The sequence below is a fragment of the Lygodium microphyllum genome, chromosome 25 (genome assembly GCF_053477565.2).
Source record: "Lygodium microphyllum isolate KBCC chromosome 25, Lygodium_microphyllum_v1.1.10, whole genome shotgun sequence".
Taxonomy (NCBI): domain Eukaryota; kingdom Viridiplantae; phylum Streptophyta; class Polypodiopsida; order Schizaeales; family Lygodiaceae; genus Lygodium; species Lygodium microphyllum.
Window position 1 is genome coordinate 72,895,534 of NC_141159.1, and position 144,179 is coordinate 73,039,712.

Sequence of the window (144,179 nt, forward strand, 5' to 3'; positions counted from 1 at the left end):
AAGCTTTGAAACCTTTTAGACTTAGCAAAGCATCGTTGTAAAAGAAAACCATTGAGATCAAGTATTACACATAATTGTGTTGCATTTCTTATCAAGGACACATCAATCACATCATCGTGCTCTACTGTTGTTGAATCTATTAGATATCCAACCATAGACGGGGTGTGCAATATATTGTTGGCTCTCTTATCCTAAGGTGCATGCATAGACATACACTAGTGATGTAGTAAAAGAGGCTATAAGGGATAAGAGATTTGACCATGTGGACAAATCTAACCAAAACTAACATGACAAGATCATTACACAATACATATAAGAGTTTAATTGAAATAAGATCTAAAATAGACTTAAGTAAATTTTGCATAGCTAGCTCAAACTTTTCATTATGATAAGTATTCTTACACACTAGATTACAATTAAATCATTATCCTTACAAAGGATGATAAATTTTAATGAGCTCTTTAATACTATTTTAGCAAAAGATTTACTTAAATAGATTTTTTAAACCAAACATGCTTGGTACCTTTTGTAAAAATTTAAAAAACTAAAGACATAGTTTCTTTAAGTAATATCACCAAAGAAAGAAAATATTACAAATTCTAATGGAAGTAACTTCTCAAGAAAAAAATCAAAATTACATCAATGTGTCTTTCTTGATGAAAGGAGAAGGAACGGAGTTTAAACACCTGGAGTAGCCTTTAATTTCTCTTTCATAATTAGACTTGCTATATATTGGCTTGATTCTTCTATGCCCTCGGGTGATACTTCAAGAACTTGAACTTCAGTAGGAGGAACCTCTTGGGAGTTTGAATTTTGTTTGGCATTCTCATGGACCCTCCACAATTGTGCTTCAACCTCTCTTTGCTCTTGAGTGTTGCAAAACCACTGCAATAATGTTCATATGATTCACCAATGCCACCTTAGATGCAAGTCCACTTGCATATACATCAAATACAACCTCATGAGCATCATTGAATGCTTTGATTGTAGTTTCCATAACTTTCATTTTCTTTCTCAAAATGGCCTTTGCAATTCTTTGTTCTTCTTCAAGATCTTCATCATTGCACTCCTTGTCCAAGCCTTCAAAGTCCAAAATGGAAGGCTTGTTGACATTGTTTATATATCGCTCAAAATTGATGAAGGTTTTCTCCATGGTCACTAATGTCAAAACCACAAAATAATCTATAGATCCAAAAGTAAATGTTCTATCAATTGGTAGGAAGTCAACACTACCAACTATCATGTGATACTTGCAAGAAATGCTTTCAATAGTATTTTCCAAAGCTTCTATTTGCTTTCGATCAAGAAATGATAACAATATGAATTGTTTAGGTTTACATGTCATTTGTAGTAGAGTGGATACAGCCTTTCCAAACTTTATAGAGTCCCATTTCATTCCCTCAACCCCATGTGCTGCATCTAGAACAACAACCCTAATGGTAATTGGACCTTTATAAACATTATGTATAAGATCAAAGGTTTCTATATTACATCTGACAACATATACACGCCAAGGGGAAGTAGTGGAGGATTGAAGAGGTTTTTACTTTTTTCCAATTAGGAAGTTTACAATATCTTTAGCTCCATTTGGTAGGGACCCTGCATCAACTCCACGTGCGAGCTTCTTTGATACCCAATCATTACAAATGCCTAAAATCTTTGTGTAGACTTCATCATTAATATCATAATCATTAACAAGCTCTTCCCAAGTCTTCATCACAGCACTACTTTTTGGAACCGAGGCCTGACTAATTCCTCCTTTAGGACCCTATCTTGCTTGATTTGCTTAGCCCTTGTTTCCATGTCAATCATATCTTCCTTATCCCATTTGTTTCTAAGAAAAAGGATATGACCTTCATTTATCTCCTCTTGTAGTATAAGGATGTCTCCATCCTTTAAACCCATAAGGCAACAAAATGCAACAGGAGAAAGTTGCCTTCCCTTTTTTCTTAAACTCTCCTCTTGGGATATGAGCTCACCTCTAGAGTATCTCTTCATGATTTTGATCCAACTTCAAATATTTCTTGGGAGCTAACAATCATATGGCAATTTCCAGATACACAATTTTCTCCAATCTATGCCACAAATCTCTGCAAAAAAAAAGATCAAAATAGTGAGCATAGAACAAAAGAAAGAGCATCACACTAATCTTCACAAAAAGAGAAGGTAAGGTTATATGTGATTACCTATCATGGTACTCTTTGAGAGCTTGTCTTAGAAAGTCCTTGTTGGGGTTTTGGTGGAGAACCAAATGCTAGCCATTGATCTCTTAATTGTTGACATTGCTTAACATAAGGGGCATTCTTCATAACATTATGTGATTCCATATTTGTCATTCATGAAAGCTCAATGCACATTTTCGTAGGACAATCAACTAATATTCTAGCATTTCTCGTGGTGTATAAATGCTTGGTTGCTAGACAATGTGTATTATTACTCTTAATATATATCTTTGCTGCATGAATTGAGTGAAGCCCTGATATAATCCAATGACTATAAGTGTCTAACTTATTAGCATCCACCTCATCACAATGCATGGGTCTCTTCTCATTGTTGTCTTGTACAAAAGGCATAAGATATGCTGATGTTGTTGGATTCATGGGACTCTTTATGAAAGACATGGTTGGCTTCTCCACATAATCCCAACACAATGGCCTATAAGCATACAAAGGAAGTGTCTCATACACCTATCAACAAGAATAGGAAATTGTGATGTTGGACCAAACGGAAGGAATTTTTCAAACATGTGAAATCTTGATTCTTCCTTCTTTCCCTTCTTCTTAACTATCTCAGAAAAATTGAATATTCTTTCTACTCCCTTGACCTCAAGAGAAATTATTGCCTTTGGAAGTGTAACTTCTAGCATGGAAGGTAAAGTGGCATCATTCTCAATAGTGTTAGTATCCATACTAACAACAAGAGCTCGTGACAAGGAAATTTGTTGAGGTGATTATGACTTTGAGCTTGTGGGATTCGGTGAATTATTTTCTTCTTGAGGAGCAAGTGAAGCTCTCAAGTCTATTTGTTTATCTTGGAGCTTCATTTTTTTGTTGGGACAATCACCTTTTCTTGATAGGAAAAGTAGCTCACTATTTTTTGGACAACTTGGAATGCTGAAATAATGTCTTTTGTACCCTTTACCTCCTCAAATAAGGTCCATCCCATTGTTTTCAAAGAGTATTCTTTGTCCTCTTTAATACATGCAAAGTGAAATGACAAAGGATCAAGTTTGTATACTACATTTTTTCCCTTGATCTTAAAAATATTACATGATATTTCCTCTTTCCCAACACATCCATGTGTTATATTCTCTATGACACCATCTTGTTGAAAAAATATAATATCACTCTTTAAAGTAAATAAGAAAACATTGTTAGCCCTTTTTCCTTGACTATTATACACATCCACATACCATGGATACACAAAATCACCACTAATTCCATCAATGGTTTGGGTCTCCTTTTTAGATGTGCTATCTTTCTTTGTCATTGAATAGTTCTACAAAGAGAAAAAGTTGTCAAACAAAAGTGGATTTAAAAATAGTCAAAATTCACAAAACCCAAATAAATGTATAAGATTTCTAGGTTGAAAATTGAAAACACAACAACCCAAGATTTTACGAAATACAAGACAAATGTACTCCAAAGGGACTCTTCCATAAAATTAAATATTGAAATTTGAGATTAAGTGTGGTATGAGATCTAACCATAAATATATGTGCTTATGTATCAAATCTCATGGATTATTATGGCCCTAAGTTAGCATTAATTATGTTTCTCTTGCAAGAATCATATAGTAAAAACTTTGCCATGGACTTCGGTGAGAAGATCAAATTCTATTAATAGTGAGACTTGACCATGGGCTTAACCAAATGGTCAAGTGATAATGAAATGTTGAATGTGAGTGTGGTATGAGATATAGTGAAAAATCATTGTGGTTATGTAGAAAATTTCATGGATGATTTTGTCTCTAAGTTAACATTGAATTTCTTCTCCATGTAAGTTTCCTATGTAAAGATCATACTCTAAGAACTTTGCTAAGATTTTTGGCCATGTAGTCAAATCCTATTTAATCAAAGAATGAGATTTAGTCCAATATGAGATCTACAAATATATCAATGTGGTTATGTAGCAATCTCACAATTCCATTTGGCCCAAAGTTAACATTTTAATTAGTGCACATGTAAGTTTCCCTTGAAAGGAGCTATATTGTAGAAACATTGTCATTGATTTTAGCCATGTGGTCAAATCCTATTTAGTCATAAGACTTATCTATAAGATTAAAAACTTTGCCATAGTTTTTTACCATATGATTTTTAAAGGCTAGTTGAAGAGAGAATGCAGTTTATTGTGATATGAGATTCACATATAAACAAATATGGCTATGTAGCAAATCCCATAGATATCAATATACAGTAATGTAAAAAACATTTGAAAGGTGGAGATTTGACCTCATGGTGAAACCTACAAGATATCTATATTTCTATAAACTAGTTTTAACCATATGGCCAAATCTAGTTTCATAACCATATGAAAAAAGTGATTCATTTGTTGCAACATGTTGTGAAATTGGATTTGACTATATAGCCAAATATTGTTTTATAGTGGAATGAAAAAGTGATCTCATGGTTTGCAAGATGTATGAGATTAGATTTGATCATATGGCCGAACGAAACAAGAATGGGGGACTCTTTGATGCTAACATTGATAACAAAATGAAAGATTTGACCATATGGCCAATTTTTATTTTGTAGTGGAATCGAAAAAGAGGCTAATTTGTGGTAAAATGATATAATATTTATATATGAATATATAGATAGGAAGTTATGAAAAATTGAAATGAAAAAACTAGTTTATGAAAACAAAGTGGTTTATTTGTTGCACGACAAGTTTTGACCACATGGTGAAACTTTCTATAAATATAGTAGGTAATCAAGGAGTTCCAAGTAGAACATGGTCTTCTTTTTTGGAGATAATATAGAAGATGTTTTTCTTAGAAGATTTTTCCATACAACCAAATCTAACATACCCAAAATTTGTGTGATTGAACTAAACCCACCATAGATTTAGTCTTAATTTTTCAAAATCAATTCCCAAAAAAATGGTTTGTTTGTTGCAAGACAAGATTTGACCACATGGCCAAATTATAAAAAGTAAGGAATTCTAAGTAGAAACTAGTCTTTCCTTTTGGAAGTAAGGATTGATAATATAAGAAAGCATTTAACCAAATGGCAAAACGTCATTCTTGTAGTAAAATGAACAAAGTGGTTGATTTGTTGCAAGATATTGTGATACTACAAGAGTCCTTATTTTGGCCAAGAGATAGCTTAAGGAGAAGATTTGGTCACATGGCAAAATCTCACGTTATATTGAAAAAAATAACATAAATTACATCTTATATTATAAGAAAGATTTGACCTCATGGCCAAATCTCAGATTGTATTGAATAAAATAACAAAAAGTAATTCTTATATTGTAAGAAAATCTTTGACCATATGGTCTAATCTATAGATTGATGAAAGATTATGATATATGTTGTTAGAAAATCAAATTACATCTTATGGCAAAATCATATTGAGTATTGGTAAGTATTGTATAGCCAGCCATATGCTTATTGCAAAATTATAAAGAATGTAACCATAAAATCTGATTGAAATGCTTTTACTATGAAAGGACAATATAAATAGAAAGTTCTATATAGTAAAGTATTATATGATGTATAAGAACTTGATAAAATGCTATAATATTACTGAAGGATACAAGAAATATAAGGCTAGATTTAGCCTTGAGGCGAAACCTTAAGATATATAACATCACAGAATAGAAAGAAAGGTTAGTATTTTGAAAGCACTCATTGATAAAAGCATTGCACAAACCATTTATTTCATTTTCACATCCAAGAGAGTTTTTTCAACATTACACAAATCATATATTTCATATTCACAAAAAAGAGAGTATTTTCAACAGTGTAAGAAATCATGTTTTTCATATTCACAGCAAAGAAGCTATCATGGACAGCAAAAAAGACAGGCACTCGAGGAGATCAATCAAGCAATTGAGAAGAAGAAGAAGACATTAAATTCTCAAGAGTGAGTGCCTAATCTCATTGCTGTAGAAATAAAGATTACATTTACTTTTCATACATGATTCTTATTTAGAAAATACTTTTGGTGTTTGATTTTAATATTATTCAATACTAATCATACAAAAGAGTAGTAGTGTGATTTGTAGTAATTGTATGGATTGAAATTATCAAAATCAATGTAGTTTAATTTAAAATTAGATATGAAGTAGGAAAGAGTTGAAAACCTGTTGTAATTCGTAGAAGTCACCAATCTGTGCCAATGTAACAAAAACCACCCGTGAAGTATAGCAGACACATTGTGGAGTGGTGATCATTCACTGCCCTGTTGAATTGCTAAACCCTTGGAGCAAGATTTCTGATTTGAAGACGCAAGTAGTTTTGGTCATAATACCCTGATTCAAACCAGAATTTGCACTGCATAATATGTTTCAGTTTGAGAAAATGAAATAGTGGAGAGTAGTCAGAGAAGAGCAGAGGGATAGAACCGCCAAAGATTAGGGCTGCAAAACTTGCAGTAAGAGAGGGGCAACAGGAGCAGAGATAAAAACATAGAGGATTAGAGATGCAAAACTTGCAACTATAAAAACGCAGCAAAGAAAACACTCAGGTTAGAAGAGTTGCATGGAAGAGAGAGGGAGGAGAAGAAAAACTCATTTTGAAAAACATCATGATTAGTTATTATAAAGATCGACCTCATGAAAGGGATCATTTAATGTATCACGCTATTCGAATAAACATAACTTTTATGGAATACGAGTAGATTTAGATCTTATTTTTGTATCTATTTTTTAATTTTAGTAAGATTTCAAGACACGATTTTTTCAAAAATTACGTAATGGCTATACTGTTGCCCGTTGGGGTCTACCGGCAGTCCCTAGAACCCCACTAGGGGGCAGGCCCCCGCTGGGGGCATTGCCCCCAAACCCCCACCAGGGGATGTTGCCCCCCAGACCCCCACCAAGGGGCACTACCCCTTGAACCCCCCATTGGGAGCATCCCCCATCCCCAAATCCCTACAAGGGGCATTATCCCCAAACCTCGACTGGGAGCATTGCTCCCAAACCTCCACCGAGGAGGACATTGCCCTCAAACTCTCACCAGGGGCATTTCTCCTAAACCCGCTCCTTCCCCCTCACCCCTCCTTAAGAACCCACCATTGGAATATTGCCCCTATTTTCACAACTAGAGATTTTGCCTACATACTCTCTATTCTACCCTACTAGAGATTCTACTCTCGAACTATCACTAAGGTAGCTTCAAAATCCTCAATGATATTAGACATTACATATTAGATACATTAAATATACATAATCTTACAAAATATGATTTAATATATTTTAATTATATTTATTAATTATTACTAAATTAATTTAATTTATATTTTAAAATATATTTTAATACTATATTCTATAATATGCACATAGTACGATATACTAATATAATATAATTTAGACTAAAATAGTATAACTTAAGAATAAAATGTAATATTATACATTTTACTATTATCAACAAGTAGGTAGTATAAGATTTATAATTATTTAACCATGATAAAAGCTATCTTTTCTTCTTAAATAGCTTCTAATTGATGCTGAATTTTCCTCAATCTTTATAGCTTTATGTCATAGGGAATGAAATCTCATATTCTTTAGAGGTCCTTATGGTTTCAACATTTAAGCACAAGGTCAAAGTTTCTCATAAAATATATTTATCCTTGTTGTCATGTGAAATACATGAAATAAAGGTTTTCATCATTCGATCAAATATTTTCTAATGGAGATCACAGAGATTATTTATCCTTGTTGACATACAATAAAGGCTTTGACAATTTGGGCTAAATCTTGTTTTATGGAAATCACAAATAATTATTATCATTGCTATCATCTAGGTTACATACAATACATGTTTTGACCATATGGCTAAATATTTTCTTGTGGACATCACAAAGAATTTTAATCCTAAGTCTTATGTAAGTGCAATAAAGGTTTTGACCATCTGGCTAAATCTTTTTCCATAAAAATCACAATGAACTTTTATCCTTATTCTATATATGATGTTTTGACCATCTTGCTAAATATTTTTCTATGGAGACACAATGAACTTTTATCCTTTTTGTCATGTGAAATACATACAACAAAGGTTTCAATCATTTGACTATGTTTTCTCCTATGGGGATCACAAATAATTTTTACATTTGCTATTTTATGGAATACATACAATAGATTTCTGACTAGGTGGCTAAATCTTTTCCTATACACATTATAAATAATTTTAATCATTGTTCTCGTGTTGAATAGATATAGTACAATTTTTTAACATATGCTATATCTTTTCCCAATGAGAACACACAATGAAGTTTTTGCTTACTCAAAGAGTAGCTAATAAAATAAAGCAAAATCAAGGAAAACTAAAAATAATAGAATAAACTTTTCCTCTTTACTGTAGGGCATAGTTCATGAGAAAGTTTGTTTTTGGTCATATGGTCAAATCTATCCTCTTTTTGTACGATATTTCCATTAATAATTTCTATTATGGATGTTGGACTCATTCTATCTAATGTTTAAGTGCTTTTTCTATTTCAATGAAATTTGATACTTCATTGTATTTAGCAATTTCATTACTATTTTCTTCTTTCTGAGAGGTGACAACATACAAATTATAAAATCTCCATTTTCTCACTTATACAAGTATCATGAATAACAAATTTTATTTTGGAGAAACTGTGAATTAGCTAGTTGATCATGAGATTGTTGCACTTGGGAGAGTACATGCAATGCATCCAAATGAGACATGCCATGGAGAAACACTTGAAGATGGATATATTTCAATGGCTATTGATAAATGTCTAAATGTAGTAGCATATTTTCCATTCCCAACAATTGATGCAATGAAGGTTCATGAAGCTGTAGGTGATTTTTGCAAAATGGGGAAAGAAAGATGTGGTGGTTGTTTCAAACTCAATAACAATTCATGATGAAGGAGATGATTACAAATCAAACCATATCCTACCTTCTGAGGATATTTATATGCTTAGCATTTGTGAAAGTTGGAGAGAACATAGAGTGATGCTATGGATAAAAGGCAACACTATGTGTGTTGGGACAGGGGTTATATTATTGGTTTTTCCATATGATGTGATAAACTTTGAATTGCTAGGAGAAGAGGATGTTGGTGTGGTGGTAGATAAAACCCTTGATCAAACCACATGAACATACATAGATGACAACATCCTCTATGTCACTTTGGAAAGATGCCCTATTAAACAAGTCACCTTTGATGATGGAACATCGTTGCTACAGCAACAATCATACATGCAATTTATTTCTTCAGATGCTTGTGCCAAAAACATGGAAGATACCAATGAAGATTATGTTTTTGCAAAAAAAAAAATTGTTCAAAAGAGATCATATTTTATGGTCAATAGAAAGCCTCGAATTATTGCCCCTAAAGGTGCAAACTTGAGGAATTCTATGGACTCCATTTCACAAGTTTCCATGATTGATTGTTACCAAGAAAAGTGTTGTCGGTTTGCTGATAGAGAAGCAATGCAACAATTACGTAAATACTTTTGGGGATTGCAATTTGAAGACCGCACAAACTATGTTTATGACAAGTTTGAATCATCATGCAAAATTGATTACTTGGCAACAAGGAAGTGCAACTTCATCTTCAATGGACAAGTGGTATGTGGAAGGGCATGGTATGAGATTCATGGAATCCCAAAGACATCTTTTTACAGATACAAAACACAATTTGAGGATGGCATGAGGAGGGCAATGCATGGAAACAAGGGGATAATAAGAGCAGCTTGAGATCACATAGAGATGGGAAGAGCCATCCTTAGAGACTTTGTTAAGAAGAATGCAGAGCAAATGCCACACACAAGAGTAGAACAATGCAAGATGGATCAAGGGAGACACAATTGGTCAGTCCAGATGTTTACAAGCAGGTAGATATATGGGCAGAAGTAAATATAATAATGAGTGGTATTGGATGTAAGCAAATGTCCTTGTCCACCTTCAATCGTATTTGGAACACAAAGTTCAAGCATGTAACCTTAGCAAAGACAAGTGAGTTCTCCAAATCTGGTATTTTCTCAAAGATCAAAGAGCAACTTGCAGTAACAAAGTGTCTTCAAGAGCGAAATGTGCTTCTAAAGAAGCGTTAATGTCACATGCTACAACAACAAAGTTATCGGAACATATACTACAGTTGGCACTTGGCCTAATCATTAGATCCAGATAAAAACTTGTGCATCATACATGATAAAATGGACTAGCAAAAGACAGTTATCCCTAGGTTAAGACTTCGATCTAAAGAGACTGAAAGATCTACTTAACTACCAGTTTCTTTAATAGGCATGATGACACATGGACATGGAGAAGGTAGATATGGATATTTCTCACTTGATCTATGGCATCATGATCCTAACTTCACAATTGCCACATTGTCGTTGTGCTTTAGGAACTTGGAGTGACTACACATGCATGCAAATGGTGATCTACAAGTAGATGGAAAGCTGAGATCAACCTCTATGCTACTAAATGCCCTCAACTGGAAAAAAGCACTAGACCACCATCAAGGTGTTGCAAAAAAAAAAGCATGCATGGAAGATAATACACCACATGATGGCCATCATCATTTCAAAGGATTGCCAGAGAACTTACTACTTCAACTTGATAATTGTGGATCAGAAAGCAAAAATCGCTATCTCTTTGCATATCTATCATTGCTTGTTGCACGAGGAACATTCAAGATGATCCAGCTTGGGTTTCTCATAGTGGTTAATACACATGAAGACATTGATGCAATGTTCATGAAATTTTTAGAGAAGCTAAGAACGAGCATGACCTTCACTTTTCCTCATCTTATGCAACATTTTCAGTCATGCCAGATGACAAGTCCTATACCTTTCTTATTGACACATGTGCCTGATTTTAAGAGATACATTGAGGGATACTTGTGTGATTCCAAAGATACACTTGTTGGTCACTCAAAACCTCTTCAATTTCGATTTTATATGCAAGGAGATACACATGTCATGCAATACACTATGCATCCAAAGTCCCCATACTAGTTATCAAGAGAAGGCGGCATTGAATTTGGAAAGAGAGACCTTGCATGAAAGCCTACTCTTCCAAAGGGTGTTTCAATGTTGTTGCCCATGTTTGATAAGTACAAGGATGATAACCATGACAAGATTGAGTCACAAGGCAAATGCTAAAGTGAAGGAAAAACTATCACCTAGCAACTCTTAGGGAGATCTGCAACAAGTACCAAAAGAGCACAAACATGTTGATTAGGAAAATGTCGTTTGCATGCTTAGTGAAGAAAATCCTTCACTCTTATGAGTATCAATTCCACATGCAAGGGAGTGCAGTGGAGGCTATCCATGAAGCTACAAAAGTGTACCTGTATTGTTGCCAAGTTGGCATGCACTTCCTCAAACTCTTAGGTGCCAACTATGGAATGCTCCACCAAGTCCACGGCATCTCCAAGAGCTATGCATGCATTGTCTATGTCTTCCAACTTCGGGTTGTTGTACTCCATAGACAAATCATCATACACAATGGAAAATTCATTGGCGATTTGCCAGCATTGACAACACTTCATTCTCCCTCACTCCAAAAACTTTATTCGCATCATGAAGAAACATAAACTCTTTATCATCATGATGAAGAATTCACTCATGCTATTTATGCAATTGTTTGTATCAATGGTAGAGGCTGCAACCTCCTGCTCACCTAAGCCATCTCCTAAGGTGTTATACACAACAACTATAGCTCTATCAACCATAAGTTCTAGAGCTTTTACCTCTTCTACAGCCTCTGCTTTCTCTCCAGCAGTGTCCATTGGTAAAGGCTTTGGATCAAGGACATCCTTCAACAAGCCTTCCACATGCTCTTTAGTATCTATTGTGACTACAAGGGGGTCCTCACCTTCATTGAGTAACAAAAAAAAAAGTGGCAATCCAAGAGAAATAGTCAATGCCATACTAATCAAAGCCATACTTTCTGGCCTACCAGAGAAGTGAGGTGCTTGAAGTAGGCAGGGATAAGATTTACACAAAAGTGACCTAGTCGTTTTTGAAATGCCTATGTATCATTGATGTACTTCAAGAGATTGTATGGCACCCATTCCTCATCTGAATGCCCAAACCCGATGTGTATTCTCATACGTATATGTTTATGTACTCGATAGGATATTGCATGATGGGACCATGCTACAATACCATATCATAGTATTTAATATTGGGACAAAAGATCCTGTAAAGATATGATCTCTCAACCAATTCTATGTCCCAAAGGAATTGCATGAAGCTATTAAGAGTGCAATCCATCATGGAAGAAGAAGTGTTGAAGGCAAGTGCAAGGATGATTAGGAGAGAGGAGAAGTGGTTGGAGAGTTGGAGGCCAAGTGAATGGTTTTTATAGGCCATGGACTTAAAGTTTTAGTTTTTTAAAATCTATTAATTTTTTTAATAAAGTTTTAAAAACGTAAAAAATAAAATCATAAAATAATGAAAATATAAAATATTAGATAATCTAAAAATATATATTTAATTTTTTTAAAATCCCTTGATCTATTCATCGTTAATTTTTTGTACATCATTTTAAACACTAATTCTTACTTGTTGCACAACCAAAACAGAAAAAATCCAATATTAAACAAGCTCATCTTTCTATCACCAATACAGAAGTTGAAGCTCTCCATACGAACATTTTCCATCAAGACAAGTTGCTCTCGATCAATCACTATGATTGACTCGATTATTCCACCCAGTATATGAATTTGAATATCAAATGCTTGTCCCATGTCTTCCATGAACTGTAAGGGAATCCATTGGCATGCTTTCTTCATCCAATGTCGGTAATAGAAGCGCATGTACAATGATGAATGTCAAATCAAGTAACAAGAGGTAACACTAGAGACTACCACTTTGTACCAAAAGATGTCACCTTTGTGTACCCTACACCCCTCATCTCATCATTCTTTAAAATTGGAATTAAGAAAGTCCTCCGTTATGTTCTTACAAAAGAATATGGAGGGATATTAATGCACATTAATGCTTTTGAAGATATATGAAAAAACATGAATCGGTACAAACCATGAAAGACCCACACATCTTAAATCTCTCTTGAATCTCAACGAGCAGTGAATATTATGTACGATTTTCATTTATAATGTCTGAAACGTCCACTCATCCAAAATGGACCATTCCAAAAAATTGAGAGGTGGATTTAAAGGAGGTAATTCAAGAGAACCATACGAATCATCTGATGTAGGCACTATATACATGAATTTATAGAAGAAAATCTTGCAATGTAAAGATATTGTGATGACTTTCCAATCATCGTTGTCTCACCCACATCCATATACAAAGCTTTTTATGTCCTAGATAAGCTTCCGAAAGGACGATTTTCAACAAGATTCAAAGGGAAAATGTCTAACATGAGAGAAAAAGTAAAAACCTCAAAAACATATTAGAAGAACATGAAAGTAATGACTTATAATTCAAGGAAAAAAATTATCAAGTAGTCCCAAGAGGTAGCTTCAAGGCCTTCACACCATACACACATGTTGAACCAACGCAACAAGACTACTATCTCGGGCCTCCCAAAACCCAAGCACTCTATCCTTCCAATGATTTTGTAGTACACCACGATGACTAAGTCAATGAGGCCCTATTGCTGAAGGTTGCATATAGACCCTTGAATCCTTCTTGAAGCAGTGCTCCTTCCCATTTCTCATGTTCATCCATTGTATTGTGTACATAGATGACAAATATCGAATCATGGGGTCGCCTTTGCTAACATGTAGGTACTATTCGAATGGTAATGAAATTAAGGAGCAATGTGTGGATATGGCTATGTATTTTGTGTATGAAGAGAATACTTACGTAGCATGCAAGTTAAACGTAATTGCTCCCGCCTCTCGCCTCTCATCATGCGCCGCCGCCTTGCTGCATGAGCTGGGGTGGCGCTGCCGACTCCTTCCGTCTCGGCAAGCCGCTGCTCCGCAAACGGTCTCCTCTTTCTTTCCTGCTTTCGCCTCCGCTAATGACCTCTTCATTGCCTGCCGATCTGCTGTTCCACAATGCTCATATCTAATTATTATGAGCATTACTAGTCTGGTATCTTTACCATACAATATACATACATACGATGGCGCCTTTTTCTGCAGCAGTCTGCTTCCGCGGATTCTTACTACAGTATTTATGAAACCACTCCGACCCTCACACTCCTCTTGTCCATAAAAGTCGCTTTTCTGCTTCAACTTTCCCATCTAGGAAGCTCTTGAATAATTACTGACCTCTAATTATTAGGGGCTTATCATCCTCAGGCTTGCATCCTAGGCCTGATCTCCGTGCACTGTTTTCTACAACAGTCTCTCTGTTCCTCTGTAAACAATATACACTCTATGGGCGCCAATAAGGTATAATGCCATAAGAATTGGCACCATGGATAACAACCAGGTGGGTCTCTCTCACTTGTAATATGCACTAGAAGTCATGGTTCTCACCCGTTTCTTTTCTATGGATCTTCACCTCTACTCAAATTGCAATAGGCATTGTTGGTTTTACAAATATTGTAAATTTTTGTAATTCATTATCTTTTGGAATAAAATTTGTTTTTACAGGTGCCGCTATGTGATGTTTTGTAATTATTATTATTTTTAAATTGGGTTAAAGAAGAAAAACATAAGCATACAATCACAATTAAAGAAAAGCTTAAACATTTGAAAACTCTTAGGCTTTTCAAGTTCATAAACTACAAAAGCTTAAAGGAAAACTTTGAATATTGGGAAGCCTTAATCCCATATAAAGGGGGGAGAGTTAAGTAGTATGGGTCATTCTCTTCATTACCAAAATTCGTCTCTTATTTGAAGAGAGAGGAAGGTCATACACAAGTGTGTGGAGACACGTACGTCAATTTCTCAGTCATCCCATTTGCAAGCTAAAAGCTTAGATTCAAATCTTCGTCATTCGTTCTTTTTAGGATTAGTTTATACAATTTTGTCCTTCATATTTTTAGTTTATTGAGTTTAGATACAAATCTTCATTATTCGTTCTTTTTAGGATTAGTAAATAGAAGTGAAACAAAAATGAAATAAAACAATCTTTTGAACGTATGGCAAAAACAAAAGCGTAACAACATTTCGAATATATTGAAAAAAACGAAAACGTAAAACTTCAATAAATTGGACATTTTAAATGGACAAGGGAATGACACCTTCTCCCATAATTATTTAATTACGAAGAGATTTATGCCAACTCTTCAACATGCTACATAGCATGTTTTCTCGTTTCATTTAGCTTTTTTTTAGTTTTTGAAGTACTATTATTGTTTATTGATTTCATTTATTTATTTTATTAGAAGTACTGTTAAGAAAAAAATCATCATCCTTGCATATCGAAATAAACTATCTTTTTAAAAAAATAAACTACGAAGTGTAGCATGTTTTTTCATGAATAAATATAGTACGATTTTATGATAAAAACATATTGTTCTCAATATCAACATCAATGGACGCTATGAAGAAACAAAGTCAACTCACAAAAGAACGATCCATCTACAGAAGAAATGCAAGTTACGAATACAAAATGAATTCTCAATGCAAAGTCGTTACAACTTCAACTATTAAGCATCATTGATACATCCATCTCAGTCTACGAAATGACAAGATTGATTGTAAACACAACCTTGAACCGTCAATCTATTCTCGATAACCCTCTAGTCTCTTGGAATAATGAATCGCTTTTGTAGCCAACTAGAATTGACTTGACTACATCCGATATTGCGAATGTGTTTGCTTTCAACATGCTACATAATCCTCTGATCCATAAGTACGTGGCTATAGCAAAACATCCACATCCAAGGATGATAGGGCTATGCATCCTCAACAGGCAATCCATCATAAGGATTATAGAGCTCCATTGTGAAAGCTCTCCATTTGACCCAATGCTCCAAGCAGATCACGAGAATGAAAGTTATTATAGTTTGCTCAAAAATGTAGTCGAGCCAAGCTGACGACATGCATTCCAAAGAGCCAATCATCACGAGTTTTGCATGCATCACATTACGGAATAATAACTGTCTCATTGAAAGAATAACAACATTCAGAACAGACGGCTTGCCTACAAAAACCTCACCCTGCCTAGATATCACCTTGAAAAATGCAATGTTTCCATTCTTATTCCCACTTTGCCATGGCACCTATGACCAAAAGAAATGTGAACATTCAAAATCACGATCAATGACTCGAACTACATATGCATACATATTCTCCTTTTGACATCCTCCATGTATTTAAACAACGCAAAAACTTATCTACAAGTGTACTTTGTTTCAAAACACGACACGTCTAAACACCATCAGTAAAATAGCTACATAATAAACATGCAAAAAATGCATATAGACCTTTAAACTCCTTTACTGAGCTGCACATGTCAACCTAGTTACAAAAACTCTCCTTTTATATTGTTGAGATTATTAAGGTGTATATTGAACGTTCTATTATTTCAATAAATTTTTTCTCCCTCTTTTGTTTCTTCTTTTTATTGGATCAATGAAAACAATGGCTCAAGTTTAAAATCCTATATTAATGTTTTCCTATAATACACGTGTGTGCATGTGTGCGTGCGTCTAAACACCATTAGTAAAACAGCTACATAATAAACATGCAAGAAATGCATATAGAACTTCAAACTCCTTTACTGAGCTGCACATGTCAACCTAGTTACAAAACCTCTCCTTTTATATTGTTGAGATTATTAAGGTGTATATTGAACGTTCTATTATTTCAATAATTTTTCCCCCCCTCTTTTGTTCTTTCTTTTTGTTGGATCAATGAAAATGATGGCTCAAGTCTAAAATCTTATATTAATGCTTTCCTATAATACATGTGCGCGTGCGTGCGTGCGTGCGTGCGTGTGCGTGCGTGCGTGCGTGCGTGCGTGCGTGCGTGCGTGCGTGCGTGTGTGTGTGTGTGTGTGTGTGTGTGTGTGTGTGTGTGTGTGTGTGTGAGATGGGAGAGAGTACTAGACACTTGGGAGAATTTTAAATTGACAAAGTAGGTCAAATGCACTATTTGAGAGTTATTTGAATTTGCAATTGCCATATCTTTGTGTGCAAAAACCAATGTTTTTCACCTTTCCATCAAGGGTAAACATGGTTACTTTTTATATTGCAATTTACATATCCATCTATTGACTTAGGCATTGCATCTATGTCCCAAGCCTTACTTGGCACAAAGAGACATGACAATGACATTTCTCCTACACTAAGCATGTTATCATAGGGCATGGTGTTTAAATCCCACGTTTTTATGATTTGGCACTTAAGGATATTCTATTAATTGTAGTCACACATATTATCAAAGTCACCTATAGCCTATAACTTGAATCTTATTTACTCAAAGATTTGTGTCTATATCCCAAACCTCGCTTGACATAAAGCCATTGGCTTGGGTGCATTTGACCATGCATCCTATGCATTCCTTACAACATACCAAAAGCAAATCAAAATTTACCTTATACCCATATTAAGTACGGTGTTTAGATCCCATGTCTTTATGACTTGGTAGTAAGGATCTGGCAAGTACAATGCCTAAGTCCTATCTTTATATTTTGGTACTAAGAATGAACACAATGCTTAATGAATTCATAGATATTATCTATGCCAATTATTATGTGTAGCTCTTAAGATGTACTTACACTATCCTTTGTGTCTCTAAAAAGAGACACAATGTCTGCATTATCCCTAACTTAGTATGATTTCTAGTCCCATGTCTTTATGATCTTTATGGCTTTGGACTAAGGGCCACCATACTTATTATAGCCATAGTTATTGCCCAAGTTGCAGCGGCATGTAACTTGAAACTTGCTTATACAAGATTTTGTGTCTATGTGTTAAGTCTCACTCGGCACAAAGGGACATAATGATTACTTTATGCTTCCACCAACAAGATATCTCAATCACATGTCTTTGACTTTGTACTAAGGTACACTGTGTTTATTGTAGTTATACATATTATGTAAATTAGTTATAGTTTGTACCTTGAAACTTACTTACACAAAGCTACGTCTATGTCCAAAGCCTAATTTTGCATAAAGAGATACAAAGAGTGTTTTTCTGCTTGCACTAAGCATGTCTCTAGGTCACACATATTTATGACTTAGCATTAAAGACTATCACATTCGTTAAAGTCATGTTATGGCGTGAAAGCAACATTCAACTACATTCTCCTTTTTTCAATTTTTTCTTGATTTCTTTAAATTTTCTACATGCATTTACCTAAGAAATATTCCAAAAGGAAATTATATTTAATATTTTAATAAATGCATATCATTTAGTTTTATGTTGTTTATTTTTTAAATTTTTACAAATATATTTGAACTTTTAATACATGTATTTTCTTCACAATTTTAAACTAAACATCATGAAGTAAAGCAATCAATTCATTTAAACACATGATAAAATATTAGATGCTTATCCTATAATGATAATGATGGTGTGATAACCTTATAGAATCTTACATCTAAGGAAGTAATACAAAATAGATTTTCAATGTCCACTATATAAGTGTAAAAAGGGAGTAATATTACTCTTATATGAATAGTAAATAGGACGTTTTTTTAAAGCTCTTTGCTCACAAATTACATTTATCCTTCATAAAGAGCACATCTATTGGTATTGCGAGTGTTGGAAAAGCACATATTATTAGGCGGCATACTATACTAAAAGGCAAAAACAAACTACATTTTAGTGGGAGTGGGTGAAAGAAAGATACTAAACTTCTATTCAATCCCTTTTTCACCAATCATGGTATTTATGTCAAATCGAAATATCCATTTTCATGGTGCTCCTCACACTCATTTGCTTCTTTTATCGAGGCATTAAGGGTGCATTTCAACCTCTCTTTCATGCTTCTCCCTTCAACTATTGATCACTTGAATTCGAATTCAAAAATGATTTATGTCCAAGTTTCTCTTTGGGAATTTACATTATTATTCTCATTTCCAATGCCCCTACAAAATATTATTTTATGAGCAAACATTATTTTATGAACTTTTAAAATGGAACTTTTCCTTGTAAAGATCAAAATCCTACAAAATAACACTTTGAAAAGGCCATCATAAATACCATGATGTGCATTTTGAAAAGACCATTATTAATACCACAATGTGAATCCATCATAGCTAAATCCTAATGAAAGAGACTTTGAAACTTCATGGCAGGTTGCCTACGATGCATGATTTTGTACTTTACACACTATATACAAGTATTGTTATGAACATTAACCCCCCCCCCCCCAAAATCTCTTTTGGTTCTTTTTGTTGTGCTTGAGTTGACATTCCAAGCAATATAAGTGCAATAGTCTTGCATGGGAATGAAGATCACTCGAACTTAGATACACATGCATGTACTCTCTCCCCCTATCACTCTCTTAGCCATCTAGTTAGAATAGTCTCAAAGGGACTTGTGCTGCCTTAAACACCATTCTTAAGTAGAATTACTTGCTTTAAAATACTTAATGCCTACTAGTCAACCAATTCCTAGAATTGCAGCCAATCCATATATTCTGGTGGCTTTTATAAAATCCAAACTTCAAAGTAAAGTATCTTAAATCTTAACTCGTGTATCTAGTTATCTCTCTCGTTGAGTACCAACACCTTGATAACTTCTTCTCATCAATATCATGCACAACTAATATGTCACTAGATGATTGCTTAATGAATATAAGCAACTTTAGTGACTATTTTACACCAAGAGTCGGAAGACTAGAAATCTCAATATAAGCACACGTCAATAACAAACTCTTTCATTGGAACTTGGTTTCATATATTTTTTAAGTTCATGAAACTAAACAAGACACTTGCAAGCACACAAGCATGCAAAAATACATTATTTTTTATATGTGCATAGTATAGAACTAACTCCAAAAATATTAGAGCTTATAGAATTAATCTTATGGATATTGTGGATTGACTACAATATTGGGTATCGAACAAACATTTTCAAGATCTAGTTATGTATAATGAAACGTAATTTGAAATAGTATGGTAGACTAAGATAATGATTTTAAGAGCAAATCACTACTAAGACCTTGGAATTTTTTTCTAATAAGTGCGAAACAACCTTTTATTTTTATTTTACTAAATAGATTTTGTTCTTACATCATACGTGTTAAAGACTTTATTATATTTTCTTTGCATTCTTAAGATATAATAGTTTGTTTGGATATTCAAAGGTACTCAAATTTCTTCCAAGTGAAAACAATTCAAACATTGCCACATTTGGGAAATTCAAAACTAAAAACTTTTGTCAACTTATCTTTATACTCATCTTTAAGAAATGTATAGTTCATGACTTAAGTCTCATAGAACTTGCAACCTCTATTTACAAACCTCATCACATACCATCGTGTGTTATACATCTTCCCTACCAACCATTATATATTGCCACCCTCATCATCACACACCACACCTTGCACCACTTCCTAGAATTGCAATGGATCCATACATTGCAAAGACTTCCATCAAAGCCAAACTCTAAGGTAAAGTATCCTAGTTCTTAACTTGTACATTTGGTTGTCTTTGTCCAAGTACCAACACATTGATATCTTATTCTTATCAATATCATATATTGATAAATGTATCACCAAATCATAGCTTTAACAAATATAATTCACTTCATTTAATCAATTTTGTTAAAAATTGTAAGCCCAAATTTCAATGGAATTTCAATATAAAGACATGACAATAACAAGTCTTTTATTGCGATTTGCTTTTTTATTTTGTTGGAGCTCATGACAAAAAGACACTTGCAAGTGCACAAACATGCAAAAGTAACTTTTTCTTATAGATGTATGGGGCAAAGTTAAATCCAACAATAATAAAGCCTCTAGCAAAACCCTATGGACATTCTTATGACATTAATTTTCAGCACAATTAGTAGTATAGCAAATTGAAGCAAATGATATCAAAAGTGGATCACTATTAAGAGATTGGGTTTGTATCTTTAAAAGCTCTATTAGATTCTTATTTTGATTTTAGAAGATATATTTTGACCCTACATCATACCTATGAAATTTTAGCTAGAATCTATATCAATGAGCTTTACATATTATCTCATTTCTCAGGATACAAAGAAAGCTTAGGTTAGATGTCCAAAAGTACTCAAATTGTCTTTCAAGTGAAGGGTGACAAACATTACTATATTTGGGCAATTCAAAATTAAAGAAAAATATTTTCCCAACCTATTTTTTATCCTCCTCTTTGGAAAATGTACATTACTACATTTGGGCAATTTAAAACTAAAGAAATAACTTTTGCCCATCTTTTATCCTCTTTGAAAAATGTACAATCATACTTGAAGACCTATATTATTCCCATTTGGCACCCTTCTCACATACAATGGTGCGTCTCACATCTCCCTTGCCAACCATGATAAGCTACCACCTTGAACTTCCTACAATTGCAACCAATCCATGTATTTTAAAGGCCTCCATTAAAGCCAAACTCAAAATTAAGATACCTAAAATCTTAACTTGTACACCTTGTCTCTAACCAAGCACCAACACATTCGTACTTTGTTCTCATCAATATTGTATATTATTCATGTGTTACTTAATGGTAGGTTTAACAAATATAAGCCACTTTATTGACTCAATTTTACCCAAAAGACAATTTTTTGCTGTAACTTTAATATAAACACATACAATGACAAGTTCTTTTGTTGCAACTTGCTTTCTTATACTTCTAAAAACTAAACAAGATAATTGCAAGCACAAATACATAGTTTCTTATATGTATAGTGCAAAGCAAAATTCAATAATAGTTTGTGATTCTCTCTCTATGCTTATAACTCGCCGTTGACCAAGTACCAACACATCTGACATGTTCCCATTAATCTTGTACATATGTATTGCATTATGAAGTGATAGCTTTAATGAATATAAGCCACCTCATCAATTCAATTGTAACAAATGTTGTAAGCCGAACAAGTTAGTAAACAAGTTGGTTTGTTGCAACTTGTTTTCCCATACTTTCTAAAATGACAAAACCAAATAAGACATTCGCAAGTCACATGCAACACAAAAACACACAATAATACACATTTCTTATGTTTTTAGTGTAGGGAAATCTAAGTGAGATCTAATCATGTGTATATCATTAGTTTAAAGCATAATTTGGAAAAGTATTATAACCCAAGATAATGATTTCAAGAATAGATCACTACTAAGAGTGGGAGGCTTTTTCTTTAAAAGCTCTAATAGATTAGAGTTTGATCTTGATAGATACATATTGTTCTCATTATCATACTTGTTAAATTTTAACCTGTAATTGCAAGAGTGGACTCACCATATGTAGTCACCTGCCTTAGGCCATAATGATGTCCATTTAGATATCCAACAGCACTGAAATTGTCTTACAAGTGAAGGTGCACCAAACATGCCTGATTTGGGCAATTCAAAACTAAAGACAGCTTTTGCCAATCTGTACTTTATACAAGTCTTTCGGCTATATTAGTTCATCCCTTAAGACCTATAAAGTTTATAACCTCTATTTATCACCCTCTTTACATACCATGGTGTGTCACAAACCTCCCCTATCAACCATGACATGCTGCCACCCTCCTCATCACATATGCCTTGCACCACTTTTGTAGTGCACTATCTTTCCTTACCATGATGTCACATGCAATCGCTGTTTCTTACCAGGATATCACATACCACCACAATCAATCCTCCTGGCCACTTAACACTGGGCGGTATGACATGGTTGGATGGTCGGATGTGTCGTGCAGTGGTATGTATGCCAAGGACAAGGGGTAACATAGAAGAGCAGGTCTTTCAAAAGAGGGCCATTATATGTCACAGCAAGGGAGGGCCCTTTGCCCACCATGGTATTACTTGCATGCTAATAAAACATGTCAGCAATAAAAACCAGTGTGAAAGGCAGCACTAGACAAGTTAAAAACTTGCATGCACTGTGGTAGTGAAAGTTGTTGCTCTGGAAGCCATCATCAAACCTCGGACAACTTGTACAAGAAAGCCTACTGATAGAGGCCATCTTTGTCATAGAAAGAAGACACTCTAATCAGCACCCAAAACACCCAAACAAGACTACTAAGCAAAGATACTTTGATGTCTACCCTAGGGACACTTGAAAATACCATAGAAACAACAGTTTCTCCACATCCAAACCAAGCAGAACAAGCATGCTTTACACAAATGATTGGGCAAGCATTTGCACAAATGATAGAAGCATGCAAATCAACTCAAAAAACCAGGCATTACCGAGTGATTGAGCAAGCTGTTAACTTACAACCATTTGGAGAAATGGAGGTACTTGAAAGCAAGTCCATGTTGTGACACTCGTAGCCCATGCAAGAGGAGACAACCATAGGGAGCATTTTGAGGCTGCGGCCTCTGTTTGCAATGGATGAAGAAACTAAGCTACAATAAAAGACAGATGCCCTCGAAAAAAATAATTTCGAGTCATCGCCAAAATCATACTAATGTGAAACACCCAGGAAGCCAGGAAACTCATGCGAGTACAGATTAAAGCATGACAAATAGAACTTCATCACCTATCCCTTGTACTAGTGTAATCCCGTCCCCATAGGCAATTAAAATCAAACCAACTACACCTTGAATCAAATGGGACCTGAGCATTATCTGCTAACATAAGCAGGTAGCTCTTCAAGGACTTAACTGTAATTGAATGTCAAAGCCAATGAAAAGCACTGAGAGGCCAGTAAGCAATGATTGGCTCTCAGAAAAATTACAAAATCACAGCAAGCTGGGGATGTGTTGTATATTAGGCTTAACTTTTAACACGAGGGAAGAACCAGATTTTTGTGTAGCGTGGTTGTATAACTGTCACATTTTACAGGAACCAGTGCAAATGTCCCTGAATCGTAAGAATGAAATCACTGTTCTACTCCTCAGCAGCGCTTGCTGCACTTAAATCGACACTCAGATCCAGGACCTGTGGCAGATCATACCAGAACGTTTATGAGAGAGAAGAAGCAAACAATGAAAAAGTTGCTGTCCTACCCATGAAAGGACCAAGGAAAAATACCTTCCCAGTTGTCAATGTATACATAGCCAGCACATCTTGCACAGTTGTTTCAAAATGAGTTGTTGCATCATAGCTCTGATTCATGAAGTTAAAGATCAGTAAAGCAGTTGACTGAAAACTAACTCTTTACAACCTTCCAAACAACATAAAAAATCTTGTCACTTTCAAAGACCATCTAAATGTTAGAACCTTCCAAACAACATAAACGATCTTGTCACTTTCAAAGACCATCTAAATGACCTGGAAATATATGACTCTAGATCTTCAACACAAAGCATTCCATGAAGGCAACACATTACTCTGGATATGAAGCAGTTGTCCAGTGAAGGCTCGTTTACTGGTTCAAATCTGTCATATGTATCGTAAAAAATCTCATCAACAGCTCCTAGAAGGTTGATTCCAGGCTGCAGTTCTGCCTCTGGCCTGTCTGTTTCAGCCTCAGTGGAGACAAATGCTATAAACTTACCCTTGGGGGCCACATTGTGTGAATATGAACAGCAAAAGACATACCTACAAACAAACATGTAAAGGCAAGTCAAATTAACTAGTAAGGAAACTAGACTTACAAAATTATCTCTAACTAGATGATCAGTCATACATGTCAGATTTGCGGCCTAGTTGCTTTTGTGGCAATATAATTTGTACTGATTGTGAGTCATTTGTGCTAGGGATTGGGTGACTCATTATGCAGATTGCACGAGCCACTTTACCAACTTTCCTGACCTGCAATACAACAGTGTGTTTACATGATTGTAGATTTTGGCATAGCTGCTTTGTATAGTATGCTTTGCTTCTTTTTTTTTTTAAGAAACCAAAAAAAGCAATAGGAAATTATGAATGAGATAATCTTTCTTCAAAAACTGATAGTGATAGGGAGAGCTGTACTGATATCACTCTCTTTCTTACTTAAAACTCATTATGAGGCAGTCAAACTTCAGATTTGAGGCATTGTTCACGACACTGCCCATAATTTCCAATTGTCTGTCTGGCTTCTGTTTCCCACCATAAATCTTTGTACATCCATAATTTGATTTGCGCACTGGATTTAAGTTGCTTGGATTTATAGACTATGCACTGATTTAAAGAAGGTCAAATCACGTCTCACAAGTGTATTGACTGTACATGTTATCCTTCAACAAGAAGAGAACGGGTTTAGGATTCGAAGTGTATCGCTTTGAAACTGCCAAATCATGTTTCATTAGCATATCACCTGGAAATGGCCCAATGTTGTCCCAACTTAGTATCTTGACAACCTGTCGCTTTGCAAACCATATTTGACCAACCCAAACAGCAGTTGACCCTTAATAACATGAAGCCAAAATTGACAACCCCAAAACATACAAAATGTTACTTATGGTTATGCCCTCAATTAGCAACCCAACCATGGTCATGCTCTCAATAGCAACCTACCCAATTATCTTACTTTTAACCATTCCTCCCATTTTTTACTTTCTTATGCATTCATTTACTCTACAAAAGAAATAAATGATCCTTGAAATCAGACCAGATTTAGACCATCTCTTTTCCAAAGAGTCAATTGTTATTTACACAACATAACATTTGGCTCACAGACTGGAGAAGCCATCCATTAACCAACTTTAACCCAAAGGGGAAATCTCACCTTGTTAGGAAGATACGATGGATCACAAACAACCTTTTCTGTCTTTGCAGTTTCTCCCTCTGATGTTACACCACAAACTTTCCCCTCCTCATTGAATTCTACCTACATTAAGAGTCTGTTTGACTTAGCAGCACACAAAAGGTGAATAGATTTTACTGACAGAGAAGCTAAACCCACCTTGCATTCTGGCTTGGAAAGCATGTAGGTGCCACCGTAGACAGCACTCAGTCGGGCAAACGCCTGCACCAAACAAGCACAATAAGATATGTGCAAACACCACAAACAAAAGTTTCAAAGGTAGCACTGCTCTTGAAATTTCCAACTGTAGAGTTAGTGTGTACGTGGGTAATGGATCATGTGCAAGTGCAACGTGACAGTGGTGATGCAGATTGTGCCAGGGGATGTGTTTAGTGCAATTGCAAGATTCTAGTGCACACTAGTGCACTCAGGTACATGCAAATGCACAAGGGTGTGTGCACAGCATACTGTGGGTACATACTAAGATACAATGTGGTGCGCGCCTATGATGTGTTTATATGTGTAGGGTGACAACGTGCGGGGGTTCAGGTCAGGATGCGAGGTATGGTGTAATTGGCAGGTGGTGCGCTGTGAGGCGCAAGGAATGTGCAAGCTACACTGACGCACATGTGCACAGTGCACTGTGATGTAGGGTGAGTGTTTCAGTGCATGTGTGCACCAGTTGCCTGTGGTGTAAGTGAGTCATTAGTGCTATCGTGCATCGGCTGCTTGTGCACTAGGACAAGTGTGACATGCAGCAATAACAAAGAGATGTGTAAGCCAGATACCTGAGGCAACTCTCCAAGTCCATACAGGGGGTAAATATAAGGGGATCCCCCTTGAAAACGAGCCAATGATTCAGCATAGAGCTGAAATCACAGAAAGCCCAAACACCATCAGTCTGTATAAATTCTATCTTCTGACACATGCAGAAGGATAAAACCAAAGGTCTGTAGACTTTTATACCTTCACTTTTTTAACGAACTCAAGAGCAGGTTCATCAAGATAGGCATCATCCCGGTGCAATGCCAATGCATGACCAATAAAGTCTACAGTATTTGCATCAAGTCCAAACTTCCTGATAATTGCCAAAATGTAAGAAACCCTTGTTTGAATTATTAAAGAGTGTGATATCTATGGGTAGTTCGGAGCTTTGTTACATCAGCTTGGTTATCTGAAAGTTGAAGTGTCATCAGAGACAAAAGCTTTGCAATAAGATATTCAAGAAATAAGCAACTTTTAACAGATGATTTGCTAAAGTCTTAACAGTGTCAGATTAACGTATGAATGGCATTTGTATAGAAACCAGTGAAGACCATTTCAGTTCAATCAATGTTATCCTGTAGATGTTAACAGCAATCCAATCTAAAAGAATAAATTACATTGTAAGACGCATTTTTCCAAGCAGAAAATGACTCCATCAAGACACACATGATCTTTAAACACACAAAGTTCTAGTTAAATCAACAGATCTTATTCTATCATGAAGCCTAATAAACAAATTTTGGAAAACAATGATGAAAACTCGTAAAACCTGGAGATGAATTGAACAGTATGCACGAGCATCTGTCCGGGCACTTGAAAGATACAACTATTCTTGTCCTTTGGCAAACTCATTCAATCAGGGTTGTCTCCGTACGTAGTATGGACTGATCCGTACAGTACGGTACGTATCTGTACGATTTAGTACGAAAAATGGGCACTTTTTGGCCCCTCTCCTTTAAGTCTACAACTTTCTTCTCGAGCCTCTTCTTTTTTTTCGTAATGGATGTTATATTTATAAAGTACTAAACAACAAAAGAGTTACAAAAGTCATGGCAAAGACGCAGAGGAAATTGCCATATGCCAGGGAAGTAAGTCCTCTCGAGGGAGTAAGTCAGAGTGCCGAATGAGATCTATCTACCAATGCAAGAGACCTTTAAGCCTAGCAATATGTCTCTGAACATTAAAGGCCGAATCAAAAAGAAAAGCATTCCGAATGGTCCAATTGTGCCAACAACCCCAGTATCTAAGAAAGTGGAACAAGATCTTCATATGCGGCTGTGCCGGTGTGGGGTATTTGGGCCGCACAAAAACCCAATCAAAAGGGCTTAGCGAGAAACCAACCACCGCTCGCCAAACTACTGACAAGAGTGACCAGATTTTCTTAGCGAGAGGGTAAGAAATAAATCAATGACAGGCCGATTCCAAACTGGTGGTGCAAAAGAAACAATTGCCGTTGGAGATTTGACGCTTGGAAAGGGCTGAAGCAAGAGGAAGACCACCAATCATCACCCTCCAAAGAAAGACTTTGCATTTGAAAGGTGTCTTGTTCAACCAGCTCTCCATCACGGTTACCTTCCACCATGACCGAGATTACGCAATCCCCATACAGTATTAGCTTTAGTAACCAGCCATTGATGAACTTTAATCAGAAGATGATACACCTGGTTAGCTGAAACCTCTCGAGCCTCTTCTCTCTCTCTCTCTCTCTCTCTCTCTCTCTCTCTCTCTCTCTCTCTCAACCTTCTCTCTCTCTCTCTCTAGCCTCTTCCTCTCTCTCAACCATTGTTGCACTAGTACCACATACAAAAGGTTTGATACTATACCATACTTTAGGTACCGTACCTTACGTATTAGTACCATAAGGTACCAACTCAATGGATACATCTTTCCCATTCGAACTGCACTTTGGAATGAGCTAAATGCTCCTTATATTAATATGATTCTCCTATGAGATTAGGTTATTTGAGATTCAAACAATTTAATTCAACCTTCTCTCTCTCTCAAGCCCACACTTCTCTTATTTGTATGATCATGCATGTATGATGTATCCACTCCCATTGTTATAAGTTGTACGTAGCAATAGCGCATGTTGCACATTAAGCATTAGGTTTTGGAAAGTTACCCTCAAGTACTCATCTTATATACTCTAATAGCATTGCTATTTAGACTTGAAATATCTATTGTATTATCTTTAGTCCAAAATAATCAAGTTTTTTTAATGTACTAATATCATACTGTACCTTATAAAATCTTAAGGTACCATTTAGTACCGTATTTTATCGTACCTTTTGTACCTGACAACTATGCCTTCAATTCACACAATTTCTTCAAAACAGTCTCTCTAAAATCCCCTTTTTATGCATACAAACTCATAAAAGAGTCCCTATCTCAGCCTCTCTAGACTCTGATACTCACCTGTAGTTCTGAAGCTGACAATTTGAAGACTTCAGAAGCCAGCAAAAATGAAGTATGGGCTCTCTCTCTCTCTCTCTCACACACACATATCTGTATTTCTGACGCTGACAATCTTAAGACTTCAGCTGCCAGCTAAAAAGGAAGCAAGGGCTGTCATCCTGTATCTCACTGACCTATCAAACAATGCCATCACAAACAGATAAGGCCCTTTCAGGCCTTTCATGGTAATGTTTTAACTGGAGCATATTTATACATTTCCTTATGGGCATTGTCATGTATTCAGGACTCTGTTAGTGATTCATCATCTCCCAATCCAAATGTCAGACTTACAAAACCTATCCACCAGATTGTACAATTGATGTGTCTTCTTTCTTTATAGAAAAGAACATGTTAGATACAACACTCATAGACCCACAAACAACTAACCCCTAGCTCACTTAGTTTGATTGTGAATATGCATCAGCTAAACTGTCATCCCTACATATGCCTCAATTAAAAGCACATAGATTTTTTAAGAGACATACGCAAAAATCTCTCGCGGAGTCACCCTCGTAAGGTCCAAACCATCATGTGTTTTTGGGTTGTTTTCCTCATAGTCTTGGACGTAAATAATAAACTTCCTTGCACGTCTCTTCTCAAAAAGGCCCATAAGGGGCGACTTTAAGGCCTCCACATCTGTTGCAGGAACTTGGTGGATCTGTGAGCATTGAAAATTTTATTAGTCAAAACGGATGACTAAGAATTAGTAAGGCCATTCCAAACAAAGACTGGATTTCAAATGTGGTTAGACTAAGGATGTCAGATCATAAACAAAGATGAATCAGAAATGCTTATCAGAGTCTTATCTATGGACAAGAAATCACAAAAGATTAATCCTTTACTAACAGAGTAAATCTTCTCACTTTTCCCTTGTTGAAGACATAGCTTCCATCCACTGCTTTGAACATCAAATATTTTGTCACGTCTGTGTGGATCAGTACTCGGACAAGGGCCCCATTAGCCATCATAAACTGCAAAGGCAGACAGCTAACCACATTAGCTAATGTACACAAGCATTGCTCTGAATGCTTACATCTCTGTAGAAGCAAACATTTAAGCCTCAACCAAAAGTTGAAAACCTTAGGAACCATGTCCACATTGTAATCTCTACTTGAACCTAGATGTGCAGGAGGTTTGTCATTTTCCTTGAATTTGGACCACAACTGCAGAGAAATTTCAAACCATTACATTCAATATGCTTGTTAGCATCCAAGCTTTGACCTCTTCTTACCAAACTGCAAGAAAAGAATACCTGTGTCAGATTGAGAGATGCTGACTCTCCACCATAATAATCATTTCGATCCATGTGTAGGACCTTCATTCATAGAAGAAGCAATCCAACATTCAATAAGTCATAACTAACTGGAATAGAATTCTATAATCGATCAAAAACCCATACATATATGCAAGTACATACGAGACACAGTCTGAGTTAAAGACAATTTTAGACAGTGCAGATTGCTGCAAACAAGCTGGCACTACAACCTTTGCATAGCCAGTACATATGAGACATTTAGTGCTTGAGGGAATAGGACAGAGCTTGGGACTAGAGGGCTTCAAAGTTGAGGGAAGAAAGCTTGAGAGCTTAAGAAGATGGAGAGAGGTTTACTCTTGATGGCTACTAGTGCATTGTTCAGTATGAGAAAGAGAGAGATGCTGATGATGCCCCACAAAGCACTTCACAAAACACCAATAATAGCTACCCCATCAATCATTCATAGCTGTTGTCTTGGCTCCATGATGGTGATCCCCTCTAGAAAGAGGGGGAGAGTAAAAATTTGAAATTTGAATGAGGAGACAGGGAGCAAATGTGTTGTGGAGGAGAGAGTGTGTGTGGAGATGTGTCTATAGTCAGAGAGAAAGCCCTCAGCCAGCTGCCAAAACAGTCCAAAAACCACCCACAAAAGGCTGGAAACAGTTGCCCAAACATCCGGACTAGAGGTCCCATCCATTGGACATGGACAGCCCCATCTAAGAGTAAGTCATACCCTAGAGTCTAGAGAGATGCCACATGCAAGACTAGCAATCCACCAAGGACTTTCATAGTGCAAGGGGGTTGAAGACAAAGAAATGATGAGGTATTGATGTCAATGTTGCAAACAGTGACTGATGTGCATGTGGATTCGGGTCATCTCTGTGATAGTGCACATCAGAAAGGAACAATGAACATGGAGTGAATAGGGTACAAGAAGACCAGCAGAACTCAATGCAACGAAGGAACAAAGCTGACAGAAACGCGAATATACAAGGCTGATCTCAGTCAGCCAATACACGAAGCACGAAGCATCTGTGAGGGCCCCACACTGAGGCAAGAGGATGAAGACAAAGTGGTGTGAGCTGGCAATGATCTGACCAGCTGACAGTGGAGTGGGAGGGAAACTATAACTAGGCAATCATGCTGAAACCGACCAACCTGCATAAAATGCCATGCAAGTATGAAATGCTGAATCAAATGATGCCTAGCTGCCCGAAATCCACCCTGCCATGGCAATAAATGCCTACCTGGAATGAGATGAAAACAGGCTGCCCTAGTGTGAAATGCAGGAGTGCACCTCCACCTAAAAGTGTCTAGGATAAATAAACTGACAGAGAAATATACCATTAGAGCTCCTAATGTCCTCTTCTGAGAGGACTTGAGGCTCATAGGCAGAAGATGACCAAACAAGAGGCACATGACTGTTAACCACCCCTCTCAAATCCTCGATGTGGCCAAACGCCAAAGGAGTGGAATGGACCTGAGGATGGCAAGAAGAGAGCCACTGCCAATGAAGTCCATCAATGAAGAATGCTAGCCAAGGTGCATATGATCCCCTCTCCCGATGAATGCCTGAACCAATGGGAGGCCACCATAGGCCAATGGGTTTGAAGAGGCCTCAAACATATCACTCTACTAATGTCCAATCATCGAGAATGGGTGAGCCAAGCCCCTAACCCAACTGAGAGATGATATCATGACAACAAGGAGCCATCGAAGGTGCCATAAATTGCCAATAAAGAGTAACAAGGACCAAGGGCCAAGGGACGGGCACGCAAGTTGTAGGGGTGGTGGCCAATAAAGAGTAACAAGGACTAGGGGCCATGGGATGGGCACGCAGGTGGTAGGGATGGTGGTTCAATGATGAAGGAAAGAGGTCACTGTATGAAAGAAAGACCCGTGGAAAACTACAATCCCAAAAAAAGCCCATCACAATCCTAGGAACCCCCCTTTGAAACAAGACGCATAGGAATTCACAATCGTATCTCTGAGATCATCCCCCTTTGAAAGGGTATTGGAGGAGATGGTGCGGGATAGGATAGAACCTATGGGATGGGTGGTGCACAAATGGAAATAGGTACAACAATAGGAAGATTCCTCGAACAGTTATTCACATTGAAAATGGAACCTGTATAATTGTAAGAGTGCATAGCAGAAAAAAAAGTGAACATGGAGTGAACAAAGAAGAAAAATGAAAGAAATGTAGGGGAGAGAAGAAACTCACAAAAGACTAAATGATACAAGGTAGCAATAGTCAACCCCAACATGCAGCTTAGAACTCAAAGCGTCAATGTGAGTGCTAGATAGAGGCAAGAGGATGACACAAAAATGAGGAGGCTGACTGAATTAAAAATGGATGAGTAGCATGAGGGGACTATAAATAGCCCGTCACATAAACTATCTAGGTCTAAAATATGGATGCCCAAATTAGCTCACCACTAACAAAATGGCCACTGTCCAAGAACAAAATGCATTGTGTCACCTCCACCAAAGTGTCTTATGTCAAAATACCAAAAAAAAAAAAAAAGAATTTGTATCCTTTTGATTAATTTGCATATGTAATTATTTATTGAAATTGTTTCCTTTGTAACTATTAGATGTCTAGAAAAGTGCATTAGAGCTGGCCACTAATGAGTGGTCATAGGTCATGGTGGACCCATGCAATGGGTTATAGACAAGACAGTACACACTTCCACCTGTATAACGACCAAAAGTCAAGCATATCAAGGTTAAGTACACACAACAAATGATTAATGCCTTGAAATGTGGCCTAGATCCGCCAAAATAGACAATTACAATCAACAAGATGGAATGATCATGAAATAAGTGTGCATTGTGAATGTGTAGACTGAAAGTTTAAAATGCATATATCATTAGATAGAAGTCATATGAAGATTCCAACATTGTTTTTATGTTATACTCAAAAAAAGCTTTCACATGACATCCATATTAGGGTTTAGGAGATCCCTAAATTTTAGGAGCCTTGGATCGACCTAAAAATGTGAGTTTTGTGTTTTGGCAATACTTAGTAAATTTGGTTGTTTTTACTTTTGACAATTTTCAACCCAAAAGGAAAGGACATAGAGAAACAAGTCTTAGGACACTTGTTACACAAGCTTCCAAGTATCCCACCACTTGTCACACCTTATGACATGTGGTTGGATACTTGTCTTGTGCTACTCTACTTTCCCTTTTGTACTAGCTCTCCCCTTTCTTCTATAAAGAAAGATTGTTTTTCCTCATTCTACATCACTTTTCTTAGTTGTTAACTCATGTACAGAAACTAAAGATGGCATAAAATTGGTTGTATTCATCTCCATCATCATTCTCCAATCCATAATCAAATGTCTCTATATTTTCTCCTCTTTCGTTGTTATTTTACAACACAGTAAACCTATAAATATTCATTACAACACCTCCTTCTCAAGCTCTCTTCCATTTCAAGAACAAGAAGAAAGCTATATCAATGCATTGCAATTCAACAACAAAGAAAGGCTAATTTTTCCTCTTTCTACTCTCCTCTTGTAAAAAAATCAATTGTTTTTATTGCACAGTAAGTGGTGCATGTGTGCATGTAAATCTTACACATCTATGAGAGAGTTCTCCTCGCTCTTAGATTGATTGTAACAGAGCTCTTTCCTTAGGGACTCCGGTTGAGCAAACACGCACTTCTTCAAGGGGGTTGCCCATCTTCAATCCTCAACCTGTCTCCATTTCTCTTAAGCGCTCATGGCCATGAGTTTCTAATCATCACCCCAACACTGGTAGCGCTCAACGTGAGAGTGCACAACGGAAGAGAAACACAAACACAAGGAGAGAGAGAGAGAGAGAGAGAGAGAGAGGAAGCAAAGGATGAAGGAAGAATACTGCACGGACTGAAGAAGAAAGACGATACAATGATGATGAACTGATCAGTCCCTGCATGCAGCCCAAAGCATTAATGAGGGCACCAAATGAGGCTGATGATGATGGTAACACCAAGCACAGAGAGTCGAAGTGTCGGAGTGTGCACCTGCAAAGGGAAGATTGAAGACTAAAGAGTGTGTGTATCTACCAAGTGGGGGGCTGGCTATAAATAGCCAAAAATACCCAAATATGGCCGACCTTCATCAGGGGAGGTCATAAATGCTGGTTGACCAAGAATAAATGCTGGTCAATGAAGGAAAAAATGCCCAAAAAATAGAGGTGACCCCGAAAAAATCCCAGATGACAATGAGAATGTTTGATAGGTGTAGGCAAATTCTAGAAAACAGTAACTGGCCTAGGAATGCACACCGGAAGGCAACAAATTAAAAAAATACACCTAAGCTGCGATAGCTCCTATGTCTACATTAGAGTCTAACAAGAGCTCACAACTAGGAGATGACAGACTGACATAACAAACATAAGCAGACTAATACCCCCTCTCAGATCTTGGGAGTGTTTGAAGACCCCACAACCTCATATCATGAAGCATAGAATCCCTAGGCAAAGGCTTCATGAAGAGATCCGCCGCAATGTCCTCCATGGGACAACAAGCCACCGCTAACTCGAAATTCAAGATCCGCTTGCAAACATAGTTTTATTGAACCTCGATGTGCTTCATGCAAGCACAAAACACAGGATTCTTAGCCATAGGTAAGCACTCTAGTTGTCCACACGCAGCTCTATAGGTCCAAGCTAAAGAAAACCAATCTCTGCCAACATGCAACGAAGCCAAACAATCTCCACAGCTATAGAACATAATGCACGATACTTTGCCTTTCTAGAAGAAAGGACCATAGTAGGCTCCTTCTTGCTACTTCATGAGATAACTCCCAATGTAAGGGAGAAGACATAACCTATAGTGGACCATCGTGAATCCACATCACCTACTAAGTCACAATAACTCCAACCATAGAGGGTAACCCCCTCTCTACACAAGATCGCATAGGATCAAGTCCCCTGTAAATAACAAAGAATGCAAAAGGCCGCTCTCCAATGCTCCCGAGTGGGAGTCTTCATGAAAGAAGACAACAATGCCACAACAAAAGAAACATCTGGGCGAGTATGAATAAGCCAAATGAGGGAACCAACAAGACACCTATAACAAGTGGCATTTGTAAGGGAAGCTGCAATTGCCAAAAGCTTGGACTTTGGGTTCATGGAGCAAGAAATAGGCTGAAATTCAGCCATACCAAACTCCGAGAGAAGTTCAAAAATGTACCTGTGCTATGAAATAAAAATACCTTGTGCCATCTGATAGATCTCCAAAGCCAAGGAAGAAATGGAGAATCCCAAGATCCGTCATGTCAAACTTCTATCCCGAAATCTCTGGAGTACGATCAATCTCCAGAGTAGAGCTCCCTGCAATAATAAGATCATCCACGTACAAGATGAGCAAAACACACCTCTCACCCTCAACCTTGAAGTATTGGTTGGGGTCATGAGCATAGTTGTCACGTACAAAAAGTATGATACGGTACGGTACGATAAAATATGGTACTAAATGATACCTTAAGATTTTATAACGTACAATACAATATAAGTACAAAAAAAATTTAACTTGATTACTTTGGACTAAAGATAATAGAATAGAAGTTTCATGTCTAAATAGCAATGCTATTAGAGTATACAAGATGAATACTTGAGGGTAACATGCCAAAACCTGATGCTGCATCCACAACATGCACTACTGTTACCTACAACTTACAACTACATAGATGGAAGTGGATACTCATACATGAATGATCATACAAATAAGAGAATTGTGGGGTTAAGAGAGAGAGAAGATTGAGAGAGAGAGACAGAGAGAGAGAGATGAGAGGCTAAAGAGAAAGAGGGTGTAAGAAGCTTGAAAGAGAAAGAGAGAGAGAGAGAGAGAGACACTTGGAAAAGAGAGAAATAAGAAAGAAAAAATTATAAAAAAAAGAAAAGCTGATTAAAAAAAGAAAGTTGTAGGCTTGACGGAGTGGCCAAAAAGTGTCTATTTTTTCGTACTCAATCGTATGAATACGTACCGTACCGTGCCATACAGATCAGTCCATACCACATACAGAGACAACCTTGGTAATGAGCGAATCGATGGAAGCCACTCTATAGAAAGAATCGATCAATCCTCTGGTACTAAGCACGAGGAGCCTGCTTCAGGTCATACAAGGCCTTCCGCAACTTGTAGGCATGGTCCTCCTTCCCCTACACAAGAAAACTGGCAAGCTATGAAACATAAATCGCTTCCTCATGGACACCATTCAAAAAGACAGACTTGACGTCCATCTGATAAACAGGCCAGTGGTGATGGGCTGCAAGAGCCAAAAAAAGCCAAATAGTAGAAGCTGTAGGGGCAAAAGTCTCAAAATAGTCGAAACCTGTCCCTTGAGGAAAACCCTTGGCAACAAGCTGAGCTTTGTGCTTTGTCCAAGAAGCCATCTACCAAGTACTTGGTCTTATAGACCCACTTCACACCCATCACCTTCCACCGCGGGGGACGTGGAACCAATTCGCAAGTCTGATTATGCTCAATAGAATCGAGCTCCTCTTGCATTGACTGACGCCAAATATCCTATGCAAGAGCCTCCTCAACAAAGTAGCCTCACTCGCATGAAGAATCTGTGACATAAGAGCGTAGCTCACACAAAGTGAACTATTCTAGTGGGCATGTAAGCAAGCGGATCTGCATGGACCTGAAATAGCAGCAGGAATGTGAAAAACACTTGAATCCTGCATGAGCAATCGGTACCAACGAGGGATCCGAATAGGTTCGTCTTGCTGCGAGGGAGACTAACTAGTCTCCGGTACCTGTAATTCACCTATCTAGGGTAAGGACTCCCCTTCACCAAGGGAAGGTAAATCCTCCTCATCTAAAGAAGGCTCCCACTAAAACCAACCTTCCATCTTGGAAAGGGTGGTAATTTCCCAAATAAGCACTAAATTACAGCAATCAACAAATGAACATAACTTTAAATTTACAAATTACCTTGATAATCTCAGACATTGGACACCCTATTGGCCCAAAATTGTCGTTTCTTTAAGTATTTCTTTAACTTGACTACTAATGGAATGGGTACAAGCTGAGATTCACAATCTCCTATGTTGTTCCAGAAGCCCCTTTTGCTGTAGCAACAATAAACAATCAATTCCGACCAATTGCCCTTTGATTTTTCACCCAAGGCGCACAAATGAATCTCCAACTATCCAAATGCTGCCACAAATTTCAAGTACTCAATTCGGTGTATAATGCCTTCACCAATTGGCACGCGTCTTGAGGTGGCTATTAACCACTAATTTCTGCAAAAATTTAGGGTTTGCAGCATAGATCTCTCTACTATCCACCAAATTTGATTAAAAACTGATACAAAAGGCTCAAAAATGCTGAGATTGACTGAGCACAAGCAAGAGAAGGTAAGAGAATGCCCGAAGTCTCGCCAGCCATCAATTGCTATCACAGGCTTCAAGAAGCCTCAAAATTGCTATCGCTTGCTAATGATTGGTCTTCTTCTGCCCCTGGTTGCCTCAAAAGGTCCTCCAATGGTTGTAGATCAAACCAACAGTATCTCCTCTCTCTCTCTTGCTGGCCGAATACACTGAATCCCTCTCTCTAGCCTCCAAAGACATTTTTAAGTCTTGCCTGGGCATTTTTGCCAAGTGGTAGCCTTCTAAACCCATTTTCTAGCATTATCCAGTCATTTAATTCATTTTCAAAATTAAACAATTCTCAAAATTAAATTCAACCCTTCTAACCCTGCCCAAAATTAAATATATCCATCCAAAATTTAATTGGCTAGACCATTTGCAACCTAAAGCAGTCCCCAACCTTTGTTTGCTAGCATTAATTAATTAATTAATGCTAGTCCTAAGTGTCACCACTCACACTTATTGGTCAAACCACTGTCCTAGGGTCACATCTAATACCAACGAAATACCAAAACCCAGTCAGACTAGCTTATCACAACTTTTGCCTTTGACACCCACTACATCCTAGCTTGGTTTGTTACCATGAAATAATTGCCATGTACAACACATGTGCTAAACAACCTTGCACATTTGATTAATAACTTTGTCATAATGACATGTATTTTTTAAACCTCACTTAACATGTGGATTATTTTTTTATCACATGGTTAAGTAAATGTTACATATGTGAAGTGTAGCTAGGGTTAGAGTAAATTTGCGAGCCCGAGACCCAAGGAAATCACGAGATGCTAAAGGCGAAAGTTGTTATAAGTTATGCCACACATGTACTTGGTGGTATCTGAAGCTAGTTGTTGGCCTAGGTCATTCATTTGGCCGTAAGTATTAGTTGGTGACACTAGAGAAGTGGCATTTCATGATACCTAACACCTTGCACACTGTGCATGTGTGTGCGAACACCTAGTTGTGGAAGGGGAACAAATTTGAAATATTTAAAAAATGATAGATTTGACCGCCGATTCGTGATCCATGGCCCATCTGGTCACAAGTGACCTATCGAACAGGTTGCAGTCTGTCCCGTCAGATCACCCATCACAACTCGTCCCATCTGCCGCATGGTCTTGGTCACATGCATGTCCCATGTGGCCCTCGTCGACCTATCGCCTATTGCGCCTGCAGCAGGCATTAACAAAGCTGCCACCTGTTGATCCCCTACTCGCTACGCCTCTCAACTACCAAAGCTGTGCACGCTGGTCCGACTACCTCCATCAAGTAGTCAAATGTTGAATCTGGCCTACAGCTGCTAAACACTAACTACTGATGCCGACACCTCTCACTTGAGGTCGCCTAACTAGCCTGTCCAACTTCAAGAAGTGTGCACTCCTTAAGCTCTGATACCACATTGATGGAGATTTGACCGAGCTGAGAGTAAATGTTACGAATAACACACACACACACAGAGTAGAGAACGGAGAGGGGAGAGTGAGCACAACACACTTGATGTTCGGTACAAAGACTAGCATAGCACTCTTTAGGTTTTGATAACATATATAAAGTACAAGAACTATAGGGGTGCGTTCACACCCGAACATGGTAAAAGGCACGATGAGCCTTTATTTCCAACATTTGGGCAATCCACAAACATATTTTTTCACTTGCTCATGAAGGGCTACCTCGCAATATAAGAAGTTATAAGCAATGATGCATCCCAAATCTTCTTATTATACTGCTCCAAATTCTTACATTCCTTAGCATCCAACTTATTCCAAGCTGCCATGATGTCCACCTCAAAGGTACTTGGTCAACCAATTTGATGCTAATATTTGCTTGAATTGTACCCACGTTGATGGTGCTCTATCTTGCATCAAAAGAGTGGACCACCACACAATGCATTCCCTTTCAAGAAAGAGGCTGCCTTTCGAATCTTTGAGGACTCGATGAAGTTTCCCCTTGAATAGGCTACATCAAACTGCCAAATGAAAGTCAAAGCTTTCAACCTATCTTGTGCACCCACTGAAGGACTCAAATTTCATTGCTTTTCCACCCTCATCATAGTTTTTTGCTGCCCCTTTGGGTGTCAAGTTGTCATACACTAGCTGCTACAAAAAGGGTACACTCATTGAATTTACATCAAAACCAATACCAAACGGCGCATTTGCATGAACAACACTCATTCCTTGAGCCCCATAAGCATTCGGGGGTGCAAATGCATTACCAAGCTCACTACTTTGCGCCCAAGCATCAAACCAATGCTGCCATACATAGGGTTTTGCACATTTCCAACCATACCTGAATACATTGGACCTTGCACACCGTGCATTGGCTACTACATACCATAGGGATTTATGCCATACATTCCCGTATGCGGTCCATGTCCAACCATAGCATGAAAAATCATTCTACCACCAAAATATCCTGGCTGCCCCATCATAGAATACATACCTTGTTGTCCAAAATCCATTGGATTGGCACTTCCATGATGGCCTTTCATTTGCATTCCTTGCCCCATAGGTACCAATTGTTTTATTTCATTTGCATATTTGGAAGCTTCAAATCAAGGTTTTGGCATTACCTTTGGTGCACCTTGTTGTTCCGAAGGTGTAGAAGGTGCCTTTTTCTTCTTGCCTTTGTTGTCGTTCTTCGCAGCATTCAATGAATTGGGTAAACTAAGGATCCTTTGCTAATTCAGCGAAGAGATTTGCTGCTATCCTCATCTCATCAATTCCTCTTCACTTTGCTGGTCATCAACCTCATTATGCCTTGCAGGCCCTGCATCTTGCCCAACAACAATATTTTCAACTTGTTATCCATAGATTGAGCCTTGTCCAAGGTTAGACATTGCATTTCCTTCATTCCCATGTGAATGTTCATACTGAGAGACATCATCAGTGCTTGATTGCATCTCATTGTATAAAGACATATTACTGTAATTTCTCATATGAGAGCAAAAATCAGCACTAGAACAAAGCTTTGTCTTGCAATCAAGTACCTCAAGCCCACCAAATCAAGGGATTGAGTGGTATTCCGACAATGAAGCAACGAAACCAGCCTTCCGTCATTCCCTGATTAAGCACTTAACTATAGCAATCAACAAATGAACATAACTTAAAATGCATAAATTACCTTGATAATCTTGAACATTGGACACCCTGTTGGCCCCAAAACTAGTGCCCCTTTCCATATTTTTTTACCTTAATTGCTAATAGAATGAGTACAAGCTGAGATTCACAACCTCCTTTGCTATTCCAAAAGCCCCTTTTGCTGTAGCAACAATCAACAATCAATTCCAACCAATTGCCCCTTGATTTTTCACCCAAGACTTGCACAAATGAACCTCCAACTGGCCAAATGTTGCCCCAAGTTACAATGAATGGGCTGGCATCTGAATTCCCTGCCAATTATACAAATTTCAAGTACAAAATTCAGTGTATAATGCCTTCACCAATTGGCGCACACCTTGAGGTGGCTATCAACCCCTAATTTCTGCAGAAATTTAGGGTTTACAACATAGATCTCTCTACTATCCACCAAATTTGACTGAAAACTGATCCAAAAGGCTCAAAAGTGCTGAGATTAACTGAGCACAAGCAAAAGAAGGTGAGAGAACACTAGAAGAGAGAGAAATCCAGGAATTCTTCACGAGAAAGGCCTTCAGATTGGCTGCAGCCTATCAAATACTGCCCAAGAGCTGTTGCCTACTACTAGGAATGCCAGAATTTGCCATCGCCGGCTCCAGGAAGCCTCACAATTGCTGCCACCTTCTACTGATTGGTCTTCTTCTGCCCTTGGTTGCCTCAAAAGGTCCTCCAATGACTGTAGATTAGACCAACAACATCTCCTCCCTCTCTCTTGCTGACGAATGCACTGAATGCCTCTCTGGCCTCCAAAGACGTTTTTAAGTCATGCATGGGCTTTCTAAACCCATTTTCCACTATTATCCAATCATTTAATTAATTTTCAAAATTAAATAATTCTCAAAATTAAATTTAACCCTTCTGACTCTGCCCAAAATTAAATGTGTCCATCCAAAATTTAATTGGCTAGACTATTTGCAACCTAAAGTGGTCCCCAACCTTTGTTTGCTAGCATGCTAGTCCCTAGCATCACCACTAACACTTATTGGTCAAACCACTATCCTAGGGTCACACATGATACCGATTGACCACCAAAACCCACTCGCGATAACATATCACAACTTTTGCCTTTGTCACCCACTACATCCTTTGGATCCTTGGCCTGTTACCATAAAATAATTGCCATGTACAACACGTGCTCAACAACCTTGTACATTTGATTAATAAATTAATCAAATGTTATCAGCAAGATTTAAGCATCTGAAAATTTCACATTCCTATGACACCCCCTCTGATGGCTGATCAGCCCTAGAAGACTCCGAAGGGGAGGCTTAACGGATGGAAGTATACGACAAAAAAGTAGTAGTCGCATCTATCAAAGGTGGTAGGAAAGCCGGAGTAAAGAGTGAAGGAGCAGGGGAAGGAACTAAAGACTAGAAAGGGGCGCGAAGAGGCAACCTGCAAGGAAGGAGAGGAACTAAGGGTAGGGAAGGATCAGTCGATGACGAAGAATCATCGAGAATAGAACAATCAATAGGATCCTCGGAGGCCAAGGCTCGTCCAAAATCACATCCCTGTTCACCTCAAGCTTCCGTGTCATCGGGCCGTAGAGTCGATAGCCCTTCATGGTACTGTTGTAGCCCCTGAAGATAAGCTTCTTGAACTTTGAGTCAAGCTTTGTCTTCCACTTCTTGTCCACATGGACAAATGCATCAGATCCAAAGATGCAAAAGTGAGACATGCAAGGCTTTTGACCAAAGAAAGCCTAGTAGGAAGTCATGTCCTATCAAACAGAAGTCAAGGAACGATTGCGAATGTGAACCATAGTAGCCACCACCTCACCCTGAAGGATATAAGAAAGACCCAGATACTTCAACATTAATCGGGTCATCTCTAACATGGTCTGATTCACACACTCCACCACATCATTCTCCGAAGGTGTGTTCAGATGGATATACGCCACCCGAATGTCATGATCTTTGCAAAACCAAGAGAAGAGATTAGAAGCAAACTCTCCACCATGATCACCTCGTACGCCACAAACTTTGGAAGTAGTATGTGTCTCCACAAGCGCCTTCCACTCACAAAAACACGAGTATGCCTCGCTCTTATACTCCAAAAAATAAGGCCACAAATAACGACTTAAGTCATCTACAATCAATATGAGATACTTGGCCTTCCCAAGGGAGGTGGTGCCCATGGATCCACAAAGGTCGGTATGAACCAACTCAAGCAAGGTAGAAGCCCTCCTAGTGGCAACCTAAGGATGTGGCTGGCTATGTTGCTTGCCCCTCAAACAGCTAAGCCACAAAGTATAAATAGAAGGAAAGTCATGAAGTCCCTCCACCATCTTCTTTCAAGAAGTCTGTCGTATAGCGTCAAAATTGAGATGACCATAGCGAGCATGCCAAAGCAGCCCAAGCTCATCGAACGACCTCATGGCTAAGGTTATGACCGTGTAAAGCCCACCCTCCTAGGATTCTGTCCAAATAACGGCACTTGTAGAAGCATCCTCCACTATCACCACATCCTGTATAAATACCACACAGGTACCGAGCCATGTAAGACCATGAACAAACAAGAGGTTAAAACCTAAATCCGGTGTATAGAGAATTTTGATCAAAGAAGAATGTCTGTCTGGAAACAAAGGAATAGTCCGCACTCCTTGAATGGGATTTGTAGAGTTGTCAACAATGGTAACTATGTCCCTTCTGGCACTCAGATCCTGAAGCCAATCTTGTTTATACGTCATGTGAGAAAAGGCCCCACAATTAACGAACAAAGGCTTCTCCTGAGCGGAAGAAGCAAGAGTTGTATCCTCCTCATCAAATACATGTAGAAAGACAGACTTTGTAATCAACGGGGCAACCTTCGAATCCTTCGAATCCTCCTCCTAAAGCTTCAAATGGGGGTAGTTTTGACAACACCTCTCCAAGGGGATAACTGCCCTTCCCAAAGTGTGGGCACTTCAGCGGCTTGTCCTTTTTCTCATCCTTCTTGTCCTCCTGCTTCTTGTCCTTGTCCTGTGTCTTCTTCATCTTTTCTCCACCTATACCTGCAGTAAATGCCTTGGCGGAGCCAGAGCCATTGGCCCAAACCTCTCTTAAGTCACTTGTCATGCTCCAAAACAAGTGATGAAAGCTCCTCCCATAAGAGTGTGTTGTGGGTCCTCAATGTGATAAGGATGATGTAGAAGACATCAAACCAAGGAGATGGCAATTGAGTCAAAAGGATCACAACCATGTCTTCAAAGGATATCATCCGACCAAGAGAGGCAAGCTCACCTCTCATATCCTCCATCTTCATGATGTGCTCCTTCATAGAGAAGAAATCATCAAGACTAAGCATCTACAACCTCTTCTCAAGGAAAGTCTTACGGGCAAACATCTTGTGTTGATACAAAGACGCAAGCTTCTTCCACACTTCCGCCACAGTCTTCAACCGTTGAACATGTACAAGGACAGAATCTTGCAAACTCATAAAGAGAAAGGATCGGGCTCAAGAGTTGAGCCGATCCCACAAGGCTACACAATCCATAGAAGTTCCATCTGTTGGATCCTCCTTAGGACAAGGGATGGAATCTCAAACAAGAGCCCAAATATTGAAGGTGTCAAGTATGCACTCCACCTTACACAACCACAATGAATAGTTTGAACCATCAAGTTTGTCTTCTTTGGGTAATGAAAGTAAGGCAAGCACCTACACTAAGGCAATCAAGTACGGCATCTTCACTAAGGACGGAGCCTTCTATGAAAGATGAATAGAAGGGAAGCATGTGCAAACGGGGGACTCCTCTCGCTAACTATAATCACGATCACTATGTCTCTGCTCAAAAGACTGTCTTGAAATAAGCTCCTCCTCTATGTCATCAAAGCTCGTGAATTCGTAAGAAATCTTCGAATCCTACAATCACACAAAGAACTGCATTTATCAAAGAAACAGCCATCGATCACTAGGAAGCTCTCGCCTACACAAAAAGCTATCATCTACAGCAAAAAGTTGTCACCTATGCCTAAGAAGCTATCACCTGCAACAAGGATGTTGTCTACACCAAGAAGAGGTCAGCTACAAAATGCAAATCTGTGTTTTGTACAAAACGCAAAAAATTGGACCGCCTAAGACAATTTCGCCTTGTTCTAGAACACCTGTACAGTGTGTAAACGCAAGCTGAAAATCTGCATTTATAAGATCTGAGAAACTCCTCCGTGACGAAAATCTCTTTTGCGAAAAATCTCTAGACTATGCCCTCACTTAGGCGATGATACCAGAGTGCGCAATGGAATAGAAATATGAACATAGAGAAGCACAGAGAGAGAGAGAAGAAGTAAAGGAAAAATGAAGAACACCACACTAACTGAAGAAGAATGTTGATACAATGGTAAACTAATTAGTCCTTGCACGCAGCCCAAAGCATCAGTGAGACCACCAAATCAAGCTAATGACGATGGCAACACCAAGCATGAAGAGTCGAAGTGTTGAGAGTGCACCTGCAAAGGGAAGACGGAAGACTGAAGAGTGTGTGTGTCCACCAAGTGGAGGGCTGGCTATAAATAGGAAAAAATACCCAAATATGTGTTAGAGATCAGATCACAGCCAGTGCAGTGGCAGCCAGTGCAGTCGGACAGGCAGCCGCAGTATGCAGTCGGACTGCCACGTGGCAGTCCGACCTGTGCAGGCAATTTTCTGGCACCCTATTTTCCCAGATTTCTGGCTATAAATAGCCGACATCTCCAGCAGTCTCCTACACTTCTCTACTCGCAGATTACAGACTGGTGACACGCGCAGATTCCGTCTCTGTTAGCAGATTTCAGACAGGAGACAGTGCAGACTGCAGTGGACTTCGAGGTGAACAGCAGGTTGCATCGTTGAGGTGGAGACACGCAGTCCAGCGCACTGTGCCTGTGTATATATCTGAATATCTTTGTATTCAGCACACTTTATACAGCAGATCTTCATCTTCCACTGTCTCTTTCTCTCTCTTCTCTCTCTGCGTTCTCTCTCTCTCAGTCCTACGCTTCCGCACCGCTGCACTCTGACATGGCATCAGAGCAGTGTTAAAGGGCTGACTGAGCGCAGAATCAACCTGAAGAGGAATTTCTATCGTGACACAAATTTGCGTCTTTTGCGTTTGAGGGCAGACAGGAGGGCTGCGCCTTGGAACAAGGCTGAAGCGAGTGTGGGCGCACAGGAAAGGAGTCCAGGTGGTGGATTTGCTGCTGTTTACTGCTGTTTGACGCGGAGGAAGTTTGAGTTTTCAGCCTACAAGTGCAGGTTTTGCTTTTTCGTCGCCTCCGGCGGGTCAAGAAGTTTCAAGACGCGGAAGAGCCTTAGCAGGCCGAGTTTTCACAGTCAGAGGGGGCTGCTTTTGCGTTTGTGAAGGCATTACAGGTGAAGATGTCTACAGAGATTGACTTGGAGTTCCAGTCGATTATGGACCGGAAGGTGCCTATCTTACCGGCTCTTCCTGCAGATCAAAAGCTCGACGGCGACAACTACCGCATTTGGCGCATCATGATGTTGGCCATCCTTGAGTCCTATGATTTGGCGGAGCTTGTACAGGAGGAGATCGACCGGCCCTCGATAAGAGATGAGTCCAAACTCTCTTCCAATGCTCGTGCGGAGTTGGCCAAGGCTCAGTCTCATTGGGACAAACTGAATGCCAAGATTCATTCCTTTCTTTTTCTATCATGTACTACAGCCGTTATCGCTCACATCGAGCACTTGACGGTGGCTCGAGAGATATGGCTAGAGCTTGATCAGATGTACAATCGGATGACCCTTATGAAGCGGGTTTCTTTGGAGGTACAGATACAGACCTTGTCCGTAAACAAGTCTTCTTCGCTGCGGGAGCACATTAACAAGCTAAGGCAGCTTCAGATGCAGGTTCAGAATGCGGGGAAGCCAATTTCCTCCGAAGACATGGTGATCACACTTTTGTCCCAGTTGCCGCCACGATTCGGTACATTTTACTCTGCCCTTATTGCTTCGGGGCGAGAGTCTACTCTTCGCTGGGAAGAGTTGGTTCCTATGGTCTTGGACCAAGAGGAACAATTAAAGGGACAGAATGCTTCCAAGTCGGAGGTGCTGACAGGTCAAGCCTCTCAGAAGAAGGGGAAGGGCCAAAAGAAGAAGAAAGGGGATAACAAGTCCAAGAAGGACAAGGACAAAGACTCCACATGCCATATTTGTCGAAAGACTAGCCATTGGAAGAAGGATTGCCCTGACAAAGACAAGAAGGACACCAAGGATTATGGAGCGGTGGATGCACCCTCATCAATTGCATTTCTTCATCTAGCTGTCATTGAGGACGCTTCACCGAATGCTTCTAATACTGTGATGACGGCTCCCCAGGCTCGAGAGTGGATCGTTGATAGTGGTGCCTCCCGGCACATGACTCCTTCAGATGGTGTTGCCCAGTTGCGACCCTCGCGTGGACAGATTCTCATTGGAGATAGCTCTTCAGAATCTATTGCAGATCGGGGTAAGATGCAGCTTATTCCAGATGGACGAGGTGGTACCCATACCTCAAAGGTTTTGCATGTACCAGGCTTAGGATACCATCTCCTGTCAGTTCATAAGATTTGCTCCCTTGGCCTTTTGGTGGAGTTTGACAGTACTACGGTGCGAGTCCTTGATCCTGGATCGAGGAAAGTTCTATCGTCCGGATATGAGGAGAACGGCATTTATAAATTGAAGTCTTCCACCGCCCTCTCTACTCTTCTTCTTACCTCTCAGTCACAGTCAGAGTTATGGCATGCTCGGTTTGGTCACCTCAACTATAATTATCTTCGGAGGGCGTCACGTGGACAGCTTGTTCAAGGGTTGCCGGATATAGTGGTGAGCTAGCAACCATGTGTCTCCTGCATTCGGGGAAAGCAGCATAGGGATGCCATTCCCCACACAACTTCGCGGCGGTCTACTTCACCGATAGAGCTTGTATCTACGGATCTATGTGGCCCTATGAGGAATGAGTCCTTGCGTGGGAGCTCGTACTTCATGTTGATCGTAGATGACTACAGCAGGATGACATGGGCCTATTTTTTGGCATTAAAGTCAGAAGCTTTCTCACACTTCAAGGATTGGCTTCTCTTTGAGGAGAACCGATCGGACCGGAAGTTGAAGACCTTGCGATCCGACAAGGGCGGTGAATTTGTTTCTAATGAGTTTTCTCGGTTTTGTGCAGATAAAGGAATTCACCAGGAGTTTGCCAACACCAACACTCCTCAAGAAAATGGCATTCTTGAACGGAAGAACCGCAGTGTGATCGAGATGGCGCGCACCATGATGGAGCACCGACAGACCCCTCAGGTTCTGTGGGCCGAGGCTGTGGCTACTGCAGTCCACATCCTTAATCGATCCCCTACTTCGGCTGTGGAAGGGATGACCCCATTTGAGGCTTACTTTGGGACCAAGCCAGATGTTTCTTACTTTAGGGTTTTTGGGTGTGATGCCTATGTTCACATTCCCAAGGCTCACCGTGATAAATTTGAAGCAGCTTCCCGAAGACAGGTATTTGTTGGCTACAGCTCCCAGTCCCAAGGCTATCAATTGTATGATCCCGTCAAGCGCGATGTGTACACTAGCCGCGATGTGCGGTTTGTGGAGGTTCAAGCTATATCAACGGGTGAGGAGCATCCCGTTCTTGGAGATCCAGGGGAGAGTTGGGCTCCTGCTACAGTTCCCCTGGAGCCCGTGCCTTTTGATTATGATTCTATTTCTGACATAGAGTCTACTGTTCCACCGGTCACCCCTGAGGAGTTACTACCAGTGGATATTCCAGAGTCTTCTCTTGATGGAGAGCGTCGAGGGGAGGTTCGGCATCCTCCTCGCTGGGCCCGTGACACACTCCGAGATTCAAGGATCAAGGGGGTTCCTGAGGAGTGGGGACCACAGGATGGTCCGCGGCAGTCACGGCGGCACCAGGCACATTCAACGGAGCTTGTTTACTCTAACTATTGTTTGATGACCCGTGTTATGCAGGATCGAGAGCCCACCTCCATGAAGGAGGCTTTACAGTCCGCACCATGGAAGAAAGCTATGGAAGCCGAGTTGGAGGCTATTGAGAGGAATGGCACTTAGTCACTCGTGCCCCGCCCCCCGAATAAGAAGGTAATTGGCGTCAAGTGGGTCTTCAAGACCAAATACCTTAGCGATGGTTCTTTGGATAAGCACAAGGCTCGCCTTGTTGCTAAAGGTTTTGCACAGCACCCAGGGATTGATTGTCATGACACTTTTGCCCCCACAGCTTGTATGGCGACCATTAGAGTTGTTCTTGCCTTGGCTAGCCATAGGAGATGGCCTGTTTACCAGTTGGATGTGAAGTCGGCCTTCCTCAATGGTGATTTGAAGGAGGAGATCTATGTTGAGCAGCCTCCTGGCTTTGGATCTTCAGATGGGAAAGTCTACAGGTTGAAGAAGGCCTTGTATGGCCTCAAGCAAGCTCCGTGTGCATGGAACGAGAAGATTGATTCATTCCTCCAGTCTCAGTTGGGATATCGGTGTTCCAAGGCCGATCCGCAGCTTTATGTTCACACTTCCAAGGATGGTTGTGTGCTTTTTGTATTATATGTTGATGATTTGATTGTCACAGGTGATGATGCACAGCAAGTCCAAGAGACGAAGTCAGCTTTACATCAGACGTTTGAGATGATGGACTTGGGTCTACTCCATTTCTTTTTGGGCCATGAGATTTATCAGTCTCAGAGGGGGATCTTCATCTCTCAACAGAGATATGTACAAGAGCTCTTGGTGTCCTTTGAGATGGAGGATTGTCGAGCCCTTTCTACTCCTATGGATCCGAACTGGAAGGCCACTTCCCATTCAGCTTCTCCTATGGCGGATGCTTCCCGCTATCGTCAGTTGATTGGGTCCTTGATTTGGCTTCTCAACACTAGGGTTGATCTTTGTTTTGTTGTTGGGCTCTTGGCAGGGTTCATGAGTGAACCTAAGATGGTGCATTGGCAGGCTGCTCAGAGGATACTTCAGTATTTAAGGGGGACGTCTGCTTTAGGGATTCATTATCCCGCAAGGACATATGGTTCAGATCTTGTACTTGCAGGTTGGAGCGACTCGGATTGGGCCGATGATGTGGACCACAGGCGGTCTACTACACGTTACTGTTTTACCTTGGGTGCAGGTGTTATCTCATGGAGTAGCAAGAAGCAGCCCACGGTAGCCCTTTCGTCTACTGAGGCGAAGTATCGGGCCGCGTCTTCCACCACATGTGAGGCTGTGTGGCTTCGGAGATTATTGGAGGAGCTTGGGTGCCCCCAGACTCGTCCTACTTTGCTGCAATGTGACAATGAGAGTTGCATTGCCTTGGCACAGAACCCTGTTTTTCATGCCCGGACAAAGTACATAGAGATCCAGTACCACTTCATCAGAGAAAAGCTTCTGGATGAGACCATCACTGTGGAGTACTGCAAGACGGAGGACAATCTTGCGGATTTGTTTACGAAGGCACTTCCCCAGGCTCTACTTCGGAGACATTCCAGATCCCTCAGGCTTCTGCCTTGCCCAGGCTCTGAGAGGGGGTGTTAGAGATCAAATCACAGCCAGTGCAGCGGCAGCCAGTGCAGTCGGACAGGCAGCCGCAGTATGCAGTCGAACTGCACAATCGGACTGCCACGTGGCAGTCGGCTGCATTTAATGCAGCCGACAGGCAGTTTTCTGGCGCCCTATTTTCCTAGATTTCTAGCTATAAATAGCCGACATTTCCAGCAGTCTCCTACACTTCTCTGCTCACAGATTACAGACTGGTGACACGCGCAGATTCCATCTCTATTCACAGATTTCAGACAGGAGACAATGCAGACTGCAGCGGACTTCGAGGTGAACAGCAGGTTGCATCGTCGAGGTGGAGACACGCAGTCCAGCGCACTGCGTCCGTGTATATATCTGCATATCTTTGTATTCAGCACACTTTATACAGCAGATCTTCATCTTCCACTGTCTCTTTCTCTCTCTTCTCTCTCTGCGTTCTCTCTCTCTCAGTCCTGCGCTCCCGCACCGCTGCACTCTGACAATATGGCCAATCTATATCAGGGGAGGCTATAAATGCTGGTTAACCACGAATAAATGCTAGTCAATGAAGGAAAAAATGCTAGTAAAATAAGGGTGACCCTAAAAACATCCCAAATGACAATGACAATGTCTCACAGGTATAGATAGACTATGGAAAGCAATAATTGGCCTAGGAATGCACATAGGAAGCCGACAAATAAAGAAAATGCACCTAAATTGCCAAAGCTCCTATGTCTCCGCAAACTCTAATAGAAGCTCACAACCAAGAGATGACAGACTAACAAAACTAACATAGGAAAGCTAACACTTACAATTATAAGTTTACTTGTTTTCAGCTCTTGCATTGAGTACTTGAGCATATATTTCGAGTTTCAATGGAAGAGTTGACTTCTATTCTTTAAGTCATTCAAAGCCTTAGAGAGGAGAATCAACATATTTGTGAGCAACTTCTTAAATTAGAAAGAGTTGAGAAGCCCAAAAGAATTCGAGGAAGGAAATCTAACATGAAAATTGAGGAGATAAATGCCTTGGAGCTTGAGTTTGATGATGATTACATTTTGGTAGCTTTTTTTCTTGATGCTAGTTTGTTGGATGATGCCTCGTCCATTTTTTCTCAATGTTGGCTGCTTTCTTTGGGGGCTTCTTTCCATGTTACTCAGCATAGGGATTAGTTTCATTCCTATTGCATTATGACAGGTTTTGTGAGACTAGGAAATGACTTGGCATTGGATATAATTGGCATTGGTGAAATTAAACTGCAATTTGCTTCAGGGAGCACATTTATTTTGCATGATATATGACATGTTCCGGCTTTGACCAAAAGCCTACTCTCTATTGGACAGTTGGATGATGTAGGATATTATGTATCCTTTGGTAATTCTGCGTGGAAGATTACCCCTAAGAACCTTGTCTTTGCTTGAGGTGACAAGGCTAGTAGCCTTTATTCCTTGCTTGTATCTAGATCTATTGACTATGTTTTGGCTGTGGTTAACATACCCCATGTATCTTTATGGCATTGTCGCCTTGGGCACGTCCTTAAAAGAAATGAAAATGCTTTCTCGTTTACAATATCTTTCGCCCCTTAACTACAAATATTTTGATTCATGTGATGATTGTCTTGGTGGCAACAGGACACACAATTCTCATAAGAAGTTGGGCATTATGCGCATAGGTGAGCCTTTGGCTCTTGTTTATCCTCATGTATGTGGTCCCACACCCTATCGATCACTAGGTGGTATGAAGTACTTTGTGACTTTCATTGATGATTATTTGCGTAAGGACTCGGCATATTCTATGAAGCAAAAATCAGATGTGTTGGTTACCTTTTAGCGATGGATTGCTCTTGTTGAGAACCAATTTGGGTGTAGGCCGAAATTCCTCAGGTCAGATAATGAAAGTAAATATGTCTCTAAATCAATTAAGTAGTTTAGTGATGAGTAGGATATTAAGCGTCAGTTGACCGCCCCTTATATCCCCCCTTGGAATGGTGTTGTAGAGCCAATGAATAGGATGATTCAGAAGAGAGTCCGTAGTATGCTTAGCCAAGGAGGCTTACCGTAACATTTTTGGATTGAGGCAGTTACTACTATTACACAATCAATATATAGATCTCCATGTACTATCAACCATTGTCAGGTTGTAAAGGAGATATCGTCTAGAAAATCTCTATTATATGCTCATTTGTATGTCTTTGGATGTAAGGCTCTTTGCCATATTTCCAAGGATAAATGCAATAGCTTGAATCTTAAATCAGTGAAATCCATCTTTCTTACACAGGCTAGAAAAGTTATCCGTTGCTGTGATGTTGTTTTCCATGAGGAGAAGATGCACAAGTAGTCTAAGTAGGTAGTATGAGCCAATATGTCTTGGTAACAATTGGTATACAAAAGGTTTGTTACATCCCTCCCTCTTGAAATCCATCTTGTCCTCAAGACGTTGCTTAAACTATTTCTAATCCTACAACTTCTTCATAAGCTGCAAGTATTCCTTAGTAATCTTTAAAATACACTTCTGGCACCCACCTAGAATCTAAATGAGAGTAATTTTTAAATTTCAAAATGAATTTTCTAAAAATATTTCTTCCTCATTTCCTAATCATATAAAAGACTATTTCCTCTGGTTGAAGTATCTTCTCCTATTCATCTACTTTAGGCAGATCCTCTATTAAAGGTTCCAATGGTGGAGGTCATTTATAAGGCTTCACAAGATGGATATGAAAAGCATTGTGAATTCTCCAATGCTCTAGAAGTTGTAACCTGTAACAAATATCATGACTCTTTTCAATGACTTGAAATGGCCCATAATTTCTTGCTATGAGCTTAGTGACTTGGGATACTGGCTTATTAGAGCTTCTTAGATGAGCTTTATCAAGGTTCGCTCAGAATCGGTGATAGTTGCAAAAGCCCTGCAAGCTTTTGGCGATTCAACTTAATCTTTTGACACGAGACGTTCTTTGATAAATTATTCAATGTCTTGTCAAAGACTTCAACAAAAGAAATATATTTCAAGGGCCTTGATTGTAGCCAAGATACCACAATGAGCCATATAAGGAGCCGCATGACATTCTTCCATTACTTTAGGCCTGAAACCTTTAGTAACACATAACTTATTCTCTACCAAAAGAAATCCATTTTGACAACATTAGAGTTTACCCTTTTACCAAGTTGTAAACTCTCCAAAATGATTTTATAATCTTCATCAAAACCATACATATCCCTCATACAAGTGAAATCTATATGATGAATCATGGACACTGCATGAATTTGAGGTCTTCTTAACAGGACATCGACTATCTTGTTTTACTTCCCAAGAATATGCAATATTTGAAAGTTAAATTGAGCTAAATAATTGGCCCATCGAATATGCTTTTCAAAAATCTTTGGTTGGTTGAGAAAATATCTCAAACTCTCATGGTTCGTCTTGATGAAAAATTCTCCACCTAAAAGATAGTACCTCTAATCTTTTAAAGCTTAAATGATAGACATTAACTCCTTTTCATAGGTAGCAGTATTCTTTTCCGCATTTGGTAACCTTCTGCTTGCATAAGCAACTGATGTCCTTTCTGGTTTAAGACTGCACAAATGTATCTTCTAAAGCATCACATTCCATAAAGAAAGATTTTGATAAATTAGATATATTCAAAACAGGTCCTTTGCTGATATAGAGCTTTAGGGCTTCAAAAGCTTCCTTCTCTAGTTTGGTCCATCAGAATGCCACTGCTTTCTTGGTTAAATCATGCAATGGTCCAACAACCACTACAAACCATTTAATGAATCTCTTGTAATAAGAGCATAATCCCAAGAAACTTCAAACTTCATGAATCCTAGTCAATTTTGGCCATTCTATAATAGCCTTGGCTCTTTTTAGATCCATCCAAATCCCATCTTTGGATACAATATGGCCTAGTAGTGAATCTCTTCTAGGAAAAATTCACTCTTTTAGCCATTCACATAAAGTTTGTATTTACAGAGTTTTTGAAATACTATTTTTAAGTATTGCTTATGCTCTTCATCACCATTTAAATGAACCAAAATATCATCAAAGAAAATACATATAAACTTCTGATATACTTTAAAGAATCTTTACATCATTCTATTAAAGGTTGTAGGAGCATTGGTGTGACCAAATGGTAGCACAAGAAACTCATACAAAGCAAAAGTTGTCCTAAATGTTGTTTTATAAATATCGTGAGGAGCAATTCTTACCTAATGATAGCCACTCTTCAAGTTAATCCAACTGAATACTTTGGATCCATTCAATCTATCCAAGATATCATCAATTCTTAGAATGGGAAACCTATTCCAAATTGTAAGTTTGTTGAGGGCCTTACAATCCACACACATGCGCCGAGATCCACCTTTTTTTTGCACTAGAGGGACTAGAGACCAAAAAGGTGAGGAACTTGGTCTTATTAAACATTCTCCAAGAGCTCATTCACTTGCTTCATAATCTCCTCTTCTTGTGTTAGACTCACACGATAGGGTGGCCTATTTGGAGGTGAGCTCCCAAGAATGAGATTAATATGATAATCTTTTGGTCTCTCTAGTGATAACTCGTCAAGAAAAGTGTCTACAAAACAATCTTCATACTCCTTTAACAAACTCATTCAGTCCTCATTCATATCTAAGATAAACTCTTCAATTCTAGACTCTTTGTTAGAATCTTTAACAAAAATCATATACGAGGAAATAGACTTTTTCATTGCTTTACAAATTCCTACATGGAATAAGATGGAAATAGATTTTCCTTCCACTCCCATATCAAAAGATACATTTTTACCCTTCAAAGGCAATCTAAACTTATTTTGATTCCAATCGATAGCTGGATCTATTCTTCTATGCTAAGGTACTCCTAATACAATATCACAATGACCAAGATTTTCCATAACAAAACTCTCATGGTCTACATAATCTCCTATCTCAATTCATAGTTTTCCCAGAATGGAAGTAACTTCAAACTGCATTCTTTGAAAAGCAACACCTCGCATTTCTGGTGTTCCAAACCTCTCCTTTGGTAGATGTAGAATTTCAACAATCCGATGACGGATATAATGATATGTAGCCCCTAAATCAAAATGAAAAAATACAGGTTGATTAGCAATCTTACCCCAAGCCATAAAAAGCTTCCTTTTCTTTGACAAAGTTTCATCATGTTGCAAGGATTCCTTAGATACAGCATTTGCTTGAGGTGTCTTTTAGGGTTGGTTTTTCTTCTTTGCCTTATTAGGACATTGACCAGCCATGTGTCCTTTTTCTCCACAAAAGAAGCATCGTCCTTCTCTTATATATCCTGCTAAACTGCATATATATTAGCTTCTTTTTGGATGACAAGGTGGTCTGCCTAAGTATCCATGGACGAACTATTTCATCTCCATATTGAAAGGAACTTCATTAAGAGATGTAAAAATTTAAGAGAAACAGCTACAAACCTATTGATATATGTTTCAACATCCCATTCTTGTTGCATATCGGCTTCAAAGGATGAAGGCAAAACCTTCTTGTTGAACATCTCCTTAAACTCTTTCCAAAACTTGAATTTCTTTCTCTCTTGAAGAACTTCGAGCCACTAATTTAAAGCGGCATCCTTCAAATACATTTTAACCATTCTAATTTTTTATTTTTCTGTATAATCTTCACCACCAAAAGCAATATTAAACTGCCTAGTAAAAGACACAGCTTTTTGAGAATCTCTCTTACCATAGAAAACATCAAACTTAACGCTCTTCTCTCCAGGCTTAAAGTCTCTTTTAGCGTCATTTTCCTCTGCTAAAGGCATCTTTGGAGATTCAACTACCATGAAAATAGCCAATTCTTTGACTTTCTCCTTGCCTTTCTCCATGGAGGGATTCTTGGGACAAGAGAAGGTAGCTTGTGTATGATGAGACTTTAAAGTCACCGCTTGGGTGGATTCTCGAATGATAGATAATATGTTACCTTTCATAGACTTAGTTGCATCAGTAACATTGATACCTTTCATGCTAAGATAGGCCTTCGCAGCCATAATACCATCTCTCTCAAGAGTCTTCTCAGTAAGGAAACTTCAAAGAGCTTTGCTTCAACCCGCCTTTTAGCCCTTCTCTCCATCGATGCTTGAATTTTTGGATCGGCTTTCAACTCCTTTATCTTTATATCTTCTCATAATCAAAGAAACATACAGATATTCAGTGTCGAAAGCCTTCTTATTGTTCATCAAAATTCTCCTCTTCGCCTCTTGACATGGTGAGAAAGTTACGCCCAATGATCTTGTTATCTTGGGACGCATTGCAAATCTGTGAAACGTTTCCTATCTGAAATGGGACAAGGAATGTCACGTGGCACCCATTTACCTTCGGTCCACCTGCTGCTCCCTCCCGATCGCCCACCTCTCTCCTGCCTACTGCTCCCGCCCGATTGTCTATGCATTCTCGCCCTAGTGACCAATCCACCCGTTCCCAGTCTCCCGTCTCCTCCCGCCTCCAACCTCTCTTCTTCCTTCTTCCTTCTCTTTCTTCTCCCTTCTCTTCTTCCTTCTTCCTTGGACCTTCTCCCTTCTCTTCCTTCTTCTCCAAGTTCCAAGTTCTCCATTCTTCTCCTCTTCTCTTCTTCCTTCTCCCTTCTCTCCTTTTCTCTTCTTTCTTAACTCTTGACTCTTGAGCCTTCTCCCTTATCTCAAGACTCGAGTTCTCACTTCTTTCGAGCTGTTTTTACTTCAATTTTCAGCCTGAAATGGCTTTATCTTCCCACCCCGCTCATCAAGCTGGAGGTCAAGAAAGAAGGTCCGATGATTGGTCATGGTGGGAAAAAGTAAATGTTGACCGCCCATTGAGTGGTCAAGGATCTCGACCATGGGCTTGCAAGCTTTGCCCATACAAGCGAACTAGTGGAGCAAACAAGATAATCCATTGAGCCGAGCATTTGTATTTCAATTTTTTATTGATTTCAATTTTTCAAAGTTACTTAAATATTAGAATATGGAATACCAATTGCCACTTGTTCCGTTTTATGCATAACTAGGTCCGAGCTCATCTCCTACATGAGCCAAATTCAAAGTTACAGTTTTGTCCAAATGTAACCTTGGAGAAGCAAAGGGAGCTTCCTGACTGTGTAGCAAGTCAGCAAACTTATCTTGCATCTAGATCACGACTTGTTGTAGTTAACACTGCAACTTTTGTGACACCATCCCCATCAGATGTGTCTAGAACAAGGTCAATAACAGAAAGTGCTACCTCCACACCTACTGCAGCCATTGCATCGGCCATGGTATCAATAACGCCACATGTTGCACGTAGACAGAGCACACTTGATGCTAGTTGGGATCCCAAGAAGAAGGAAGAGGTTGATACATCAATGGCACGTTTTTTTTTATCATGACCACATTCAATTTCATGCAACCAGGTCAGAGTATTTTAAATTGATGTGCAAGAAGATTGGTGAGTTTAGCCCTTCGTATGTATCTCCATCATCAAAGACCTTACACACCACTTTGCTCAACAAGGAAAAGCGCCTTAATGAGCAAGCAACAGTTACTAGAAAAAGCTTGTGGGCTAAAAATGGAGTTTCCTTGATTGCTAATGGTTGAAATGATATACGCAAGCAATCCATTCATGGTATGGTTGCTTATTCTCGTGGGGAAATGTATTTCATATCTTCACATGATGCATCAGGGATAGAAAAGTCACCAAATATACTTGCAGCAAAGTGGGTTACAGGTATTGAGCTTATTAGCCTAGAGCATATTGCGGGATTTGTTGGAGATGGAGAGCCCGTAAATAGGGCAGCATGTGCTATTATCTAGGGATATTATCCGCATATCACAGTTTCATATTGTATGACTCATTGCTTGAACAACCTACTAAAGGATATTGTTAACCTGTCATGGATTGCACCTGTCATAGAGCAAGGAGCTCAAATGGTTAACTTTGTTTTGAATCACCAGTTTCTTTGCCATCACTTCTCTTTGTGGTCAAAGAAGACACTTTTAAAATACTTTGATACCAAATTTGCCTTTAACTTCTTGATGCTAGGCAGATTAAGAAAATGCAATGGTGCCTTGAGGCAATTATTTCTTAATGATGAGTTCATCTCATCAACATTGATAGATACTCCTATAGGTATCTTATGCTTGGAGAAAGCAAATAACTCCACTTTTCGGGATGATGTAAAGCGGAGAGATGCTATGGTATCACCTATTGTAAATTTATTGAGGGTTTGAGGATTATGGATGCTATGCAACCTTGCATTGGCAAGGTATATAAGGCTATGGATGGGCTAAATGAAACGCTGCAAAGTTGGTACCAAATGATGAGACATATGAGGAGATACACCATTTAGTTGTGATGAGGTGGAACTCCTATAGCTCACCCATGCATGCAGCTGCATTTGTTGTGGATCATGAGTTCCAGGGCAATGGTCAAGAGAATGACACTGAGGTTATGGATGCATGGAGACTTATATTGTCTCGTCTAGTGCCTGATCATAGCACTAGACGAAAGATCAAAGATCAGCTTTCATGTTATAGGACCTTTTCTTTTGGTTGTGGGGATGCACAAGAGGATCGTTGTAAGATTGGGGTAGCTTTGTGGTGGGAAAACTATGGTTCGGACGGTCCTGAGTTGCAACAACTAGCCATCCGTATTTTGAGTCAGTCAATTAGCTTCTCTTGTTTGGAGCAATTGTGGAGTACATACGCTCACATTGCTTCAAAGAAGAGAAATCGTCTTGGTATGGAGAGGGCAAACGATTTAGTAATCATTAGTGCTAATTTGAGGATGTTATATAACAGTATGACAACAAAGCCCAATCCATTCACAAAGTGGGAGATGCAGCAAGAAGAGGAGACACATGCTGATGTTAAGGGAGATGCAACAATTCACGGTACCCATGATGATGAGGCTAGCACTTCAAGAGTAGCTAGAGCAATCTCAGATCATGTTGATCTTTGATTTAGTTTACTTATCATGAGTCTCATGATACATGACACATATACATTGTATTGTATATAATATTATGATCATTGATGACAATGTGACACTTGGGCTGTTATGCCATACCGATATTATATTTGTACTTGCAATCTTGTAGTTGCCCTTTGGGCTATGTTAACATGCCGCATTTTGCTTGAGTCTAGACTCTAGAGATTAGACTTTATATTTGTAGTCTTTTTTGGGGCAATGAGAATATTCTTTCAAAGATTAAACTTCATATTTGTAATCTTTTAAGTTTTTTGGCAATGGGACCATTGGTATGTTCCTTCAGCTTAGACTTTAAATTTCTAAAGAGTAGTTATAGAATGATGCATGATATCTTAAAGTTAAAACTTAAAATTATTTTTCCTTGTGGATTATATACCTTGGTTTTAACACTCCAACGTCCACATGGATTATGAGTAAATATTAACTTTTTTCATGAATTTTAATTTTTTAAATGTCATTCCCATTCCTGCATTCTCGTTCCCTATATTCGACGTTCCCGTCACCATCCCCATCCATATTCATATTCCCTGTTTCATGTTTTTATATCTAATACCAATGTAAGCGCGGAAAAGAACGTAAGAATGACAATACTTTGAACTTAACCAACTCAATAAATTATCACCATGAAAATTAGGAGAGAGAAAGAGAGAGAGAGAGAGAGAGAGAGAAGAGAATCGACACTACATTGAGAGGGGAACCGGTCCTTCCCTCTTTACAGGAATTTATTAAAACAAAACCACAAGCACCAAGTGCCTAAACCATATACAAAAGAACTAATTGACTACAATTCTAAAAATTAGAATTTTGAAATCCTAATCTCTACAAAATCCGGACAGCAAGCTAATTTTCTCTTTCAGTGCTTCTTGAATGAGAGAGGTAGGAGAGTACAAAGCATGTGGCTAAAATTTCAGCAAGAGAGCTTTTTCCAAATGAAGAGATAAGACCTCCAATAATAGGTGTGGAGCTTGAGTGCTCAAAAGTGAAAAGTATAGGCTACAAATGACAAGTGTTTGCTGAAAATGATACACTTGTCTCTTCAAAATGGCACATATCCTCTTCTAAATGCCACATGTCACTTTTCTAGAGAAAGAAGGTTCCAAACCTTTGTCAGAGTGCAGCGATGCGGAACCGTGGGACCAAGACTGAGAGAGAGAGAGAGAACGCAGAGAGGAGAGAGAGAGAGATACAGTGGAAGATGAAGATCTGCTGTAGAAAGTGTGATGTATACAAAGATATGCAGGTATGTACATGGGCACAGTGCGCGGGACTGCGTGTCTCCACCTCGACGATGCAACCTGCTGTTCACCTCGAAGTCCGCTGCAGTCTGCACGATCTCTAGCCTGAAATCTGCAAACAGAGATGTAATCTGCACGAATCTCCAGCCTGAAACCTGCGATCAGAAGTGAGAGAGACTGTGCTGGACATCGGCTATAAATAGCCAAGAAATATGCGCCCAAAATAGACGGATCGGCTGCATTAAATGCAGCCGACTGATACAGTGCAATCGGACTGCCACGTGGCAGTCCGACTGGTCGGTCCGACCAACCCCCGATTGGTATGGCCAGGATCTGACAGACATCGCTAACACCCCCTCTCAGAGCCTGGACGGGGCAGAAGCCTGAGGGATCTGGCATGTCTCTGAAGTAGAGCCTGGGGAAGCGCCTTCGTAAACAAATTTGCAAAATTGTCCTCCGTCTTGCGGTACTCCACAGCGATGGTCTCATCCAAAAGCTTCTCTCTGATGAAGTGGTACTGGATCTCTATGTGCTTCGTCCGGGCATGGAAAACAAGATTCCGCGCCAAGGCAATGCAACTCTCATTGTCACATTGCAGCAAAGTAGGAGGAGTCTGGGGGCACCCAAGCTCCTCCAACAATCTTTGAAGCCACACAGCCTCACATGTGGTGGAAGACGCGGCCCGATACTCGGCCTCAGTAGATGAAAGGGCTACCGTGGGCTGCTTCTTGCTACTCCATGAGATAACACCTGTACCCAAGGTAGAACAGTAACCTGTAGTAGACCGCTTGTGGTCCACATCACCAGCCCAATCCGAGTCGCTCCAACCTGCAAGTACAAGATCTGAACCACCTGTGCCTGCTAAATAATGAATCCCTAAATCAGATGTCCCCCTCAAATACCGACATATCCGCTGGGCAGCCTGCCAATGCACCGTCTAAGGTGCACTCATGAACCCCACCAAGAGACCAACAGCAAAACAAAGATCAACACAAGTGTTGAGGAGCCAAATCAATGATCCAATCAACTGACGATAGCGGGAAGCATCCGCCATGGGAGAATCGGAATGTGAAGTGGCCTTCCAATTCGAATCCATAGGAGTAGAAATGGTCCGACAATCCTCCATCGCAAAAGAAACCAAGAGCTCCTGTACATATCTCTGCTGAGAGATGAAGATCCCCCTCTGAGACTGATAAATCTCATGGCCCAAGAAGAAGTGGAGGAGACCCAAGTCCATCATCTCGAACGCCTGATGTAAAGCTACCTTCGTCTCTTTGACCTTCTGTGCATGATCACCTGTGACAATCAAATCGTCAACATATAACACAAAAAGCACACAACCAGCCTCGGAAGTGTGTACATAAAGCTGTGGATCGGCCCTGGAACGCCGATATCCCAACTGTGACTGAAGGAACGAATCAATCTTCTCGTTCCATGCACGCGGAGCCTACTTGAGGCCATACAAGGCCTTCTTCAACCTGTAAACTTTCCCATCTGTGATCCAAAGCCAGGAGGCTTCTCTACATAGATCTCCTCCTTCAAATCACCATTGAGGAAGGCCGACTTCACATCCAACTGGTAGACAGGCCATCTCCTATGGCCAGCCAAGGCAAGAACAGCTCGAATAGTCGCCATACGAGCAGTGGGGGCAAAAGTGTCATGACAATCAATCCCTGGGCACTGTGCAAAACCTTTAGCAACAAGGCGAGCCTTGTGCTTGTCCAAAGAACCATCGCTAACGTACTTGGTCTTGAAGATCCATTTGACGCCAATCACCTTCTTATTCGGGGGGCGAAGCACAAGATACCAAGTGCCATTCCTCTCAACACCCTCCAACTCGGCTTCCATAGCTTTCTTCCATGGTGCGGACTGTAAAGCTTCCTTCACGGAGGTGGGCTCTCGATCCTGCATAACACGGGTCATCAAACGATAGTTAGAGCAAACAAGCTCCGTAGAATGTGCCTGGTGCCTCCATGACCGCCGCGGACCATCCTGCGGTCCCCACTCCTCAAGGACCCCCTCGATCCCTGAATCACGGAGTGTGTCACAGGCCCAGCGAGGAGGAGGCCGGACCTCTCCTCGTCTCTCTCCATCAACTGAAGACTATATCCACCGGTAGTAACTCCTCGGGGGTGACCGGTGGAACAGTAGACTCTGTATTGGAAATAGAATCGGAATCAAAAGGCACTAGCTCCAAAGGAACTGTCTCGGGAGCCCAACTCTCCCCTGGATCTCCAAGAACGGGATGCTTCTCACCCGTTGCTATGGCCGGAACCTCCACGAACCGCACATCTCGACTGGTGTACACATCCCACTTGACGGAATTGTACAAACGATAGCCTTGGGACTGAGAGCTGTAGCCAATAAACACCTATCTTCGGGAAGCTGCTTCAAATTTATCACGATGAGCCTTGGGAATGTGAACATAAGCATCACACCCAAAAACCCTAAAATAAGAAACGTCGAGCTTAGTCCCAAAGTAAGCCTCAAAAGGTGTCATCCCATCAACGGCCGAAGTGGGGGATCTATTAAGGATGTGGACTGCAGTAGCAACAGCCTTGGCCCACAGAAACTAAGGTGTCTGTCGGTGCTCCATCATGGTGCGCACCATCTCGATCACACTTCGGTTCTTCCGTTCAAGAATGCCATTTTCTTGAGGAGTGTCGGTATTAGCAAACCCCTGGTGAATACCTTTAACTGCACAGAAACGAGCAAACTCATTAGAAACAAATTCACCACCCTTGTTGGATCGCAAGGTCTTCAATCGCCGGCCCGATCGGTTCTCCTCAAAGAGAAGCCAATCCTTGAAGTGGGAGAAAGCCTCCGACTTCAACGTCAAGAAATAGGCCCAAGTCATCCTGCTGTAGTCATCTACGATCAACATGAAGTACGAGCTTACTCTCAAGGACTCGTTCCTCATAGGGCCACAAAGATCCATAGATACAAGCTCCATTGGTGAAGTAGACCGCCGCGAAGCTTTGTTGGGAATCGCATCCCTATGCTGCTTCCCACAAATGCAAGAGACGCATGGCTGCTGGCTCACCACTATGTCCGGCAACCCTCGAACAAGCTATCCACGTGACGCCCTCCGAAGATAATCATAGTTGAGGTGACCAAACCGAGCAAGCCATAGCTCTGACTGTGTCTGAGAGGTAAGAAGAGTAGGGAGGGCGGTAGAAGACGTCAATTTGTAGATGCCGTTCTCCTCATATCCTGATGAGAGAACCTTCCTTGACCCACGATCAAGGACTCAAACCGAATCACTGTCAAACTCCACCAAAAGTCCAAGTGAACAAATCTTATGAACCGAAAGTAGATGATACCCAAACCTGGCACATGCAAGACCTCTGAGGTATGGGTACCACCTGGAATAAGTTGCATCTCACCCCATCCTGCAATGGACACCGAAGAGCTATCTCCAACGAGAATCTGCCCACGCGAAGGTCGCAACTGGGCAACACCAACTCATGAAGGAGTCATGTGCCGGGAGGCACCATTGTCAACGATCCACTCTCGAACCTGGGGGGCTGTCATCGCAGTATCAGAAGCCTTCAGGGTAGAGTCCTCAATGACTGCTAGATGAAGAAACGCAACTGATGAGGGTGCAGCCACCGCTCCAGAATCCTTCGTGTCCTTCTTGTTGGTGTTCTTCTTGTCTTTGTCAGGGCAATCCTTCTTCCAATGGCCGGTCTTTCCACAAATATGGCATGTGGATTCTTTGTCCTTGTCCTTCTTTGACTTGTTGTCCTCCTTTTTCTTTTGGTCCTTCCCCTTCTTCTGAGAGGCTTGACCTATCAAGGCTTCCGACTTGGAAGCACGCTGTCCCTTCAGTGTTCCTCTTGGTCCAAGACCATAGGAACCAGCTCTTCCCACCAAAGAGTAGACTCACGCCCCAAAGCAATAAGGGCGGAGTAAAAAGCACCGAATCGTGGCGGCAACTGGGACAAGAGTGTGATCGCCATGTCTTCGGAGGAAAAAAGGCTTCCCCGCATTCTGAACCTACATCTGAAGCTGTCTAAGCTTGTTGATGTGCTCCCGCAACGAAGAAGACTTGTTCACGGACAAGGTCCGCATCTGCACCTCCAAAGAAACCCGCTTCATAAGGGTCATCCGGTTATACATCTGATCAAGCTCCAGCCATATCTCCCAAGCCACCGTCAAGTACTCGATGTGGGCTATCACGGCTGTAGTACAAGACAGAAAAAGAAAAGAACGAATCCGGGCATTCAGTTTGTCCCAATGAGACTGTGCCTTGGCCAACTCCGCACGAGCATTGGAAGAGAGTTTGGACTCATCTCTCACCGAGGGCCGGTCGATCTCCTCCTATACAAGCTCCGCCAAATCGTAGGACTCAAGGATGGCCAACATCATCACACGCCAAATGTGGTAATTGTCGCTATCGAGCTTTGGATCTGCGGGAAGAGCCAGTAAGACAAGCACCTTCCGGTCCATGATCGTCTGGAACTCCAAGTCAATCTCTGTAGACATCTTCACCTGTAGTGCCTTCACAAACGCAAAAGCAACCCCCACTGACTGTGAAAATGCAGCCTGCTAGGGCTCTTTCTTCCGCGTCCCGAACCTTCTTCACCAGTCGGAGGCGATGAAAAAGTAAAACTTGCACTTGAAGGCTGAAAACTCAGTCTTCCTCCTCTTCAAACAGCAGTAAACAGCAGCAAATCCACCAACTGGACTCCTTTCCCGCGCGCCCACACTCACTTCAGCCCAAAGTCTGCTACAGTCTGCACAATCTCCAACCTGAAATCTGCAAACAGAGATGTAATCTGCACGAATCTCCAGCCTGAAACCTGCGATCAGAAATGAGAGAGACTGTGCCGAACATCGGCTATAAATAGCCAGGAAATATGCGCCCAGAATAGACAAGTCGGCTGCATTAAAAAATGCAGCCGACTAATACAGTACAGTCGTCCGACCAGTCCGACTGGTACGGCCAAGATCTAACAGACATCGCTAACAACCTTATACTCTAAAAACCTCTCAAATGGTTAAGAATTTGATGTAGCTATTAAAGACAAAATTATTCCTTGCAAAATTTCAAAGCCTTTGACGTGGACAAATTTCCATTTGAGCAACTTCCAAAAATAGTAACATCCTAAATTTTAGGAGTCACCAAATTTAGCTTCCAAAGAGCTTCATTATATAGGCTCATTGGTTCATGATTTGTTTCTTCGATCATGAGTATCCGGTTTCAATTTCTAAAATCACTCATTATATAGGCTTCTAGTCAATGAGACTGTTTGAGTGTAAAAGTCTGTCATCTCAACTTTTTGGTCAATCTGATCACCTGACTAAACTTTTAGTTTCTCTTGGACATCTCATCAATGACGACCCAAGTATAATTATAAGGCATTTTGGCCATTGGCTACTCTTAAATAGAAAAATGAACATTTAATGGTATCTTGAAACACTTAAATAATACAAATCGCCTTTAAAAGCACATGATCATCAAATCATTAAGTCAATATATCTTGATAACAATTGTTGTACAAAAGATTTGTTACAAGAATTGATTCCCAATGGCTGAAATCACATCACCAACCTCTCCTAGCTCTCTAACAACCTCCTCCCTCACAATGGTTACAATAGACTTTTACCAGTTCCCAAAAACGTTTTTTTCCACTTGCATGGGCAAGTTTTGCTAAGTGGAAGCCTTCAAATCCCATTTTTCAACATTATCCATCTTATTAAATTAATTTGAAAAATATTAATTCTAAAAATTAATTTAATAATTATTCTAATACTCAAAACTATCTATCTATCTATCTATCTATCTATCTAGCTAGCTAGCTAGCTAGAGAGTCAATACTTAAGTCTTCATCTAGAAATTATAGACGGGTATCGAGAGGCAGGCCTGACATTCGAGGGAGGCCAGGTAGTCGAGAGAGGTGTGAAAGGCGGGAGGCATGTCAGGCAAGTAAGAGAGGTGGGAGAGGCAAGAGCGGGCTAGCTAGCGCAAGGCGAGACAAGAGTCACGACTGGTGAGCCTCGACAATATTCACAAGGCGAGAGTTGGGCCATGGGAGCCAGCTAGCGCAAGGCGGGACATGACATGATCGACGATTTTTTTATTTAAAAAATTGCCCCACTATTGGAACGGTCTATCCAAACAGGGAATGGCCAAGGAACGGCCCGAAATGGATGAGAACAAGACAAGGACGTTTCCCCCATGTTTCCTAGGCTCAGATCTCCCGAAACGCGTTAATCCGTTCCTAAGTGCTGGAACGAGCATTTCCTGTTTCTATGCCCTGGGTGCCACCTAGTACTTGTCAAGTATAACTTGTTACAACTTTTACATTTGGCACTAACTGATACCTCAGAGTCTTGCGTCCCACACTACAGAATAATTAAACTTGCACCTCACATGTTCAAGTGATATTAGCACATTCGATTAACTTCTAATCAAATGCTAAGCAAAGCAATAAAATTTCACGTCCTCGTAATAAAAGAAAGCACAAGCACCTACATAGATGGTGCCATAGTAGTTAGGCAAGATCTCTCAATATCTCTAAGAGTAAAAACACGAAGAAAGAGGGATGAAAATGGAGCCCAATCATAGTCTAAAGCACACTCCAATTATCAATTTTCGATTCTTTTTTGGATCTTCAATCTCTTTGGTCTTTACAACAAGCTTAATCTTCTCAATCGCAATGGATCTTCATGACAATCATCTCTATCTCGACGTTCATACTATCAATCTTCACGACCACGATCATTGCTTCTTTGGTCTTCATGGTCGTCGTCAATTTGATAATCCACCTCGTCTAGCCAATCATACTCATTAGCCATTGTCCTTGAATAAAACCTACAAAAAATCCAAAGAACACATGAAAACTACTGCATTTAGGATTATGGTAGCTGCGAAAAGGTAACAAGTCCACTAAAAAGACCGAAAAAAGCTGGCAACCAATTATATAAGACTCATCAAGGCCGCAGCTATCAAAAGTATAACCGAAATCCTTGCATTTTGATGTCACCCTAATGATAGAAGGGTATAAACATAGCGAATCTAGTTGCAAATGAGCATTTCGATATAATCTCCTCTTCAGCCAAGGGCTGCTCCCATTCCTCTCATTTGGCAATGATACTGTGTGAGAGGGTGCAAAGAAAGAGAATCACAAACATAGAGAGACAAGATGGGCGCAAAGAAAGAAAAACAATAATGCACTCATCTGAAAACAAATGTTAAAGACAAGGCTAGCCTGATTAACCCCTATGCATAGCTGGTATGCATCCATGAGGGCCTTGGAACTGACACACAAAGCAACCTAGAAACGGAGAGAGTAAAGGTGATTGATAACATGTATGCGGGGGGCTGATGAAATAGCTGAGAATCGGAAAACTAGCCAACCAACTATCAAGGTAGGCAACAATGTTGGCCAACCTATCAGCTGGCCATAAATGCTAGGCAATCAGCTGACTCAATTGCCACCCAACCGACCACAAATTAGAATGCACTCATCTAAAGACTGGCCTAATCAACCCCTATACATAGCAGGTATGCATCTTGACCTTGGAATTGACACACAAATAACAAGCAACAACCTAGAAATGAAGAGAGTGAAGGTGATTGATAACATGTGTGCAGGCTGATGAGGGCGACAGCTATAAATAGCTGAGAATAGAAAACTAGCCAACCAACTGTCAAGGAAGGCAACAATGTTGGCCAACCTATCAACTAGCCACAAATGCTAGGCAACCAGCTAGCTCAATTGCCACCCAACCAACCACAAATTAGAATAACAATGCACTTAGTCATAGAGGTGCAAACATAGCTAATGAACAAAGTTGGAAGAGAAATGCAAATGCACGGAAAACTATTAGAGCTCCTCCATCTCAATCATACTCTAATTGAGCTCACAACCAAGAGATGACCAACATGAGTACAATAAATGCTAACATGTTTTACATTTATACGCAATAGACTTAAGTGTCATGTTTTCTTCCACTTTCCCAACAATCTCCTTGTATGCATGAGTGTTCAGCATACATCCACTTGAGCCTCTCTATAGTCTAGAGATGCCTGCTACATGGGCAGCAAATTACAATCTATACATAGGGTAGGGATAGCCGAGCATATTAGGTTGATCAATGACCCTTGTACAGAGAACCCAAAAAATATTGGGTCAAGCAGCCTTGCCATAGGGGATCATTTAAATACTACAAAGTGGCCTACCATGATACCCTAACCCAATGAAAATCTAATGGCCTTGCAACTAGAGATACCAAGGGGCTCTCCCAAAAATTCCAAAACACATGGGACTAAGTTGAAAGGAAAGCATCATTGCTATAGAAGTCACTACTACCTCCATAGTCTTCCCATCTTGAAAATCTTCTTGTCCTTTGTCTCTCACTATTGCAAAAAGAGCACTTGTATTGTTCCCTCTTCTCTAACAGTCTCATTCATGGAAGAATCTCCACCGCCCTTAAACTTGTCCTTATCCTTATTAGTATCCTCCTAACCTTTGCTAGTGTTATCCTTCACCTATTTCACCCTCTCCTCACAATTGAGAGCATCTATGCCTCTAGATCCACTACGTTGATTCATTACAAGCTATCCCAGTCTTGGAGATTATGTCATCATTATCAGAGCAATTTGGTGAGGCAGATAAAGATGTAAGCATAACACAATTACAATGCCAATGGCCACATGTGATGACCTTAACATTGATCGAGCTCTGTACGAGCACATCGAAAGATCATGCATGACCAACTCTTGTATCATGATGGGTCAAGAAAATCCTTCCTTCGAGATCACCTATCTCGTTACTATTCACTGAATATGTGTAGTTAACTAGTTGATTTCATCAACACCCTAGACCGCTTTATGCATGAAGTATGCAATTTATATCAACTTTCAATAAGGGAATGAACAATCTAGTTTTATAACATAATTGGCGATTGTCTTTAGTAAAAGGCATATGTTGAAACCTCTCAATATTAGGATCCTCTAGCTAAAGAATCTGTATTCTGGTTAAAGGGATCATAAGCCAATAGGGTTACTGAATAAAAGCGATCCAGATAATTTACACAAATGATGGGAGGGGATAGATCTTCCTACCGTAGACTGCAGTAGAGGTCATATGTTAAAGATGTGCAACTGATAGGGGGACCACTTCCTAATCTCATATGTTAAAGACATTAAACTGATAGGGGGACCTCTTCCTAATCTCAGTTTGCTCATGTACCAAGTCACTCGAAGGAACTCGATAACACCTAGCTCACTAGCATTTTGCAGATTGTTAATATGGTAAAACAAACAAGATCTTTGAAAGACCTCTCTCTCTCTCTCTCTCTCTCTCTCTCTCTCTCTCTCTCTCTGTGTGTGTGTGTGTGTGTGTGTTCTGGCTATGCTACTGCACGATAGATGTTGTTAGATGTATCAGCACTGGAAAGGAATATCACCTTGAGACCATCGACAGAGAGGAGGCCACTAAGGATGCACTCCTTAAGGCCAGTGCCCAGCACGATGACATCGTATTCTTCGTCCATGGAAGCTGCTCAGAACCGAAGATCTGCAGGCCGGAACGCAAGCTATGAAAGAATACGTAAAAGCTCCAAACTCTGAAAGAACGATGAAAATGAGAATAATACGAATCAGCAGGCCATGAAATAGTGACTTAAAATTAGAAACATGGGAGCTCCTCTATTGCTCGCTCGCATGTTTCTTCATTAATGCCGCTTACCCTTTCTCAATAAGTACTCGTAAATAAAAAGAGGGTGCACAAGAAGACAAAACAAACAAAACAATGAGAGAGAGAGAGAGAGAGAGAAAATTTGATGGGATCAAAGACCCAATGGGAGATAGTGCACTCACGATAGGCTAGGACGAAGATATTTAAGCTGGCCAAAGGAAAACCCTAGAACTCGTACCTATGTAGCGATGGCGTGACCCCTCGCCGCGTATCACGTGCTCTTGCCCTCACAATGAGTGCGGGATGTTCTCCACCCCCTTTCCTTTTCATGCTTCCCCCTCCCAGCCTGTCAACTCATGGGAGCCATCTCATCCTCTCCCTCATAGGAACTCTCTTAACCTACCTAATATTCTTGCTGCCTTTAGTCACTTAGCTGAAGTTTCACACACAGCGATTGACCCCATCCTCATGCAAGTTCTCCCTCCGGAATGCATTGAAAAGCTCCACCTCGCCCTCCTAGCCAAGAATCCCCACCCCTAGCAGAACCTCCTCCCTCCCCTCTCCTCTCCTTCCCATGGCGTCCCCCTCGCATGAGTTTTTCCCCCACTTCCAGCACTAGAATTGGATTCGATCCCTACTAGAGTCTCTCCCGAAGGAGGCTCAACAAGCTCCCCCTAGGGGATCCCCGGTCAACATGGCTCTAGCAATGTTGGTCAAGGCACAAAAGAATCTAAATCAGGTAAGCTCTTCGTACTTCTTCCTGCTTCTCAAATCCACAAAGTTGAGAGAGATCTCAAATCCTGAGCCTTGGTGGGTCTTCTTGCCGGTCCACGTCCCCCTATTGACCTACTATGCCATTGGATTAGGCAACAATGGCACCCTAGGGGAGTGGTGCTGGAATCCATTCAGTCTCTCCCCAAGAACCACTTCCTCTTCATCTTCAAAGACCTTGCGATGGCTTTCGATGTCCTGAGTGCTGGCAAGTGGGTTATTCGAAATTCCCCGCTCTACTTGTTCAAATGGAACAAATCCTTTAACTCAAAAGTCTCTACATCCCGTAACTACCCTATATGGGTGGAGTTCCCCAACTTGCCATTTCACTTCTATCAATACATAGGGGTCATAGCAAAACTAGGGAAAGTTCTGGGAGGGAGACCCCGTAGGGACTTCTATAACCCAACTTGGAACCCCCAAGTGCTATGGAAATGGACATCTCCAACTCGAACTCTCTCCCACCTTCTATGGATATCTTCATTGACAACGGTGAGACCTTAGATCAACCTCTTGAGTACAAATACCTCCCTCCAGCTTGCTTCCTTTGTGGAAGGTTGGGTCATTTTGTCAAAGGGTGTCCGAGTCGGAACCCCCCTCCTCCCCAGTAGTCATCAACTCCCCCTCCTCCCTAGTCCACCAGCAACAATCAGTACCACTACCTGTAGAACCCAATCACCCTACAACTAGGAACACGTAACAGGCCCAGCAATCCAAGGAGAATCCCCCCAAGAAAAATGACCCTAAGCCAGGCTTTGTCTTACCCCAGGCTAATTCCTTCTCCATCCTAACCAAAATTGCAAACTTTGTCGACTCCAACTCCGAGGATGATGGGGATTGTGTCTTGCCCACACAAGCGAGAGAAGCCCCCTCCACTTCTACCATTGAACAACAAGTCAATGCTCTAGATCAGGATATGACCGTAGTCACTAACAAGGAAATCCAACCTGCTAAGCCAGCAGCTCAGCCCCCCCTCTACTATTGGGCCTTCCCCTATGGAGGTATCAAAGGACAACAAGCACCGCCATGCTAATGTAGCCCAAACCCCCACCCCCAGGTCCTCGGGATCATGGAAAAAAGATAAAAGGGTTGCCAAATGAGAATTTTCTCTTGGAATATAAAGGGGCTCTTTGACCCCCTCAAAGCTAAGAAGATAACAAGTTGGCTTGCTCTCAATCACTTTGACATTATTGCTCTCCAGGAAGTTAAGGTAGCAGGTCTTGACCTGCTAGTAGCCCTCAACAAGGTTTCAAAGGAACATAGCTAGGTGATAAACTCCCACCCACAAGGCTCAGGTGAGTGTGCTCTCGATTTACCCTCCCAGATGAAGGACATTCTTCCCTCGGCCAGATGTGGCCATAACTGGTGCTCTGTTTCACTTCCCCCCCACCTATGAGCTATAGGCTAATTGTGGTTTATGCAGGGGGCTTTGTGGCAGACAGAACCTTGAACTTTCTTCCATCCTAGGCTCTTATATTATCCTGGGTGACTTCAACATGGTCAAATCCCTTGAAGACCATTTTCATCAGAAAGGTTCCACCATTAGAGGAGCTGAAAAGAATGCCTAGGACACCCTCAAAGCCTCTTCCAACATCTGCGACATGGGCACTAAAGGAGAGTTCACTTCACAGAACTACAGCAAAGGCAATCTTGATAGAAAAGTTAGGCTTGACAGATGCTATGTGGACATATCCATAGCCAAAGCTTTCTCTTGAATCAAGGTCAAGCCTAGATATACCTCTTGCATCTCAGATCATTATCCCCTTGCTGTCACCATAGATAACAAAGCTAACAAGGTAAGAAATCACTGGTTTCACACAAATCCCACACTCTCCAAGCTCCCATTTGTCCAAGAACCTATCCCGCTAGCCGCCTCCGCCTAGCCGCCTGTGTATTATTACACTGACAGTACCTACCACTGCACACTGCAAGTGGCGGGCGCCAGTCATAGTCACTTATTCTTTATTCTTTTATGACAGATTGAATAAAGGAAGGCTTGGCCACACATTGTGGTTGTTGGAGTTCCCACTTTGAGTTTCACTCTCTCTCTCTCTTACTCTTGCTCTCCATCCGCCATAACTCTCACCGCCAAGCTTCTTCCTCTTGGGTTCCACTTCCCTTTCAATTGGTATCAGAGCAAAGGCATTGAAGCTTGCTCAGCATTCTCTTCAGCCTAGATTTGAAGAGCTTCAACCCAGCTTCAATGGCAGGCATGGCACCTTCATTTGCAGGTATGTTTTAATCTCCTGTCTCCTCCTCGAACTTTCGAACTTTCATTGGCTTCTTCTAGGGCTGCATTATAGCCCCCTCAACATTGCCAAGTGCCCCTAAACACTGTTGAAGACCCCCCAACCCCTAGGAACATCCAACGCAAATTGCAGTGCATTTTTAGGGGGCTGGGCTAACTTGCTCCTGGCATTTCCCTGCTCTTCCTCGACTTCATGGCACTCTTGGCAACCTTCCCAATCATTGTTGGACTCCTCGGCATTCGTACTTTGCTCCCAATGATCGATTCGAGTGCTTCCCCCTTCAGCCCTTACTGTATACACTGTCCCAGGACTGTCAAAACAGAGCAACACTTGACATTTACTGTTTGATGCTTCTTGGGATTGCCCATTTGATGCTTGGTGATGCCCGGATGTTATGGGATGCTATGTCTATGCTTTGGGACTAATTTGGAGCAGATTTGGATACCGTTTGAGCTTCATTTAACAGTAAATATGCTGTTGTAATACAATGGGTTGAAGCTCATTTACTTAGTGTATGCATTGGTTCTTGGATACAGGGTGCTTACTGTTGGAGGTTTGAATGATCATACCGATACATTTGGAGACTGTCAAATGCTTCTTTTTGGTTCCGGAATGCTTTTGACTTGAAATAGGCTCTACCTTGGTCGTCATTCATTGGCATTTGGCTTCAATTGGCATGCTTTGGACCGGTTTATGCCTATTGTCACTACTTAACATTTAGGCTTCTTACATTTATGCTTTGGTCAGATATGGATGCCACTTGGTTTGCCATGCTTGACAGTTACTTGGAGCTTCATCTTCAGATGTATTTGAGCATTTTGGATCTACTGGGCATTACATTTGGTGGTCAGTTACATGCTCTTTGAATGCTTTCAGACTTATGCTTTACGAGTCTGAGATAGCTTGGGATTTATGCTCCGGATGTTCCCTACTGGGATTTGGCATGTCTAATGCTATGTATTCGATGTATTAGAGCGTTGCTTGCTCTCTTTGCATCTGACTTCACTTCTAGTGGGAACCTCTTGGTATATTCGGATATACACATAGTCTTATTTACACTTGAGCTTGAGCTTGTGGGACAGTTACATGCATTTTCTCTCTTGAGAGCTTTATGTCTGCAATTAGTCTGTAATGGGCTGATTTGATACACCTATTGGGGCAAGCACCTATCTCTATCACAGGTTTGTCAGTTTTGTATGCATCTTGGATGGTTATGCATTGAGCTTCTTGCTCTATCAATTGTGCTTGTGCTTGATCTCTTCTCTTACCCCGAGTCCCATTACATGCATGACTTCTAGACCTACAAGATGTCTCTTGCCTGACAGGCTATTGGTTTGACAGTTCTTGGTACCTTCTTGTCCCTGGATACTCATTATTGAATGTATCTTGCTACTTGGCAATTGTAGTGACATATGTATCAGTGATTGCTTCATTTTGGGACAGTTTTACATATTGCTATCATTTATTACAGCAAGCTGAAATCTGCAGATTTTGAGCACTCCTATGAGGGTAATGCTTACTATTTGATGTTATCTTAGTCATATTTGGTGCACACATTCTTCTCTTGGTGATATCCACTCTTTTAGCCAGTTTTAGCAGTGGTTTTAGTGCATTTTTTGCTAATTACAGCAACATGCAATTTTGTTTTTTTGCATTGATTTGGGATAGTATGGTTGGTCATCTGAAAGACACAACTCTCTTTAACATTGCCAAGTTGGATGGTACCAACTATGGGTATTGGAAGTCCCAGATATGGCAAATTTTGGTGTAGAAATTGCAGATTAAACCCTTGCGTTTCAAGGGTGCTAAACCCGAGGATATGGATGATGATGTTTGGATGGAAGTTGATGAGCTATGCAAGTCTACCATTATCTTATCACTCTTAGAAGAGGTCCATCATAATGTTGTTGAAGATGAGAATCAGAGTGCATGGGATTTATGGGAGAAGATTTAGGAGCTTTATGCGCAGCAAAGTCCTGTGTCACAGATGTATTGGCTGAAGCAGTTAGTGGACCTTCGCATGAAGGAGGGGACATCCCTATCATCTCATTTCAGCCAGCTTCATGCTATCATGAAGAGTTTTTTATCATGGGGTATTGAGTTCAAAGACAACTTGCACCCGTTGTTTCTGCTTGGCACCTTGCCTAAATCATGGGATGTCTTCCGTAACTGCCATATGCACGAATAAGCTTGATGGGCGAAAAATCAAAGATGTTGAGAGTGTTTTATTGACTGAGGAAATCAACAGGAGAAACAATGATGCTTCCTGCTCTTCACATGCATTGACTGTTAGAGGTGGCAGACATGGTAGGCATAATAATAATCATAAGGGCACAGACTCTCAGAAGTCCAGGTCCAAGTTACATGGTCACAGTAAGTCCTGTGGATGGAAGTTTGATCTTACCTGTCATTATTGTGGGAAAGCATGACATATTAGGCCGCAGGGCCATAAAATGCGCGATAATAAGCGCATGGAAAAGGGAAAAGAGAAAGTGCATGAAAAGTCTTATGAGCGCAGTATTGTACTTGTAAAGTCCAGTGTGAAGATAGAAGAGATTAATGTCATGCAAGCCATTGATTTAGATGATGATTACAACTTGTAGCTTCTTCCTGCGATGTCTTACAGGCTTCTGAGATACGTTCTTTGTATGCGCAGTGCTGGCTCTTGGATTCGGGTGCATCCTTTCATGTGACACCCTATAGAGATTGGTTTCATACCTATCATACCATCTCTAGTTCTGTGCATTTTGGTGATGACAGGTCTCTTGACATTGTGGGCATTCGAGATGCTAGGCTACAGTTTCCTTCTGGCAGTTCTTTTGTTTTGCATGATGTACGCTATGCACCTGCGTTGACTCGCAGCCTTATGTCAGCTGGACAACTTGATGATGCATGGTATTTTGTGTCTTTTGGAGACTCTACATGGAAGATTACTCGTGGCAAGCTTGTGCTTGCAAGAGGTGCCAAGTCTAGCAGCCTCTATCCCTTACTTGTATCTGGAGCTACATTGGATCATGTTTTGTCCGTGGGTTCTATTCCCCATGTATCCCTTTGGCATGCTCATTTGGGGCATATGTCCCTTAAAGGAATGAAAATACTCCGTGCTTTGCAGTATCTTCCACCTTCTGACTCTTCGCATTTTGATTCTTATGATCATTGTTTGTATGGCATGTAGACTAGAAATACCCATAAAAAGTCTAGTAAGAAATGCATGGATGAGCCCTTGGCTCTTGTGCACTCAGATGTATGTGGGTCCATGCCCTGTCAGTCACTCGGTGGGGCAAAGTACTCTGTTACTTTCATAGATAATTACTCACGTAAGATTTGGGCTTATCCCATAAAGAGAAATTCCGATGTCTTAGACACATTTTAGTGTTGGCTTGCATTGACAGAGAACTAGTCTAGGAAAAGGCTAAAATGCCTAAGGTCAAATAATGGGGTGAGTATGTATCACGTGCTTTTGAGAAATTTTGTGATGAGCGGGGTATTAAGCGTCAGTTGACCGTCCCTTACACACCTCTCCATAATGGTATGGTTAAACGCATGAATAGGACCATTCAGGAAAGGTTCCGTAGCATGCTTATCCAGGCTGGCTTACCGTAGCACTTTTGGGCTAAGGCAGTTACTACTGCAGTGCATCTCATTAACTGGTCGCCTAGCAATGGCATTGACTTTCAAGTTGCAGAGGAGGTATGGGCAGGCAAGCCCCCCTCTTACGATCATTTGCGTGTCTTTGGATGTGAGGCATTCTACCATGTGCCCAAGGACAAATGCAATAAGCTGGATCCTAAAATTGTCAAATGCATTTTCATTGGCTATGGAGATGCAGGAGAGATGGGTTATTGTCTATGGGATTCGTAGGCATGGAAAGTGATCCGCAGCTATGATATCATCTTTCATGAGGACAAAATACATATGCAGCCTGAGAAAGTGGTTGAGGTACGTAGAGTTATCATTCAGGAGGAGCCACCTGCTCCCGTTCAACCCGCTCCACGGCCACCTAGACATCGTGCAGCATCACACGATGCTCATGGCCCAAATGTTAGCCATGCTAATGTTAGATAGGATGTCGGTTAGGCAACATAGCTTGTGTTGAGGCGCTCTACTAGAGATAGACGACCTCCTAACTATTTTGTACCCTCTATGGATTATGTATTGGTTATAGATGCACGAGAGCCTTTCACTTATAATGAGGCTATGCACAAGGGTGATTGTCACTCTTGGGAGAGGGCTATGTAGTCTGAGCTTGACTCATTGCATAAGAATCAGACTTGAGATTTGGTTTCCTTGCCTTAGGGTAAGAAGGCTTTGTCGTGCAAGTGGGTATACAAGTTGAAAAGTATCCTTGGACACCCCAAGCTGGCATATAAGGCTCGATTGGTTGCTAAGGGTTTTAAGCAGGAGCATGGTGTTGACTTTGATGAAGTCTTTTCTTCTATGGTCAAGATGACCACCCTATGCTTAGTCTTGGCCTTGGTTGCATAGCTTGACCTGGACTTGTACCAGATGGATGTCAAGACAACTTTTTTACATGGGGACTTGCATGATGAGATTTACATGAAGTGGCCTAAGGGCTTTGCAGACCCTGGCAGGGAGCACCTAACATGCAAGCTAAAGAAGAGTCTATGTGGCTTGAAGCAGGGACCTAGGGAATGGTACCATAAGTTTGATGCATTCATGCAGTCATAGGTCTACAGCCACAGTGCTATGGATCCGTGCTTGTACACGAAGAAAGCTCGTGACGGTTCTTTACTGATTTTGGTACTCTATGTGGATGACATGCTTTTAACAGGGACAACTCATGAGGAGCTAGATGCTCTTAAGGCTCAGCTCAAGAAGAGCTTTGAGATGAAAGATCTAGGATAGGCCTCTCATATACTTGGTATGCACTTTACGCGTGATCGATCTCAGGGACTACTGTATCTGTCACAAAGGGAGTACATTCATAAAGTCCTCGAGCGCTTCTGCATGCAGGATGTTAAGCCTATTTGTTGTCCATTACCTTCTCATGTGAAGGTTTCATAGGCTGATTGTCCGTAGACCGATGAGCAAAGGGCCAAGATGGCCAAGATTCCCTATGCATCAACTCTGGGGAGTCTTATATGCCATGATAGCCACCCATCCAGATATAGCTTTTGTAGTTGGGGTTGTGGCACGTTATATGGCTACACATGGCAAGAAACATTGGGATGACGTGAAGGGTATCATGAGGTACCTGAAGGGCACAACAGATATGTGTATTTGCTATGGCAGCCAGGATACAGGAGTCGTGGGGTACACTGACTCTAATTATGTAAGACATGCAGATAGTTCGAAGTCCACTTCTGACTATGTGTTCACTTATATTGGAGGGCTATCTCTTGGATGTCCAGGGCACAAAAGTGTATGGCGCTTTCTACTAGGGAGGTCGAGTATATTGCAGCCATAGAGGCTTACAAGGAGGATATTTGGTTAGGCCGTTTGATTGCAGCCATAGAGGCTTGCAAGGAGGCTATCTGGTTAGGCCGTTTGATTACGGACCTTGGTATGACAAATGCTATACCTACATTGCATTCGGATTCTATGAGTGTCATTCAGTTGGCCAAGAATCCGGTCTTCCATGTGAAGACGAAACATATTGAGGTGAGGTATCACTTCATTCGCGAGGTTGTTGAGGATAGGTCTGTTGACCTTGTCAAGATTCCGACTGAGCAGAATCCTGCAGACTTGCTCATGAAGAGCCTCACTATAGAGCTCTTTGCCTTCCTCCAGGAGATTGATGGGCGTTGGATGAGATGATGTCTTTTTCCTCATCCTGTTGTATACGTGTACATGTTGTACTGTCTTTTATTTTTTCTCTCTCAGTGGGGTAGATTTGCCTTTAAGTGGGAGGTTGTTGGGGGTAAAGGTGCTTCCTCCTAGCTGCCCATGTATTATTACACTGACAGTACACACCACTGCACACTATAGGTGCCAGGCGCCCACCACAGTCACTTATTATTTATTCTTTTAGTGATAATTTGAATAAAGGAATGCCCGACCACACATTGTGGTTGTTGGAGTTCCCACTTTGAGTTTCACTCTCTCTCTCTTGCTCTTGCTCTCCATCCGCCATAGCTCTTACCACCAAGCTTCTTCCTCCTGGGTTCCACTTCCCTTTCAACTCTTTCATTTTTTTAAAGCAATGTTGGGCGGGGAAGGTGGACAGACCTTGCAAGGAGATGTTCAAATCGCTCATGAGGAAAAATTAGAAGGACTCCATCCCATTCTTTAAGGCCTCCCCGCCCATCACTTCTGAGGATCAAAATCTTGAGCATGCTAGACACTTCTATGCAAACTTGTTTATCCCAAAGGAGAAGCTCTCATTGGAAGCAGCTAAATCCAGAATAGAAGTCCTTGCAACCAGATATAAGGTCATAGGCCAACAGGAAGCTAAGTTAGCTGACTCTTCTCTATCAATACACCTGACATTTATCTTGCCATTGACTCCCTAAAGAAAAAAAAAACCCTGGCTTAGATGGTCTTCCAGCTATGTTTTTCCAAGTCTTTGAGGACATCATCTCCCCATTATGCTAGTAGTGTGGGAAGAGTCCTTGGTTCACAAGGCCCTTCCCTATGCCATAAACACAAGAGTTATCAAGCTTGTCCACAAAAAAAGAGTCAATGAGGAACTATCTAACTAGAGGCCTCTAACAATGATGACAACTGCCTATAAAGTGTTTGCTAAAGCAATAGCCAACAGGGTATGTAATTCTCTTATGAGATGGATCTCAGTTAAGCGAAAGGGCTTCATTAAAGGCCAAAAAATCATTGAAGTTGTGATTACACTATGGGAAGGATTTGAACATACCATTGAATTTGGGCAAGATTTCATCTTTCTAAAAATAGACTTTGATAAAGCCTATGATAGGCTTGAATGGTCTTTCATTCTTAGGAGCCTAGAAGCCATGGGGTTTGGACCCTACATTATCATGTGTGTGAAGACACTGTTTGGCAATGCACGAGCTAGGCTCTCCCTTAATGGGAAGTTTTGCCGGGGACCCATTCAACTTGGAAAGATCAGTTAGACAGGGCTATCCTATTGCCCCCATTGTGTTTGTTGTGGCAGTTGATGGCTTGAACTGTCTAGTCAAGGACAAGATGGCTCAGGGTTTGATCAAAGGGATCACTCTCCCCAACTTAGATAGGCAACAATGCTTATCTCAATTTGCAGATGACACTAATGCCATGCTAGCCAACAATGAAGCGTCAACAAAAGAATTTTGGAAAGCCTTGCAGACATTCTATCTGGCTTCTGGTTCCAAGATTAACCACAGCAAAACAGGGGTATTGTCCTCTACTCCTATCCCAGACTGGCTGTTGCAAGCATGTTGCAGTGTCATCGAGGAAGGCCAAATCTTCGAGCTACTTGGCATCCTGATGGGATTCGTAGCTTCTCCAAAAGCCAGGTGGAGTTGGGTGTGTAATAACTTTAGATCTAAGGTCAATAGATGGATTGGCTTCCAACACTCTCTAGTAGTTAGAGTTCTGGTCATCAACCACTTCCTCAATGCCTACGTCCTCTTCTTCTTCTACTGTTGGAGACCGGCTAACTCTCACCTAACAGAGATTTCAAAGATATGTCATAACTTCCTTTGGGCTGGGGATCCCTTCATCAAGAAAGCATCCAAAGTCAGTTGGGAAGTCTTTTGTCTTCCCAAGAACAAAGGAGGCATAGGTGTCAAAGTTCTAAGGGCCACAATTGACAAGATGGCCTGTAAACTCATTGCTCATGCCCTCAGTTCTCCCCAATAAGAATGGGCCCTTCTTTTGTTTAGAAATCTCCCTCGGTTTAAATTAAGTAAGGCCAAAGGGTGGGCCAACCTCCCATGGACAACTATCTTCTTTGCAAAGAAGAAGTCACCGCCAAAGGATCTATCCTCCTAAGATCCATATGGCAAGCCTGGGAACATGAATCATGCTGCCCTGAGAATTAATGGCGAATCCAAGCATAGGTTCTTAGTCCCCTCAAGCGACTCTATCTGGTGGCCAATAATCTCAGCACCTTAGAGACCCCTCATGCAAGTCAGAACAAGGCCCTCATTTTACATAATAAAGGGCTAAGCTCCTAGAACCAATTATGGGACCCCCTTACCCATAGCTGGATCTTTGACCTCGAATTATCCATCAAGTTCAAAATGAATCAGTGGGACCTCCTTGTCATCAGAGAAAGATGTTTCTCTTTCCCCCAAGAGCTCTTGTGCACCTTGCACACTCACCCTCCTATCCCCCCTTTGCAAGCTTTTTGCTGGGAAGGCCGGTTCAAAATATCCAACCCATAGAGTCTCCTCTCTGAGCTATCACCCCCCTTGAGTGTCACTTTGAACAAAAGATGGAAAGTTAATCTCACGACCAAACAATGGTCTTTTAAATTTGACTCGCTTTGGTCTTAGTCCATTGAACCCAAAAAATCTGTTCTAATGTGGCTCATCCTTCACAAAGCTATCTAGACTAGCAAGAAACTTTCCCTAGCTAACCTAGGATCATGAATATGCTGTAAATGCAACTAGTCCTTGGAGGACATATGCCACCTTTTTTGGGCATGCCCAACCAATAAGCAGATCCTTACCCCACTTAATAAAGTGCTCAAAGTCCCTCCCACTTGGAAGCAATTGCTACTAGGGGATTATGTAGGAGTGTTGTCGATTGTTTGGAACAAAGTGAGGGGTGAACTCCTCTAGATTATGTGGAGAAAGAGGAACTTCATGCTATACGAGGGACCTTACCAAACACCTTGTGTGAGAATGTTCTTTGCTTATGTTAATTTGTAGGTTTTGGAGATTGCCAAGGACCAGATTACCATCTACCAAACAAGAAACATGTGTTGAAGGATGTTGACCATCTCTATTGATTGGCTAAAGTGGGATGCTCCTCTGCACTCTTGAAGGACAAAAGGCTCACCAGAGATGAATGGAAGGCTAAAATTGACATTGAGATCCACCACCTCGAGTCTCAAATTGAAGATGGTCAAATTTTTCTAGAGGAAGTGCAAGCAGAAATTGATGTCCTTGCTGGTCGAAATCTGTGATCCTTTTCCAAGCTATGAAGGCAGTGTTGCCCCCAACACCTTTTTTATGTCAATGCTAGTGTTTATGATGACCATGTATATGATGTATCGAAGCCAAGATGGCTCTCGGGTTTGCCCCCCGTGGCCCTCTCTGATGTAACTTTTGTCTCCTCTTTAATATAATTTCACCACACTTATGGTTTTTTTTTTTAAGAAGACCAAACAATCCATATAATGTAAGAGCATTAAAGGGTAGATCTTATATGTAAGAATTCAACATAGACCTTACATCGAGAAGCATTTTAACAGTAGACCTAACTTGTAATAATAACTAGGCACTCCATGATTAGGCTGCGCAAAGTGTGACACCAAGTCTTCTTGCCACATCAATGAAAGAGAATTAACAACTTTGCCTACATTAGGGCATTTACCAAGTGAATTTCCAATTTGATTGATCTTACTGGCTTTCTCTATCTCTTTAAGATAGTGTATTGATATGAAACACGTAGCATCAAACTCATGTTTTCAACCTCAAAGGGAGTGATGCATAATTGCAACTCTAATAGGCTAGTAATGCTATGAGATGGGTCACACAACATCTAATCATCATGTTAGGAATGATAATAGCTCAAACCACCCATTTGTCGATGTGTTTGTAGACTACCAAATCACAAAGGGGCTATTGAAAGATCTCGTGGAAATCTACACCGTACAACATGGCCAAGTATGATATTGTAGTCACTATAGATGGTTCGAATTTCCTGCAATTAATGAACCCTTCAACACAACTTTTTGTGAAAGAGGAAAGACATGCATATATCCCAAAAGCTAGTAAGGATATGTAAGCCCTTACCTCTAGCAGCTCACATCAAAACAAGAAATGCATGCACATGTGGCATCTTTTGATTCTGTACAAATTGAGTCTACAATGGTGGGGCAAGAAGAAGAATAAGAGGAGGGACCATGGAGAGAGAGTTAAAAATAAATGTCCCTATAGGTTCTAAAGGCATGTCACATGGCATGCCTCCAAAATCTACCATGTGGTATACCTTTAAAATCTCCTATTAGCATATACTAGGTGCTCTATGCCTAGACCACGGAAAGCATGGCACCATGTTGGTGCAAAGCAATGGCATTGTCGTGGCAATGTGAAAAACTCTAGACTACATCGTCATTCAACTTTCTTATTGATATAGAGAGTCAATGCCATATTAGTCATTAGTGTTAGTGTCCATAGTGTGGATGGTTCAAAAATACTAGATTTTTGAACACGTTTAGCCTATTTTTGATATTTTGGATATTATTTCTTGTAAATATCCAAAAGATGTAGACAACTTTTAGAATAGGATGACAGGTAAAAAAAGCAAGTGGCTTTCAGCCATTTTTGGAGGATTTTATGCAAAAAGAAGGATTGGCAAAATCACGCGACCCACGAGCGCAGTTTACAGGCAGCAAACAACACTTCAAATTGGGAGAAGAAGGAGTGTTCTGGGAGAATTCTAACTATGTTTCTTGGTATTTTACCCCCTTTTCGGAGTCAACGGGAGCATCAATTTTAGTGGTTTGGGCGGTAGAGAAGAAGCTATATTTTGATGCATGTTTTCGGTCTACAAGGGATTTATCTTCTCAGGATGGAGAAATACATTGATAGGCTTTACCTCTATGAGTATTCTTCTACATCTTCTATTTCTTCAAATCCCTTCTCTTTCATCAATTGCTCTCCCTGAATCTCCCTTCACCCTACTGTATCTTACCCCCGTGGTAGACTTTTGATCCCAAAGGCTCCAACAGTGGTGAACTTGACGTGAAAGTCGGTAGTAGGTATTTAAAGATGGGGGATTCTGCAGGTTCAAGTGTAGTGGTGATGCTTTACAACAGATGATTACTTTGTTGCAACAACAACAACAACAATTGTTGTTACAGCAACAAATCAAAACTCGGCAGGAAGTAGAAAGAATTGATTTCTTAGCTATGAATGCATTGCAAGCAATGGGACATGAATTGAAGCAGTTTAAGGGTCAAAATGTTTCAACCTTCATCCGGTTGTATGAAGAAAAGATGTTGTTTCATGGGGTACCATAGTATGCATAGAGTCGGTATTTCTCCCATTTGGCCATGCATGCATTGAAAGATCGGATTGATGAGTTACATAGAAGAGATGTTGATCGGTCAGCTTTTAAGAAAGCTTTGAGAGAAGAGTTTTTCTTGGAAGATGTAGGATTGGCAATTAAAAAGACATTTACAAATTGGATTGAAAAGCCCAATAAAGGGTTGGCTGCTACATCTTTGCTCCATGAATTTAAAAGTTGGTATGCACAGTTGGATGCCGATGAGTAGCAATCATTGGAGAGTCAGAAAATTGATTTGTTTTTTAAGGCTACAAATCATGTCTAGCAGGAGAAGCTAACTGATAGTTTAGGAGATACCTCTTCTGAAATGGGGCTGAAATTATATTGGGCTAATGTAACTGAGGTAGTGCATATGTTGGTAAAGAGAGAGTAGATGAAATTAAGATGGGGTGTAGGCACCACACCTGCCAGCTCTTAGAAGAGGGCTAAAATTGTAGCCAAGGTGCCTGTGGCTATGGCAGAACAACCAGCTATACTTATTGGTTCTCTCTTAAAGGTGATGTTGTGGATGAATTAATCAAAGGCGTGCATGATTTGAGGCTGAATTTGACAGAAATCTATGCAAAGGTCAAAAATTTGGACGTTAAGGTAGAAGAGAAGGGTCGGGCAACAGCCCAAAGACCATACAAAGAAGGATACAAGAGGAGATGCATTTGGTGTGATAGTTTACGACATGAAAAGCTAGACTGTACAACCTACCGTGAAGCGAAAGCAAAAAGGTTAGTCTCGTGGAAAGATGGCAAAATATATGCAACATAAATTGATCTTCCAATAGAGCTAAATTTTGGAAATGGTGGCATGCAGAAGAGGTTGAAAGAGATGGCATCAATGACAGCATTTGTTGCCATAGATGCAACCACATATGGGTTGAGAAGTTGAGAATCGAAAGGACTGACGAAGCTCGTAAAGAAGGCATGGTTGAAGCAAAATCTCGTGTTTGGATACATGCATTAGATTGCATGGAAAAAGGCAAAACAACAAAGTCTAAATTGGCTAATGCAAGTCAAAGTATATGAGGGAGAACATGATGGAGTGCATCAATGGATTCATTTTTAGTCTATGCTTGTTTGGCTAAGGGTCATAATCAAGATGCTCTTGTGGAAGAAAAGAGAAGAAGAGACGAGGACACTACTGGTCCTTCCTCTTCAGGCCCATCTAAACACATAACACGAAGTAAAACGGAACAGTGTGGAGGATGCATCTCAAGAGAAGAAACAAGAGGGAAAGAAAAGGGGCAAGCAACCCGGTTACAAGCTACAATCTGATCTTGAGACTACTACAAACCTTAAATAGGTCTTAGAAGATTGCATACTTGGCAGTAGAGTGGAATTCACACTTGGGGAAGTTCTTGGAATCGTGAAGCGTGAATTTAACGATGCAATCATTGATATGCTGAAACGAAAAAGACAGTTTGATGGTAAAGTTTTGCAAGCATTGATGTAGGTTGACAAAGACTTAGAGAAACAACTTCAGAGGGAATATGATGATGCATGTAATGCTGATTTGGAGCAGGCTGATGTTGAAAATGGGTTAAATGGGAGTGTAGATAGCAAGTTTGAGGCTAAAATTGGTCTTATGGTTAGTAATAAGCATAGAGAGAAGGCTATATATAATGGGGATGTCCATCAACAAGTTCATGAAGAAGAAGATGCTTGTTTTATTCCAAGCAGTCATTATTCGGGAATGCATTGGATTCATGCTACAATAGAGATAATTGTTAAAGTGGGAGAAAGAGAGACACCTTGCATAGCTCTCTTGGATCATGGTTCAAAAATCAATGTTATGGTGCGGAACTTGTATAAGAATGGAGGTTGGCCGATTGATGTAGATCCGAGATGGCGCATGTGGGCAGACAACAATTCATCAGGGAATCTTTATGCGGCTTGTTTGAATGTACCCGTGAGACTATTGGAGATGTTAGGATGAATATCTTTTTTTTGTGAAGGATTCATGTAGCATATGATGATTCTGGGGCAGCCCTATATTTTTGAGTCAAGGTGGAAACAAAAGCCTTGGATGATGGTTCTTCATATGCTCAGGTTAGAAGTAAAGATAATACAAAGGTGGTACAATTTCTTACTATTTGTGTGAATCATCCCCACAATCAGGATAGGTTGCAAGATAATCCCATGCCACCTAATGCATGAGAGTTTAAGCGTTTTTAGACAGCACTACTATATGTGGAGGCTATGGCATTGTGTCTCTAGGAAGATAATTATACCTCCAAGAAAATGGGAAATTGTGTTTGTGTTTGGATTGTAGGAATGGATAGCATGTAGCCTTGGCACTTTTAAGAATATTTTAGTCATGTGCAAGGTTGAAAAGAAATATGTAGGATGGGCTAAAAAAGAGCTAAAGATATATGATTTGATGGCTGCAAATGAAGGTATTTCAGGGTTGGCTAATGTTGATACAGTGGCTGAAATTTCTATAACAATTAATGTTGAAAATAGGACAGAAAAAGAGGTTATTTATGTTGACACTTTAGAGATGTATGAAGTCATTTAAGATTTTGCTGAGCATAAATGTTATGGGTTGTAATATGGCCTGCAAAATAGGGCTGAAGCAAGGGTGGATACAAAGTATAAAACAATTGCAAAGAAGGTTAAGCCTATGGCTTTGCCTTTACCGCTTGAAAGTGATGGGTTGGTTTAAAAAGTGACTCAGTATCCTAGTTTATGGGATCCACATGGAGTAGGACATAAATTTACAACTGAAACTTTACAAGAGCTGAAAATTGGTGATATAAGCTTTCTTTTGTGTGCTGCAAAAAGAGCTTGTTTCTTGTAAATGTTGTCAAGGCATGGAAAAGTCTTTGCGTTTCAGTTGATGAAATTGGTTGTGTTGATCCGACCATAGTTGCACCTATGGTGACCTTTACAATACCTCATGTGCCATACAATTTAAATCCTATTGCAATACCTCGGGAATATTTGCCTAAGTTGCTGGAGCTTTTGAATGAGAAGATCAGAATGCAGATTTTGGCACCCTCTTCAGCTCCATATTCAAATTGGTGGTTTACTATTCCAAAGAAGAATGGTTCTTTAAGGTTTATACAGGATTTACAACAAGTTAATAAACTCACCATAAGGAATGTTGGATTAGGGCCAATAGTGGATGAATTTGCAGAAGCATTTGCAAGCAAGGCAATTTACTCTATGGGAGATTTATATTCAGGATATGATCAGTTCTAGCTTGCATTGGAAAGCCAGGATATCACTACCATGAAGACACCGCTTGGATTGGTTAGGATGTGTATGGTTCCACAAGGAGCAACCAATTTAGTGGCTCATATGATGAATGCTATGCATAAAGTTTTGAGGGAGTATATTCCTGTCAATTGACTTACCCTTTCTGGATGATGTGCCATCAAAGGATGTGATATCTATGAGAAGAGTGAAAAGTTGAATGAGCATGGATGTAGAAGATTTGTGGCTAATCATATTGCTGATTGTGACAATATTTTGAGCCGTTGTGAAGAAGTGCATTTGACTCTGCTAGGAGAAAAGTCAGTTTTTGGAGTGGAGGAAGCATTAGTTGTTGGGCACATGTGTGGGCCATATGGGAGAAAGCCTCGCCACAGTAAAGATTGACGACATAAGCAATACGCAAGAGACATGTTCAAATGTATCCAAGGTGAGAAGATTTTTGGGTGCATGTGTCTTTTACTTGATATGGATTCTGCATTTTTCTCATGTGGATGAAAGTTTATATCAGCTCTTGAGAAAAGGGCAAAAGTTTTGGTGGGGTAAACAGTATACGAAAGCGATTTAGAAGTTAAAGAGCTTATTGATTTCAACCCCAACACTAAAGAGAATTGGTTTGGGTCAAGATGATGCTGATGGGAATATGTATGCCATTTGGTTTGGAACAAAGGTCCTCAATGGACAGCAATGGTGGTATTCTCAAGTCAAAAGAGAGCTTTGGGGTGTAGTGACAACCCTTAAGTGTGATAGGGAGCATTTTATGGGAGCTCATGTAGTGGTAGAGACTAATTGTCTACCTCTATTGGGTATGATAGTAAATTGCTCAACTCCTGATATTGCCATGTTACGGTGGATCAGGATGATGCTAATGGGAATATGTATACTATTCTGTTTGGAGCAAAGGTCCTCAATGAACATCAATGGCGGTATTCTCAAGTCAAAAGAGAGCTTTGGGATGTAGTGATAGCCCTTAAGTGTGATAGGGAGTAATTTATGGGACTCATGTAGTGGTAGAGACTGATTGTCTACCTCTATTGGGCATGATAGTAAATTGCTCAACTCCTGATATTGCCATGTTACGGTGGATTGCATATATAAAGTCACTTAACCCTGATTTTCACCATGTTGCACATAGAGAAAACCCCATGGTTGACATGCTTTCACAAGCAAGGTTTGAAGATGAAGAGGACGATGTGATAGGTGCTAAAAACAACTTTATGACAGTAAGGAATGAGTATGTAGCTGCTATTACTACAAGTACAATTGTTGTAATAGGGATTTCAATAGTAAGAAAAGAACTTACAGCCATGAAAAGAGATGGGCAGTAGAGAGAAAGCATCATCAGTGTTATGCTTTAGTAAGAACACAATTTTTGGAAGAGTTGTATGAGGTTGATTGGTTGAAAATAGGCCAATACCTCAGCCGCATGACAAAGAAGACTGAGTGGTCTAAAGCTAAATTCAAAAGGATTAAAAGAAAAGCTTATGGGTTTTTCTTAAAAGACAGATATTTATGGAAGCATGCAAAGAAAAAGAGAGGAGCTCTAGTATGTGTATTGGGAGATAGGGCTTCTCAACAACAGGTGATACAGGAGTTTTATGAAAGTTTATGGGCTAGACATAGAGGAGTTTGGGGCACATTTGCAAAGACCAAAGAGAAGTATTGGGTGGAAGAACATGTATAAAGTTGTGGAGCATTATGTGGAATCATGCAGTGATGACTGTCATATGTATTCCATGGTAAAGCATAGAGATAGGTTGCAATCGATCTATCCATTGTCTATGCATTACAAATGGGTAGTTGATTTGGTTACCATGCCTACAGGTTTACAAAATATGAGATATATTGTGCTTGCACAAGAAGACTTGACAAATCAAGTGGAAGGTCGAGCTCTTAGTACAAAGACTACTCAAGCAGTTTGCAGGTTCTTATTGGAAGAAGTCTTTTGCAAGTATGGTTGTGTTAGTAAAGTGATTGCAGATAAAGGAGAATCGGATGCGGATGAGGCTCATGACTTCTTTTCACGATTGGGTATCAAGCTTGGCTTTAACTTCAACCTACAATCCTGAAGCAAGTGGTAAAAGTGAAAGAGCTCATTAGCCTATCATTAAGGCATTAGCAAAGTCATGCAAGGGCAGTATGAAAGAGTGGCCAAGAATGTTACCCTTTGCTTTATGGGCTAATAGGACCAATCATAGGGCAGTTACAGGGTATATGCTTGCTAAATTAATGTATGGACAACAACCAATTATGCCTATTGAGGAGACTATTGCTACTTGGAGTATTCTAAATTGACAGATAAGAAATTGGTGATGAAAGAGTGGGTGTGAAGGCACCATGATGTCTATGTAGATTTCCATCCATCCCACCACTCATTTCCACTATTCTCTCTTGTTGCATGTGCTTCATCCAAAAGCCTTTATATTGCCTTCTCAACTCCTCCCTCTTTGCCATCATTTGTGCTGCCCTTGATACCCTCTCCTCACCATTCTCCTTTTAGTCCTCATTCCCTACAAGATAATAATAGAAACAAAATAAACGAATAGTATAGATATAGATAGTTTGCACTCGTTACTTATACAAGTGATACATGGCTGAGACCTTGAAGATAGTGAAGGTGCAGTAAGACAATAGGATATGCACATCCATCCTACTAGTAGACTTGAGAAAGGCTAGGTCTAGCCTCTCCTTGTGATTTTTCAAAAACACAAAGATCCTCTCCTCCCCACAACATGACCATAGCTGATCTGTGAAATTCAACAACCCTAATAGAGTTACCTTGCTTGCTCTTGGTTTACTATCTGCTTTCTTTTGATCATTCACTCCCTTAATCTTACCCAACCTTATTCAAAGAAGAAGAAGAAGAGGCGGTGTCATGGGGAGAGAGAGAGCGAGAGAGAGAGAGAGAGAGAGAGAGAGAGAGAGAGAGAGAGAGAGAGAGAGAGAGAGAGAGAGAGAGAGAGAGAGAGAGAGAGAGAGAGAGAGAGAGAGAGAGAGAAGATTCTATATTAATAATGAAAGCTATATGAGGGGGATGCGATTGGGCACGCCCCAATGGGCCTGAATGGCTGCCATGTGGCAACATCCTATTTACAGATTTTAACTATTGTGGATTTTGTCAATTTGCCACATAATTTATATGACTTATCATGCGAACATGCACATGCGGTGTTGATCACATTATGCCTAGTAGATAGATGGAAAGATACTAATGTGTTTTGTGTTATGATGAGTAGATAATTAGATAGAGTTAAGTAGATTTATTACTTTAGAGTGCATATTTTAATATGTGGAATTTATGCGCTTCATAGCAGTGTGGAAAAAAATGATAAAAATTATTATATTTTGTATGCGCCAACACAAGGACTTTGCATGCGCACATGTACAATAGATTTATTTTGATGTATTTATTAAAGAATACAAAATATCATTATTGTAAAGCTATTAAAATAGAGTGCGTTTTGATTTATTTGCATAAAAGCAAGTTGTGCAAGGAGAGAAAAAGCAAGAACTCAAAAAGGATGCTTTTAATGTATCTTGAGTATAAAAGCTTAATTCAATATTAAAAATACATGCATGGGGGAAGTGCTCACCCATGCATGGAGGGAGATTGTACCCATTCTTCTATCATGCAAGTTTTGAATTCTCTTCTCTTGTGCAATTTATTCTCTTCTTATTTTTCTCTTAATTATTCGCAATCATATGGTGAAGGCAAGCAACATTGGTATCAGAGCAAGGTATTGCTTTGCATGTCAACATCAACAAGGAATGCATACATCCATCTTGAAGGTTAATCCACCATCCACATCAAGTATCACCTGAATATCCATTGGTCAAAGACTTTACACAATGGTTTTTATCCTAAAAGTTTGGAAAGGGTATTTTCCAAGCCACAGAGGTTGAAATAGACTTATAACAAAGAATTAGACAAAAGCCAGTTTCTTCCATTTTAATCTTAAATCCATGAGACCTGAGCCAAAACCATTATTGCAAGTGGTTGATCTAGATACTCATAGAGTTGATGCTATGCAGTTTTTTATTCTCTATTTCACACAAAACAGAATAGTTTTGGTTTAGATAGTAAATAGTAAATTCCATAATGCATATTTGATGTTTTGGGAATGCTATTTTGGTCTCAAAATCAAATGGTTGTGCTTTTGGGACTGATTTGAGTTTGAAATAGCTCGGATTTCATTGCCACTTCAATGCTATAATAATAGGGTAGCTAGCATTTATCAGTGAAAAGCTTATGGTTAATGCTCATTGATGATTTACGAGATACTTAGTAAATGTATTGCTACTTCAATTGTTATGTATACTTCATGGTATGCTATGGACTGCTTTTGAGCTAAGATTCGAGCTCCGTTACATTGAACTTGGCTGTGGTTATATGCCTTGGTTACTTCAATGGTTTACATGTAGTTACGGTCTTGAAGAATCTATTGGATTTTATGCTCCCGGCTTATGCTTCATATATATTGGATACTTGGATGTCATGTACTTGATGTTTTGGACTTGCATTGCTCATTTGACATTCAATTTTGTTTTAGTGGGATTTACTTGTGCCACTTTGGATGTCACATAAAGCTTTGGATTTATGCAGCTAAGCTTGAGCTTACTTTCACCTAGACCATGGGACACTTACTTCATGTACATGCTCTCTTTATATGTATTGGATACAATTACCCTACAATGGGCTAATTTAATTACTTACTTTGGACATGGCACTTATGTCTATTAGTATGTTGTTAGTTAGTGATATTTATATGCTTCTAGGTTATATATTGAGCTTTGCTCAATGGGTTATGCATTTGGTAGTTCTCTTATCTTTACCTTGAGATCTTCTATGTACATGTTGTCTATGCCTATTGCATGTATGGTTATTGACACATTGCAGTTGTGATAGATTTCAATACGAGATATTCCTGGTCTTTCTTTCTTGGTTGCTCACAGTTGGTTGTTGGCATACTGCTACAATGTATTACAATAGCCAATCATTTCAATTTTATGCATTCTATCTGATGGCAACTACTTAGATTTGACAGTTACTTGATTACAGTTTGTGGACAACTCACCATTTTGGTAGGTTCTCTTGCCTAGCCCTTGATTTTTCTATGATTTTGTGAGTGTTTTGTTGTCATTTATAGCAATCTATTTGTAATGGATTGTCCTTTCATCTATTGCATTATGGATGGTGGATTGAATGATAGTGCTATCTTTAACATTGAGAAGTTGGATGGCACAAATTATAGATATTGGAAGGAATAAATTTAGTAGATTCTGGTGCAAAAATTGCAGATTAAGTCATCGAGATATGAGAGTGTAAAGCCTGAATGCTTTGATGTAGAGGATTAGGCTAAATTGGATGAGTTATATAAATCTAAAATCATTTTGTCACTCTCTAAGCAGGTCTATTATAATGTTGTCTCACAAGCTGACCTCTTGGGCAGTCATGGGATAAGATTCACAATGTGTATGATAAGCAGAGCCCTCCCTCTCAAATGTATTGGTTGAAGCAACTCATGGACATTCATATGAAGGAGGGGACCTCCATGTCCACCCACTTGAATGAGTTTTATTCTATTTTTAACCACTTTGTCTTGGCAATAAATTATAGCTGTCTATTTTGCCCTTTTGTGCACTTGCTTGGTCCCATTATTATGGCCAATGGTTCTCATGATAGTGCAATCTTCAAAATGAAAAACTGGATGGGACCAACTATAGCTATTGGAAGACATAAATATGGTAGGTTTTAGTGCAAAAATTGCAAAGCCTAAAAAATAAGGGTGCTATATTCGAAAACATTGAGGTCAAGGATTGGGCTAAATTGGATGAGCTATGCAAGTCCACAATCATTTTATCACTCTCTAATTAGGTTCACTACAATGTTATCAATGATAATCAGACTACATATCAACTTTAGACACAGATTAAGAATCTTTATGACAAGTAGACTCCTGCATCTCAAATGTACTGGCTAAAACAATTGATGGACCTTCGCATGAAGGAAGGGACTTCTATATCTACACATTTGAATGAGTTTCACTCCATCATCAAGCCATCTAGCTTTGTAGGTTTTTGCTTTTGGTACTCTACCTGAGTCATGGGACACTTTTCGCACAGCTCTATGTGCTAGCACCTCAAAGGATGGGCTGAAATCATAGGATGTTGAGAGTGCCCTCTCACAAAAGACCTCCAACAAAAGAGGTGAACATAAAGAATGTGGATGTTTCCCATATGTCATATGCATTGACTATGAGAATCTGACACGCAAGACAAAATGGACTCTCAAAGATCTTTGTTTAGGATACATGGACTGTCTTGCAGTAAGTCTCATGGTCGTAAGTCCAGTCTTGATATTATTGTGGGAAAGTAGGTCATATTCGGCCATAATGCCATATAATACATGAAGACAAGCACAAGGAAAAGGATAGAGATAAAGTGTAGGAGAAGAATCATGACTGCACCATCGTATCCAAAAAGTCTAGCGTCAAGATTGAAGAGATTAATATGGTGTAGCTTGATGTGTCTGATGATCTCATATTGGCAGCTTCATCCTTGGATGCTTCATAGTTGAATGTCATGATATACTCAGTATTGGTTGATAGATTTAGGGGCTTCCTTTTATGTGACCCCTCATAGAGAGTGGTTCCACTCCTATCGCAATTTGATTGGATCTGTTCATTTGGGGTATGACCTAGCATTGGGTATTAGTGATATCTAGCTACAATTTGGTTCAGGCAACATGTTCACTCTTCATGATGTATGTCATGTATCGGCTCTCAAGAAGAGCCTTGTCTCTGTTGGAACCTTGGATCATGCAGGTTATTTTGTCTCTTTTGGTGATTCCTCTTGGAAGATTATATGTGGAAATATTATTATTACACGTGGTGCTAAGTCTAATACTCTCTATCCCTTGCTTGTATCTAGGCTAGTTGACCATGTTTTAACCATAATTATAATTCCATATGTACCTCTTTAGCATCATCGCATTGGGCACATATATTTGAAAAGAATGAAAATTCTTACTAATTTGCAGTATCTTTTAAGTGTTTTAAGTCTTGTGATCATTGTTTATATGGCAAGTAGACACATTATATGCATAAGAAGTATGGCATGAAGCACATGGGTGAGCCTTTGGCTCTTGTTCATTTAGATATATGTGGTCCTATGCCTTGTTTGTCGCTAGGTGGTACGAAGTACTTTGTCACCTTCATTGATGATTACTCACATAAGGTCTAGGGTTACCCTGTTAAGAAGAAATTGGATGTCTTGTCTACCATTCAGCATTGGTTTGCTCTCATTGAGAACCAGTCTGGATACAGGCTAAAATGCCTAAGGTCAGATAATGGGGGGATTTTTTTTGAAAGCTTTGAGCATTTTTGAGATGAGCGGGGTATTAATAAGTGTCAGTTGACCGCCCCCTACACCCCTTCCCAGAATGGTATTGCCAAACGCATGAACAAGATGATTCAAGAGAGAGTCCACAATATGCTTAGTCAAGCAAGCTTACTGTGACACTTTTAAACTAAGGCAATTACTACTACTATACACTTGATTAATAGGTCCCCTTAGACTACTTTTGATTGGTAGGTTGTGGAGGAGGTATCGACTAGGAAACTTTTGTCGTATGCTCATTTGTGCATCTTTGGTGATGAGACATTCTGCCATGTTTCCAAGGATGAGTGCAATAAGCTAGATCCTAAGTTTATGAAATGCATCTTTCTTGGTTGTGGGGATGAATGTGAGATGGGCTATCACCTATGGGATTCACAAGCTCCTCAAGTTATCCATAGCCATAATGTAGTTTTCCATAAGGAAAAGATGAATAAGCAACTTCAACATGTAGTTGAGGTATGTAGGTGATCTTTCATGAGGGGCCTCTTGCTCCTATACAACCAGCTATATAGCCTGCAGGAGTTGATGCTCTAGTTGTTGTGTAGGATCAACTTGGTTTAAGACACTCTACTAGAGTCGAGCGCTTTACACCCTCCAGAAATTATGTTATGGTGATAGATGTAGGTAAGCCTCTCTCTTATGATGAGGCTATACACAGAGATGATACTCACTCATGGAATAGAGCTAAGCAGTCAAAGTTTAACTCCTTATAGACAAACCATACATGGAATTTGGTTTCTTTGCCTAGTGGCAAGAAGGCACTATTATACAAGTGGGTATACAAGTTGAAAAGTATCCCTAAACACCCTAAGCTCACTCATAAAACTAGATTGGTAGCTTAAGGGTTTCAAGCAAGAACATGGTGTTGACTTCGATGAAGTCTTTTCTCATGTAGTCAAAATAATGACCCTATGCTTGGTACTAGCCTTGGTTGCGACCTTTATCAGATGGTGGATGTAAAAATGACTTTTCTACATGGGGACTTCATGAGGAGATTTATATGCGATAGCCTACGGGCTTTGAAGAAAAAGGTAGGGAACACCTATTGTGCAAGTTGAAAATACTAGGGAATGGTACCACAAGTTTGATACTTTTATGCATTCATAGGGATATAGTTGTAGTGCTATGGATCAGAATAAAGGATTTTCTTATTAATAAATAAAGGAGGTATGTCCAATAAGTCCTTGAATCATTTCATATGCAGGACGGTAAGCCTATTGACTGTCCTCTACCTTCTCATGTAAAGATTAGTCATGTCTATTATATGTAGTTTGATGAGCAAAAGGCTGAGATGGCCAAGATCCCTTATGCATCTATAGTGGGTAATTTGATGTATGCCATGATAGCCACTCGTCTTGACATAGCATTTGCAATGCGAGTTGTGGTATGCTATATGGCTACTCTTGGCAGATGGCATTGGGATGCCATTGGAGGGTATCATGAGGTACCTAAAGGGCGTTATAGATATATACATATGTTATGGTGGCTAGGATACAGGAGTCGTGGGTACACTAACTCTGATTATGTAGGACATGCAGAAAGTAGAAAGTCCACCTCTAGCTATGCCTTCACCTTTGCTGGAGGTACTATTTCTTCAATGTCCAGGGTGCAAAAATGCATGGCCATCTCCACTAAAAAGATAGAGTATGTTATAGCCACTAAAGCTTGCAAGGAGGCTGTTTGGTGGGGCAAACATTGGTATTATTGATGTGGTTCCTACACTACATTTGGATTTTATGAGCACTCTTCAGTTGGCCAAAAATCCAATCTTCCATACGAAGACAAAGCTTATTGAGGTACGTTACCACTTTATCTGAGAGATTGTTGAGAACAAGTCCATTGAGCTTGTCAAGATCTCAACTGACCAAAATCCTACAGATTTGCTCACCAAAAGTCTCTTAGCAGAGCATTTTGCCTTCCTTAGAAAATTGATGGGTGTTAGATGAGATGACGTGTTTCCTTATCTTGTTGTATTTTATGTGCATTTTTACTTTACCACATTTTTCTCATTCGCTCCTCATCACTAGGGACACATTTGCCTTTAAGTGGGAGATTGTTGGTGATAAATGTGCCTATAGCTAGCTGCCCATGTATTGGTTATACTGATAGTACCTACACACTTATATACTACAGGTGGTGGGTGCCCATAACTATCACTTCATTCTTTATTCTTTCAGTGACATTTTGAATAAGAGAATGTCGATCACACATTATGATTGTTGGAGTTTCCACATCTAGTATCTCTTACTCTTGCTCTCTTGCTCCTTTCGACGTAGCTCTTGCTTCCAGCTCACGAGCCACTTAGGGTGGCTCCTTATTCTCTTGCTCCTTCCACCATAGCCCATTGCTCTTTTGCTCCTTCCACCATAGCTCTTACTGAGCCCTAAGTGGAATCCCGGAGTGGAGTGGAAATACGAGCTATGGTGGAAGGAGCAAGAGAGCGAGCAAGAGACACTAGATGTGGAAACTCCAACAGTCACAATGTGTGACTAGCCTTCTCTTATTCAAATGCCACTAAAAGAATAAAAAATAAAGTGATAATGATGGATACTCACCACCTGTAATGTATAGGTGTGTGGGTATGTGAGTGTAGCTAATGCACGGGTGGCTAAACATAGGCACCTTTATCGCCAACATTAACACCGTTGTGACTTTTATGCAAGAGGTTTTCTTAGACCATAAATGTTTTGAGATGTGATTTGGCTAGGTCAATTGATCTATTTACAGGTCATCCTAGACTTGATTTCATGCAATTTGTAACATTAATATAGGCTCCCAAGATCAAAATCGAAGAGATTCTATCCATTTCTCACCATAGAAAAAACATTCAATAATAGATAACCAATAAATTTGGGTCATTAGACCACTACAAGGGCTGGATGCCCAAGGAAAATGGAAAAACCCTAACCCTAGAATTTTGTACAAAGGATGAGAATTAATAGAATAAGCTATTGATGTGTGTCTATACTTCTTATACTTTCTCTCTTATTTTTTTGTCACAAAGAGAGAGTGAGCGAGCGAGTGAGGGAGAGGTAGGGATTAAGGGAAAGAGAGTGAGAGGGTAAGTATGAGGGACTAAGAGAGTGAAGTCTCTTTTCTCCTCTCGAGTACTCTCGTATTCCTTATCCATGCTTCTGTCTTGCATAACGAAGGAGGCCATAAAGAATTGAGGAATGAAGGAGTGCATTGTGGATCGTGGAGTGTGTATAGAGTATCATTCATGGTTGAAGGAAGGCCATGCCACTCACAACAAATGTACGGAAACATTCATGTGGTGCAAGAGATTATGTGAGAGGTAGTCACACATTAACTAAGTGGTTGAAGCTCTTGAAAAAATAGGAGTGTGTCCAAAGTCCCAACATTGAGAGTTTGTTGCCTAGCATTTTGGTTATGTTGTTGAGACCAAGGACACTTTCATCACGAAGTTGTCCATGTGTCATGAGATGTGGAATAGAAGGGTTATGGGAACACCAAGTTTGAAACTCACACGCTTGAATTTTGTTAATTGATGATTGGATGCTTGAATTTTATTAGTTGTTTTGTCTTAGTTGATGATTGGATACTTGAATTTCATTTTGATGAGTGGAATGGAATGTGTTTTTCTTAAGAAGCGCCTTACTCAAATTTATAGTAGATAGGAACATAGAACCATTTTGAATTGATTTATAAAATTTATTTTTTTAAAAGGAGAGACATTTTTAACAAATGGCACATGTGATTGAAATATAATTTTTTACTTGTATATCACACTATTTACATAGTGCCAACGACACCTTTTCGTATATGAATGGCGTAACTTTCCGCAACAAAGAGAGAGAACATGAGAATACACCCTTAGGCATATGGAAGGGAGCGCTCATGGTGTGGAAAGGAAGAGTGAGAGGTTAATATGCTCCTAGTATGATTGCTTACATGAGGAAGGCTGAGAAAGAGAGAGAGGGGAAGTGAAAGACATGCCCATGTAGATCCAAAGTGAATGGAGCTATGATCTATTCGTATCACATGTCATCATTTCCATATAAGAACAAAGGCCTTCAACATTCAAAAAAGGAGGGGTTAATATTTTTCTTGGTTTTTCTAAACGGGAGAAAATAGAGGACTTACCTTAGGATAAAAGGAGGCTAACCTTAAGTTAAGTCCTCTCTTTTCTCCCTTTGAAAAATGAAGAGGTTCTATCCATTTCTCACAACAAGAAAATCATTTAGTTATAACAGATGAGCGGTCAATTGGCTCATTGGGCCACTAAAAGGGCTAGATGCCTAAGGAGGATGGGGAAACCCTAACCCTAGAATTTGTGTATACAAAGGATGAGAATGAATAGAACAAGCTATTCATGGTGTGCAAACTTCTTATACTTGCTCTCTTGTTTGTCATGGAGAGAGAGTGAGGAAGAGGTAGAGAATGAGGGAAAGAAAGTGAGAGGTGAGGGATTAGGAGGATGATGCCTCCTTTCTCCTCTCAAGTACTCTCTCATGCTTTACCCATACTTCTCTTTTGCATGACGAAGATTGTATAGGATTGAGGAACTAAGGAGTGCATTGTGGATCATGAAGTGTGCAAAGAGTATCCTTCATGGTTGAAGAAAGGCCATGCTACTCACTACTACAAATGGATGGAAACATTCATATGTGAGACACTATGTGAGAGGTATTCATGTCAACTAAGTGAATAGAAGTGTGTCTAAAGTCCCAACATTGAGTGCATGTTGCCTAACATTTTGGTTTCTTTGCCAAGACCAAGGACAATTTGATCCCAAAGTCGCTCGTGCATTGTGTGATGTAGAATAGGAGTGTGGGAATGCCAACCCCTAAACTCATATGCTTGAATTTTGTTAATTAGTGATTAGATGCTTGAATTTTGTTAGCTATTTTGTCATTAATTGATGATTGGATGCTTGGAATGGAATGTGTTTTTCTTAAGAAGTGCATTACTCGAATTTATAATAGATAGGAATATAGGATCATTTTTAATTGATTTATCTAATTTATTTAGAAAAAAAACCTTTTAAAAAAATGTCATACATGTAATTGAAATATATGTTTTTAATTGTATATGACACTCTTTACATAGTGCCAAGAGGGCACCTTCTTGTGCATGAACGGGGTAACTTTCAGCAAAACAAAGAGAGAGAATATGAGAATACACCCTAAAGCTCGTGGAAGGGAGTAGTCCACAATGTGGGAAGGAAGAGGGAGAGATTAATATGCTACTAGTATGAATGCTTGCATAAGGAAGAGCGAGAAAGAGAGAGGAAAAGTGAAAGACATGCGCATGTAAATCCAAAGTGAATGGGGTTATGATCTATTTGTACCTTGTGTTGTTATTTCCATATAAGACCTACAGCATTGGAAAAAACCGGGGGGAGGGTTAATATTTTACTTGGTTTTTTTTTAAAGGGAGAATAAAGAGGACTTACCTTAGAGTCCTCTCTTTTCTCCCTTTAAAAAATGAAGGTGCAAATAGGTACATACAAACATAAGTGGTAAGACAAAATTGGACTTAATAATTGATCCAAAATTGATTTATTGATGCATAAGAGAGGTGTTGTATTAGCACTAATTGGATAGTAGATACAGAATAGGGGAGTTGGTAGCTAGTGTACTATAGGATAGGATCGTCGATCCAAAAGGACGGAAGAAGCTTCATGGGCGCTACCTGTATGCAATGCTACACTTGCTATCTAGGAACCCACATTGCATCAATTGTTAGCTATTCATTGGTGTATTGTTTTTGAGTTTCTCAGAACTTCTCTAGACACACTCTTTGTGCCATTTGATGGTGAGGACCATCAATATGTAGTTGCAAAGGGTAATCATCTAAACCTCTTGCATTTTCCCTTATGATTGCCCGAAGACGTGCCCCAGCTACTAGTTCTTCAACTTCCCATGCTCTTCTTGCGAGTTTTGCCTGTCATTGTGCCTCTCTTTGTCATTTGCATACCGTAGCTACAACCAAGCTCTCTTTCTTATTGTGCTCTCTCTCTCTCGTCTTTTCTCCTCCTTGGCCCTGGCAATATCTTCCTTTTTGGCATTATTTTCCTTCAAGCTCTCAATGTAATGATCTAATACTAAAATAAGGCTATTGGTATAGTCCACAAATGCCTCCCTAGTAGGTGCACGACAGGCTGAAACCTCTATCTAAGGCAATCGCAATATGTCTAGAATCCTTGCGGCATCGTCTAAAGGGCTTGGATCTACTGGTTGTGTAGACTCATCTTCATTAGGCAACACTTCATTAGCCCCCAATGATGTAAATGCATGTATGGCTTGACCTTCTACATGCTCTTCCATTGGGGTGTTGGGAACTTGTGATGCAAGTTCCTTTGGCATCCCTTCTTGACTTGCAATGACATTTAGGTGTTGGGAGGGCATCCCATCAAATTGTAGAGCTCTTGGATTAAGAGGACATATCCCAATGGCTCTAAAACCAACTATGCTTTTGCTTTTAGTGCACGAAAGTTGAAAAGCCATGGCTGCTATTGAAGCTAGGTCACCCTTAGATGCTTGAGCGATGTGTCCTATACTGCCAAACTGTCCTTTCTTTATGGAAATGAGTCTTCAATGATTTGAACACGGTCACATCCAATGGTTGAGCTTATGAGAAGTGTGGGCTAGCAATGTAATGATATCAATACGCCATGAAGCAACCTTCTCAACAACTGAAATAGAAACATGGTTGCCATGGCCATCAAGAATCATCAAGTGCCTATTTGCAAAGCCCATAGACTCATTAATACAATTGTGGAAATGATCCAACCATGCATGGAACAACTCCCTGGTCATCCATGCTTTCCTTTGCATGGCCATGACAGCTCCCTCTTCACAGTCTTGGATATAATTGCCACCAACCCTTTGTCCTTTGAAGATGTAGTATCCAGGAATGGCATTATCAGCAACATCAACAAAATGTAAAACTGTCATCCATTCCCTAGAGTTTGTGGTCATTCCATACACAGCTCTCGTTCCTTTGCATGCAAGTACTCTCATCCCTTTATCTCTAGAGCCTTTGAAACCTATCTCATCTACATTCCAAATGTTGCTTGGGAGGTGGTTGTGGAGATCATATAGTGTCTTCAAGTTCTCATGGAAGGTCATTACAATTTTTGGCTGAAAACTAATGGCCTTGGATTGCTCCAAGGGTTCACTTACTCAAAACACCAATTTCGGATGTTGCTTGCAAAAGCAATCCCACCAATTCTTCCCAAGAATTCCTTAACTGAATATTGTATGTCTGGTTTGACATATTTCAACAACGTTGAGCCTCACATCAAGGACGAAAACACCATGGCCTAAATCACATTTTTTGAAGCACCAATCAAGAAGAGCTCCCTCTTCTTCTGCAATTAACATTGTAGTTGGTCCCTTTGCCTTCTTATTAGTCCTACCTGCTTGCCAATTCAAGATTGTTGAGGCACTCATCCCATATCTAGTAGCACACTTTCTAAGAGAAACTCCTGCATCATGATCATCAAGCCATGTCTCTAGTAGACCATTCGTTGACCACTTTCTTTCTTCGTACATGTATTGGTGGTTCAATAGGGGCTGATTGAGGAAGTGTTGATGAGAGGGGTTTCTGGTGAGCTCCTTTGAAGTGAGTTTTCATGTGTTGGACTTGTGGAGAAGAGGCTTGGCATTGTTGGGTGGGATTGAACCTCCCCTTTAGGCACCTACTGCTTCGAATAGTAGACTTTGTCATCTACAAGAAATATACTAACACAAGACACATGAGTTGCTGCATTGCATCATTGAAAATATATCCATAACTACAAACCAACCTTATTAGAATATGTACCTTGTAAGGCAAAGAGTGATAGCTACAGCATGTCCTTTAAAAGAGATGAATAATCCTTCATAGAGAATTTCTTCTTGGGTGGCTGTGTCTTGTTGTCTATAAACAAAGACTACCTCTTAGAGGTAGAGAGATGCTTTGCAATAGGTATGGAGGATGTTGAAGGGAATGCACAAGGGGGAATGGGTTGGATACACAGCTTGGATGGGTCTTTTGGAGCCTTGCAAAATGCAATGAGCTTGACGTGAATGCCGCCACAACAACAAACACACTCACCATTCCTCTGTAGGAGATTATTGGTGCATAGGAATTGGTCAATGATAGGTATTCTCTCAAACACACGTCTTTTGCATTTGCAAGGGGGACTAGTAGAAGACATTGTATTTAATCAAACATTGGCAAAGAGAATTGGAAAAGAATTGCAAGTAGAATCTAAATTGCTCACTATGTGATTGGCCAATACAAATATGTTGGGCTGGCAGTGAATCACTCATCGGTTTGGTCAAGTAGAAGCAAGGAAGAATATACAAGGAACTATGGGCATGGAAGGTCATGGACGGAAATTAGAATAATATGTAGTGATTTGCTGTGAGAATCTGGAATACTATGGCTGACTTACTATGGTAATGGTTGGCTTGCTGTGAGAATCTTGAATACTATTCACTTGGATTGTTGTGAGAATTTGAAATATTAACCACTGGTTTCATCAATAGAAGCCTTCAAGAATAGGCAGTGAAGAAAATTCTTGCTATGGAGTATGGAGCCGAAGGGAGAGCAGGAGGAGTAGAACAAAAGTTTGCTGTAAGTGTTGCTGTCATGACCATTTGCTTTTGTTATACGCTACTTAATATTGATCCATGACTTGTTCTATGATTGGCTAAATCAATTGGGTAGAATTTGAATTGTTTGATTTAGAAAAATCTGAATCATTTAAGGTATAGGTGGATGTGGTATTATCATGATGCTATGCATGTATTAGTTGCAAGACAAGGCAGCTAACACGTTGGATTTTGTGGGTTTTTGCAGGTAGAAAGCAGTCGTTAGCTGGTGTGGGCCCAATAAAGTGACAAAGGAGTTTGAGAAGAAGAGCATAATGTGCAAGAAGAAGCCTAGAAAAGGCACAAATAGAAACAAAAAATAAAACATTTTCATTGTGTAACAAATTATGTCGAAAAAGATAAGCTTTTCTTTTTTAAATAGACTAAAAATGTGCTATCACTAGACCCCAATAGGGTCAAGGTTTTGTGCCATTACTGGCGGCCGTTCAACAAATGGTCCCCCTTACCCTATAAGAGTAAAGGCCTGTAGCATTCATAAAAGAAAGGCTTAATATTTTTCTTGGGTTTTTTTAAAGGAGAAAAGAGAGGACTTACCTTAGGGTAAATCAAGAGGGGGGGGGGAGGGGGGACGGGGGGGACGGGGGCAGTGTAAGGGCTTTGTAGCTATACCATGCCGTTGCTACTGAATGCACCTATATAGGGAGTAATAGTGACTCAAAGCCCTGCCTTGTTTCCACACTACGTGTGATTCCCTATACCTAGTGGTGAGCCCTCTTATGTGCGGTGCCACGAGGGTGTAGTCCTGGGATGTGTCTATGTTATCCTGCTTTTTGGATTGAATAATACAAGAGTATACATTGAGCTCATATGTCATGTTACCTTGAAAAGATCCAATGCCCCAAAGAGAACGAAGTCGTAACGACCCATAGCGCGACGCCCCATGTCACGTCAACCCCCGTCGTGACGCCCCAGCGCGTCGACCCCTGCGTGACACACCACCCACCGTCTAAAGACGTGACACGGCTTCCCCATGGCACAACCACTTCCACCACAGGTGAGACACAGCTTCCCCGCACCGACATCACCACCAACCACATGGAGGAAGAAAGGGAGAATGTCACCCTCCCAACAATGGAGGAGAGGAAGAAGAGTAGAGGGCAAGAATGGAGAGTGGCCCAAGAGGAGAAGGTGGCCGGATTGGAAAGGCAGTTAGATGGCATGTCAAGCATGTTGGAGTCAATATGGAGGAACATGTAGATGAAGGAAGAGGAAGAGGAAAGGAAGAAAAAACTAGAAATGGAGCAGGGCTATAGAGAATGGGTGATACAACAACAAGAGGAGGAAAAAAGACACAGAATGCAAGAGGAGATGGATAGGATGGATAGATAGGAGATGTCTAGGAGGGCGCAAGATACAAGAAAAGAGAAGGAGAAGGTAGTAGAAGCAGGAGACAAGAAGAAGGAGAAGAAGAAGGAGAAGAAGCACCATAGAAGAGAAGAAGAAGATAGTGATAGTTCAAAAGACCTGTACAAAGGAGAGAGAGATGGGATGGTCCTGAAGAAATGGATCACAGAAGTGGACAGGTACTTGAAGTATTCTTGAATAATTGATGACAGGAAGGCAGAAGTGGCAGCCATCTACTTGGAGGAGGACGCTGCTAGTTGATACCTGTTGGAGCAAGAGCAAGGCCACACCATCTTTTCGTGGGAAGAACTGAAAGACTACTTCATTCCAAAGATGGAAAAATTCAAGGTGAGAGATGAATGGAGGAACCTCAAACAAACACAAGGGAAAATTAAAGAATACGTAAGCAAGTATAGGCAGATTATGCTACAGCTACCAAACATGGATACAGACACCAAATTACATGGATTTTTGTTTAGGATACAAGAATGGCTAGAAGAGATGTGGAGAGACAGGAGCCAACAAGCTTAGCAGAAGCCATGAGAATGGCCGAAAGACTAATGGACCTGGAAGGCAGAAGAACGGCCCAGGGGAACCAAAGCAGGTTCAATAACTTCAACAACAACAACTCATGGAACCAAAGGCCCAATGCCCGAGAGGGTCATTCACAGATACAAGGATCCAAAACACCACCACCACAACGGCCGTGTCACAAACTACATTGGTACCGAGAGGAGCAACAGGAAGATGGGGAAACAACCATTACACAGACCAACCCCTAGCACATCGTATGGACCCGTAGGATCAAATACATCATGGTGGAGACCCCCATGCCCTGCCATTGGGATCATATGCTTTAGATGCGGGGGGCCACACTACCAAAACAGATGCCCGGTAGAAGATATAGCCTCATCAAGTGGGTCAAGGGTGAATGCGACTAGCGCATATGGATGAGAAGAACCACAACCACCGCGTATCCAAGAAATCCCAAGTGGAAGTGAGGAAAGCATGGATCATCCAAGGGTAGGGATAGTCAGTGCCCAACCCCACTGCATGGTGGCCAGAGTAGCAGTAGTTCACCACCTATACATCAAAGGCCGAGTGAGCGAAGGAAACCAACCCATCATGGTGGATATAGGGGCCACGCACAACTTCATGACACTAGAGTGCGTAGCAAAACATGGATTGAAATTATTTAAGGCCCTATAAGGATTAACAATGACATTCACACAAGGAGAAGCCAAGGAAGTGAAACAAGTCTTTGCAGTCCAAGTAGAAGCTGGCAAGTGGAAAGCAAAACTCAACTTCTTAGTAATCCCCATGGATGATTTTGAAGTGATACTAGGCTTGGAATTCTATGACAAATTTGTCATTGCAATGTTCGGTAAAGGGGTAAATGAAATGATGTTAGATATGCAAGGAGAAGGCGTCAGAGTACCCTACGAAAGAATGCAACTGCCTAGCAGGACCCCAATCAAAGTGCAAATGAAGGAGAATAAGCCAGGAGTGTCATGTTAAACAGTGAAGCCAAATGCAACCCAACCAAGAAGCCAAACCCAAATTGCACTAGTCCAAGGGACCGTTATCAGGCCATGCATCATGATGTGTAGTGCCAAGCAGTTAGAAAAGTCAGTCAAACAAGGAGATATGGCCTACTTATGCATGATCCGACGGATTGAAGAAGAAGTTGGCCCAAGCACCAAAGCAAGAACACAGAAGTGGCAGAGATACTTGAAGAATTCAAAGATGTAATGCCAACAGAGCTACCCAAGGGTCTACCACCCAGACAGGATGTGGATCATAAGATTGAATTGATTTTGGGGTTTGCCCCACCGGCCCGAGCTTCCTATCGCATGAACCATACCAAGCTCATGGAATTGAAGAAGCAGCTACATGAACTAGAAGAACAAGGGTTCATCCACCCTACTAAATTCCCCTTTGGTGCCCCAATGTTATTTGTCAAGAAGAAGGATGGGGGACTTAGACTCTGTGTAGATTATAGGGCCCTTAACAGAATCACCATTTAAAAAAAATACCCAATGCCCCTAGTGGAGGACCTCTTAGATAGATTGCATGGGGCCAAGTACTTTAGTCGTATTGACCTTAGATCAGGGTACCATCAAATCCGCATAGCAGAAGAAGATATCCCAAAAATAACTTTCTACACCCGCTATGGTAGTTTTGAGTGGTTAGTACTAGGATTCGGCCTAAGTAATGGGCTAGGCACATCTTGCGACCTCATGGATGGAGTCTTCAGACCTGAGATAGATGTCTTTGTCATTGTCTACATCGATGACCTCCTAGTCTATAGCAAAACCTTAGAGGAGCACAAGCAACACTTACGTCGAGTTTTTGAGAAACTGCAGCAACATCAATTATATGCCAAGCCTGAAAAATGTGAATTCGCGGTGAAAGAGTTGGAATTCTTAGGCTTTATTGTAGGAGCAGCAGGAATCAAAGTGGATCCTAAGAAGGTGGAAGCTGTCCAAAGATGGCCTATACTGAAAACTGTAAGAGAAGTGCGGGAGTTCCTCGGCTTTACAGTATTTTGTCGAAGGTTCATCAAAGATTACAGCCTCATCACAGCCCCCCTCTCCCGCCTCACCAAAGAAGATCACACATTTACATGGGGGAACGCGCAACAAGAAGCTTTTGAGCAGATGAAGAAATGCATGAGTCAAACTCCCATCTTAAGGGTGCCAAACTTCACCAAGCCCTTTGAAATTTCAACAGATGCCTTCGACTACGGCATAGGAAGTGTATTAGTGCAGGAAGGTCATCCCATTGCTTATGAGTCCAAGAAATTTACTGATGTTGAAACAAGGTGGAGTACACATGAGAAGGAAACGTTGGCAGTCATCCACTGCCTCACAAAATGGAAGCACTATATTCAAGACAAGCACACAATAGACTTCACTGACAATATCTCCCTCAAATACTTCCAATCAGAACCCAAGTTATCGGCAAAGCAAGCCCGCTGGCTAGACTTCCTAACAAAATTCGACCTGGAGATTAAACACAAGCCTGGCTCCACTAACAAAATAGCAAATGCCTTAAGCCGAAAAGCTGACCTGAAAGCTGCCAGTGTGATCAGCAAGCAACTTCATGGAATTAGTCAAGGAGGCCTTAGAGCAAGACCAAGAGATGCACAAAATAATCAATGATGTGGAAGCAGAGAAGACCCCGCATGGAATATACACCCTTGAGGAGGGTATCCTATTTTTAGGAAAAATATTGTATATCCCCAACAGTTTGGAGCTGAAGAAACTCATCTTGCATGAGATACATGATGGCAAACTTGGATGACACAAAGGGCAAAGCAAAATCTTGGGGGCCCTTTGGAAGCAGTTCTTTTGGTTGAATATGAAGGAAGAAGTCATCGACTACATCAAAACCTGCCCCACTTGCCAACTGGTCAAAGCACCACTTTCAAAACCAATAGGACTATTACAACCATTACTGATACCCAACTGCCCATGGGATGTCATCAGCATGGATCTCATTGTGGAACTACCCGAGTCCCATGGGTACACCATCATCTTTGTAGAGGGTGAACTATTTCTCCAAACAGGCCCATTTCATCCCGGCCAAACCACCACTGAATGCCAAGGAGGTAGCACGCCTCTTCTTCACACATGTCTTCAAACTCCATGGCTTACCACTGGCAATAGTATCAGATAGAGATGGAAGATTCATGAGCAATTTGTGGAAGGAACTCTTTAAGACCCTGGAAACACAATTGAGATTCTCATCATCCTTCCACCCAGAGACAGATGGAGAAACAGAAAGAGTCAACCAAGGTATCGAAGACTATCTCCGAAGCTATGCCCGAGTGGACCAAAAAGACTGGGCTTGTATCTTGATGTCTTGGAGTTCCACTACAACAGCTCCTCCACTCGGCAATAGGGTACACCCCCTTTAAATTAGCCACAGGAAAAGAAGTCATTACCCCACTAGCCTTAGCATCCGGAGCAGCCAAAGCGAAAGATCAAGATGCAGAAGAGTTTCTAAAGAAATGGAGAGATCGAAATGCAGCAACCAAGTAGAGCCTCTAGCAAAGCAAAATCACCATTACCGAGCAATCCAACAAGAAGAGGAAGGCCGTACTATTCACCAAAGGAGACATGGTCCTAGTTAGCTCTAAGAATATGTCACTCCCCAAGAACATGACTCCCAAGTTCAATCATTGCTACTATGGACCCTACCGAATCACTCAAGTGCTGAACGAAGTCACCTAAAAACTGGACTTGCCAGATAGTGTTTGTGTTCATAATGCATTTCATGCTCGTCTTCTGCACAGGTTGTATCCAGATAACCAATGGGGATGGCGCGTACCAATGCTCCATTCCAATGGTCCCTTCGAAGTAGAAACATTCCTCCGACACCGGGAACAAAGAGGCTTCCCCAAATACCTCAAGGAGGCCACTTGGGTCTCAGAAAGCGGAGGCTCGCAAACGCGACAAAGATGCCTTCACCCTTTGGCTCGAGGAGAACCCCCTACTCCTTCCAATGACCCTTGACCCTCTCCAACCCAAACAAAGCAGTTCTCAATCACAGACCCCAATATGCCTCCACTCCTCAAATGTAATTGAGTCGAGGGTGGACCCACATGGTGGTAAACATCAATAAATCCAACAAAGCCCCAAGTAATCTAGTCTAGATGGGCAGACACTGACCAACTTGCTAGAAAAGGCTATGTTAAGACCCCCAAGTCTTAGTGCGGCAAACACTAGCCAGTCTAATAGTATAGACTGTGTTAAGACCCCGCAGTCACATAGACCGGCAAACACTAACCAGCTTGCTAGGAAAAGCTGTGTTAAGACCCAAAATGAGTCAATAAAAGCCCTACCCTTAGATTGCTGAGGACAGCAATCCAGTAAGTGGGGGTGAGTGTAAGGGCTTTGTAGCTATACCATGCCATTGCTACCTAATGCACCTATATATAGAGTAGTAGTGACTCAAAGCCCTACCTTGTTTCCACACTATGTGTGATTCCCTATACCCAGTGGTGAACCCTCTTATGTGCGACATCACGAGCGTGTAGTCCTGGGATGTGTCTATGTTGTCCCGCTTTTTGGATTGAATAATACAAGAGTATACATTGAGCTCATATATCATATAACCTTTCTATGCCGTGTTGAGTGCGTAACGAGTGCAGGTTCATCACAGGCGGGGGGCTAACCCTAAGCGCCCCCCTCCCCCTCTCGCGCGGAGCCACTAATGGCAGTCCCTACTCTCCTCAGGGCCCTGTGGCTTTCCGCTCCCTCTCTTCCGGTGACAATGATCTCCACCCTACCCGCTTACTTCCTAGGCACAACCCTACACACCTGTCGCCTGAGCACAACCCTTGCCTAGAGTAGAGCTTTCTTGCTCAGATTTGCCTGCTGCCCGGATCCGCCCAGCACCCAAATCCGCCCAAGCCACTCCCTGCATGTAGCATACACAAGACAAACTAGAAGCTCACTTACATATACATTACACCACTCACACACACATACATCTCATGCCATCATACACACACAACACAATACTTACATTAATACACTATACACCCTACACACTGCGCACATACCTACACAAGCAAACGCTATACACACATGTAAGCACAACCGCACATGACATCAAAGCCCCCCTAATCCCTTGGTGTGCTCCTACTCCTTCACAATCAACATTTTCTCTTTTGGGAAGCAAGTGGCTTGGTGTGTCACTTGTGTGACACTAAACACATGACACAACTCACACATATAGAACGCACCTACATAAACACAGGTGGTATCAATGTAGATAGAGCGAACACACATAGACACATGAGTAGCCACACCCTACACACACACATAGACATTATAGATGCATACACACATAGATAGACTCACTATACACATCACCCTACACCCTGTACACACATAAACATATACACCCTACACTCATACACACACATAATGTAAGATATTTATTTAGTTCTTATTAATAGGCTTCCTATTTGATTTTGTATGTAACAAATGATACCCTTTCCTCACGAATGCATTAATATTGTCTATGTCTTACTATGTCATGATTCATGTATCACCTCAATGCCTTGTTGGACTTATATAATGTTGACTATGTGAACACTCTATTTGAGTTAGAATATATTATGGTTCATCCTTTATGATTGATTGACTTAATGTTGTAACATACACTCCACCCTATACATAAACATACAACACACACACACACACACACACACGTGTGCACGCGCTACTCATATACGCACACACATAGACACACATGTAAACACATACACGCACATAGACACTCAACACATAGGCACTCACAACACATGGAACACTTAACCTCTTGCACCTCTTAGGCACACACACACATGTACACCTCGTAACATCCACCTCACTATACCTAACCGCATACCTAGCATGCTCCACTCACCTTAAGACAATTGCATAAACACCTTGTACACTAACTATGCACAAACCTTAACAAATAGGCACATTTTAGAGCACCTAGTGCACACAATCACAAGAAAACACCCCACCCCTTGCACCTTAATCAATACACACCTTCCTTAGAACACATTGCACCATCTCCATACTTGCACTCCCTCATAGCACACCTAGTTGCCCCGTGCACACAAATGCATGCATGTCCTAAGTGCACTTGCACTACTCTAGTACATGCACATTACTACACTACCCCTACATCCTACGCGCATGCCCTTGCATCATAAGTGCACTAACACTTGTAGCTACACCATTGTAAACATAATCTTGCACTTAGACACTCGAATTCAAATATTAGATTAATTCTACCATGCATGCATCTATGTGCAATTGAGCTCATGCACACTTGCATAGGCACTTGCACGTGCATTTGCAGTTGCATTTAGTTCACATTGCACATATAGTACTATGCACATCAATGCATGTACACCCATGCACTTAAAAGAACTAGTGCACCTCCCATGCTTGCACATAGTGCATTTGCATGCCATGCATGCATTACATACCCCAGGCATCCTGCATTGCCACCCCACTAGGACCACACTGTAAGTCTTACACACTTGTTCTAGAGGCCTAACTGCACTAGTATGCTATACCAAAGTGAACACGTGGACCAGAATAGCACACTAGTTCATTGCACACATGCACATACCATGCGCCCTAGTGCATCGTCTTCACCCACTTGCACACAAAGACTAGTGCACACCCAATGCACATTGGTCCATAACCATCATAACTCACTTATATAGGCACATGTTCTTGCACACATAGGTAACCCCTAGGGCACCACCCTCAAACTTGTGCATGTAGTCTTGAGGTCTAACTAAGCTTGCATATCACACACACACATTGGCCCACGCATCCTTCCTAGGAGTCTTACCCTAGTGCATACCCATACCTTCACCTTGCAAACACACTGTCACACACATAGGCGTAGGGCATATAGGTTAGATCACACCATTGCATGTGCAACTATCTTTGTGCAAGTGGACTTTGAGGATTGAACATTGAATCAAAACCAGAAATACAAGGAGCCAAGGGAACCGAAAGATAGAGCACGAGAACCAAGGGAAGCAAAAGCTAATATTCATTTGGACAATTGAAATGACATTGATTGACTTATGCTTGGACTATCCAATGTGTTGCAAGTTGCTTGATTGGTGAATTCACAAGTTATTGAAAAGAGAGAAAGAATGCTTGTGCACTAAGCACTTGAGCATACTTGGAATTAAGAAAATGTGCTTATTGTCCATGTATGTTTTTGAAAATTGTCACAAAATTCATCAAGCTTGATTGGGCAACAAAAAGAACAAACTTAGGAGTAGGGATAGGAACAAACTAAAAAGCCAAAAAACACTCAAAACATCAAGAGGAGGCTACGACCTAAAACTCTCATCCTAGATTCAAAATCTTGCCTCCCATCGAGAGCAAATATCCTGGCCTTACAAGGACGCCTTAACCTTCTTTAACACATTGTAGAATTGAGTATCTCTATTATGATCAAAGAAGTTATGGGATGAAACCTCATAGGGTTAGAGGATGAAGGTCCAAATCAACTAGTAAACATTAATGAGGATATGCGGCAAGGGCTTGCACACAGACAAGCTATAATGGCCAACATTCATAAAATGATTTTGGATATAGAAGTGTTATGGTTCTTGTGAGGTTCACATTCAAATCTAAAAACTCAAAACCACTAGGACCAAGCCGAGATATTCCTTGAAGCAAAATAACTCAATGAAGATACTCCTAGTTGCTTAGAAATACATGTGCATGATAGGAGCAATGCTGCCATAATGCAAATATAAGCCTTAGGACAAAGCTTAGTTGACCAAGGATAAACTTAGAACACATGTATGAGTACTATCGAGCAGTCATGTCTTGCAGCTCTCACCAACCCCTCTATCATGTAATCTAACAAAGCTAGACAAAAAGGTAATTGCCTTAGCCAACCGACTTGCATTGACAACCAAATGAGAGTGCTGGCACAATCCAAATGTGAGAGTGTTGAGGGCTCTAATGTTCCCTTAGTTGCATGTTAGAGCACCCTTGACTCTCAACAAAGAAACCCTTGCTTCTTTGAAAGATTGAGACTTGGGAAAAGAACATGTGCTTAGAAATGTAGAGATCCTTATCCGACTTCTTAGAGAGACAGCTTAATTGCAGAACAATATGCAAGGATTGTGTGACCACACACACACACACACACACACACACACACACACACACACACACACACACACACACACACACACACACACACACACACACACACACACACACACACACACACACACACACACACACACACACACACACACACACACACACACACACACACACACACACACACACACACACACACACACACACACACACACACACACACACACACACACACACACACACACACACACACACACACAGAGGACAAAACACATATAACTTACAGTCATCTCATGACTCATTCCAAAACTCCCCTACCACATGGCTCTGCAAGCTTGAAGCTTGCTAGAATTGCCATCCATCCAGGCCATGAGGCTCGCTACTGTGCACAACAATAACCCAATACAAATATCCCCCAATACATAGAGTGCAACGACACTTGTATGTATGAAAAATATTGCTACACTTGCATCCAATGGCAATTCTTTTACTTGACTAAACTGGACCTAACATTTCCACACGCCTGGCCAAGGTTATGGGCATGGACCTAGAAGATTTGGAATTAATCCCACCTACCTATCTTACAGTCAAATGAGTTGCAAAATGAGAGAAATCACTAAATATCTCACTGGGACAACATCAGGATTCATTGTTTGGCCTCCACCATTCAATGGGGCCATCTGACTAGCCATAGGCATAGTCACGACAAAGTTGACTATAATATCCTTTACCCATGACACTTGGATTCATATAGGACAACCTAAACCCATGCCACCAAATGCCTTAGTCTACCCATATGGGGGTCCCCATACTCTCTCCTAGGCAAATGCAAAATTCTAATGACCCTAGACAGTGAAAGATTTCAATTATGTTCTATGTGATTCCCAATAGAGACGATGCCAGAAAGAAAATTCTAGTTGGAAAACCATTCAAGTGCACAATGAAATGTGAAGTAGACTATGATGCACAATGAATGCACTTGACCCTCCCTAGTGTCAAGATAATCATGACTTTTACTAAAGGAAACCTTGCTGATGCACAAAAGAAGGTCAAGTGACATGTCTTTGAGCTAGAACAAAACCCTACATAGTAAAGAAAGGAATTCCTTCACAAATTGTTCAAGACACAAGAGTAGAAGTAGGTGCCTGTTAGCAGGAATGTCCCTAGTCTAGGTGAGAAAGTCAAAATACATAATAGCTCCAAAGTAACTTCCAATGTTGCTAGAAAGAATCACCACACAAAAATAGGCAAGGATCCTAAGTATACCACCATAAACACCAATGGAGAGCTAGCACAATGCCAGGATGGGTCTTCAAAGTGTTGCTACATGCTCAAGGGTATTACACGATAAACTAATGGATTTGATTACCCAAACCATCTATGTCACCACCTCTACCAATCACAGTGAGATCCCACCCAAAGCAAGGAAATGAAGGAAAATGCCAAAACATAAATGGAAGACCAAAAAAACCATTGAGGAAAGTAGGCCAACAAAGATAGAACTCAAGAAGCCAAATTCACCTATCAGAAAAGGGAAACTCAGCCCAACATGAGCTAGCACTACCACTTGATATAGTTGCCAAATTTCTAGAGAAATTGGTAATAGCTAATGAGCCGTCACTTCAAAAGAGGGAGCAAGGTGCCATCCACAAGGTGCTGCTATAGTTGAAAAGGAATGCTCGAAGAAAGGTAGAGCCATCGAGTAAAAAGAAATAGCCACTAGATGTCGAAAATAACTTCCTTAGGAGTCCAAAATCTCCTAAAGCATCTTCACCTAAGTAGAAATGGGAAACCCAATAGTAGCAACTTAGTGCAATTGCTCAACCTAAGTAAATAAATGTGCAAAATGCAGCAAGGGGCACTTCCACTCCCTAGTTGGCTAATGACATGACCAAGGAGTCTGCCAAAAGTAGCCAATCCACTTGCGTAGCCATTGCTACTTCCAAACCCAAAACATGTTCTCGACAGTGGTAACATTTGGTAGGGACAACACTTGCTACATTGACCAAGGAACAAAGCCTCTATTGGTTCATTGCCACAATTGAATCTTAGGACTATAGCTAAGTGTGCAATGAGCCCAATGCCTCCTATAACATGCTCGTCACACCCAAAGCTAAGGGAAGAAATCTCTCATGGACATCATGAAGTAGACTAATGAACCAGAAATGAAGTGTCTTTTAAAACTGGATAACAAGCTAACATCACTCACATGTGCATACATCCATACTAACATTAGAAACCCAAAAGAAGAGCATACACAACTCTTGAAAAAGCCAGTAACATGGGATGATCAACAATACATCTACTCCCATTACATGGCCACTATCAGAAAGTCATGAAGGATATGCCAAAAGCCACTACTAGAGAGCTACGCTTCATTCCATCATTCTAGACTACCCTTTGTGAGACAAATAATGTGAAACTAGAAGCAATAGAAAAGAAGAAAAATGGGTGAAGTGCCTTTGAGTAGGAATGATATTCTAGCTTAAGTTTGGCAGTGGATTAATGACTATTGTAGAGCAAAGAAAATCTATTTGGACCTCAATGCATGATCCCACATACATGGCCTCTACCTCACTAAGAGTGCTTGCAATTGTCCATAGTGTCGAACTCTCTGCACCTATCCAACAACATCCCTTGTCGAATAAACCACTTGTGGAGGAAGGACTACATGTCACTAGTAGGTTAGGACTAGAAAGCATGGTGCTTGATATCAGTGCATATGTCTTTTGCCTTGCCCAAGACCTAGAAATTCTTGATGACTATGCCTTACTTCAACAAAATTCTAACATTTTCAAGTGGTTTAATCCAAGGTTAAGTGATATGAAACCTAATCTGTCTCCTGACTTTGCTCTTACACAACCCACTTCTTCATCTAATGATGCAAAGTAGAATGAGTTAGCCAAGTCCTCCCTTAACAAGAATCAAGGAGAAAGGAGCAGTAAGCTTGAACATCTAGACCAAGTGTCAATACCTCCTAAAGAGACAAGGTGTAAAGTGCCCGCCTAATGGCAATCCCAACACATTTCTTAGCAGTCCATCGAGAAACGAATCTAAGCATTGATGCATGGTACTCCCATGGAATGTTCCAAGGTTTGCCGCCTCTAGGGTTTCTCGATTCCACCTCACAACGGAACTTTCGCAAATGAACCCACTAGGATCGACCTCAAATCTGTGTTCCTAGAGGCCAAGGTCTCCTAAAGCATTCTAGCATCGGATCCTGGACTTCCTACTTTATGCAAAGATACCCAAGCCGAAGCAAATCCATGTTGCACCACTTGGTTCAAAGATAATGGGAAATTAGAGGGATGTGGCATTCAATCTCTCTGCCCATACGGCATAGCCCCATTCCGATCCTCTAAAACAGCATGAATCGAGTTCTAAGCTAATATTCCCTAAAGATCGTATGACTTAGAACATTGTGAGAAGCCTCCCAATCATCTAGGACCACCCTTCCATAGGACAGGATCGTCGAGGTTTTGCCCACCCGCTTCCCTCAATAGGTGATCTTTAGTTATCTAATTAGGTCCTATCATATTTATGTGTGATATTTAAAATCAGCTTCCTTAATTAAGCCTTTTAGGGAACACGAATCATTCACGTAACTTATGGCACTCACAAAAAAGCAGTTTAGACAGGTTCCTTGGAAGCACACTTTATATTAGCATCTTAATTGAGATATAAATCTTGTCCAAAAAGGACCGATCCCGCAATCTGTGAGGATGTCTCTTATTTCCTCCAAGTTTCTGCCCTTGTACTAGTAATAGGGCCTTGAGAATCTATCTCGAGTCACATAGATCATTTGAGTAGAATCCGGAGGTAGGGAATTTATAGCCAGAGCCCCCCTTGGCATCCAAGAATCCTCCTACGTACAAACTAATCCATGGACAGACCTCTCATTGTAGGTTCAGTCCACGTTCCTGTCATGGTTATTTGGAACCCCCTTGGCTGGGTTGGCGGCCAGCTGGGGGTAGCTTGGTGCACCCTCCATGAATTCAACCTGATTCATTATTCAAATTTCTTTTGTGAGCTTGGGTCGCATTCCTTTCATAGGCATTGAATCTAGATTTACAAGCACAAACAACAACAAAAGCGAGTGCTCGGACATCTACTTAGGTGGAGTTCCCATCTTTGAACACTTAGCGTTGCCCTTCTTAGGTCTTTCTTGCCTTGGCGTCATTTTCCATTATCTTCCAAGGGATATAGAGTACCCTCTTCCTGACCTCACTCCTATGTAATAAGGGTGAGCAATTACGCTATAGCTTTGGATGGTAGCTTCCCTAAGTTGCTAACCTTTGGTTCTTATCTTAAGGCCTAGGTCTTAGATGATTCAAACTAGGATTTCAATTGGTCAGTTGGTAACCATTTTCCCACTTAGAATTTTATCAGGGTTCTAAGTTTACCCTAGGGCTTCCATCCCTCAAGATAGTATGAAATTTTGTTCATTCCTCTCGCAAGTCAAGCGTAAACTAAGCCCATTTACAATCCTTAAATAGTTGTGAGCATCGAATGCAACTTGGCAAATGGTTGTTCTTTTGGTGGATATGACATTCGAGTTTTCTTGTGTTAGCTTTAGATTTACCATATTTTGAAAATGATATATCCTAGAGTGCTTTGGGCTCATCGCGACTAGTTATTGGGCTAGAGACCAAAGAGCATGTTGCCTCTAAGGCAAAATATGGTCGTAATAACAATTTTACCTATTTATGATTAAATCCTAACTGAGTCGAATTAAGTCTTAGCCTCATTTATCATGTAGGATTTCATTTAAAACTGGCCCTTGCAATTAAGCCTAACATTTCACATGCATATCTTAAATCTACCTTTTTAGATGCATCCCTATTATGTGGTGCAACTGAGGCTATCCATGATGCCATGCAAATCTAGATGCAAGTCTTTTGTGAGTTGATGATACGATGCAGGATTCCCATACATGAAAATTCCTTCTAGTGCATTTATGCAATTCATAAGGTGTAACTTAAGTATTTAAATGCGAGTGTACATGAGTTCATTGTAAATGCAAGTTAATTCACTCCAATGGTCTACAAGATGCAATTGACCTATATGGAATATTTATGTACACTGAAAATTCATGGATATTAAGCCTTGTCAACTACCTTTCAAGTTATGCAAGTTATGCAAGTTACGCGATGTGAAGTATAACTTCTTTCTAATGATGTCATTGCTTAGATGTTCGATTTCAAGTACTAGACATAGTAGCGATACTTGGTTTTGGAGTGTCAATTAGCATTTACACCTGATAACCTATTCGTGTTAATGGTGGTATCTTTGCCCGATCCTCCTTCCGTAGACGCAGGTTTTGCAGTTACTTGGGAGAGTTTACGTTTTGGGGCCATTTCGGAGCTTGGAATGAGTCCTTCACTCCTCTCGAAGGACTCCTTGGTGTCGATGGAGAGATCTCAGGAAGTGTCGATGGGAAGAGAGGGTGCTGGAGGCTTTGTCCAGGTAAGGAATTGTCCTTGGGCCACTTCTCTCTCTCTCTCTCTCTCTCTCTCTCTCTCTCTCTCTCTCTCTCTCTCTCACTCTAGGTTCCCCTTCCCTCTCCTCTCCTCTCTCCTTTACTACCTCTCCTTCTCTCCTTCGCAAGTTGGCAGCAGGGGGGGGAGAAGAATAGTGTGTCTATGGTAAGGAAGGGGGAGATTTATAAGGGAAGAAGGGTAATAGTTAGGGAAAAAGGAAGAGAAAATTATCATACTCCCTAAAGGAGGGGGGATTTATAAGGGATACAATGGATAATAATTAGAGGGGGGGTGCTGCGACAAGGGCCCCTTAGCTTTACTCCAACCATCTGTGCATTGGTCGCCATGCGGACTAAAGAGGAGGGGTCATTGGGGGGGGGGGGGGGGGGGGGGGTTTGGAGGTGGCACATGTGTGCCCCTCCCCCATCAAAATCATCATCGCCCTCATGATCTTCAGCAGCTCCTTTGCCCACCACATCACTCATTATGCCATCATGATATCCCACCCCTGTCGATTGTTGTTTGGCTCCTCGACGACCCATACATCAACTCCCCTTGTCGTCTTATTCTTTTCGTGCATCGACCTCAATTCAACTCCCCCTCCCTCCGCCAGTTGGCGGCACTGACAGGGAGGTGACATTAAAAAGAATTCACTTTTTTTTATTGATTAAAAAGGGGGTGTCTTACGCGAAGCGAGATATTACATTCTTCCTCCCTTAAGGAATCGAGATGTCCTCATCTCGAAAGGAATTGAGGGTATTGTTAGTTGAGAGTACCCTCATCAATCCATGTGGCATCCTCTTGTGGATAGTCCTTCTACTTGATGAGATACTCTTTGAGGGTTCTACTCCTCAATCTCTTTTTCCAATTGTCTAGGATCCTATCTGGCTAGAGCTTAAGGACTCCTTGGCTTGGCATTACAACTTGTTGATCATTGAGTACATGGCTAGGACTGGATATATATTTCTTTAGGAGGCTAACATGGAATATGTTGTGAACCTTTACGTTCTCAGGGAGTTAAAGTTTAAGGGTATTGGCCCTAGGCACTTGAGGATCATGTAGGGTTTGTAATACCTTGAACTCAGTTTCTTAAATTCTCCTAGTGATAAGGAACTCTTCTTGGGTCGTACATGAATAAAAACCATATCCCCTTCTTTGAAGGGTCACTCTTGTCTATTTAGATCTGCATAGGCTTTCTACCTATCCTTGGTATCTCTAATGTCTTGTCTGATGGCCTTGACCTACTCATCCATCTCCTCAAGCATCTTCTTGGAAGCTTCTACCCTCAAGATAGGATCTGAAAAGTTCAATGGAGTACGGCAATCATGCCCATACAATGCTTGAAAAGGTGTTATTTGAATGCTTTGTTGGTAGGAAGTGTTATAAGTGAACTCTACCAATGGTAGATATTGGATCCATTTCCTGGGTTCATGACAACAATATGCCCTAAGAATATCTTCAATGACTTGGTTGACTCTCTCCGTTTGGCCATCAGTTTGAGGGTGATAGGCTGTACTGAAACAGAGTTGAGTCCCAGTGGCCTCGAATATCCCTCTTCAGAAATGAGATGTGAAGAGGGAATCGCGATCACTAATGATCCTTCTAGGAAACCCATGGAGTTTGAATATCTCCTTGATGAAAAATCTAGCAATATCTGAAGCTTTATAGTTTTTCTTAACTAGAACGAGGTATGCAACCTTAGTGAGCATGTCTACTATAACCATAATTGAATTGTACCCTCCTTGAACTTAAGATAACCCAACAACAAAGTCAATGCTGATAAATTCCCACTTCATTTGGGGGATGTCAAGAGGTTGCAGCTTCCCAAGCATCTTGACATGTTTTGCCTTAATGCATTGGCAAGACAAACATTCCGTGACATATTTGAGCACGTCTCCCTTAAACCTTTCCCAATGGTAGCTCTTCTTAACTGTGCTAAGGGTCTTAACATATCCAAGGTGGCCTAAAAAGGGGGAGTCATGTGCTTCCCAAAGTATTCTCTATTTGAGTTTCTTGCTTGAGGGTATGCATAATCTTGTCCTAAAATAGACGAGTCCCTCATTCACTGAAAAGTTCTTGATACTTGACCTTAAGTTTAGGGTCTTGGTCCTTTTCCAAAATCTCATTCACCATCTTTAGATATCCTGGGTCATGGCTAGCTTCCTCCTTGGCTAATTCAAGGATAGGGTTGCTAGGCATTGACACCATGGTTACCAATGATCCCGTCATCGAGGGTTCCTCCATAATAAGAGAGTTGAGGAACACTTTGCAACTTAAGGCATCAATGACTACATTCTCTTTGCCATGTCAATTCCTGATCTCAAAGTCATATTTTTGCAGAACCCCAATCCCACGGCGTTGCCTCATATTGAGGTCAGTCTGGGTGAAGATCCATATAAGGCTCTTATGGTCTGTGACCAAAGAGGACTTGTTACCAAGTAGATAGTGTCACCAAATCTTGAGAGCATGAATAACTGCTAGTAACTCCAGGTCATGGGTAGCATAATTTCTTTCATCGGTTTTTAGCTATCTCAGAGAATATGCTATAGGATGGTTTTCTTGCATTAGTACACAGACTAGTGCAAGTGAGCTAGTTTAAGTGAGCTAACATAGAAGTGCCCTCCTTCATGTGAAGGTCCATGAGTTGCTTTAGCCAATTGTGAGGGGTGCTGCGATTAAGGCATAGTTCTTAATGAAGATCCTGTACCAACCTGTTAATCCAAGAAAGATATGCATGTCTTTAACAGTGGTTGGTGGAGGCCACTCTTGGACATCCTTGACCTTTGTAGGATCTATAGAGATTCCTTCATTTGACACAATAAATCCAAGATATTCGATCTACCTTTTGAGGAAGGTGCACTTTTTCTTCTTAACATAGAGCTTATGAGTCCTCATGGTCTCAAGGACGATCTATGGGATACCCCGCAAGGGAAGCATCCTACTGTTACCCACCAAGGACCAACCTAAAGGTTCCTAATAGACATAATAGTCACCTATTAACAACTAACTCACATCCAGAGGTGTCCTTCGAGAGGCTTCTTGTCCAAAAGGAGCAACTGCCATTACCCTTAGTTCATGGAGTACAACACTTTTTTCCAGTAGGAGGCTAAGGATTTATAAAATCCCTTGTAGTGCTTTGGCACAGCCACTATACCTTTTCCCTAAGACAATTTACAATTCGGGTTTTGAGACCAAACCCTAAGTAAGTCAACGAATCGGCCCTTCCTAGAGTTTCTTCCTAGTGTTTGTTTTTTGGGAAACCTCTCGGCGGCTAATCGAGACCACCTTGCCATAGGACTGCATTTGTCAGGAATCCATCCACTTGCTTCCCTTTATGGAAGTTCTTAGTTATCTAATTATCTACCACATTAGGTGAAACATATAAAAACAGTTTTATTAATTAAAATCCATTTTTGCATAGTTATTCGTTTACATAATTTACTCACGGACATACAATCAAAATAAAACAAGTTCATTGATTATATTCCATAATGTGTGTTCTTCCGAAGAAAAATTACAATTTCACGTGTTGTCTCATCCCGCGCATCTGCATGTCACCAAGATCAAATCCACCTATAGCTAGCATTCATAAGTGTCCCAAGTAGAACTCGGGCCATACACGAGACCAAGTAGTTCCTAGGTGCGAAAAAGGATTTACTAGCCAGAGCCCCCGTAGCACATTTCCACCTCCTACTTAATACAATCCCTGCTGGGAGACCTCTTGCCATTGGAGTCGGTCCATGCTTCTACGGCGGTAAAAACATCCCCTCTTGGTATCGGGATTCAACATCTATCCTTGGGGGAGGTATAGGGCTCCTCAATTCTTATCTCTTCCAATTCTTAATTCAATCAGAATCTAATCTAGAAGATCACAGACAAGATTGATGTCTACAAGTAGTTATGACTTCAATCAATCATGAAACTTTCAAGCGATGCTTAATTCTAGTATAAATGTACACTTGAGTTTCACATAATGAAATCTTCCCCTTGGAATTTAACTAGGGGCATCTAGATTTTGGGATCTCTAACTTCCCAACTCTTGTAACCGAGTTTCTTGGCCGCCTTAAGTTAGTACTTCTCAAGAAACTTATCTTATTTCTATTGAATTTGGATAGAACTTTTTAGAAAAACCTATGATATCGCGATTGGTAAAGGGTTGTCATCCACACTCGTGACTCTCGTGCTCGCAACTCTAATTGTTGCTTCCATGCTAGTAGGGGCATTTGCAATTTCCGCTTCTGAATTCTTTTTCTTCGGGGCCATGACAGAATAGAGACGAGAGTAGAGGTATGATAGAATAGGATAGAGTTCTTGAGTGTCTTCTCTTCTCATATCAAAGTAGAAGAGGATGAGAGACCTTCAGTGTATCTCTTTCCTTGGGTTGAACGGGATGATGTCTCTTTGTCTCGGGAACAATCTCTCCTCCTTCTCGATCAGCGTCTCATCTTGCTAGGATTGCTCTTATCCTTCCTCGTCTCGTGGGAGCCATGGAAGAAGCCTGATGGGTTCAGACATCACTTCCACGTAGGGTTGGAGAGAGAGAGAAAGAGAGAGAGAGAGAGAGAGAGAGAGAGAGAGAGAGAGAGAGGCTGATTACAACAGAGCTTCGTCGCATCAATAGCAGCAAAGAGACTTCTACGTGGTTCGTTGTGTGTTTGTTACGTGACGCTCTACCCCTATTTATATAGTAGTGATAGGGGAAGTAAAGAGAGGGCACCTTCTTTTTCGCGTTTTTGATGACATCATCGATCACAAAGAGTTCTTTTTTTCCTACCTTGCAACTTGTTTGGATCGTAACTTCGTCGTATGAACTCCAAATATAGTTGTTTGGGTACTTAAAATGATCGAAACGCATCTGGTTGACAAGTCCGTACGGACATAATTGCAAAAATCCATCAAAAATAGGTAAAAATAATGATTTTGATAAATCACGTTATTTTTATCTATCTTTTGTCTTAGACGACTTATTTCCTTCAAAATAAGTCACAGTATATATTTGGATCCATCTAAAGTCAGAATTAAGTCATTTAAATATGATACTAGAGCTTTCAGACTATTCTAATAAACTAGTCCTACTTCCTATAAATCATATAGAGATTCTGTAAAAAAAAATTTCCATGTGTGGACGTGCAATACCATGTATAAACTAAGTAATGGGGACATTACAGTCTTCCCTCAGAGAAATCGAGATGTCCTCATCTCGAGAGAAACAAGGGGTATTCTTTCATAAGGGTTGCCTCATCGACCCAAGAGGCATCCTCTTCAAGATAATCCTTCCATTGGATGATATATTCTCTAAGGGTCCTATTCCTAAGGATTCTTTCTTTTACATCCAAGATTCTATCAAGTTGAAGTTCAAGTAAACCTTGGCTCGACATTACAACTTGTTGATCATCAAGAATATGATCAGGGTTAGGTATATAGGGCTTCAAGAAGTTGCAGCTTCTAAGCATTAGGTCCAAGACCCTTTATGACTTTGTAAGATCCACAATATCTTGGGCTTAGCTTCTTGAATTTTCCCAAGGATAAAGAACTCCTCTTTGGGCGTACACGGATAAAAACCTTGTCCCGTTCTTGGAAGATTCGCTCTTTTCTTCTTAAGTCAGCATAGGCTTTCTGCTAATCCTTGGCAGCTTGTATATCTTGCTTGATGGTTTGACTTGTTCGTCCATCTCTTCAAGAATCTTCTTAGAAGCTTCAACCTTCAAGTTAGGGTCGGAGAAGTTCAGTGGGGTTAGGCATTCTTGTCCATATAGAGCTTGAAATAGGGTCATTTGAATGCTCTGATAATAGGACACATTGTAAGCAAATTCCACCAAAGGTAGATATTGTATCCACAGTCTAGGTTCTTTGCAACAATATGCCCTAAGTATGTCTTCAATGACATGATTTACATGCTTTGTGTGCCCATCAGTTTGAGGGTGATAAGCTGTATATCAAGAGCTTCAAATAATCCCTTCCAAAAATGCGAAGTGAATAGAGAATCACGATCACTGATAATTCTTTTTGGTAGTCCATGAAGTCTAAAGATTTGTTTGACAAATAACCTAGCAATATCTTATGCTTTGTAGCTGGTTTTGAGTGGAATAAGGTAGTAACCTTAGTCAAGATATCCACAATTACCATGATCGAGTTGTATCCTCCTTGAACTAAGGGTAATCCAACTACAAAATCCATACTAATGAATTTCCATTTCATCTAAAGAATATCAAGTGGTTGTAGCATTCCTAGCAGCTTAACTCGTTCGGCTTTTATTCGTTGGCAACTCAAGCATTCGATTACGTATTTTAGTACGTCACTTTTGAGCTTTTCCTAACTACATTGAGACTTTTGGCATAGCCAAGATGTCCTAAAAATGGGGAATCATGAGCTTTCCATAGTATCTTCTTCTTAAGATTTGACTTGAAGGAATACATAATCTTATCCTAAAGTAGACAAGCCCTTTATCAATAAATAAAGTTAAGATACTTTGTCTTAAGCTTAGAATTTTGTTATTTATTCTGAATTTCCTTCAGCATTTGTTGATATTTGGGATTATTATTTGCCTTCTCCTTGGCTAGCTCGATGATGGGACTACTAGGCATTGATATCATTATAGTTAGTGTTTGAGCTCTAAGAGGTTCTTCTAAGATAAGTGCATTGAGAAATGATTTGCGGCTTAAAGCATTTGCAATTATATTCTCTTTGCATGGTCTATATTTGATCTCAAAATCACACTCTTACAAGACTTCGATCCACTAGTGTTGCCTCATATTTAGATCTGGTTGAGTGAAGATCCATTTAAGACTTTTATGGTCGGTTTCTTCCCAAGTAGATAATGTCTCCATAACTTAAGAGCGTCAATAATTTCAAGTAATTCCAAGTCATGAGTAGCATAATTTCTCTCGCGAGTCTTCAATTTTTTAGAGGAATATGCTATTGGATGTCATTCTTGCATGAGTACACATCCCAAAGCAAGAGAGCTTGCATTGACCCACTTCGAATTCTTTGCTAAGATTGGATAGTTTGAGGATCAGGGCTGTGACTAGACTTCAAAGCTAGACTGTTCAACTTGGGTCCATTTGATGGCAACCTCCTTCTTGAGTAGGTTGGTGAGGGGTACACCAATCAAGGCATAATTCTTGATAAAGACCCGATGCCATCCTATTAAACCCAAAAGGCTACAAACTTTGCTTATAGTGGTTGGAGGCGGCCAGCCTTATACATCCTTGACCTTGGTCACATCTACTGAAATTCCCTCTGTTGAAACTATAAACCCTAAATACTCGATTTTCTTCTTAAAAAATGCACGCTTCTTCTTCTTAGCATATAGCTTGTGAGACTGCATTGTCTCAAGAAAACTTTCTGCAATTGTGACTCTTGACTTCCTTCATCTTTCGAATATGTTAAGATGTTGTCAAAGAATACAAGGACAAAATCATCAAGATAAGGTCTGATTATATCTTGCATTAATCTGTTGAAGGTAGCAGGGGTGTTGGTTAATCCAAATGACATTATGATAAACTCGTAATGAGCATACTTTGTGCTAAAAGCGGTTTTTGGGATATCTTCTTACTTGATTCTGATCTAGTAATACCTTGATTTGAGATCAATCTTGGAGAAAATCTTCACTCCTTGTAGTCGATCAAGTAGTTCGTCGATCCTTGGAATCGAATACTTATTTTTTTATTGTTACTTGATTTAGTCCTCGATAATCAATGTAGAGATGGAGAGTCCCATCCTTCTTTTTCTGAAATAACATCGGAGCTCCCCATGGTGAGTTACTGGGTCTAATGTATACCTGATCTAAGAGTTGTTTGAGTTGTTCCTTTAGTTCTATGGCTTCTAGAATGGACATTCAATATGGTCGTTTTGCAACTGGTGCAGCTCCTTGTACTAACTTGATTTCGTGGTCAACTTCTCTCTGTAGTGGAAGTTTAGTTAATTCTTTAGAAAATACGTCAGCATGTTCCCTAAGCCATGACGGTTCATCTTCGGCTTCTTTATCTTGTTCAATCTTATTTAATTTGATTAGGTATACAGGTGAGTGTTTTCTTAAACCTTTAGCGATTCGAGAAGCTTTCGCTAATTGAATCTTTGGTTTTCCTACTTCTCCTTCTATGGTCACTTGTTGTCCTACAAGATTCAAGAATGTGGCTTGGCCCTTTTCACAATGAATATGAGCATCATTGGAAATTAACTAGTCCATTCCTAACAAGAACTCATAGGTTCCTAGGTTCATCACTCTGAATCTCATGTTGATCTGATTGCCACCCAAATTAAACTCCACCTTACTTTTCTATTGTGTCTATGCCTAGTTTTTTAGCACACCTTGGTGATATGAATAAATATGTGCTTCCACAATCAATTGAAATTTTAAAGGGTTTACCATTATAAGTTGATAGTATTTAAATTACTAAGAATTGTCGATTTGGTCCCTTTTTGTTGAGAGAGGCATGAATTCTTACTCTTTCCATGTCAATTTCCTAGGTGGGACCTTCATCACCTTCTACTTCCTTAAGGGTTATGTCGGCAACTCTTCCTCTAGTTGTGGTTGTCCAGCTCTAGTTGTCACAGAACTTGCATTGGCATTCATTCTATCTGAGTTTTGGGCATCGCCTTTGGGTGTGGCCAGGTTCATTACAATAATAGCACCTGAAAGTATCCTTATTATCACTAATAAATTTCTCCACTGCCAATGTCTTAGCCATCTTGCTATTAGCAGATTGGAATTAACCTTGGGCTCTTTTTGCCTAGCCCCTAGTTATATTTTCGTTTTGGAACTTATTATTCCAAGGCTTATTGTTTCTTGGTTTGGACTAAAAATCTTGTACAATCGGTCTTGCTCTCATCAATGCATCTTGGAGGTCGGATGGATAGATCGCTTCAAGCCATGTGTTTAGGGGATCATCCAATCTGTGACAAAACTTGGATGCTTGTTGCGCAATGTCTATAGACGGTGCATACCAAGTTACAAACTTTGATTAATAGGCTTCCAATGTCATTCCAAGTTGCTTTAGAACAAAGAATTCATTCATCTTTTATGTGCGGTATGTTGGCGGGAGATACTGGCCTCGCATTGCATCCTTTAGTACATCCCAACTAACATATGCTTCAGAGATTCCTTGGTATTTACACCATTTTTTTCCACCAAATTCAGGCTTCTTGTGTTAGCTTTACCTTGCCAATCATTGCTTGATTAGTTGGGGTAATTCCAGTAGCAATGAAATAATCTTGCATGGACTCGATCTATATTTCTGCTTCAACCTCAACATGTTTGCCTTGGCCAACTCATATCTCAGGCTACAATACCAAGTTTTTTTGTATTTACTTTTACTCTAATACCACTTATAACATACCCGCCTTTGATTACATGATGACTAATGTTTTAGTAGTTGCCTAGATTTTATCTTCCAGTTTTACCGTCATCCATACTCTAACTAGAATTATCAGATTTTGTCAGGCTAGTTAACCCTAGGTCTACCCCACAAGGGAAGAGTCATACTATTACCCACGGAGGACCAACCTGAAGGTTCCAAATTGACCTAACAGTCACCTATCAACAACTAACTCACATCCAGAGGTGTCCTTTGAGAGGCTTCTTGTTCGGAAGGAGCAACTGACATTACCCTTGGTTAATGGAGTACAACACTTTTTTCCAGTAGCAAGCTAAGGATTTATAAAATCCCTTGCAGTGCTCTGGCACAGCTGCCATACCTTTCCCCTAAGATAATTTACAGTTCGGGTTTTTAGACCAAACCCTAAGTAAGTCAACGAAACGGCCCTCCCTAGAGTTTGTTCCTAGTGTTTGTTTTTTGGGAAACCTCTCGGCTAACTGAGACCACCCTACCATAGGACTCGATTCGTTAGGAATCCATCCACCCGCTTCCATCTATGGAAGTTCTTAGTTATCTAATTACCTACCATATTACATAAAACATATAAAAACCGCTTCATTAATTAAAATCCATTTTTTCACAGTTATTCATTTACGTAATTTACTCACGGACATTCAATCAGAATAAAACAAGTTCATTGATTATATTTCATAATGTGTGTTCTCCCCCCCATACATGAGAAAATTTATAATTTTACGTGCTACCTCATTCGGTGCATCTGCACGTCACCAAGATCAAATCCACCTATAGCTAGCATTCATAGGTGTCCCAAGTAGAACTCGGGCCATACACGAGACCAAGTAGTTCCTAGGTATGAAAAAGGAATTACTAGCCAGAGCCCCTTTCCACGTCCTACTTAATACGAGCCGGTCCATGCTTCCGTGGCGGTAAAAACATCCCCTCTTGGTATAGGGATTCATCACCTATCCTTGGGGGAGGTATAATGCTCCTCAATTCTTATCTCTTTCCATTCTTAATTCAATTAGGATCTAATCTAGAAGATCACAAACAAGATTGTTGTCTACAAGTAGTTATGATTTCAATCAAACATGAAACTTTCAAGTGATGCTTAATTCTAGTAGCAATCAACACTTCAGTTTCACATAATGAAATCTTCTGAAAGGGAAGTGGAACCTAGGAGGAAGAAGCTTGGCGGTGAGAGCTATGGTGGATGGAGAGCAAGAGCCAAGAGAAAGAGAGTCTCAAAAGTGGAAACTCCAACCACCACAATGTGTGGTCGGGCCTTCCTTCAATCAAACTGTCACTAAAAGAATAAAGAATAAGTGACTGTGATAGGCACCCGCCACCTACAATGCGCAGTGGTGGATATTGTCAATGTAATAATACACGGGTGGCTAGGCGGAGGCACCTTTACCCCCAACAACCTCCCACTTAAAGGCAAATCTGCCTGATGAGAGAGAGAAAAAAGAAAATACAGTACAACATGTACAACAAGATGAGAAAAAAGATGTCATCTCATCTAATGCCCATCAATCTCCTAAGGAAGGCAAAGTGCTTAGTAGTGAGGCTCTTCGTGAGAAAGTTTGCAGGATTTTGCTCAGTCGAAATCTCGACAAGGTCAACAAACCTGTCCTCAATGACCTCACAAATGAAGTGATACCTCACCTCAATATGTTTCATCTTCACATGGAAGACCAGATTCTTGGCCAACTGAATTGCACTCATAGAATCCGAATGCAGTGTAGGCTTAGCATCTGTCATATCAAGGTCGACAATCAAACAGCCTAACCAAATAGCCTCCTTGCAAGCCTCTATGGCTGCAATATACTCGGCCTCTATAGTAAAAAGGGTTGTACACTTCTACGCCCTCGACATCCAAGAGATAGCCCCTCCAGCATAAGTGAACACATAGCCAGAAGTGGACTTCCTACTATCTGCATGTCCCTAATAATCAACGTAGGTGTACCCCACGACTCCTATATCCTGGCTGCCATAACAAAGACGCATATCTGTTGTGCCCTTCAGGTACCTCATGATACCCTTCACTGCATTCCAATGTTTCTTGCCAGGTGTAGCCATATAACGTGCCACAACCCCAACTACAAAAGCAATATTTGGACGGGTGGTTATCATGGCATACATAAGACTATCCACGGCTAATGCATAGGGAATCTTGGCCATCTCGGCCCTCTACTCATCTGTCTGTGGACAATTGGCCAGTGAAACCTTCACATGAGAAGGTAATGGACAGTCAATAGGCTTAACATCTTGCATGCAGAAGCGCTCAAGGACTTTATGAATGTACTCCCTTTATGATAGATAGAGTAGTCCCTGAGATCGATCGCACGTAATGCACATACCAAGTATATGAGAGGCATATCCTAGATCTTTCATCTCAAAGCTCTTCTTGAGTTGAGCCTTAAGAGCATCTAGCTCCTCATGAGATGTCCCTGCTAAAAGCATGTCATCCACTTAGAGTACCAAAATCAATAAAGAACCATCACGTGCTTTCTTCCTATACAAGCACGGATGAATAGCACTGCGGCTGTAGTCCTGTGACTGCATGAATGCATCAAACTTATGGTACCATTCCCTAAGTGCCTACTTCAAGCATTATAGACTCTTCTTTAGCTTGCACACTAGGTGTTCCCTGCCAGGGTCTGCAAAGCCCTTAGGTTCCTCCATGTAAATCTCATCATGCAAGTTCCCATGTAAAAAAGCTGTCTTGACATCCATTTGGTACAAGTCCAAGTCAAGCTATTCAACCAAGGCCAAGACTAAGCATAGGGTGGTCATCTTGACCACATGAGAAAAGACTTCATCAAAGTCAACACCGTGCTCTTGCTTAAAACCCTTAGCAACCAATTGAGCCTTGTATGCTGGCTTCGGGTATCCAGGGGTACTTTTTATCTTGTACACCCACTTGCATGGCAAAGCTTTCTTACCCTAAGGCAAGGAAACCAAATCCCAAGTCTGATTCTTATGCAATGAGTCAAGCTCAAATTGCATAGCTCTCTCTCAAGAGTGACAATCACCTCTGCGCATAGCCTCATCATAAGTGAGAGGCTCTCCTGCATCTGTATAACCAGTACATAATCTATAGAGAGCGCAAAACGGTCAAGAGGTCATCTATCTCTAGTAGAACGCCTCAATCCAGGCTCTGCTACCTAACCGACATCATATCTAACATCAGCATGTCTAGTATCTGGACACACTGTATCTAGTGCCTAAGAATGCAGCCTTGATGTGATAATGAGTTAAAACAGTATGTAAATTCAATTCTTTGACCAATTTTATAGAAATAAAATCGTGCCCATCATCATGTAAAACAGTCTTTTCTCTACCATGCACAAGAAATTTCATTGTTAATAAAGAATGGGGATTTGGTATGCCTGATATAGTATCTGAAGTAGTACCATTATCGTCATCGTCTTCGTAAAATTTGGCATTTCTTCATGGTCTTCATCTTCTATCGCTCCTAAATAGTTGATGTGAACGGTTGGCTTTTTGGTTTGACAATTGACCGCTAGATGTCCAGGTTTATGGCACTTATAGCAGATTATGGGTTTGGCTTTAGAAACATTATTGATATTGGCTGGGAGTTTAGGAATGTTGGGATTTGGTTGGAAATATGGCTTAGGATTTGGATTTGTGTTTGGTGGTAAAGCAGGGGGTCATGTCCAAGATTTACAGAATGAAGATGGAAGGAAACGATTTTGATTGAATCTTCAAAAATTTGAATTGAATTTTTTGAACCAAAGTTACCATTAGTTGGGAATTGTTGTGGTTGCTTCTCTCATCCTCGAATTTTGTCTTCAGCATCATGGGCTAAGAAATTTCCATCTTTGAGAGTCATTGGCTTAAACATATTCACCTCCTCATAAAAATGTCCAAGTAAGCCAGACATAAACTTGCGTTTATCTTCAAGCATTCGAAGTTGCAATAAAGCATTCCAAAAACGCTCGGTATATTATGAAATAGGCTCGCGATCCCTTTATTGCAGAAGATCCCACTGTTTGATTGCTTTTTCATGGAATTGGGATGGAAGAAAATTCTGCAAAAATTTCTTTTGGAAAGTCTCCCAAGTAGTAGGACAATCAATGCTTTTGCGAACAACAGTCCACCATAGGGATACTCTGTCCACTAAATGTTAGTGACACACTTAATTTTGTCTTTCTCAGCATATTGTTCTTCATGGAAATAATTATCAAATTGACTGATAAAAGCAAGTAAAGTCTTTCCATCGCGTGACCCATTGAATATATAAAATTTGCAATTTCTTTTACTTATCTTTGTTTCTTTCCGAATAGATTGCGCTTCAAGTGTCACATCAATCATACGTCATATAATATCTGCAGATTGCAGTCCATCTTGGTCGGCAGTAGATCGTTGTAGATTGGCCAATTGAGCTTGCAAAGTTTAACACATTCTTCGTTCCTCTTGAAGCTGCATCATAATTAGGTCCAATTTTTGCTCCATCATTGGTTATGGTAAATCACCTTCGGCCATAAAATCTTCCATGGTTTGATTAGACATCCTGCAAAATTTTAAACAACCTCACACACTCGAAATCTTGTTAGCGGGATGATAGTAGCTCAAAGTCGGGTTTACAAGGCTTATTTCTCTCTCTTTTTTAATGGCTTTTTTGCAATATTTCTTCTTTGCGGATGCTGAAGTTGATGTCATGGTCTTTTTCCAAGCGTATACTTCGTCCATGTAGACTGCGTATAGCAATCGGTATGCTAGGATTTTGGCTTTGCCAGTGCGCAGGTGCGAACGGGGACTTGCAAAGAAGTCAAAAACCCAATTCAGGATTAACCAATGTGAACGCAGGTAACTGGAAGCTTCAAACTGGTTCAGAAGTTCAGATAGTGTGAACACCCATGATAGAGAAAATAACTTATAACTATTGTGATTAAGCTTATTAAGCTTAATAAGATTTATGGGCCATTCTTTTTACTGTTGACGTGTAAGGGGGGGGCATTTTTTACGCTGTTGTCTGTGGCGATGTACTCCCGCTGCAGCAGGACGAAATTTCAAAGATCTTAAAGCTCTTATAAGATTTTAAAGCTTATATTATACTTAAGCAATGAATAATAAACTTCTTCTTCTTGCTTATCTGTAAACAAGCGACTTGATGTGGGAGTTTGTCTGCTGGTCCCCCGCCTCGTGGAACTAGTCCTTCGCGATCAAATAGCAGGGGGTTTTTCACTGCCACGAACACACCGATATCGACGAATTGTTGCGAGAGTGATTGTAAAGCTCGATTGTTCCAGAAGCTTCGCCTTCACGCAAGATGGTAAGCGATTGGAAGCCCTCAATCTCAGCTTCGCTCTGATACCACTAGTGCACAAATTGGATGTTGTATGCATACGTAGCAAGCGCCGGAAGGTCCCCGAGAACAAAAGAACTCTACTTTTGCACAAAAAACAAGAGAGAAGACTTGCACGACATGAAGTAAAAAGACTAATTGGGTACAATCTCCCCCCATGCCTTGTGTGAGCGCTCCACAAAGCATGTATTTAATATATTATTTATCTCCAAGCTAAAAAATAGCCCAAATTTACAATTAGAATGCTTTAGCTTTTGTGTTTGCTTTTGTCCAAATAAAGAATAAAGCGGTTGGGTGCCCAAAGAGTCGGGCTATGCCCAAATACAATGTCCAATAACAAATGTTTAAATCATGTGCCCATGCAGATATAAAATAATAAATATACGTCAAACGCTTTAATAAATAAGCGCGTCAAAATAAACATTGGTGCCATGCCTAAAATGTATGCCCATAAAAAATGATAATTTCTTCTAAATAACTTGAATACACGCTATTGCCCAGTGCTTCTCAGCGCCACCTGCTCTACACATCAACTGAAGCATTCACAATTGTTAGAAAATAATAAAATTAAACCGATAAAAGTGAATACCTAGCAGTCTTCAGCTACACAATAAAGAAATTGGTTAGAACTCAGTCCTAACCTTAATTTATTACGAGTGCGCACTCTAAACTCATAAACCAATTGGGTTGAGGGGTACTTCCCATGATTCCAATGGTTATGTTCAACTTTCCCACAATGTTAAGCATATGAACAAGAGGATTATTTAGCTCAACAACACTATTGATGCAAAGTTTGGTTATATGATCAACCACATTCTAACTTCGATCAACTAAATGCAACTATCAATAATTTAGGTAGCAAATGGCTAAACCAACACCCTTTCAATGAATAATTTACCCAACCCTCTAATGACGCGTTGAAAAATGGGTATACAAATCAAGTAATTCCTCTAACATTTGAGGTTGAATGATGCCAGGAGGCATATTTCACGGTGGATTCCGTGCCACGGTGGATTCCGTGAGGTTTTACGATGGATTCCATAAACTTTGATGACCGGGGCTCATACACAAAGTTGATTCTTTGTGCGAGAAGTTGATGGGGACGCCTATCCTTTTCAGGCATTTCATTAATTTAGTGTGTACATGGGTCATTCCATAGCGGGTGATTCCGCAAAATGCATATTAAATTAATAAACGTTTATGAGTTTAGAGTGCGCACTCGTAATAAATTAAGGTTAGGATTGATTTCTAACTAGTTGATTTATTTATGTAGCTGAAGACTGCTAGGTATTCACTTTTGTCAGTTTAATTATATTATTTTACTAACAATTGTGAATGCTTCAGTTGATGTGTAGAGATAGCAGCAGTGGCGGAGGAAAGCATTGGAGGATAGCGAGTATTCGATTTATCATTTATATTTTGATGGGCGCATACCTTAGGCATGGCGCCTATATTTTGTCGCGCCTATTTATTGAGGTGTTGGATATTTATTTATTATTTTGTATGCGCATGGGCGCACGATTATGTTAGTTGTGCTTGGACATTGTATTGGGTACGCCTGACTCTTTGGGCACTGCCCATTAGCTTTATTTCTATTTTGTGCTAAAGCAAACTCAAAAGCCAAAAGCTTGCTATTTTGTAATTTGGGCTATTATTTGAGCTTGAAGATGATTAATACATAAAATACATGCTTTGTGGAGCGCTCACACAAGGCATGGGGGGAGATTGCACCCAATTGGTCTCTTGTTCATGTCGTGCATGCTTTTTACCTTGATTTTTGTGCAAAAATTAGAGTTCTTTTGTTCTTAGGGACCTTCCGGCATTCACTACGCGAGCGTACAGTATCCGATCTACGCACCAGTGGTATGAGAGCGAAGTTGAGATCAAGAGCTTCCAATCGCTACCCATCTTGTGCGAAGGCGGAGCTCCTTGAACGATCGAGCTCTATGGTCAATCTCATCGTGAACGGTCGATACGGGTGGATTTCTGGCGATCAAGAACCTCTGTTTCCATCCTCAGATCGCGAAGGACCGGCCTACAGCAGGGGAGGACCACTCCTACATCCTCTCATACAAGTCATGGAGTTTCAGAGAGATAAGTCTTCTAATCCACAAGTTTAAAAGCTTAATCAAGCTTCATAAGCTTAATAAGCTTGGTTTAAGCTTAAAAAGCTTAAATCTTCCAAATCGTCAACGACTGGTATCAGAGTATGTCCGCGTGAATTTTGGCGGCTAAAAAAAACGCCCCTCCCCCCCCCCCCCCCCCCGCCCTAAAATTCGTCATTTCTATCTATTCAAGCTATAAGCTAAGTCACTTAAGCCACAAGTCACACAAAAGCTTCCAAGTTCTGCAAGTCTTCCAAGTCTAAATCTTGCAAATCTGATAAATCAACCAAGTTTTGCAAGTCCTAGTACTCTGCAAGTCACATAAGTATGCAACTCTAGAAGTCAGACAAGTCATCTGAAGTCAGAACTGACTTGTGTTCAAAACTCATAGAAGGGCTATTCCTGCGTAGAAACTCCGAACTGCAAAGTTGTTCATTGGAAGGTACTCTTCGCATACGCAAGATTGCTGAATCCATTTCAGCACGCGCAGAAGGATAAAACACAGATTTTTCAAAGATTACAAATCCCGCAATAGCCAAAGACAAAGATTGTGAAAGCCACACACAAAAATATATAAGCCTTATACACCCGATCTTGAGCTACGCTCATCCCGCTAATTGGATTTTGAGAGTGTGAGGTTTTTTTTTTAAGTTTTGAAGGATGACGGAACCACATATGGATGATTTAATGGCTGAAGGTGATCTTCCTGAACCTACGATGGAGTAAAAGCTGGACTTAATTATGATGCAGTTGGATGAAGAACGACGAGCTAGGCAAGATTGCAAGTTCAATTGGCTAATTTACAAAGATCGACTATCGAAAAAGAGGAACCTCAATCTGAAGACCTTATTCGAAGTACCATCGACGCGACTCTTGAAGCTCAATCCATCCACAAGGAAACAAAGATAAGTAAAAGAAATTTCAAATTCCGTACTTTCAATGGCACTCGAGAGGGCAAAACTGTTATTGCATTCATCAGTCAGTTTAATGACTACTTTCATGAGGAAACATACGCAGAAAAAGATAAAATCAAGTGTGTCACTAATCATTTAGTGGATAGAGCATCTCTTTGGTGGGCCGTGGTTCGTAAGAGTATAGATTGTCCCACTACCTAGGAGAATTTCAAGAAAAAGTTTATGTAGAATTTCCTCCCTCCACAATTCCATGAAAAAGCCATAAAGCAATGGGACCTTCTTCAGCAAGATCGTGAGCCTATTCCTCGATACACCAAACGCTTTTGGAATGCATTACTCCAGCTACGCATGCTTGAAGACGTACGTGAAGCGACACACAAGCGCAAGTATATGTCTAGATTACTTGGGCATTACTACGCTAAAGTTAATATGTTCAAGCCTGCAACTCTTGAAGACGCAATTTCATTAGCTCATGACATTGAAGACAAGCTTCGAGGAAGAAACAAGCGTCCACAGCAATTCCAAGCCAATGGTAACTATGGATCTAAACAATTCAACTCAAATTTTAGAAGATTTAATCAAGGTTGTTTTCCTTCATCATCTTTCCGTAAGTCTTGGGCAAAACCACCTGCTTTACCATCCAATACCAACCAAAACCCCAAGCCTATTCCACAGCCAAATCCTAATATCCCTAGACTCCCTGCCATTGCAAACAATGTAACCAAAGCCAAACCTATAGTGTGTTATAAATGCCATTAACTTGGACATCTAGTAGCCAATTGCCAATCGAAGAAGCCACCTGTCCATATCAACTACCTTGGAGCAATGGAAGATGACGAACATGAAGAAATGCTTGATTTCATGAATGATGAAGACAACATTACTACTCCTTCTGATACTTTACCAGGTATGTCAACTCCACATTCTTTATTGAAAATGAAATGTTTAGTGCATGGAAAGGAAAATATTATTTTGCATGATGATGGTAGTACTCATGATTTTATTTTTGCAAAGCTAGTGAAAGAATTGAAGTTACAGACTATACCTATGCATTATCGCATTAAACCAGCATTCTTAGGCACAAAGTATAATGGAACACAAGAAGTACATGACTTAGAAATTCAAATTGGTGAATACACTAAAAGAATGAATTTTCTAGTTGTACCATTACAGTCCAGTGATATTATTTTAGGTATGCCTTGGTGTCATCAGCATAACCCTGATATAGATTATTCCACACATTCGATTAACATTCAATTTCAAGGAAAACATATTACATTGTATGGTATGCATGCATCTAATGCTTTTCCATTGCTTTCTCATACTCAAGCTAAACGTGCATTACACAAAAGCAGTAAATCCTATCTCATTTGGGTGAATGAACTGCAAGTTAAAGAAAATCATATGCACCCTAGGCATAAAGAATTTCTTGCACACTTTAAAGACTGTTTTGCAGAAGATCTACCACCTGGTTTACCTCCTTCACGTCCAGAAGACCATAAAATAGATTTGATTCCTGGTATACAACCACCTTGTAAAGCACCATATAGGCATAACCAGATAGAGCAAAAAGAAATTCAAAATCAAGTTGAGGAATTACTAAATAGAGGATTGATTAGACCTAGTAGTTCTCCATTTGGTACACATGTTCTGTTAGTAAAGAAAAAGAATAATACCTATCGTATGTGCATTGACTATCGTGCTTTAAATAAGATCACAGTAAAGAATAGATATCCAATTCCTAGAGTCGATGACCTTATGGATAAACTGCAAGATTCTGCCATATTTAGCAAAATAGACCTTAAATCTGGTTATCATCAGGTGAGATTAGAGAAGTCAGACATATTCAAGACTGCATTTAGGACACAATTCGGTCATTATGAATTTTTAGTGATGCCTTTCGAATTGACTAATGCACCTGCTACATTTAGTAGAATGATGAACCGCATATTTTTGAAATATCAGCATTGTGTTATTTTCTTCTTTGATGATATTTTGGTGTTTAGTCAAAATGAGAAAGAACATTATGAACATTTGTCCTTGGTTTTTCAGTTATTAAAAGATAATCAACTGTATGCCAATTCGGAAAAGAGTGAGTTCTTTAAAACAAAAATTGAATATTTAGGTCATATCGTATCATCAGATGGTATTAAGGTTGACCCTAAGAAAATAGAAGCAATATTGAATTGGCCTATACCTAAAAATGTGCATGAGTTACGATCATTCCTAGGTCTTGCTAGTTTCTATAGGTTATTTGTTCATAATTTTTCATTACTTGCTTTACCATTGACTAAACTTTTGAAGAAAGGTATTGTTTATCATTGGTCCGATAATCAACAGAAATCCTTTGACTTATTGAAACATGCATTAACCCATGCTCCTGTATTACAATTGCCTGCTTTTAATAGACCATTCTTTTTAGTAGTGACTAATGCTAGCGGATCTGGAATAGGAGCCGTACTTATGCAAGATAATCATCCCATAGCCTATTCTAGTTGTAAACTAAAACCCTCCGAACTTAAATATTCCACATATGACAAAGAATTATTAGCTGTAGTACAAGCCTTAAGACAGTGGAAACATTATTTAATGGGTTCCGAGTTTATGATTAAGACTGATCAACAAAGTATTAGACATTTACTTAGCCAACCTCAAATATCTGACCAACATATCAAATGGGCAGCCTTTATTCAGAGTTTTCATCCTATCATTCAATATCAACCCGGTAAAGAAAATGTAGTGGCCGATGCACTAAGTAGAAGACCTGCCATTCATAATATTTCTGTTATATCATTTGATTCTTTAACTCCTATGAAAGATACTTATCATCAGGACATTACTTTTCATGTTGATTGGAATAAATTAGTTCAAAATAACTAGATTCCTATTGGTTCACTGTCTTATAATGATGGATTCATGTTTTATGAAAAGAGATTATGTGTTACAGTTCCATTCAGATCTTTTCAAATGAGACTCATTGTCCTCCATATCAAGGTCATAGAGGTATCATATCTACTTTACATACATTAACTGAAGATTTTTATTGGCCACATATGGACACTGATGTATCTAACTTTGTTTCTGAATGTTTGATTTGTCAAAGAGTTAAGAGACATCACGGTAAACAATATGGATTACTTATGCCTTTATCTATTCCATCGAGACAATGGGAACTAAATTCTATGGATTTTATTACTGGTTTACCTAACACTAAAGCTAACCATGACATGATTTGGAGAGTAGTAGATAGGTTTAGTAAACAAGCATATTTCATTCCATGTAAGAAAACTTTAATAGCATCACAGGTAGCACAATTATTTTTTAAAACTGTTTTCACTAACCATGGATTACCAAAAGTTATTATTTTTTATCGTGATTCTAGATTTTGTAACAACTTTTGGATTACTTTGTTTGCTAACCTAGGAACAAAAATTGAATTTTCATCTGTATTTCATCCTGAAACTAATGGACAAACAGAAGCCACTAACAGTACTACTCTAGATCTTTTACGTGCTTACACTATTTCTAAACCATAGACATGGGACACACATTTGCATTTATTACAGTTTGCATATAACAATACACCACACACATCTACAAAGAAAGAACCAATTGAAGTGATTTATGGTTATAGATTGTCTACACCTGTTGCATCTTTGTCAAATAGAATTCAGAGTGCTGATGATATTGCTAGTATGCACGCTACTATTTTTTATGAGGTTAAAGATATGATTGCCAAAGCCCAGCAATCATATATCAAACAAGCCAATAAGAAAAGACAAGCAATGAATTTCAAAGTTGATGACTATGTTTGGTTGAGAATAGAAAAACGTAGATTACAAAGTGTAGATAGACATCCAGTTGTGAAATTAGCCCCTAGATTCTATGGACCATTTAAGATCATTCACAAAATTAATGACAATGCATTCAAGTTAGAATTACCACCTCACTGGAAAATTCACAACACATTTCACATTAGTTTATTAAGACCCTTTAGAGGCCAATTACATGTACACCCTGTTTATGAAAACCCACCTTTGTTAGAGGAAGAGACTGAAATACTTGAACCTGAAGCTATCATAGATACTGACTTTATGACCACTAGAACTGGCCGAAGATATTCTAGATATTTAGTCAAATTTAAGAACCATCCTGTAGAAGAAGCCCAATGGATGCATGCTAGAGACTTAAATGCTTTCCCCACTCTGCTAGCTCCACATTAAGCTAATAGCAATTGAGGTCAATTGCTATCCCACCCCGGGGGTATGATGCCAGGAGGCATATTTCACGGTGGATTCCGTGCCACCGTGGATTCCGTGAGGTTTTACGGTGGATTCCGTAAACTTTGATGACCGGGGCTCATACACAAAGTGGATTCTTTGTGTGAGAAGTTAATGGGGACGCCTATCCTTTTCGGGCGTTTCATTAATTTAGTGTGTACATGGGTGATTCCATAGCGGGTGATTCCGCAAAATGCATATTAAATTAATAAATGTTTATGAGTTTAGAGTGTGCACTCGTAATAAATTAAGGTTAGGATTGATTTCTAACCAGTTGATTTATTTATGTAGCTGAAGACTGCTAGGTATTCACTTTTGTCGATTTAATTGTATTATTTTACTAACGATTGTGAATGCTTCAGTTGATGTGTAGAGATAGCAGCAGTGGCGGAGGATAGCAAGTATTCGATTTATCATTTATATTTTGATGGGCGCATACCTTAGGCATGGCGCCTATATTTTTTCGCGCCTATTTATTGAGGCGTTGGATATTTATTTATTGTTTTGTATGCGCATGGGCACACGATTATGTTATTTATACTTGGACATTGTATTGGGTACGCCTGACTCTTTGGGCACTGCCCATTAGCTTTATTTCTATTTTGTGCTAAAGCAAACTCAAAAGCCAAAAGCTTGCTATTTTGTAATTTGGGCTATTATTTGAGCTTGAAGATGATTAATACATAAAATACATGCTTTGTGGAGCACTCACACAAGGCATGGGGGGAGATTGCACCCAATTGGTCTCTTGTTCATGTCATGCATGCTTTTTACCTTGAGTTTTGTGCAAAAAGTAGAGTTCTTTTGTTCTTGGGGACCTTTCGGCATTCACTACGCAAGCGTACAGCATTCGATCTGCGCATCATTGAAGGACCATCAAGAGAGGCAAGTCAATATTCTTTTGAAGTCGATAGTTCATCAAGAGTAGTGGCATACATTTATGGCCTATGAGTATAAAGGTCGCACTCAATTTATGTCAAGGAATCTAGAACAGGCATGAAGACTTTCTTTCAAACCCTAGAGATAAGGAAGAATTCCACATTTGTGATCCTTTCTATAAGTCCTTTCACACTTAGCCCACTAATATGCCAAACAAGATTGGAGTGCCAAATCAACCCAATCTTGAACATGGACAATAATCATAAAGGTAACCATCAGTTGGACAACCTTATTTTGGTAAACCTACATATAGACAACACTCTTTAGTGCAAGATATTTGTAGACAACACTCTTTTGGATAGCCATGTAGTAATGGGCAACACTATTACTTTGACAAAGAATGTAAAGAGAAAATCAACATCTCTAACTTCAAAGGACAAGTTTCATTTTGATCAAGATGGATTTTATATGGATGATTCATGGGATATGCTATCTAATGGTGTGTTCAATTCTCTCATGATGCTCCAATGGGATGTAAAGGATAGAACAAACATTGGCTCAAAGGGATAATCAAAGGAAAAGTTGCTCATATCCTTATTGACACAAGAAGCATTCATAGTTTTGCAAATACCAAGTGTCTTGATAGGCTAAAGATATTTCCTCAAGAAATGGATTATTCTTTGTGAGTAAAATTGGCAAATGGGGCACATGAAATCAGCAAGAAAATATGTCCAAAAACTCTTATAGCGTTATCACCATCATGCACTACTTTAGTTTATCTCATTGCCTTAGAGATGGGGCTTATTGGCATTGTGCTTGGTTATGATTGGCTCAAACACATTGGAAAATTTTCTATGAATCTACAAAAGATGAAAATGGAGTTTAATTAGCAAATACATCAAGTACTTCTATATGGAATAGAAAGAAAAAAGGTGGAGTTGATTAGCTCAAAGGAGCATAAGAAAGAAATCAATGCCATGTCATGTATTTGTACTCTTCTTCTATCAAAAGTGGATGGAAAACAACTATCTTCTGCTTCAAAAGAAATGGATCCATGTCTTTAGAAATTATTGGAAGAGTATAGAGATATATTTCAACCTTCTTCTTCTTTACTACCAAAGGAGAAAGTAGATCATCTTATAGACCTGGTCCTTGAAACTAAACCCATCAACAAGCCACCTCATATATTGTCAAAGTATGAGCATGAGGAGGTGGAGAAAAAAGTTGAGCTGTTAGAAATGGGTTTTATTCAGCTGAGTCAATCACCTTTTTCTTCTCTGGTATTTCTTGTCAAGAAGAAGGATGGATCATTTTGCATGTGCATCGATTAAGAGACCTCAACAAATGTACTATTAAGCATAGGTGCCCTATTCCTCGCATACAAAATATTTTGGATGAGCTTAAGGATGCCATGGTATTCAATAAGATTGATTTAAGGTAAGGCTATCATCAAATAAGGATGAAGGAAGGGGATGAACACAAAACAATGTTTCAAACAGAAAGAGGTCTCTATCACTTTATGGTAATGCCTTTTGGGCTATCTAATGCACTATTACTTTCCAAGCTCTAATGAACAAAATATTAAAGCCAATTTTGTTTAAAATAGTCATAGTGTTATTTGATGACATTTTGATCTGTATCAAGAATAAGAAAGACCATCTTTGGCATGTGAAGAAAGTCTTTAATACATTAAGGAAAGGCAAGTTATTTATGAAAGAATCTAAAATGTGCATTTATAGCAAATGAAGTGGAATACTTGTTGAGAGATAGGCATGTGAACCCACTGTATCCAAGGGTGGATAAGGGTAGATGAGTGTGAATGACCTTGAGGGCTAACCCTAGCCATCTAGAGGCTATTTAAACAACCCTAAGGGTTACTCTCATAGTGCGAGAGAGTGCCCCAATTACACTTGTGAGCAACTTACTAAGTAAGACCTTGTTCTTGTACTTTGAGCTCTCTTCTCCCTCTTATGCACTCTTTTTCATGCTACCATTCTAATATTCCAACATGGTATCAGAGCCAACTCTGATCCAGCAAGCTTGCTTCAACTCCATCTCACACTAAGCACACATGAGTGCATGATTACTTCATCATACCTTTTCACCTCCGTAGCTACTTGCCATACCCACCGTTGTTGGAGGATATGGGGAGAGCAAAATAGAGCATATCAGGCCCTAGTATCTTATGGAGATCACTTCATCTAATTAGAGCATAGTAGCATGGAATGATAGAGCTTGACGTTACACTCACAGGAGGTCGAGCATTGCTGAAATTTGTGAATCTAGCATAGATTTCATAGCTTGGAGTTTGGATCATTGTCGTGACCTGCAGAAGGCATAATCAGGGTAGCCACCATA

General features: G+C 40.3%; 1 protein-coding gene and 1 pseudogene across 4 annotated transcripts; one reads left to right on the top strand and one right to left on the bottom strand.

Annotated features, from left to right (window-relative positions):
- Positions 1-23,649: 23,649 nt before the first annotated feature.
- On the bottom strand, positions 23,650-70,120 carry LOC148014382 (guanosine nucleotide diphosphate dissociation inhibitor 1-like). 4 transcript variants are annotated; one of them, XM_087666183.1, is made up of 14 exons: positions 69,855-70,120; positions 35,493-35,610; positions 30,283-30,345; positions 30,110-30,193; positions 29,894-30,001; positions 29,516-29,688; positions 26,778-26,889; positions 26,600-26,680; positions 25,971-26,033; positions 25,794-25,895; positions 24,771-24,895; positions 24,472-24,682; positions 24,173-24,247; positions 23,650-24,079 (listed from the first exon to the last, which is right to left on the bottom strand). In XM_087666183.1, the coding sequence occupies exons 3-14, from the start codon at positions 30,334-30,336 to the stop codon at positions 24,029-24,031; spliced, it is 1,239 nt and encodes a 412-aa protein (XP_087522309.1). In that variant the 5' UTR covers positions 30,337-30,345; positions 35,493-35,610; positions 69,855-70,120; the 3' UTR covers positions 23,650-24,028. The 4 variants fall into 4 exon arrangements, with proteins under 4 accessions (XP_087522309.1, XP_087522308.1, XP_087522311.1 ...); XM_087666182.1 differs by lacking the exon at positions 35,493-35,610 and having other exon boundaries at positions 69,855-69,964; positions 70,074-70,118; XM_087666185.1 differs by lacking the exons at positions 30,283-30,345; positions 35,493-35,610 and having other exon boundaries at positions 30,110-30,265.
- A 10,241-nt stretch (positions 70,121-80,361) lies between these two features.
- On the top strand, positions 80,362-81,404 carry LOC148014383 (uncharacterized; annotated as a pseudogene).
- The last annotated feature ends 62,775 nt before the right edge of the window (positions 81,405-144,179 follow it).

Bases quoted from the DNA above. Each gene is read 5' to 3' on its own strand.
- LOC148014382 (XM_087666182.1), bottom strand. From the start codon at position 69,941: ATGGACGAAGAATACGATGTCATCGTGCTGGGCACTGGCCTTAAGGAG. The intron at 30,346-69,854 runs GTGATATTCCTT...CTATGAATGAAG, and splicing joins TCTCTGTCGATGGTCTCAAG to GTCCTACACATGGATCGAAA. The intron at 29,689-29,893 runs GTGAGAAGATTT...CAATGCTCACAG, and splicing joins ATGTCTTCAACAAGGGAAAA to ATCCACCAAGTTCCTGCAAC.